At 51.4% G+C, this 115,242-nt stretch overlaps 4 protein-coding genes and 1 long non-coding RNA gene across 9 annotated transcripts; 1 reads left to right on the top strand and 4 right to left on the bottom strand.

The window, feature by feature from the left end:
- Window positions 1-2,701: 2,701 nt before the first annotated feature.
- MEIS3 (Meis homeobox 3) lies at window positions 2,702-16,490 on the top strand. Of its 3 annotated transcripts, none has more exons than XM_037516860.2 (13): window positions 2,702-2,713; window positions 9,270-9,451; window positions 9,662-9,821; window positions 9,921-9,971; window positions 11,290-11,340; window positions 11,507-11,656; window positions 12,663-12,759; window positions 12,945-13,084; window positions 14,010-14,086; window positions 14,299-14,357; window positions 14,465-14,548; window positions 14,860-14,927; window positions 15,849-16,490. In XM_037516860.2, exons 1-12 carry the CDS (start codon window positions 2,711-2,713, stop codon window positions 14,907-14,909), a joined length of 1,104 nt encoding a protein of 367 aa, XP_037372757.1. In that variant the 5' UTR covers window positions 2,702-2,710; the 3' UTR covers window positions 14,910-14,927; window positions 15,849-16,490. The 3 variants fall into 3 exon arrangements, with proteins under 3 accessions (XP_037372757.1, XP_037372758.1, XP_037372756.1); XM_037516861.2 differs by lacking the exon at window positions 2,702-2,713 and adding an exon at window positions 7,512-7,611 and having other exon boundaries at window positions 11,558-11,656; XM_037516859.2 differs by lacking the exon at window positions 2,702-2,713 and adding an exon at window positions 7,512-7,611.
- Window positions 16,491-19,423: 2,933 nt separating this feature from the next.
- On the bottom strand, window positions 19,424-39,417 carry DHX34 (DExH-box helicase 34). 2 transcript variants are annotated; one of them, XM_037516858.2, is made up of 17 exons: window positions 39,334-39,417; window positions 35,547-36,532; window positions 33,723-34,034; window positions 32,877-33,131; window positions 30,612-30,714; window positions 28,944-29,161; window positions 27,214-27,388; window positions 25,593-25,786; window positions 24,811-24,912; window positions 24,042-24,284; window positions 23,662-23,835; window positions 23,278-23,395; window positions 22,120-22,226; window positions 21,582-21,860; window positions 20,755-20,931; window positions 20,402-20,540; window positions 19,424-19,718 (listed from the first exon to the last, which is right to left on the bottom strand). In XM_037516858.2, exons 2-17 carry the CDS (start codon window positions 36,249-36,251, stop codon window positions 19,585-19,587), a joined length of 3,435 nt encoding a protein of 1,144 aa, XP_037372755.1. In that variant the 5' UTR covers window positions 36,252-36,532; window positions 39,334-39,417; the 3' UTR covers window positions 19,424-19,584. The 2 variants fall into 2 exon arrangements, with proteins under 2 accessions (XP_037372755.1, XP_054553242.1); XM_054697267.1 differs by lacking the exon at window positions 39,334-39,417 and adding an exon at window positions 38,253-38,516.
- Window positions 39,418-42,236: 2,819 nt separating this feature from the next.
- Window positions 42,237-46,751, bottom strand: C5AR2 (complement C5a receptor 2). Of its 2 annotated transcripts, none has more exons than XM_037518194.2 (2): window positions 46,422-46,751; window positions 42,237-44,055 (listed from the first exon to the last, which is right to left on the bottom strand). In XM_037518194.2, the coding sequence occupies exon 2, from the start codon at window positions 44,038-44,040 to the stop codon at window positions 43,033-43,035; it is 1,008 nt and encodes a 335-aa protein (XP_037374091.1). In that variant the 5' UTR covers window positions 44,041-44,055; window positions 46,422-46,751; the 3' UTR covers window positions 42,237-43,032. The 2 variants fall into 2 exon arrangements, with proteins under 2 accessions (XP_037374091.1, XP_054553582.1); XM_054697607.1 differs by lacking the exon at window positions 46,422-46,751 and adding an exon at window positions 44,178-44,198.
- A 9,414-nt stretch (window positions 46,752-56,165) lies between these two features.
- On the bottom strand, window positions 56,166-67,387 carry C5AR1 (complement C5a receptor 1). The gene is made up of 2 exons (XM_037518191.2): window positions 67,360-67,387; window positions 56,166-59,074 (listed from the first exon to the last, which is right to left on the bottom strand). The coding sequence occupies exons 1-2, from the start codon at window positions 67,360-67,362 to the stop codon at window positions 58,007-58,009; spliced, it is 1,071 nt and encodes a 356-aa protein (XP_037374088.1). The 5' UTR covers window positions 67,363-67,387; the 3' UTR covers window positions 56,166-58,006.
- A 29,633-nt stretch (window positions 67,388-97,020) lies between these two features.
- On the bottom strand, window positions 97,021-115,037 carry LOC119249487 (uncharacterized). Its single transcript, XR_008552553.1, has 3 exons — window positions 115,008-115,037; window positions 113,445-113,568; window positions 97,021-97,818 (listed from the first exon to the last, which is right to left on the bottom strand). It is a non-coding gene; the product is annotated as an uncharacterized LOC119249487 (long non-coding RNA).
- Window positions 115,038-115,242: the final 205 nt, after the last annotated feature.

Below are 115,242 nucleotides of genomic sequence, written 5' to 3'. Positions count from 1 at the left end.
ATCTATGTTGTTTTAAGCCCCTGAGTATGGTGATTTGTTTCAGCAGCCACAGGACACTGATACAGAGACCTGTCAAATGTTTCCAGTTCCAACTTCAACCTCAGATTTTCATCTATAATGTGAGCATGTAGTGGGTATTTCTCCTATATCTATCAAATACACTCAATGGGTTTGGAGGGGGTGGAAATTCAGCCATCAGAGTCCCACATCCTTCAGGGAGAACCCCATGAGATTCACTTTCATGGCCCCCTTTGCATCTGGGGCACTGGCATGTGACCCAGGCAACTGACTTTGCCTGCACCAGAAGAGCTCAGGAATAGCCCTGGGTGGGGGAGGATGATGCAATAGCTGCCACCATCTGCTTTGGGAAGGAGTCAGGAGTAGCAACTTGCAGATGCAGAGCCTGTAGATCCAGAGGCCTACTGGGTGCATTCTCACTCTGAGTATTGACATGGCTCTACTGTTTGTGTGTGGTGCTGGCTGAGGTCATCGTGTGCCTGCATTTGTTGCAGAGCAAGGCTGGGACTGGCATGTGCCAGATGTGCTTTTTGTGGCTGGTGGTGAGCCGGCCACTTCGCCACCCCAGGAGTCCCTCTTCCTGCCATAGATAAGGGCACCTCTTTGTAACAGGGTAGCCGGGTTCCTTACAGTTTGAGTTTGAAGATCTTCTGGAAACAGATTCCTCTCTTCCTTGGGGGACCCTGGTCTTTTCTCTTAAAGCCTTCAACTGATTGGACAAGGCGCATCCACATTATGGAGGATAATCTGCTTAAAGTCTACTGATTTAAATGAGTCTCCTCTGAAAAATACCTTCTCAGCAAACCCAGGGTGGTGTTTGACCAAACATCCAGGCTCACGATTCACCCGGTGGACACACACAATTCCCAGCCAGAGGGAGCCTTCTTCTCCCCAAGCTCTCTCCTTCTGCCCATCCTCCTTGTCCCTGCCTGAGCACAGTGGGAGAAAGGTGGTTTGCCTGGAACACGATTCTGGAGGGGAGACAGAGAAGGGAAGGAAAACTTCCAAGTGTATATTTATGAGCAAGTTGCCCACTGTGGGCACCAAGGATTGCAGGGGACTCTGTAGGACCCTGCTGGGTGCTCAACCTGAGGGTCAAGATAATTTGGATGTTACTCTACTAACTTTTGTCTGTTGGTGATGGAAGACTGCTTGTGGGGTATGGGGGGGGGGAGTCCCTGCACTGCTCACCTGGGCCCCAAAATACATTCAGTGATGGGATGGCAGGGGACCCAGCATGGGGAGTTACCATTGGTCATGAGGTATTAGTGAGGCACAGCCCTGGTGCACCTCCCTGGGGGGTCTTACCACCTCTCTCCTCCAGCCAACAAATGCATGGGCATAGCAGAGGCTGCACATCATCTGGGCCTGCCAGGGAACAGGGAGGAGTCAGCTGCTGGCACATCCATGGTGTCCTGCCATCCCCCTGGGGTTGAAGTCAGACTGGGGCACAGGAGACTTTCTGACTCTCAAGTTTGGGGGAGAGGAGGATCAGGCTCCCTAGGGCTGGAAGTGCTCATCTATTCTCAAAGCCCACCGAGTCAAGGGAAGGAGCCAGAACCTGCTGGGACTCCTCCTATCCTTTCCTCTGTCCTGCTAGTTCTCTGCCTCAGTTTCCCCTTTAGCACCAGTTCCCACCCTCTTGCTCCTCATGCCCCCTGCTGTTGGCCTCCCCATTTCTCTGCCCTATCCTTGCAATTCCCTCCTTGGTGGGAGGAAGGAAAGGAAAAGGTGAGGGAAAGGAAAAGGTGAGGGGAAGGAAATGTCAAGCATGAGAAACTGAAAGGGACAGTTGGGGTCAGCAGAGGAGGGTGTGCAGGACTGGGGGGAGGTGGAGGAGACAGAGAAGGGAGGGCAGAACAAAATAGACAGAAAAAAGGCCAGACAGCAGCGCTGAGAGAGGTGGGAAATGGGCAGAGCCCAGGCGAGGGGCAAAGCAACCCTCCGGTCCCTTCACGCACAGAAAGATAGAGAGAGAGAGGAAGGGAGAGAGAGAAGCAGCCAGGAGAGTCACAGGGACGGAAGGACAGGGGCCAGAGCGAGCAAGGGGCGGGGGTGGGGGTGGGGAGACAGAAGGCAATGGAGAGCCGCGCAGAGAATTACAGAGACGTGGGGATATAGAGACAGTGAGGGGGCGGGAGAGACACCAGTGATCCGGGGAGAATGCACAGAGGCAAGAAATGGAGAGGAACAGAGAAAGCTGGAGACAGAGACCAAGAGATAGAGTTGCATGAGTGAGAGAGAAAGAAAGAGAGAGAGAGAGACAGACAGACAGACAGACACAAGCGGGAGTGGGAGGCAAGGGGAAGGGACAGAGGTTGAGAAAGACAGAGACAAAGGGAGAGAAAGAGGGCGAGAGGGACGCCATCGAGAGACACATAGTGACTGATACAAAAGATGGCGGGAGAAACACATCAGACAAGGAAGTGGACAGATGGACAGACTCACACACCCAAGACAGGGCGGGCCAGGGTGAGAGAGGGAAAGAGAGAACGAGGAAGCGGGGAAGGAGAAGGAGAAAGAAGAGAGGAGACCCAGAAACTGGAGGAAAGCGGATTCAGAGAGAAAGGAAAGGGGGAGAAAACACAGTTGGAGAGAAAGGGCCAGAGGGGTCTGGGGTGGGAGTGGCGGTGCGGAGCCTCCCGCCCGGGTCAGGCTGGGTCCTCCAGAGGCCTCTGCGGAGCCATGGCTAATGGTATGATTGCTCGGTGGGGCGGCAGGCGGCAGGTGACAAATGAACTGCCGGGAGTCGCGGGCTGGAGTGATGGATGGGCCTGGCGGCCAGAGGGGGAGGGTGTGGGCGTGGGGCCTCCAAGATAAATGTTTCCATCCCCTGGAGCCAGCCCAGGCAGGGGGAGGACTTGGGGAGTCCAGGCGAAGCTTCTGTGGCCTGGGCAGTGGGTGGGGCAGCGAGGGAGAGAAACAGGAAGGCAGAGACCCTAGAGCAGGGCTGGGGAGCAGGGAGGAGGGGAGATAGAGAAAGAGAGGGAGAGAGAGAGAGAGAGAGAGAGAGAGAGAGAGAGAGAGAGAGAGAGAGAGAGAGAGAGAGAGAGAGAGAGAGAGGTGGAGACACAAAGACCAGAGATAGAGGTCCCGAGAGAGATCATCAGAGAAAGAGAAAACGATGCAGGGAAAGACAGTGAGACAGGATCAGACAGACACACACCCACAAAATAGAAAAAGGGACACAAAGGGTCTCCCCTTTCAGGACCTCTTCACCTCAGTCCTGAACGGAAAGGTACAGATCCCAGCAGATCTAGGAAGGAGGCAGGGACAGAGAAGGGAGTCCCAGAAGGCAGGGGAGGGACAACGCAGAGCTGGTGCTAAAGTGGAGACTGAGGCAGAGAATCAGAGGACCCAGAGGAGAGACAGGAGGGGCCCCAGCAGGTCCTGACTTGTTCCCTGGACTCAGCCAGCTTTGAGGGCAGATGCTGGGGGCCCTAGGGATGGTGACAGTCTGAGTGGTTAGTGCTGGAGAGTGGTGGGGAAAAGGGGCCTGCCTAGGTCCTGCCTAAGCTGGGGGAACCTGTGGGGACACCTGGATGTCCCCCAGATCAACACATGGGAAGGGCAAGATCGGGTTGTACATGGGGGCAGGGTAGGACTAGAGGGAGTGACCCCTCCAGGGCCAGGGCTCACTGTGTATTTGGGGTTGGGGGGAGTGGGCTTCCTCCACACCCAGCAAAGAACACACAGGCAAGTGCAGTGAGGCTGTGCATGTCCACCCGAGAGTGTGTGTGTGTGTGTGTGTGTGTGTGTGAGGGGCTGGGAGCAGAGGCTTGGGGGAAGTCAGTCCCTTGGCTTCCCCATCAGTTTCTCTCCCAGACAGTCCTATTTTTCCCTCTCCAACAGTGAGCGCCTTTCTTTAATTACAAAGATTTATGCCCCAGAGTCCATGCCACTCCTTGCTTGGGGAGCTGGGCTTTCTTTCTAGGCTCAGGGCCCTGGAAGAAAAATTTGTCTCTGAGCCTCGGGTCTTCTCTCTCTTCCCTCAACTCTCCTTTCCCCACATTCTCTTTCTCCTCTCCCCCTCCCCCCCTCTTCTCTCCCCTCCCCCTCTCTCTTCACCTTGGTCTTCTCTCCTTTCCCCTCCTCATCACTCTGCCCCCTTCTCTCCCTCTTATCTCTCTCCTCTCACCTCGGTCTCCTCTCCCCTTGCTTTCTCTCTGCCCCCTAACTCCCTCCTCTGTCTTGCTCTAGAACTCAGTGACTTACTCCCCCTCTCTCATGGTCACTCTGAGTGATGCTGGACTCACTGGTCAGTGCAGCCCAGCTGGGCGGGAAGAATTCAGCACACACCCCCCCAAGGTGCAAGTTGAGGCTGGGGGCCCAGACCCCTGGCTCCCCCACCCTGAGCTGCAACTGAGGACCGCAGGGGGGACACACAGGGAGCATGGCATCTTTAATTAAAAAGTGATTTAAATTAATTTTCTGCTCCAAAACCCCTATCAGGGGGGCGGGGAGTGTGGGTGGCAGTGATTAAAGGCTCTTAGGCCCTCGTCTCCCCGTCTCCTTAAAGGGCCAGCATCACCCCAGGGCTCATGGGGAGGAGCAGTGCCCACTGGCCAGGAACCCGGGACTCAGTCAAGGGCCCCAGTTCCAGGCACCCTTTGGTTTCACGGCTTCCCCACCATCTCTCCAAACCCATCATCCCTCCAGCGTATAAGGAGGCTAAGGCTCAGAGAGGGAAGGACCTGGACCTCAGATTTCTGGAGGGGACACACAGATGTTCAGGAGGAAGTGTCAATGTGGGGAGGAGTGTCAGAGGACTAGGGTCCAGGACAGAGAGGCAGAGATCCTGGGTGAGGCAGGGAAGTGAGGACAAAGTAAGGGGGTGGGGGCTGGAAGCAGAACTGAGCTCTTGTTGATAAAGGAAGGGTCTGCCTAGGGGCTCAGGGGACCCAAGCCATCAGCTCCACCCTCCCCCACAGCCGGCAGGCACCCTCGCCCCCAGGGACCCTCTGCCCCAACCTCAGTCCCTCCTGCTGTAGCTCCAGGGCAAGGTTTTGTTTCATTTCTACCAGATGGGAGGAAGGGGGAAGGAGCAGTAAGAGGGGCAGAGGTAGTGCTGTTTACGAGGGGTTTATGAGGATTGTAAAATAAAGGGCGCACAGCCTTGAGCCTCCTCTCTCTAGGTCTGTGCCTTCCCCCATCTCTCTGTCTTCCCATTTTTCTGAGTCTCTCTCCCCCATTTTCTCTGGATCTCTGTCCCTTGCCCCAAGTTTCTGTTTCCCTCTATACCTCTTATTTCTTTTTGGGATCATCCCTCTAGAGTGATTTAAACATTTTTTTTTTTGGAGGGGGGTGGTCAATATCCCTTTGTGAGAATAGGCTAAAAACTAGGGGTTATTTCCCTGGAAGAAGCACATGAGCACCAAGCCCACATTCTGCCATGCAAGTTAGGGGGTTTACAGGTCTGACACCCATTTGCACACCTCCTAAGAAATGAGCCAGATAGCAGAGGATAAAGACCCCCTAATGGAGAAAAAGTCAACAAGACAGTGAATCCCAGGGGTCTCTCTTGTTGCTTGGCTTCTCTGCTTTGCTGTCCCCTTTGTTACTCCAAAACACCAGGCACATTCCTGCCCCAGGGCCTTTGTACCTGCTCTTTCCCCTGCCTGGAATGGTCTTCCCCTGATATCCCCTTGGCTTCATTCCTCACCTTCTTCAGGTCTCTGCTCAGATGTCACCTCTTGTGAGGGCTTGCCCTGTCCACTCACAAACACCAGTCCCTCCATTTCAGAGTGCACACCACTTGGAGGCATTATTTCACATGTGTTACACATTTATTTCTTTGATTATTCTCTCTCCCATCACATCCCAAAGTGATGAGTGGTTAGTGCTGCAGAGTTAGAGGTCCCGAGAGAGATCATCAGAGAAAGAGAAAACAATGCAGGGAAAGACAGTGAGACAGGATCAGACAGACACACACCCACAAAATAGAAAAAGGGACACAAAGGGTCTCCCCTTTCAGGACCCCTTCACCTCAGTCCTGAACGGAGAGATACAGATCCTAGCAGATCTAGGAAGGAGGCAGGGACAGAGAAGGGAGTCCCAGAAGGCAGGAGAGGGACAACGCAGAGCTGGTGCTAAAGAGGAGACTGAGGACCATAAGCCTGAGGCCCATAAGTCTGTCTGTATCCTCACCCTCCCCCCAACACACACACACACACACACACACACACACACACACACACGCTCCCAGAACACTACCCAGCACCAAGTGGCAGCTCCATACTTTCTAGTCCCCACAAACCACACATTTCAGATGCTGTGGGTCCCAGGCTCCAAGAATTCATACAAGCCAAGGATCTGCTCTCCAACCTACACAGCACCAGACAAGACAGTCCCCCTCAGTTATGGAGATTCCACAGATTCCCTGAGAACAGAGAGGGAACTTCAAGCTAAGCCCCTTCCAAAAGGCAGGAGTCCAAAATGGACAGAGGGATGCCTCTGCGCACAACCACTCCTCACCATATTCAGAGACAGAAAGAACAGTCGCTCCTGCACACACACACACACACACACACACAGGACTTCAGACACGTGTCCTTGTCTCCCAGGGGAGGAGGACATGGGGTTCAGTGGGATCCTGGGGGGCAGGGAAAGGAGAGAGGCAGGGCTCTGCGGGGCGCAGAGGAGGGAGCGAGAAGAAACACCCGCAGACAGAGGCGGAGTGACAAAGAGAAAGCCGGGGGGTGGGGGAAGTCGGGGACGTGCACAGAGAGAGGGAACCCGGGCGGGCCGAGACGGGAACAGGGAAAACCGGGGGACCCAGACCTGCGGCGGCCGCGAGCGGGGAGCCGGCGAGGACCCGGAGCGGGATGCGGGAGGAGAGAGCAAGCAGGGAGGGCGCCGGGGCGGGCGCCGAGGACCCGCCGTGAACGCGCCGCGGAAGGAGGCGGCGCGCCCGGCCCGGCCCGGCCCGGGGGGGCGGGGGGGGGGGCGGCGGGCGCCCCGCCGCCGGCGGACAGTGGGTTAAGCATCTCCGAGGTGGAACTTCCGGATGTGACCACAGAGCGGGGAGACCGGGAGGGAGCGCGGGGGAGCGGCCGGGAGGGAGCGCGGGGGAGACGGAGCGGCCGGCGTCTCCCCGGCCGCCGACGCGGGCGCGCTTCGCCGCGCGGGGAGCCCCTCGCGCCCCGGCCCGGGCCCCGCTCGCGCCGCCTCCCGCCCGCGCCCCCCGTCGCCCGGCTCGGGGACCCCCGGCGCCTCCTCGCTCCCCACCTCTCGGTCTGTTTGTCTCAGGCTGCTTCAGCTCTCCTAGGGGCCGCGGGAGGGACGGGAGGCCCCCGGGAGGGGGCCTTGGCGACCCTCCCCGCCTCCCCGCCCCTTGGCTGGCTGGCAGGAGCCCCTGGCTGTGACCCCCGCGGGGGAGGACGCTGGGGGTCCATGCGCGGAGCCCCCACGCTGCCCGGCGCCTGCCACTGACGGCGGTGGGGGTGGGGGGGCCGGGCACCCAGCCTCCTGCCCCACCCCCTGGCGTCCGCACCTCGGGCCCTCGGGGCCGGTGCCCCTGGCTGCGCCCTCCCCGCTGGCCGGGCCCTGGAAGGACCCAGGAGCTGTCGCCGGCATCAGCCCATGGCCCGGAGGGTAGGTCGCAGGGCGGGACCCGAGCTCGCCGCCCCTCCCAGAGCTCGCCTTCCCGGCTCCAGCCTCTGGCCCCTGCCGGCCCACCATCTCTTTCTCTGCTTCCTCCCTCTCTGCCCCTCGGTCTCCCTTCGCTCCATCCCTCCGCCTCTTCCTTCTCTGTCCCTACTCCTCCCTTCAGTCTGTCCCTCCGTCTCCTCCTCTATCTCGGGCTTTTATCCAACCCCCTCCCTTCTTTTCTGCGCGCCCTAGTCCTATCTGGTCTACTTTTGTTCCAAGTCCTGCAGAGGGGGGAGAGTTGGAGTGGGGACGGTGCTCAGAGACGTTCCCACCTGCTGGGGGTCAGCCTATAGTCCTCCAGCGGGGAGAGACAGGAGGGGCAGGTGGTGCGAATTCACCTTTGTGGGTAGGGCTGGCGAGCATCGCAGGAGCTGAGGAGATTGCACACAGGATGGGCGATGAACAGTTGGACTAACTTCAGGGCTCGGGAGAAGTTAGAAGAGGAAGTGAGACTCGTAGACACAGCCATCCACGCTCAGCGGGGGTGGGGGTGGGTTGTGGGAAGCGCTGGCACCCTCTCTTTCCTCTGTGAGCCTCAGATTCTTCCTCTGCAAGGAGTGGGTGTGCTCTGGATGTTTAAAGATCCCCTGGCTCCCCTGTGCCTTTGCATCTGACCCCCTATGCTGAAAGCCTGCCTGCTGCTCTCAGCTCTCTTTGGGGCTGTTTGCAGCGGGTTCTGTGTGGTTGTACAGGGGGGTTCGCGTTGGTTCAACAAGTGTTTATTGAACGTGTGCCAGGCACTGTGCTGCATGCCTCAATCATTCATTCATACATACATGTGCCAAGGGCCTCGTTCATTCATGTATGTGCTAAATGCCTCGTTTACCCACTCTCTCATTCATTCGTTCCTGTGCTGGTATTTGGCTCTGTGTGTGTGTGTGTGTGTGTGTGTGTGTGTGTGTGTGTGTGTGTGTGTAGGGTGATAGGTTGTTAAGACACATGCATATTTGACCACTGAAATGAAACTGATGTCAGGGGAGATTGTATATGAACAGTTATGTGCAAACAATGCTTGGCGTTTAAGGACATGTCAGTAAGTGAGAATCTCAATCTCAGTGTCTCTCTCTTTCCCCTTCTCTGCTTCCCTCTCTCCCTTTCATTCTTTCCCCTCTTCTCTGTCTCTCCTCTTCTTGCGCCTCTCCCTCAATCCCCTATATCTCTCTCTTTGTGTTTCTTCCCATCTCTCTCCCCATTTCTCCTCCACCTTCCCAGCTTTCTCTCTCTGAATCTCTTCTCAGTTCTCTCTTCTCTGTCCTTCTCATTCTGAGAGGAACTGGAAGTTACTGGTCAGGAAATACCTAACACCCTCCCCTCCTTTAACAGCCAGACCTAGACCATCTCTTCTGGACACCCCCTGCTTACACATCAGGAATCTAGACAGGACATTTTCACAGTCCAGGAGTACAAGAGGAGGCCTTGGGACAGGGCCTTCGCACCCCAGACTCATCATGGGACCTTAGGGGGCTGGGTGGTAGTGCTCAAGTAGCTGGGGCAAAGAGGGGGTGTCTCCTGAGTCCCAGGTGGGGGGTTTCTCAGCAGGCTGTCTGGGTGTGGCTGACACTGACAACTCTCTGGGGCTCTTCCCTTCTGGCCTCCCCCAGTATGATGAGTTGCCCCAGTACCCAGGCGTCGTGGACGGCACCACAACCTTGGCTGGCTTCTCAGAGGCAGTGTCCTCAGCCACAAGAGCCTCGGGACCCTATGGCCCCCACCGGCCAGCCCAGCCCCCACGCCCAGGCTTGGACAGTGATGGCCTGAAGAGGGAGAAGGATGAGATCTACGGGTGAGTGCTGACAATGCCAAGGCTCCATGGAGTCTCAGGATTGGGGCAGGGGGTGGGGGGAGGCTGTCTCTGGGTTTCTCTTTCTCTATCTCACTCTCTCTGTCTCTTCATGTCTCCTCTCATCTCTTCTCTCCCTCCCAGTGGTTCTCTACTTCCAAGCCCCCCTGCCCTTCCCCTCATGAACTCTCTCCTCTCTGGCTTCTCCTCCAGACACCCACTCTTCCCCCTGCTGGCCTTGGTCTTTGAGAAATGTGAACTGGCCACGTGCTCACCCCGTGATGGGGCAGGCACAGGGCTGGCCACTCCCCTGGGGGGGGATGTCTGCTCCTCCGATTCCTTCAACGAGGACATCGCTGCCTTTGCCAAGCAGGTGGGCACCCTCATACACTGCGCATTGTGCAAGGACAGCCCAGTAGGCGGGGCACTGGGACACACCGCACTGCCCTCTCTGCCTCTCTCTTCCTCCCAGGTGCGCTCGGAAAGACCCCTCTTCTCCTCCAACCCGGAGCTGGACAATCTGGTGAGATCTGGGCCCATCCCAATGCCCCTTCCTTCAGGGGCTCTCCCAGCCCTTACTCTAGAACCCTGGGCTGTTCGCAGGAACAGAGAGGAGACCCCCTGATCCAGGTTCTCAAATACAGGCACACCTCGGATATAGTGCAGGCTGGGTTCCAGACCACCAAAATAAAGTGAATACAAGCGAGTCACACAGATTTCTTGGTTTCCAACGCATGTGAAATATGTTTGCACTATACTGTAGTCTGATCAATATGCAATAGCATAGCGGCTTAAAAAAAAAGTGTGCGTACAGGGAGATGCAATTTGAGCTCATGCTGTTGGAAAAATGGAGCCATAGGCTTACATGGGCTTACTGGGCTCAGGGTTGCTGCACGCCTGCAATTTATAAAATACAACACACGATATCGGCAATGAAATTCAATAAAGCGCCGTGAGCTGTGCATGCAAGGGGCCCTTTGGCTTAGTTTTGAAGATCTGAGTTCAGATCCTGTCTCTGCCACCTGACAGCTCCGAGAACCAGGGCAAGTGGTTCCATCTGCCTGTGCCTTGATTTCCTCGTCTATAAAGTGTAGCTAGAAGTGATTTCTTTTCTGCAGGGATGTTGGGAGGGTTTAATGAGTTAATCAGAGTCAAGCACTTAGAACAGTTCCTGGCCCTAATGGGGACAGCTAGAGCTAGCTGCTCTTGCCGTCAGGACTGCAGAGCCCAGGGCCAAAGGAGTGGAGGCACTCAGCAGCCCAGCAGAGAGGAGAGAGGGAAGAAGGGGGAGAGGAGGTAGGAGTACCCTGGAGGCTTCCGCTTTTTGCTTTCCCAGCTCCCGCCAGGGCTTCCCATTGGTTGAGCCCTTTGGCAAAGGCTCCTGGGAAGTGTAGTTTGTAGAGAAGGGTGGGGTCTATTTATTCTCCACCTCCCTCACTCTTGTGGTGGGTCCTCTTCTGTCTCCTGCTTCTCTTCCATTGTCACTGACTCTCGCCTTATTTCTGGATCTTCATCTCTGTTCTCTGTTTCTCTTTGCCCTGACTCTGAGTTTCTGTTTCTCTGTGTCTGTCACTGTTTTTGTTTTTCCATCGCGCTTTTTCTGATTCTCTGTCTCTCTTCTCTCCTTTCTCCTCCTTCCCTTCTCTCTCTCCCTCCTTCTCTTCCTCTCGTTTCCTTCTCCTCCTTCCTCTTTTTCCTCTTCTCCTTTTTCTTCTCTTCCCTCTCCCTCGCCTTCTTTTTCCTCTTTCCTGTACTTCTCTTCCTTTTACTCCTCACCTCCTCCATCCTCCCCTTCTCTTCTCCCACCCTCCTCTTCTCTCTTTTCCTGTCTTCATGTTCAGATGATACAGGCCATACAAGTACTCCGGTTCCACCTGCTAGAGCTGGAGAAGGTGAGCGCTTCTCACTTCCCCTCACACCCTAATCCCTCCCCCACCTGCCCCTACACCCCCTGCAGGCTCCATCCCCACTGGTGTTGGAGCCAAATGTCACCCCTGCCCCTGTGCACCCCAGCCCTGGCCCCCGGGTGGCCCCCCCAGTACCCCGGTGCCCCCTCAGGTCCACGACCTGTGCGACAACTTCTGTCACCGCTACATCACCTGCCTCAAGGGAAAGATGCCCATCGACCTGGTCATCGAGGATCGGGATGGCAGCTGCAGGGAGGATCTCGAGGACTACCCAGCTTCTTGCCCCAGCCTCCCAGATCAGGTGCGACTGGGGCTGGGAGTCAGCTGGGCACAAGGACACTCCCTAACCACAAGCCACACCAGCTGCACAGGCCAGCATCTGGAGGAAACTTCTCTGAGCTGCAGTGTCTCAGGCTGAGCCTAGAGGACACAGATGATGCAACTACGTTGGTGCATTTGGGAAAGGACATGGGCGGCGGCGGGGAGGGGCTGTCTAGGACAATCAGCAAGGGTAAGGAGGTACCCTGGTGTTTAACAAGAGCAGGCGACTGGGCCCACCCCCAGTCTGCCTCCCAATGAGTGAACCAGGCCTACATTGAAGGAGAAAGCAGTCTTGACACTGTCTTTATAGGTGGGTCTGCTTCCTGGGAAGCAGAACTGGGGCAAAGGATGAAAGTCACACATTATCAAGTTTCTCCAAGTGTGTTGGGGTTTGAATAAAGGAAATACAGCCCTGGATTCCATGATCTGTGATTTTGAGACCTCCCGAATCTCTGAAAATGGAAGTTTCCCCCCCTCCCCCGTAAGTTTAATGCAAACTCACTTGGCAGCAAAATCTGACCTGAACTAATGAGAGGCTATTTATAGCCTTTATTTATTCCACCTCATTAAATATGCAGCCATTTTGCTGTAGAAACATTAATGGGTTTGATGATGGGAGGTCATGCCCCAGACCCTGCTGGGGGTGTTGTGGTAGACACGGCGTGTGCACTGATTGACTGCCTAAAAATATGAGAACTTCTGAATTCTGACACCGCTGGCCCCCAAGGATTCCAGATAAGGTTTCATAGATCTGTAGGAGCTCGGCTTTATGGGGCAATTGCTATGTGCCTTTACTTAAATTAACCCATTGGGTCCCTGCCACACTGTGAGGCAAAGACCGTTATTGGCCTTTATTTCCCATTTGAGGAAACTGATGCACAGAGAGGTAAAGCAACTTACTCAAGATCACACAGCCACAAAAGAGGTAGGGTCAGTCTATGTTGTACCTCAAATGTTGGCACTCACATCTAAGCCTTGTTTTCCAGAATAATGCATGGATTAGAGACCACGAAGACAGCGGGACCCCAGGTCCCTCCAGTGGGGGCCTGGCCTCCCAGAGCGGGGACAACTCCAGTGACCAAGGTGAGAATGTGGGAGGTGAGGGATGAAAATGTGTTAGTGTGAGGATTGAGGTTAGACAGTAAGTAGGACTTCCAGGGTGGCAAGGATGACTGGGGTGTGTGGAAAGGTGTCTAGGTGAGGGTTCTGGATCCCTCTGATCCCCCACCCTCACTGTCCACAAATACTGCATGTCTCTTCTCCCTCAGGAGACACAAGTGTGGCCTCACCAAGTTCTGGTGGAGAGGATGAGGAGCTGGACCAGGAACGGCGGCGGAACAAGAAGAGGGGGATCTTTCCCAAGGTGGCCACCAACATCATGAGAGCCTGGCTGTTCCAGCACCTCTCGGTGAGACCCCCGTGGCCCTGGGTGCTAGGTGGGAGCAGAAAGAAATGGAGGAGGGTGGCTGCACAGACTGTGGCCCTGAGAGAGACCCAGAGATGGGAAATGAGATGGGGAGGATACTGAGGGAGAATTTCAGGTAGATAAGGGCCTCTTAGAGCAGACACCCATGAGAACTCCCTGTGCACCAGGTGCTATGAAGACCCCCTCACTCATTTGGTCCTTCCCCCTGCCCACATGTCCATCGTCATTTGTTCACCCACCCATCAAGCATTCACCTTCACCCAACCACAGCCTGTGTGGGGGGAAGAGTCTGGTTACCATCCCCAATGAGGAGACTGAGGTCTGGAGGTCTCACAGGCATAAGTGGGTCCAAACATGGACGGGCTGGCCTTAACCCCCGTGCCACAATGCCTCAAGGAGAGAGACTGAAGCACAGAGGCTGGGAGAGGCTGAAACAAAGATGGAGTCAATGATATGTGGGAGGAGTGAGCAAGAGTGAGAGAAAGGAAGAGACTGGTTCACAGAGGGACACAGAGATACAGAGAGAGGGAGGGAAGGAGGGATGGAAACAGAGAGGGAGAGCCACAGAGAAAGAAATTAGGACATGGAGAGACACATACAGAGAACCTGACAGAGACTCAGAGAGGCTGGAGCTGGGTTTTGCCTCTTATGGGGTGATGGAGCCTCCTCCCTACAGAGTCCCTACGGCGAACTGGCCAATTAGCCTCTAATTGCTGAAAGAGGCAGGTGTAATTGCCCAAAACCTGGCTCTGTTTCACCTCCATTGGGCCCCTGGGAACACGGAAAAACCCGTGCATGCTGGTTCGCCAGCCCCCTGCCCCAGCCTGGGCCCACCATCCCCGGGACCAGGGCAGGCCAGGCCCTGGGGCAGCTGGACAGGCAGGGTGACTCTTGCTGGTGGCCACAGCACCCGTACCCCTCGGAGGAGCAGAAGAAACAGTTGGCGCAAGACACAGGGCTCACCATCCTACAAGTAAACAACTGGTGAGTGACCCAGGAGGTCTGGCAGTTCTTTGCCAGGCCCGGTGTGAGTCGGGCGCTGTCCGCGGTGCTGAAGGAGGCGCGGCAACCCCTTCAAGCTTCTCTCCTTGTGCTTTTTGCTTCCCTATCCTCCGTCTTCTCTTACCAACTCTGTGTGCTGTCTCTGCCTCTCTCCCACTCCCTCTTCACACACCTCTTCTGTTTTCATGTCCCAGGTTTATTAACGCCCGGAGACGCATTGTGCAACCAATGATTGACCAATCCAACCGCACAGGTACAGGGAGAAGGTGGGGCAGGGGGATCTGGTGTTCCTGGGGGAGTGTCAAAGTCAGGACTCTGGCATTCTGGGACTCAGCTTGTGCCCCTCAACCCTCCTCACAGGGCAAGGTACCACCTTCAGCCCAGAGGGTCAGCCCATGGGGGGCTACACAGAAACTCAAACACACATGGCTGTCAGGCCTCCAGGTAAGATCCTGCCCCCTTACTAAGCCACTCCCTCAGCAACCAGGCCCTTCCTCCAAACAAAGAGACCCACCTTCTGGGGTTGTGTTCAGGAATAATACAGTGCCTCACTTGCAAAACGGGTATCATACCAGTATCAACCTTCTCTTCACCAAGTTTACCTATTGGTAGGCTCTGCTTTTCCATTACCCTCTTAAAAGATGACAGTCTGTCCTGATAGAGGGATCTGGTGGTGAAGGAAGGGGTGAAAGAGATTTAGAGGCAAACGGAGGTGTCTGGTGAAGATCCACTAACACTCTTATTCTACTTTCCAGGATCAATGGGAATGAGTTTGAACTTGGAAGGAGAGTGGCATTATCTATAGAATCTGGATTCAGGAGAAGTATGAATATTCAAGGTCTAGGGGAAACTGGGTTGGGGGGTTATGAAACTCTCAAACCTTTATAAGACTCCAGAATCCAGTAGTGGGTCTACCCAGAACAGGGTCAGCCTGGTTTTCCAAGTCTTGGTGGGAAGATTATTAATCCATCCATCCAACAATGCACTCAACCATCCATATATTTATCTACCCATCAGTCATCCATTTATCCATCATTCACCCAACTCTATACTCATCCACCCACCAACCTTATCTACCCACTCATCCATCCACCTCCACATGGATCCACTCACCTACTTATTATCCATGCATTCACCTACCTCCCTACCTACCCATGCATCCATCCCTCTAACCATAATCCATCAACTAACCATCCATTATCCATCAGAAAATACATTAACCCACCATACCACCCATCTTTACACTGATCAACCCACTCATTCATTTGCCCATCCATCAATCCCATTTACCCACTCTTTCACACATCTAACTACCCACTAGTTTATCCACCATCCATCCATCAATTCATCTATTTAGCAATCATTCACCTACCCACCACTAGTCATCTAAACACATCTATCCACCCATACACACATTTCCACATTCACCCAACCTTCCACCCACTGTCTGCATATCCATATAGTCACCCACCTGCTTCCCACCAATTCACCCACCCATGCATCCATCTCCATATATATGTGTATATATATATGAGCTTTATATATATATATAAAACATGGGATATGTTCAGGAAAGACTTCTCTCTCTCTCTTGCTCCCTCCTCCCATCCTGTCTCTCTCCCAAACTCCTCTCTCTTTGCCTCTCTCACTATGGAACTTGGTGGTGGGGGGCTGCACAGAAGGGCTGACATGGGGCCAGAACCCTCTCCACCTCCTGACTTGGCCTCTTCCCCACTTTCCACAGAGCTCTAGGCTGTGACCACCAGCTCCCACTTGGTTCCAGTTCCTGCCTGACCCTCTGGCCTCAGGACCCCACCTCCTAAGGCCCCTCCCCACTTAATGCCTACCTCCCTGGGGCCCTGCCAGGACATGGGGGGGCCTGTGTACCCCCTGGAGGGTCTCTCAAGGACAAAGACAAGGCCTCCACTTCTGCCCCACTTCTGCCCTCACCTCTGCCTGGAACCCTAGCTGAATTTCTAGGCTTGGGTCTTCAGAAGCTGGTGACTGGGTCCTGTCCCCACCTCCAGGATAGAGAAGGGATTGGGGGTGAGCTGGGGCTGTCAGGGAAGGAAGGTCACCCGGATCCGATGTTTGGAAGAGGTTCCTTTCATCCTACTCACCTCCTCTCTCCCCCTACCTTCCTTCTCTGATGTCTTCTACCTTTTTTTTAATGATAAAATCTTAAAAACAAGAAGCCACCAATTTGAGTTCTTGTGTCTCTGCCAAGATTCAAGTTTTCATCAAGTTGAAGCTCATAAATCACTAATTATAACAATAATTGATACAGAGACAAGGGGCCTGCTGCCCAGTGCACATAAAACCAACATTATGAAACCAGCATTTTGAAAGAAGAGTTTATTTGTGAGACTGGTGAGAAGACAGGAGCCCAAAACTCAACTCTCTCTTCCTTCCCAGGAAAGATAAGCGGTTTATTTAATTGGTTTTGGGGAAACAATTTTATTGGCCAAGAAGTGTGTAAAAGGCAAAGGGAGGTGGACTTGGCTGAAGTCCAGTGGATCAGTACAAATTGGCCCATATGGAGAGAAGTCCCTCAAAGGAACCCCTCATTTCTGAATGTGGTGCAGTGGTCCCTGATTCTGTTTTCTGGGTTCCTTGTCAGGCATCTCTTGGTTCTGCAAGTCTAGCTGGTGGTCCAGTACTCTGTGCTTTGTCAATGGCAGAGGTTGTTACTCGAAATGACAGCAACTGCGGCTGAGCTGATGGGCTGAATACTGATCAGACTTCAGATTCCTCCCAAGAAAGACTGATGAGATTTAATTATATTTAAAAAATTAAAACTGGGTTGAGGGCTGGCACCTCACTGACTCCTTAACCCTACCAGCTCTTATCATTAGCAGCATTTGCTGTAAGCTGGGGTCCATACCAACACTTCACCTACCTGCAATATTTCCTATCCCACAGCCTTAAAAAAAGTTTTATTTTTGAGAACAGAAGTACCCAGTATTTGCCAACTCAGACCTTGCTAAGCGAGCAGAGACTGCAGTGCAAAGGAAGCTGAGAGATAAAACTTCTTGGTTCTCCCCACACGCACACCTGGGGTGACTGGAAATGCCTCTCTAATTAAACCAATTGGAAGTGCCCTGGGCGGAGGGAAACTGGGCTGGAGGTTAATTGTAACTAAAAATACCTCCCTCACTTCCGGGGTCGAGTAACCCACCGACTGGACCTCCGAGTGCCCGGTCGCCTGCGCGGTGAGTGAGCATCCCTGAGTGGCAAGGGCTGGGGGTGGCCCGCTTGGGGTCCTGGGATCAGAGCCTGGGGTCCTGTGTGTGTGGGAGGGGAAGTGCGTGATTGTGGGGCTCGCCGTCCGTGCAGTGGGCGCCCCCACGAGTGTTCGCAGCTGTACTGCCACCGAATGGGGCGAGGGTCGCTGAGGGATGGCTGGGCGTGGGGCTGGGCCACCGGGGAAGTGGTGTCTCTGTGCGGTGCGCGTGCGTCCGTCATACCAGGCTCTGGGCCTCACGACGTGTCTGAGGGAATACGTGGCAAAGTGGGTCTTTATTCTACCTGGGCGTGCCCACGAGTGTCTCTGTGCGTGGCTCTGTGGTGGTGGTGAATTTGGTGTCCCCGGATAAGCCCGAGTTGCTCGTCGCAGGATGCGGGCAGGCCATGAGCCTGGGCTCCCTCCAGGGGCCGCTGCGGAGCTTCGCCGAGTTTGTTTCCGTGACCGCTTCCTGGAGGCAGTATTGTCGTAAAGTCCGTGGGTTGAAAGCATGTCCTTCAGTGGTTTTCCCGCATCCATCCCCGTCATCAAATTTCATCACCCCAAAATGAAGCCGTCTACCCATCAGCAGCCCTTTTCTTTCCTCCCCACGCCCTCACCCAGGGCAAATTCCCATTCTCCTTCCGATGTATGGATTGGACTGTTCTGGGTTCTTTTTGCACGTGGACTCATGGCCTCTCCTAGCTGGCTTCTTTCTCACGACCTACTCTTTTGGGCCTCACCATGTTGAGGCAGGTACCAGTGCTTCAGCCCCACCCATAGTCATGGAAGAATTTTGAGCAGAGAAAGGACGGTGTTGCTTGTGTGCTCCTGCTCAGCTTTACAGGGACAGGGTGGATCCCAGGAGGCAGGTTATGGGTTCAATTGTGTCCTGATTCCAGAACCCGTGCGAGGAGAGCTGACACCTGGGTCCTTGCACTGCCCCAAAGAACCATAATCCCCACTTTATAGATGAGGAAGCTGAGGAGCAGAGAAAGGGAGGGACTTGCCCCAGAGCTTACAGCTGTGACATGTGCTTTTCAGCTTCAGTCCTCTGTCATGTCCACTCTCCCTCCGGAAGAGTCCTTCCTGTTGCACCCACTCCCAGTCACACAGTGACTAGACCCCTCAAAACAGGTGTCCTTTAACTACTTGACACCTGAGTAGAGACCAAATCAAATGAGTGGTCCAAGCACATAGATACTGGGAGAAGAGCATTCCCAGCAGGGGAAATAGCATATGCCAAGGTCTTGTGGTGGGAACCTACTGGGCATGTGCAAGGAGCAGACAGGAGCCTAGTAGGCTGTAGTCCAGTGAGCCAGGGAAGCGTGTGGGTGACCAGGTCCCTGAGCAACCTGGGAACACCCATTGGGAGTGAGGAGCCTCTGGTGATCTTGACCCGAGGATTGGCAGGGGATTGGGGATTGGTAGGTTACAATTGGGTTTTGACAGGCAGGGTCCTTGGGGCTTCTGCATGGAAATTAGACCTCAGGCGGCATGAAGCAGAAGCAGGGAGCCCAGTTCTGGGCACTGATCCATCCATGCATGGGTGGGTAGGGTGGGGCCTGCAGACAAGGTCCAGGGGGCAGGTGCTGGATGGAGCTTGAAGGAAAGACTCATAAGACTGGCTAAGGCAGCGTGTAGGTGTGAGTGAGGATTTGGGCCTGACTCTGTGGGTGGAGGGGCACGTCACTGAGCTGGGGCAAAGAGGCCTTTGTTTGAAGTCAGGGGACATAACTCCAGCAGTAAAGTTCAGAGCCCAGGCAGGACAGTCAGGGGGCAGGAGATCTAGGTGGGGATGCTGCTTGGCCAGGCAGAAGGCATCTCAGGGAGAGGGAGGCGTGGTGGGGACTTGGGACCTGCCCACGGACCCCGTGGCAGAAATGTCCCTGGTCACTTTTCCGGGAGCAGGTCCTGACACCACCACCCTGGCCCATGGGATGGGGCAATGCAGGGGCCCCTAGTTCAAAGGGGAGAAGAGGCCCTTCCTTTTTGGCCTTCACCCCAACATCTGCCCACACTGCAGGTTGCAGCGGGAGGGCTGAAAGCCGGGCCATGGGGAAAACAGGCAGAGGCAGCTGCTACCTGCTGACTGGGTGGAGCACGTTCAAGTGAGGAAGTAAGACTTTATTCACATATCCACATGCCCTCCCCACAGGGCTGAGGCCACACCACATGTCACAGTTCTGGCTAGGGAGTGGGGTGGGGTCCTAGTCCCTCATGGAACACAGGCCTTTAGCAGACACCTGCCCCAACCTCACATGTGCTGCCTCCGGTGCCGCAGCACCTCTGTGGGTGTGAACAGAAAGTCCTTCTGGCAGGCCTCGCAGTGGTAGGGCCTCTGCAGGGCAGATGTCTTCTGGATGGGCTCAGGGGTTGCTTCCTTGGCCCCTAAGGGAGAGGAGAAGGGAGGATGTGAGGGAGGCTCGCCACTGCATGCTCTTTCTCACCACACTCCCAAATCCCAGGTACTGGAGGGCTTCGGATCCTCTTCTGGCCCTTGGGGAAATTCTGGCTCTGCCTCTTCTAGGAAGCCTTTCTTGATTAACATACACACAGTCTTCATTCTATGTCCCGGAGGGGTGAGAGAGACAGAAAGACAGGCACAAGGAGAGACACAAGACTGAAGAGACAGAGCCCTGGGGTAGGGAGTGCGTGGCCTCACTGCCATCCCCCCCCACCCCGTCCCCACATGCGTGGTGTATGGAGCAAAGCAGCAGGCACTGTGTCAAGGTCTGCACACTGTGGCTTCCCCTGGGTGAACATGTGGACAAGGGCAGACGTGGACAAGGCAGAGACAGCTGTGGGTGAGAGAGAAGAAGAAGGAACACAACCGGAGTAAGGGAAACACAGAGGCAGGACTCCATGAGGGTCGACGACATGAAGAGACCAGAGACAAAAAGAAGCTGGCGCTCCAGCATGCCTGTCCCAGGCTCTGGTCTCTGTGACAAAACCCATATGTGTCTCTAGCTAGGGCCAGAGGGTTGAGGTTGTCCATCCCTGCATGTTGAGCAAATAAATGTGCAGACGCACAGGAAAGAAGAGGTGCTCTGACCCCAGAGCTGCGTCCCTACCTGAGAGGCCATCCGGCGGGGCCTTGGGACAGGTGTTCTCATGGGCGATGCGCTCCAGGGGTGTCAGGGGCATGTGCAGGTCACAGTGGGGGCAGGTCCAGAAGGTCCGGAGACAGTCGCTGTACAGGTCTGTGTCGCTCTGTGACAGGCAGGCTGTGTCAGGGCTTGGTTACCCTGCCAGTCCCCCACTGCCAGCCTGGGACACTCTGCAGAGCCCCTCAAGGCTGGCAGACCCATTCAGAAACAGCATCCCTGGGCTAAGTTGGAATGCGGTTGATGGGAGGGGAAGGAACTCTCTAAAATCTCATTTTAGAGGTGGGATGGTGAGGGGCCAAGGTGGGGTCCATGCTTACCGTGAGGCAGTTGTAGGTGAGGAAATCAGTGACTGCATAGCCTCCTTTGGTGGGGTGGGGGGACAGGGAAGAGCTGCCAAAGAGGCCAGGCAGGCTGGGGGCAGTTGTGATGGTCTGGGGTCCTACATAGAGGTTTTGGGCTTCCAGTCCTGTGAGCCGCCGGAGGCTGTAAGAAACCTGAGAAAGAGAGAGAGAGGAATAGACTCAGGAGGACACTGTCAAGAGTACCTGGATCCAGCTGTGCCTGAAGCCCATTCCTAGACTTTCCGTTATAGGAGCCAACAGCTAAGCCAATCACGTTTTCAGACTCCATGACCAGGCTTGCCAACAACAGGCCCTGAGGCCCTATCCCCTATCTCCATAGCCTCCCCAGACCACTCCCTCCTCCCTGACCTACGCAGGTCTACATCTAAATCTTGAGTCTAGCCACCTTGCCCCTCCTCCCCTAGCACATCAGCCTTTCCTTGGCTCACTTGAGAGGTGGGTTTGGTTTCAAATCTGCTCTTCCCATCCGCCCTCCGTGAACAGGTACCTTAACTGCTTTCCTCTCATACCCTATAAACTGTTAACTGCAATGAGGGGTAACCTGCACCATGCAGGTAGTAGGGGCTTATTAAACTTAACTGCACGATGAGGGAGGCATGGCAGGCATGAAAAGCATGGCCTCCGAAGTTAGGTTCCTGGGGCCAAATCTTAGCTCTACTCCTCGTCTACTGTGTGACCTTAGGATTGTCATCACCCTCACTGGGTTGAACACCCCCCACCATGTACACCCTGAACAAACTGGACTCTAGGCCTCCTGGCGTCTCCATCCCTGGAACAGGTACCTTGGAGGCTGTGAACTGAAGCAGCTCCCTGCTAAGGGCTGCCACCTCCTTGGGGTTGAGGGGGGCCTCCTCCTCCTCCTCTTCTTCCAGCCGCTTCTGGGCCTGATGAGCCAGCTGCCGGTCCAGCGCGCTTTCCCAGTGGGCTCGGAGGCGCAGGGCGGCCGCCAGGAGCTGGACGGCACTCTCACTATCTGCAAGCTGGAGCGCCAGCCAGCCGTCAGCCACCAAGCGGGTGCAGTCCCCATTGGTATCCAGGGACCGGCTGAACAGCAGGAGGGACTACAAGAGAGGGGGTGGAGACAGGCCCAGAAGTGAGGGCAGCATGCCTCTCAGAGAGATCCCTGCCCGTTGGGCTCCTACCCACCCACCTTCCGTCTGGCATATCCATCAGCTCCCCACCTATCCACTGTCTAGTTCGCACATCAGCTCTCCAGGCCCTCCCCACACCCCTGGGAGATAGTAGTCTCATGTGCCCACAGGCCTCCTGCCCTGAGAGCAACCATCACACCTGGAGGGGGGACATGGGGCCCAGACCTACCTGGAGTGCAGGGATGCGGACACAGTTTACCAGGTAGGGCTTGTTAGTCTCCAGCAGGGAGACAAAGGTGAGGAGCTGGTGCTTGCTGCTCATCTTGTCCTTATCATCTGAAAGGAACAGAAGGGCAGTTCAGGGTCCCCTGGTCTCCCACCCACACACTCATACCTGTCTAAACCAGTCCTACCTGGGGCACGTAGGCATCTGTCACATCTGAACTGAGAATATGCTGGCGTGTGTAATGATAAAATGTTGGGAGCTCCTTTAAATACTCTGCCTGACAAGTGCGACGTTCACTGTTTGGTGATAATAAGGAATCATTGTAAATTTTGTTAAGAGTGATGACAGCATTGTGGTAATGCAAAAAAAAAAATCATGATTACTATTATTATTAATATGAATGATCTGCTTTTAAAATTTCAGCATAAATCCATGGTGGTGGGGTTAGAAATGAGAGGACAGGAAACCAGGATGGCAAAATGCGAACAGTTAGAGCATGTGGGAGGCCATGAGAGCTCTTTCTCTGCTGGGATGATGTTTGGAAATTAAAGAGAGAGGGAACAATGTGATGCGTGAGAGTAAATTGACTAGGAATTGACAATAGTTCTGGGCTAGAGAGAAAAGTTTTAAAATGCTTAGAATTTTAAATTCTAAGCCTTATCTTCTTGGGATTACTATTCACCATCTTCAGAGTGTCCATCTTCAAACTTTGTCAAATGAGGAGAGATGAGCTGTATTCTGAGCTCAGAGAAATGGAAGCAGCCCTGCAGGGCAGGAGCACAGCCCCACCGGGCCCCAGGGCCCAAGGCTGAGGCAGCTTGTGGCCTGGCTCCAGCTAGGTCAGCAAATGTGACAGCCAGATGCTGCCAGACACGCTGCAGGGACTGCAGGGACAGGCCGCTGAACACTTGGCCTTGGCAATGGCTGCAGTGCTAGGAGAGCTATACACCCTGGGGAGGGTAGGCTCAGCCCAGGTGGACTTGCTGAGGCCCAACAAGGCCAATGAGGCATGCTCATGGGACTGCTCCTCCATCAGGGACCTTGAGTGTGGGGGGAGTGAGGGAGTAATTCCAGGTGGTGAGCAGCACCCTGAGGTCACTGTGTCCCCAATCTCCTTATCTGGGTTGGGGGTTCCTCTCTTCCCACCTGGGCTCACCATACCTCGGCTCCCCTCGCCATCCTTGGCCTCCGGCTCTTGTGTGTGTAGCACCTCAGGGCTGTTGGCGAAGACACAGGTGGGGTGCAGCACGGTGCCCTGCTTGGCCTGGGTGTGGAAAATCTGAAGGGGTGGGGCGGAGGCCCTCAGACCTGCTCTTCCCACTGTGCAGAATGCCTTTCTTCTCCCTCTTGGCCAGTTCCCTCCGCCATTCCTCAACTCAGAAGTTCCTCCCTCCAGGAAGCCTCCCTGACTGCCTCCAAGCTGGGTCAGATGACCCTGTGCCCCCAACCCCTGGGCTTCCCCATTCCAGCCCCCTACTGGACTGTGAGCCCCAGAGGTCTGGTCACTCTGTGTCCCCACAAGACAGGCATGGGAAGGAGCCCCACCTGGTCAGAGTCCTTGCGGCCACTGTTGAACGGGTCTGAGACGGCGATTTGGGGGTAGAGGCCCCGACCCAGCACCAGCTTGAGCAAGGCCATCTGGTCCCGAGTCAGGGCCTGGGCTGAGCTGGCAGCTGCCTGCAGCTGCTCTAGGTTGTGCCGGAGTTTAAACTTCACATCCTGTGGGAATGGGGGAAGGCAGGTTCCTGGGGTCCCTCCCCACTCACTACCTACCTAAGGGGCCTGGGCCAGAGTACATGGGCTGATGAGTATGTAGACGGCCTGGCAGGCCCTGTCCATGGGCCCTGAGGTGAGACTCCCAGCTGGGCCACGTCCCCGAAGGTAAACCCCACCCCCACCACCCTAGACAGCCCTGTGCCATCCACCTGGATGTCCACATTGTCACCAGTCCCCTGGGAGGCCGTGTGCCCTGGGTCCTCGTCGCTGGAGCCACCATCCTGCTCCTCCTGCAGTCGTAGCACTTTGCGCCTGCGCCCTCCACCCTCCTCGTGCTGGCGCTTCAGCTGGTACAGGGCCCGGCGCTCCCGGCGCTGCTGCAGCCGGTGGTAACTGTCCCCCGGCTCTGGGACCTGGGCCCCGGTCAGCAGTCCATGGTCCTCCAATAGCTCCTGTGGGTGGGTGGGGCCTGAGTGAGGCCAGGTGGGTTTTGGACCCAGACTCTGTTCAAGTCTGGGGCTTGCCACTTGGTGGCTAGTGACCTCCCCCTTCTGAGCCAAAATTTTCCTCAATGGAAAACAGGGCTGTCCAAGACCCTCTTCCAGGGCTGCTGGGGTTGACCACTGGGCTGCAAGATTCCAAATGTGCCCGCCGATCATCACCAACACTACTTCCCAGCATAGCCTGTGTGGCCACTCAGTACCCCTACTCCAGAAAGCAGGTTCTTCATGAGGAAGAGGTAAGTGGCCACTGACACTGTCCACCCTTCCCAGAAGTCTTCCTGGGTTTCTATCCTTTTCCCCAGCACAGATCCCTCCCCCCAGGTCTGGTGGTCTGATGCTGGGGGAAGTAATGTCGGGCAGGACTGGGATGACTTGGTCAGAGGAAGAGAGATGTTGCATGTGCTCACTCAGGTCCCCTGCCCCACCTTGGTCTCCCAGGTTTGTCCCAGGCCCTGTCCTTTGTCCTGAGCCTCACCTTGAACTGGCGCCGCAGGTTGGCCATTTCATACAACCGGTGTTCCTCTATGCCCCGGCGGCGGCACCACTTCCGGGAGTTCCTGCTCCGTTCAGATTTCACCTGGGTGGAGGCACAGCACCCGCTATCAGCGCCTGCCCAATTCAGGGAGGTGTAGGGGGAGTGAGCCACCACCCAGACCACCCCAGCATGGGCCCCAGGAGCAGCCAGGGGGAGGATGCCAGGCAGGTAGGAGGCCTGCCGGCCCCCATCAGGGATTTGGGCTCCCCTCCTTCCTCTCCTCAGCCCCGCTGCTCCTCCTCTAGGAAGCAGTCCTAGCCCATACATGCTGCGTCAGGTATCCTCTGTGTCCTCTGGAACCCTGTAACTCCCCATCTCAGCCCACTTGGGGTGGTCACTGCCTGGGGCTGGATCTGTGTCCCCCACTGGACCGTGAGCCCTGGGGTGCTGTGGGTTTTGGTTACCACTGAGCCCAGCGCTGCCCAGTGTGGGCCTACCTCAGGGGTTCGGTGAACGTGCCAAATAATCAGATGCCACCCTCAGGAGACTGGGCTTTCTCCAGACAGCACTGGCTTTAGAACCCCAGGCTCCCCCTTGAGCCTGAGCTTCCGCATATGCTGTCCCTGCCCGCAGGACTGAATGGTGGAGATGGGGTCTGTGAAGGGCTTGGGGGTCCTCCCTGGGGTGCAGGCGAGGACAAGAGGAGGAGCCACAGTTTCAGGGAGGCCCTGACCCACTGCAGAACAACAGAAACAGAGGGGAGGCCCCGCCTCTGGCCTCACCTGCACCCAGGTGTTGAAGACATTGAAGAGGGTGAAGGGGTCACCCTGGTCACTCTCCAGGGGTCGCCGAGCCGCTGCGCACTCTGGGCTGCTCTGGGCACTGCGGGTGAAGGGTGACTGGACGCTGAGGGCGGCCGCGATGGTGAGCACGGGCTCCGCGAGGTGGAACATGGAGCCCAGGATCAGCATCTTCCCTGGGAGGACATGAACCTTCTCATTCCTCTGGGGGTCCTCATGTCCCTGGACCCGCTCTCCCCATCCCCATCGTATCCCTGCCTCCCTCCATCTCGGTCACAAAGGGGCTCAGAGCCAGATGGACAAAATCAAGCCCACACTCTACTCTCCGGTGGTGTGACCTCGGGCCAGGCCTCAGTTTCCCCACCTGTCAGCGGGACAGAACACAATTCCCGCTCCTCGGGCCTGGTGTGGGCACTAAGTGCTGACAACTGCTAGCAGCAATGTTGCCACCCTCTGCTCTTCTCTTTACAACCCACTCCCCCACCGCCACCTCCTCCTGGCTTTAGTTTTCTTCCCGACACTGGCTTTGACTTGCCCTGCCCTGTGGGGCCTTTGCCTGGCACATGGCAGCCCCTGGCTCTGTGCTTGTCTCAGGAAGAATCCTTTCTTGCCATCAAGGTGGAGGGAACAGAAGAAGGAGCATGGTGGGGGGTAGGAGAAAAAAGGGAGAAGAAGGGGGATCAGAGAAGAATGGAGAAGCGAGTTCAGAGTGTGGCTTGCTGGTCTACGGTATGGCTCTGGCTTGGGACAGCATCACACTGAGGCACAAAGCTGTTTCTGAGGGGTCCTCAGCAGGATCTGGCTGTTTCCTGGTTTGCGTCCCCCAGAAGCTCAGAACTGTGCTACCTGACCTGTGGTCAGCCACCTCCAAGTCCTTCATCTGATTGATCCTCACTGCCCCAGGCTGAGCCTCGGTTTCCTCATCTGAGCAACAGGCATATCTGGACAACCGATCCTCACCAAAGATGATGAAATAAGGTCCACAAAGCCTCTCACTAATGACAGCAAAAGCTCACAGAAAGCTCTTTTCCTTCTCAGATTGGATTCTCCTAGCTCTAGACCTCTTTTAACACAAACAAAAATAAGTATCGCGAGAGTTAGGTAGACCTGGGCAGTCTCTTGCCTGCACTGCAGCCCTGTGTGGGGGCTATAACAGCATGGACACAGGCGGAGGGCGCAACACCAGGCTGGACAAACATGCTCGAGCTCCGTGCTCCATGCTGATGCTCAGCTGTGAACATTCTGTGGGAATGGGCGGCTGGGAGAAAGAAACTATCTCCATCCGGGAAATCTGATGTCTCCATCAGGCCCACGGAACACGGCTTGGTCAGCGGGCCATTTGGGCCATTTGGCAGGGATGACTCAGGAAGGAGCAAGAGGAAGATGTGGGCAGTTGTGACATCCTTAACCACAAGAGGGGGGCACCAGGGTGGAGCTGGGGACAAGCAGTGCCAGAGAGATGTTTGTTTTGTTTGCTGCTATGCCCCTGGCACCTAGAACAGCGCTGTCATTGGAGGGACTGTGGCTGAATGAACAGGGGTCAGAGAAGGGACTGGCTCAGGGTGAACAGAATCCACGTCATCACCCAAAGGGGCACCCTCACCAATCACAACGTCCACAGGCAGCTGGGCCAACAGGGAACCGATGGGGGTGAGAGCCTCTGAGCTGTCCAGAGCCCCCTGGTCCCGGAGGTAGAGGATGGCTGTCTCCAGGCTGGCTGGTGGTGGGGGCTCAATGAAGGGGAAGGTTCGGGGATCTCCAACGCTCATGCTCTTCATCTGGAATAAAAACCAACCCCCCCAGAATGAGGGACCTATGAGCCACTGTGGAGCACTTGGGGGGGTGGCGCTCAGGGATCACATACCATAATAGTCAAAATCCCCAGTGTCAAGGTCCTTTGTGCAGAGGCAGGGGAGGGGGGCCTTGCCTGTCAGTCTATCTGCCCAGCACCCCTCCCCTTAGGCCCTGGTGATGGAGGAGCAAGCACAGGCTCTAAGCTGAACCAGTCTGGGGTTCTCTGTCCCTGGTCACACCAACTCAGGAGTGAGCACATGACCTGAGTTGGACCAGTCAGAATCCTTCCCTGGGACTTTGCAGCCTGGATCTGGGGGAGAAGTCCTGGTCCGCTCTGGTTGGGAGGGGCTGGGATGGCTGGGGTGGTTATTTTTTCCATTACCTGGAAGCCCTCCCATCCACAGCATCTGGAGACATCTTTAAGTCGTTCCTAAGCCAGACCTACTCCCACACGACACACAGTCCCTTCCTGCTGATATAGTTGGGCTGGGCTTCCCTCACTGGCAACCAAGAATCCTGATGAGTCTGGAGGCCTCGGGACAGCAGGTTGTGGGAGAAGGAAGTGAAAAGTGCTCTGTCTCAGGCCTGGCGAAAGCGAGCAGCACAAGTGGGTGACGGCAAGGCTGGCCTGGCAGCTCGTGTCACCATGCGAGAAGAAAGCTGAGCGAGCCTGGGGGCTCGGCCAGTGTCCCAGGCACCCACTCGCCTGGCCCTCACCTGGAGGGCAGCTGCAGTTCTGGCCGCCCACCCACCAATAAGCTGTTTCCCATCCACCCCTGCCCACCAAGACTTGACACCGTCTGGAGGCACTTCCAACACCCACCAAAGGACCTCACGTTGAAGTTCGGGCACAGGACTTGGAATCACTCTCCAGGTGACTCCCAAGTGTAGCCAGGGCTGAAAATCATTGCTCTGGCCCAATCAGGCAGACATTTAGTGTCCACACATTATAGGTCACAGAGTTGGACAAGACAGGATGGGAAATTAGTCAGGAGCCTCCAGAAAAGGTTTCCATAGCCATGGTTCACTGCTTCTGCCTCAGGATGGAGGAGGAGGGAGGAGCTGCAAATCTGACAGCCTCCATGGAATCCTGGCTCAGCTATGTGCTGCTGTGTGACCTGGGTCAAGTTACTTTACCTCTCCAGGCATTCCCTTCCTCATCCATGATTAGAATCCTAAGATTTCCAATCGCACAGAGTTTCCATTTGTCACAGCAGTGTAACCTAAGTGAGACTAACTCTGGAGCTATGAGCCAAGACCAAAAACATATCAAGAAAGCTGGTTTCAAAGCCACTTGAAGGGCTTTCTGTGACAGTTGAAAGCGTTCTGATGGACTCATGTGTAGATACCCCTGGGGACATGGGGAACGGTTTTCCCCTCAACAGGGGATGTGATGTGTGGAAGGGATGAGCTCCTGTCAGTGACCTGGCCAGCCCTGCCCTTCTTGGTCCTGAAAGCTGGGATGGGCTGGGTCTCAATGCCTCCTGGCTCCTCCTTGGCACCAGCACTCAGGACACAGCCCCTCCCTGTAGGCCTCACCTGCAGCACCAGGGCATCCAGGGCTACCCTCCGAATCTCTGGGACAGGGTAGGGAGCGAAGGCATCGTAGTCTGATTCAGCATAGAGACGGAAGCAGACGCCAGGGCCCGTGCGGCCCGCCCGGCCCTTACGCTGCTCTGCACTGGCCTGACTGATCCAGAATTCCTGCAGTCTCTGCAGTTTGGCCTGAGGGTCATAGCTCATCTCCTTCACCTTCCCTGGGGGGAGAAGAGGGGAGCAGGGAGAGAAAAGAAGCTATACGCAATACATACATGGACCCGCCACAAGCCCGGCCCCTGCCCATTCATTCATTCACTCACATGCTGACTTGTTGCATCAACATTTTATTCTATTGTTCCTTTATTACATTAACAGTAGCCAATAGCTTGTGCTGGGCCCAATCCTAACATTTTATTAATTTATTCTCTCATTTCTTCGTCAACATAAGTTTTTAATCATTTTCTCAAGCCTCTTCTTATTCAGGCGTTTAGTTGGTCGACAGATATTAAGTGCCCACTATATAGGGCCTCCCTGGTGGCGCAAGGGTTGAGACACAACCTATGAAGCAATCCGCAGCCACTGCAGCACGAGTTCGATTCCCGGCCAGCCAGGGAGCAACCCACATGGCGCAGCAGACCTCTCCTGGCTCACCCACTGCTCCCCTCAGCAGTGTACTTCAGTCAATCTGCCTGTTCTGTTCCCCGCTCTGTCTCTGGTGAGTCCTCTCACCCCCTATACCTCTGGCCTGTGCCCCAGCTCTTGCATGCATAAATAAATAAATCTTTAAAAAAAAAAAAAAGTGCCCACTATATATCAGGCACTGTACAGCTGTAAACAAAACCCCCTGGTCCCACAGGGCAGAAAAGAACACCGAGTTTCATTGACTCTTAAGACCGGCCTTTTTACATTTTATTGTGTGTGAAAATGGGCTGCGCCTTAAAATCAATGGCAAGTCATTTAAAAATTTTCTCAGTATATGAACTGATAGAATGTTTTCTCATGAATACATCCCAGAGTGAATAAGTTCAGGGAGGTAACTGCTAACATTTATCAAGGGCTCACCCTGTGCCCTGGTCACCCAGTGTCTGAACCCCTCTCATCCTCATAGTTTGAGGGCACCTGATATTGCTGCCATTTTACAGATGAGCAAACTGATGCTTGGAGCATGTCAGTTTGAACAACCCTGATCACATGGCCAGTGGTGAACCTGACCAGGCTGACTCTAGCATCCCCTAACCACTATGCCTGACTGACTTTCTGGAGAAAGTACGTAGTTTGGAAGACAAAAAATGAGCTGATCAACAGATATAAAATATGATTTCTATACTAAGAAGAAAAAAAAGCCTTATAGGGGAAGGGGCAGTGGAGGGTGAAGGAGGAGACCACAGATAAAAGTCAAGAGGGTGAGCCTCTCTAAAGGGGCGACATTAACACAGGCCCTGAGATGGGATGTCTGGGGAAGTGTAGCTATCTGGAAAAAGATAGCCCACAGCAAAGACAACAGTAAGTGCAAAGAGACAGATGTAAGCCTGGGAAAGATAAAGACTTTTCCACTGCTCCTAAACACTGCTTACTTTATGCTTTGTTCTGGAGTTCCTCACTACACTGCACTTCTCTAAACCCCATACTTCTTTCTAGGTCCTTGGGTGGCTGGGGGGCAGCCCTTACCTGAATCCACTACAAAGCGGATCCCATCAATAGTGACTGAGGTCTCGGCAATGTTAGTGGAAAGGATGCATTTCCGGACTCCAGGGGGTGCCACGTCAAATACCTGGGGGAAAGTGAGGAGGTGACATCAATATAGTAACTTAGCCCTTACTGCTTGACTTTCCACTGAACCCTCCCCCCTTCCAGTGCTCATCTAGGAGATGGCTTGCCTTCAACCATAGCACCTATGGTCCTGGGTCCTTCCTGACCCTACCCACCCCTAACCTACAGCCACACTTGAACATCTCACATATTTCTTGAATTCATGCCCTCCCCCAAACCCACACTCCCTGCCCTGGTCCAGGCCCTCCTGTACCCTTCCCCACTAATTCTGTTAAAGATTCTCCCCTGGTCTCTTGCCTCCAATCTCCCCTCTAGTCCATCCTTCACATGGCAGCAGAGGGAGCTGCTAAAGCACAAGCCAGGGCTGCCCGTGCCCCCTTGCTCAGAACCCACCCCTGGCTCCCCGGTGCATTCTGGACAAAGCCTGCACCACACCCTGACTTCAAATTCCCTGTGGTGTAACCCTGCCATCTCTCCAGTTCCATCTCTCCTGACCCCCTCACAGTTGGGAACACAGCTACCCTGCAGATCACTTCCCAGTACCTATCTTTCTCTCACCATGGGCCCTTTGAACAAACCCTCTTCTAGGCCCCTCTTGGGGGCCACAGTGAGGTTGAGTCAGAGTTGGGGGCCTGTGGGCCAAATTCAGCCTGCCATCTGCTTCTGTAGATCAAATTTTAATGGGACACAGTCCCACCGGTCAATCTCTGAGCACTGTCCTGCTGTAAAGTTGTGACAGAAACCATATGCCCACAAACCTAAAAATATGTACTCTGTGGACCTTTCCCGAAAGTTTGTCAACCTCTGGTTAACAGCAGGGCTCTGGTGCCAAATTACTAGGTTCCACAGCCTGGCTCTGCCACTTCTATGACTTTGCACAAGTGCCTGCACCTCCATTTCTGCATCTGCTCAGTGGGGTCAGCTTGAGGCCTGAGTAAGTCAGTTAGGGCAGCTTGAGGCCTGAGTAGGTCCAGGCATACAGAGCTAAAAAGTCTGGTTGACATGAGTGTGTACTCCTGGCACAGGAGCTAGGATACTACCCTCTGCCCCTTTCCTGGTCTCACTTTTGCAAGTCACTTCCTCCATGCAGCTTTTCATGAATCCACAAAGGCTCTCAGTGCCCTGAGCTTTCCCCCACCATCTGTAAAGCTGCCCCAAACTTGCCCATCTCCCCCAGTAGAGCAGCAGGCACTTGAGGGGAAGGGCCATATTGTGGCTCCTGCCCTGTCCTTAAGAGCCCCCTTGCTGCAAGGGGAGATACTCAGGCAGTGCTCAGAGGTTGTTTCTTCAATTAATAACTCCCTGAGTGTGGCCTGAAGACTCTTCCCCAAAGTGACTGTCAGCCTCCAAGATGGCCCCAGATAGCCGTGACTCCTGGGAGCCTCATCCAGTGCCCTCCCACTGGACAGGGCAGACCGGGTTAACTAATGGGCCACTGAAGAATGATGGTCCGATTTCCAGTTCTGGAAGGCACTGTGGCTTCTGCTTTGATATCAGGGGCAAAATGAGTCACTGGGACTCAATGACACTCCAGCAGTCCCCAGAGAGGCCCAGGTTGAGAGGAACTGAGGCCCCCAAACAGCCAGCCATGGGCACACCATTGTGGAAGATTTTCCAGCCTGTCAGGCTTCCAGATGACAGAGGCCCACCCATGTCCAGCTACAAACCCCGGGGAGACTCTGGCTAGAACCCCCCAGCTCAGCTGCTCCCAGATTCCTGATCTACAGAAAATAGGTGAGATATTGGGTGTTCATTGTCCTAAACTGCTGAGTTTGGGGGTAATTTCTTACACGGCAATAAAGAACCATTACAGAGATCCAAAGGCCTCCCTCCCAGCACCTTTCCATTCCAATCAGGTCTCTTCACCTCTCCCACCCCCAACTCTCAGATGCTCACCTCCACACCTCTGCTCCAGGCAGCCCCCCACCTGGACTGCCTTCCTCCCTCTTCTCATACTCTTTCTCCTACTCCAAGGCTCAGCACCAAGGCCTCCCATGCCATCATAAGCTCACCCTGGTGCAGACACCCCCATCCAAAAGATGCAGTTGGCCCCACCTGCAGCCCATAGCCCTGCCTTTGTGGGGTTACCTCAGTCCTGCATGTAGCCACCAACCTCCACAGCCTCCATATCTAGACCCCTACCAGCCTGGCCAAAAGCACTACCTTGTCCTGGTCAGCCACAGAGAGGGCGCTGTGCAGCGGCAACACCACCCAGCGCTGGGTGTGGCTGGCGTAGGTCTGGGCAGCCTCCAGCACTGAGCTGATCTCCGCCATGCCGCTGAGGAAGACCAGGAGGTCGCCCCGCTCCTCGGGCGGGTATTTGTTGTCAATGGCTTCCAGCACCCTCAGGAAGGGCCGTGGATCCAGCTTCTCGGACTTGGCCGTGGGGGGCTCTGCCTCCTGTGGCTGGTAGACCACCTGTGAGGGGACAGCCCCAGGCAGGCGTGGGTCAGCCAGGCGGCTGAGGCCACCCTCTAGGACAGTGGTTCTCATGGGGGTGGATCTGTCTGCAGGGGAACATTTGGAGGCATTTTTGGTTGTCACACTGGAAGAGGAGAATGGTACTGATGCTAAGTAGGTAGAGGCCAGGGGCACTGCTCAACATCCTACAATGCACAGGGCAGCCCCAAACTGAGAAGCACCCAGGCCAAAATGTCAACAGGGCTAAGTTTGAGAACATGGCCCTATGAGATCCAGAGCAATGAGAAGAAGGAGCCTGGTTCTCTGAATGACCACTTGGAACAGAGCTGCCCACCAGCATGGATCAGCCAGAGTGTTAACAGAAGTAGACTTCTAGCTTACATGAGCCTTAACATTTTGGGGTCTCTTCTAAGAAGCTCCTAGCGCCACACCCAGCACATTGAACTTGTTCAGAAAATGTCAGGTTTAGAAAAGAGAGATGTCCTTAATTGAAGAAACAGGAAACAGAGCAGCAGAGAAGGGACATGTCCAGGTTTGGCCAGAGACCAGGTAGGAGGTCTGGGGCTATGGATTAGGGAGAGCACTGACCGTGATGGGGAAGAGCCTTCCGGGCACTTGAACCACTGGTGCACTGCTGAAATAGCTGGAGAAGAGCGAGATGTTGATGGTGGCCGACATGAGGATGACCTTGAGGTCAGGCCGCTTGGGCAGCAGGCCCCGGAGGACTCCCAGGAGGAAGTCATTGTGGAGGTGCCGCTCATGGACCTCATCCACGATCAGGACCTGGTACTGGGGCAGGCTGGGCTCCCGCTGGATCTGCCTCAGCAGCAGCCCCACTGTCAGGAACACGATCTTGGTGGCTGCTGAACGTGTGCTCTCAAAGCGGATCTGGTAGCCGACCTGGAATGAGTGAAGAGGTTGTCAGGAGAGGGCCCGGGGCCTGGGCACCAGACCCTCACCTGCTAGGATGGAAAATCTGAGCTAACACCTCTGCATCAGACTCTGGAGTCCAAATAGTTTGGGTTTGAATCCACCCCTACCCCTTAGTGCCACCTGTACCACTTTTTGACTTCCAAAAAGCAATTCCATCCCTCAGAGACATTTTCTTCTCCCAAATGCTGAGAATTATACGTGCTAGTGCCCATAACTACTTGGCCCAGAGCCTGGTGTTTGACACAGGCACAGCCAGGCGCTGCTGCAGGTTGGTGCCAGACAACACAATAAAGCAAGTTGCACAAAGGTGGGGGTTACCCAGGGAATATAAAAGCTATTTTTCCACTAAACTGGAAAGTCTAGTGAGTGTGTAAGAGCACTATGTCTACAAAACAGTGTATACATCTTAATTAGAAAACACTTAATTGCTGAAAAATATTAACTATTTTGTGAGCTGTTGGAAAAATGGTACCCAGAGACACAATTTGTAAATTGGTAAACACGATACCTGCGACAAGGCATAAAATGAGGTACACTTGTACTAGTTAACCGTAATAGTAATAAGGGGTTGTCAGATAAGTCATGACACACAAAAACGGACTCAACTTCCTTGTCATCAGGGAAGTGCAAATTAAAATGCAATACTAGGGCCTCCCCGGTGGTGCAACGGTTGAGCGCTGGGTTGCAAAGCTGCCTGCAGCCTCTGCAGTGCCTGTTCGATCTCCGGCCACCAGGCGAGGGTCCCACATGGCGATGGCGCGCAGACCTCTCCTGCCACCCGCTGCTCCCCTCAGCAGTGTACTTCATCAATCTGTCTGTTCTGTTCCCGGCTCTGGCTCTGGTGAATCCTCTCACCCTCCTGCACTTCTGACTGTATCCAGTGCTTGTATAAATAAATAAATCAATCTTAAAAAAAAAAAAAAGACCCCTCCCGCCTTTGTTTAAAAAAAAAAAAAAGAGGGAAAAATAATCAGCGATAATCTATCATTAACTCAGGCACAGTCACCCAACACAGATGATGGTCTAGAGCTAACTAAGAAGGGTAAAAACCTCGGGAGCCTCAGGGAAGTAACTGGAAGGGGAACAGAATGTTTCTGGGGGTGCTGCTGCGTTTGATTCTTTTAGTCTGGGTGCTGGTTACATGGATGTATTCCACATGTGAGAATTCACCAAGCTGAGAGAACCAGCTCCAGTAACAACTTTAACCCTAGAAACCATAATAAGGAAATATGTCCTCACTCTTTTGGGGCTGCTGAAAAATAAGATGGATGAGCATGTAAAACATTTCTCAATTTTTTTGTTACAGAGCTATACCAAGTGATATTAGTGCCTTTGTCATGTGGACCAGATTTAGGCCAATCTGTAGAGAAACTTCTAGAAGAATCATCGCTGGGTCAGAGGGTAAGTGCTTTTGTTGCTACCACCACAGGCAAGCAACCCACCACAGTGGAAGGACTGGAACCCCCCCGTCCTCCTCACCTGGGAGCCGTACTGGCTGAGACTCTCAAAGCTGACACGCTTGGCCAGTGAGATGCAGGCAATTCTCCGGGGCTGGGTACAGGCCACATGATTGAAGCCAGCAGCCAGCAGGTACTGGGGCACCTGAGTGGACTTGCCACAACCCGTGTCACCCGCCACCACCACCACCTGGTGCTTCCGCAGCGTCTGCAGGATGCGCTGTCCGTACTGGGCGATGGGCAGTGCCGCCCGCTCCCGCTGCAGCTTAGCCAGCCGCCCAAACGCCTGCTTCTGGCCAAAATCTAGGTAGTGCAAGAGGGCTCGGCGGAACTCAGACACCTTCTCCGGGGGCAGGCGCCTGACCAGTCCCCCAGTGCCCCGAGTGTCGGCACCAAGCACGGAGAGGTTGATGCGGTATCTCGGGTCATAAGTGCGAGGGAGGTCGGCCAGCGCCGGGATGCTGGCCTTGGCATGCCCGGGCTCTTTCTCCTCCTTCCGGGTGGGCTTGAGGGTCTGAAATCTCTGCAAGCGTTCAAAGAAGGCCCAGAACTTCTGACACTCCTCAGAACCCTGGCGAATATAATCCTCATCACGGAAGAAGGCCTCCTCGAAGAGACGGCGTGTCTCCGGACAATCCCAGTTCCATTTCTCCGGGGCTTCCTCCTCCCTGGGAGTCCTGCGGTGATCTCGGTGATCCCTGCCCTCCCTGGTTCTGGGAGGTGGCATGTTGCCACTAATCACAACGTTGTCACAAAACTCGCCTCAGTTCTAATCACTTCGACCAAATGGTCTCATCCATTTCCCATCCCTTGCAGGCAAATGCTTGCAATAAGGAGCCACTTTTTCTCCAAAAAACAAATTTTTCTTGTCACGGTTGATGCTTGGCCACCACCCGTGATGACAAAGTGGCCAGGGGCCTGACTCAAGCTGCTCACAGAGGCATCTTAGGGCTCCTCGCTGGTCTCTGAGATGGACACAGTCCAGCCAGCATGTGCAGGTCCTGAATGCTTCGGGGAGAGAAAAGACATTTATTCGCTTTTAGAAACATATGCAGAAAGTCAGCTGATGGCAAGCACCGCACGAGCAGGCGGTGCAGTCAGGAACCACCACAGGTGGTGGTGTGCATAGGACAGACATCTCACCAGACTCTGACCATCAAGTGACAAGGGCTGTGACACAAGAAGCCCGGGGGCTGTGGGAGCCTCCTCTGAAGGACAGCAGGTCACATGGTTGGAGGCAGTAGCACTGGAGAGGTGCAGTGCAATGAAGAGTAAAGGCTTCCTAACCCTCCCCCACCCTCCAAAGCTCAGCTTGCCTCCATCCCATCAGGAATTTCACCCTGGCACAGAATCCCCCATCCAAAAGATGTGAGTGGGCCCCAGTATTGCCTTTGTGGGGTCACCTCAGACCAGCATATAGCTACCCAATCCCCAATGCCTCCCCTCCACAGTTAGACTCCCACCAGCCCCACCCACTTCAGAACACCTGGGAACCCTTTGAAATTAAGCACACAGTTTTGCAAGTGTTTTATGTATTGTTTTTGCCTGCCTGGCACATTCCTCCCTTCTTTTCCTGAAAACAGCACCCACCATCCTTTGGGGAGCAGTCCTTCCTTGATTCCACTTGGTTCTGATGGCCTTTAAGAATCCCTATTGGTTGGGCAAGTGACCCAGGGCTGGCCATTCGTGCTGCCCTACTCCTCTTTTAACCAGTGATTGATCTGAGGAGTGGACACACGATCTGAAGAGGCCCTATCACGGCCTTTCTCTGGAATTGAGTTACTAGACAAGCTCCCACTATCTATTGTGGTTGGACAAGGATGCTATAAACCTGGAGCTCTTTAACAAGATAGTCTTTTCTAGAAATCTATCCTAGAGAAAAGCCTTCAAATGGGGACAATGAGGCACACACAAGGATGATGACTGAGCAAACTGCAAGAGGTGGAGGGAGGCAGGGGAAGGTTGGCAATCACTTAGTGCCTGAGGCTTTGTTCCCTCCAGCCCTCCACTTTCCGGCCACTACTTAAAGGTGGGTTTCTGATTCTCAGCTGAGGAAGTCTTATGAAAGAGCATGTCCTAGGTGTAATTTTCCTGGAGGGAAGGCCATCCTTCATATTCTAAGTTTATGGCCTTATAAGAAGGGTCCAGAGACTTCCTTGGTAAACCCTAGGCAGGCAACTCTGGGTTTAAATCTATTTCATTGTTTACTAGATGTGTGACCAGCTTCGAGGATGTTTTTTCCATCTGTAAAATGACGGCAATCCCATCTCACATCTCAAAGCATTGCAGTTTATCACCGAGGCTGGCACAGAGAAGCTAAAAAGGAATTAGTATTCAAGGTCAGTGCTTTGTCCAGTTTTTTCCAACACAGGGGAAAAAATCAGAATGTATAACCTAGAAAAACTCAAATGGCCACAAATTGGGTAGAGGGTTATTTGCATTTTGACTGTGGTTGTGGTGCAACAAACATTTGAAGAGGTGTGATCTGTACACCTAAAACATACAGTGATGTATATTATTTCAAGAAAAAGAGAAATGAAAATGATCATTAAAAAAAAAAATAAAGGTCACGACTGGCCTGCATAATGATATCGGTGATGCCTGCACCTACTCTGCCTTTAGTCTCCAAGGGCATCGTGGAAGAGTTCAGAGAGCTGATCTCTTAAGTCTCAGGGGGATTCAGGCCATCCCTGGGAGTAACTAGGGCCAGCTATGGGTTTCAACTGACCAGAACTTGTGAACTAGCAGAGCTGTTTCCCATGAAAGCAGCAGCCTGTGGGGAGTGCTCATTACTTCTTGGTGATGCCAGAGCAGCTTCAGAGGGGTTCCTGTTCAAGGAGGCAATTAAGAGGAAAAGGTGTTCTTGAACGGTAGCCAGGATTCTTAGTAAAAACAGGAACGATAAAGTGAAGAGATCATTCCCCTCTGGCTGCAAACTGCCTCTGGTGCATGTGGGCACAACTGAGGGCACCCCCAAGTTTCTCAAGGCCGTTCTCAGATGTGGCCTACATACACAATGGAATAAGACCTCAGCTATTTAGGGAGAAAAAAGAAAAAAAGCTGAAATCCTGCCATTTGCAACATGGATGGTCCTAGAGGGAATTATGCTCAGTGAAATAGGTTAGATGTAGAGAAACAAACCCTGCATGATTTCACTCTCCTCTCCGTTCTATTTGCTCTCTCCACCTCTCTCCGTTCTTCATCCTCGGGGTTACTCTCTTCATTTACCTGGCTTTCCCGCCCCATTCCCAGCATGGGATCTCCTTCTCTTGCTCTCTCCCCAGCCTCTTCCCCTAGGCTGGCTCTTCCCTTCTGCCAACAACTCTCGGGCCAGATTTGGTCAGTTTCTCCCTCTTCCCACATCTGTCGGTCTCGCCCCACGATTCAGTGTCCGTTCCTCCACCTCCCTGTGCTCTTGGGTCCATTTCTGACCCCTCGTCTGACTCTGATCTATGTTTCCCGCCATCTCCCAAGTTCACGTGGGGACCCCGGGAATCTCCATGAGCCTCCCGCGAAGGGACCCTCACTTTTCGCCCTCGGGCTTTCTAATTTTCTGCTTTCTTCCTCTCTCAACTTCCCTCCAGCCTTCCCCGTCTCTCAAGCCCTCCGTTTCTCGAAGCTTCTTCTCGTGTTTCCAGTGCTTTCAGTCTCGGGTCTCTCTGACCCCAAATTCTCACAGGCATGCTCAGACTCCATCTCCAATCGTTTCTCGGGGCCCCGGGATTTCCCTCCAGCCCTCCGATCGCCCCCAAGTACCCCCGACCCGGCTCGACTCCAGCCGCCGGCACCGCCGCCCCGCCCCCCCTCACCTCACTATCCACCGCGAACGCCTCAACTTCCGGGCCGCAGCGCCCCTTACGCACACGAAGCCATTTCTGCGCCTGCGCACGCCATCCTCGCGGCCTGGCCCCGCCCCACTTAAGACCTAGGAGCCAATGGGCAGCTGCGGGCTCCTAAGATCCACTCTGCGCCTGCGCTCGGCACGGTCAGGCCCCCGCCTAGCAGCGGGAGAAGCCTCGGGTGTCGCTGCACCGTTTAGGGGTCCCGGGAGGGCTGCTGTGGAGACTTGAAAATGTCTCCCCGGCCCCCCTCTACCCTAACCTCTGCTGGCTGCACCCTGGACCGGCGGAGCCCCGGGTTTTAGCTCAACGAGGGAGCTGACTGAATTATTCATTATGAGTTGTAATTATGTATAGTGTTGTTCATGTACAATTCATCATGTCAGCTCGCCAATAGATAGTCCGGTTCAGCCCCAGCTTCCTGAAGGCATGGGGCTATTTATTTCTGTCTTGGAGGGCCTGCGTTCTCCAACGTCCGCCTGCAAGAAAATGTTTGTTGAATGGATGACTGAATGAGAAAAGGGAAACCTAAAAGCCCCAGTCATTGCGGACTGAGCCTTTTCCCCTATTTATAACAGGAAGGTAATACCTACTCGCCAAGATTGTTGGCAAAACTTTCCGACAAAGCAAACTTAAGGTACACAAACTGGACTTTTCAGCTCAATAGCAAGTGTTAGATCTTTTATTTTTATTGTAATGATCATCCTTTTTTTTACAGTTCTGGTCACTTAGGATGCATTCGTAGACAAAGCAGATCAAATCTCTTCTCCCATGGAGCTCACGTTTTGGTGGGGGAGATGTTAGGGGGAAAAGGATGTCCTAAAGCTAATTCCATACAGGCTTTGTGGACTCCACCCCGACCCCAGGCCAAAGCCAAAGACACTGGGAATTCCAAATCCCATCACCACCAAAGGGAAGGTGGCTGGGACCTGAGGGTGGGGTTAGGCAGCCAAGTTGGTATAAAGGCAGACACGTGGGCTTTGGGGGGGTCCCCCATTTTGGCTCTCCACCAGCTCACAGCGTCAGGCCAGCTCTGAGAGTGACTTTGGGTTTCCAGGTCGGCGGATCGGGTAGGACGCATTAAAGACTTTATTTCCTTATTTTCTCCCTGAGTTGTACATTTTCCTTATTTCCTTTTCCCTTGTAAATAAACCTTTTATTAACCTTTTGTGTGTATCTGTAGTGGAGTATTAATAAGTCCCTTTTAAGAGCATGGGTGAGGACCCACAGCCAGGAACCCGTTCAATATCGGGGCTGTCCTATAACAGAGACACATATAAATAAAAAGAAATAGAATGTCAAGTAGAAGTGCGATGTCTAAGGAGAAAACCAAAGCTTTAGGAGGAGCGATGCTATTTTAAGTAGCATGAGCTACACTGCAATCATCACAACCGTATAAGCACAACTGAGAAGGTTAGTAACAGTTTTTTATTTCAGAGTTCTCCTGGGGCAGAAAATTCTGATAAACTGCTCCACCTTTCCAGAATTCAGGCTTCAGTTTATATAGGTTTATGATTCTGATTCCCTATAGACATTCCAGGCATGGCACCAGCTTGACGAAAGACCCAGAACCATGACTATAACAGGGTCTTTATTCATTTCCTTTAAGTCACCTCAAAGCTAGTGACTTAAAACAATACACATTTATTCTTTTAAGGTTTTGGCAGTCAGAAGTCTACAAGCACCATGTCATCAGGGCTGTGCTCGCAGTAGGGGCTTCAGAGAGAATCCACTTCCTCATCTTTTTCAGCTTCTGGAGGCTGCCTGCATTCATTGGTGGGTGGCACCTTCCTAATGTCACTCTGACATCTGCTTTTTTTTTTAAGATTTATTTATTTATGCATACAAGAACTGGGGTACAGGCCAGAGGTGTGGGGGGTGAGAGGATTCACCAGAGGAGGAGTGGGGAGCAGAACAGGCAGATCTACTGAAATACACTGCTGAGGGGAGCAGCGGGCGAGTCAGAAGAGGTCTACTGCACCATGTGGGTTGCTCCCTGGCCGGGGATCAAACTCGTGCTGCAGTGGCTGTGGATTGCTTCATAGGTTGTGTCTTAACCCCTTGTGCCACCAGGGAGGTCTTGACATCTGCTTCTGTTGTCACATCTCCTGCAACTGACTCTGCCCCTCCTGTCTCCCTTTTATAAACCCCATGAGGAAATTAGGTCCACTCTATAACCCGGGATCATCCTCCCATCTTAACATCCTTAATCACATTTGCAAAGGTTCTTTTGCCAGGTAAGTCCACATATTCACAGGTACAGAGGATTTTGATGCCAGTCTCACTAGAAGCCATTATTCTGTCTGCTGCTGGGTCTGAGTAGCTAGAATATGTGTGTCCAGTGGTAGGGAGAATTCTCAAATGCCTAGGGGCTTGGACTTGGCCTTTCTTTCAAAATAGGCCCAGAGACTGTGTAACCCTCTCACCCTGATCTGAGTCACCATCACCTCTTGCATATGCTGCAGCAGCTCCTCATCCTATAGTACAGTCTCCACCAGCAGGCAGAGGGATTCTATTAAAATCTAAGTCAAATCAAGACACTCCTCTGTTCACAAAAGGGTTGCCTGACTTAGGAAATGTTCAATTAAATTTGAATTTCAGATAAACAGCAAACAATTCTTGGTGTGTCTTAAATATTGCATGAGAAATATTTAAAAAATTATTTTGTTCTTTATCTGAAACTCAAATGTAAATGGGTGTCTTGGGCCTCCCCAGTGGCGCAGCGGTTGAGTGCTGGGTTGCGAAGCTGCCCGCAGCCTCTGCGGCACTGGTTCGATCCCCGGCTGCTCCCCGGCCACCAGAGGAGGGTCCCGCATGGCGCGCAGACCTCTCCTGCCGCCCGCTGCTCCCCTCAGCAGTGTACTTCGGTCCTTCTGCCTGTTCTGCTCCCCGCTTTGGCTCTGGTGAATTCTCTCACCCTCCCGCACTTCTGACTGTACCCAGTGCTTGTATAATCAAACAAACAAAACAAACAAATAAATAAATAAAATAAATGAATAAAATACATGCCTCTTAAAAAAAATGGGTGTCTTGTAGTTTATCTGGGTGTAGTAGTTCAGAACCCTTCCAGAGACCCCCCAATACTTGCTGTAACCTAAAAGGCTTTTAAAGTGGGGAGCCCCATTACTTCTCTCCCTTCATTTCACAACACACTTCCTCTTGCTCATTCTATTCCATCCACACTGTCCTATCCACTGTTTCTGGAAAGCACCAAACTAATTCTGCTTCAGGGCCTTTGCATTTGCTATTCCTGCCACTTGGAATGCTTCTCCCCCATCCCCATGTTTAAGTATAACTCCTCTCTCCCTTCTTCAAGTTTTGGCTCAAATATCATCAAGGAACCTTCCCTGGAAGACCTATATCCCTGCTCCAATTAGCCCTCTTTATCCCCTTAAGTTTCTCACTACTTAACAGAATCCTTTATTTCTTTGCTTATTTTCTGCCTTGCCCCACTAGAATGCCAGCTCCCTGAGGGCAGGTATTTGTGTCTGCTTTGGTCACTGCTGCAGCCCTAGTGCTTATAATAGGGCCTTGCCCATAGTATGTGAATAATGAATGATAGTTGAAGGAATTATGGAATAGATGATATTATGGAGCTCCTGGATCCAGCTATACCTGAAGCTACTTTTTGAAATGTGATTGAAAGACACAAACTGGTTTCCCTCTAGCCTACACCTCCACCTCCTCGTAGCTGGTGGATTTCTTGCTGCTCATGCCTTCATTCATACTCTGTGATTCCTTCAGGGCCCAATGACATGCAGCTGGCAGTGACTGTTGTAGTTGAGCCCGCCCAAAATACAGGAAGAGTCCAGGATTTAGGCAGCTATGAGCCAGGGCAATGCCTGCAACCAGGGGTTCAGCCCGCAGGGCCTGAGCCAGGAGAGCAGAGTTGGGTGCAGCCACAGTGAGCACCAGCCTCAGCAGGTGGTAGGGGGCCCAGCAGACAAAAAAAAATACCATGACGGCTGTGCCCAGTGGCCAGCGGCGTTGGGTTGCACGGCACAGGAGGGCACCTTGACAGACAGTCACAACCACCAGCGGCCCCAGGAATCCGAAAATAAACCTGGTGATAGTCACTGTGTACTCAGCCACGACAGAGCCGCCATAGTCCACTACACACTCCAGCCTGTGTGGGAAGTATTCCTGGTGCAGCCGGCGGTAGATGACTGAGGGCACAGTGAGCAGCAAGGCCAGCGTCCAGGCTGCCCCACAGGCTGCCTGTACCCTGCATGGACGCCCCGCTGCCGCCCACCAGGTGGGACTGAGGGCCAGCAGGCACAGGTCAGTGCTGAGAGCAGCCAGGAGCAGTACACTGGTGTACATGGACAGCAGAATAATGGAAGGCAGGGCCCGACAGCCCACAGCCCCATATGGCCAGTTGCCCCCATGGACAATAGGCACCGCCAGGATGGGGAGAGACAAACAGCAGAGCAGGTCTGCCACGGCCAGGTGGAGAAACCAGGTGGCACTGACTCTCTTGCGGGCCTCTTTCCTGCTCACCCAGGCCACCATCATGTTGCCTGGCACACCCACCAGGAAGACCACCACGTAGAGCAGGAGCGGGATGGTGCGCAGCAGGTCGATGGATGCACACTCGCCATCAGGGCAGTCCACGGGCTGGTCTGGACTCACATCATCGTAATGTTCATATTCATGGCTGAGAGACGTGTTCTCCATCCCGGGCCGAGATACCTGGACCAGAGAGAAACCTCAGTGATAGGGATTCCCGGGTTCTCAGGATCTTAGGGTGTGGGAACCCCAGTCCACCAGCAGAGCTCCAGGAGCCCAGTGCCTTTTAACACTGCAGTTCTCACCTGCTAACATTTTAGCACAGGAGCTCAGGGGCATCCTGGGATTCTAAAATAGTATAGTATCCAAACAGTCCATGACTTTTCAAATCTTGACATCCTAAACTATGAAACTATGACAATGGTGGCCACCTGAAATTTGAAATTCTAGAGCAGCTTTGTCTAATGGAACTTTGAATTCTGGTGAAAATGGGCTTTATCTGTGCAGCTGGCCACACTGGACTGGAATCAACTGAGAAGCTCAATTTTCAGTTTCACTTCATTTAATTAATATAAATTGCTACAAATTGCTATAAATGGTTCATGACTACCTTATTGGACAGTGAAGTTAGAGGGCATTGAAGTATAAGAACACGAGCCCCTGAACCACTCAGAATTCTAGAATTTAAAATCTGGACTCTGACTGGAATCTGACTATGCACCAAGAGGGGGAGTAGGTAATATGTTTTCACAGCAAAAGTTATTTGTCTTGGTTCTTCTTCATCAGTGCTTTCAAATCTTGGTGAGATGAAAATGTACCTCCAAGTAAGTTTGTTGCCTTTTTAAAATGTAAACCAGAAAACAGAAGCAAAGCAGGAATATCATTCAAGGACAGCTCCCTGGGGCTTACAACCAGAACACATCCTTATAACCGTCCCCAGGATAAGGGACAGAAAATCTCTTAAGGGACAAAGCGATTTCTTAAAGTTATGACAGTGATAGAAATGCTACAATGTTGACTTCTCTAGAATTCTTTCATTCATTCAACAGAGTTCCTGAATACCTTCTCTGTTCCAAGCCTGGATGCCCAGCAGACAAAACCTCCTTTCCTGGGAGCGGACACCATAGTGGGAGGAGTCAGATAGCAAAGGAATACGTACGCAGAATACTTTGTATTTTAGAAGCTACTAAATGCTATGACCTCTGTGTGTGTGTGTGTGTGTGTGTGCAATATATAATTACATATAATAATATACTTTATACATACACATATATGTAAAATATTCTGTAAAATATAAAATGTTCTGTGTAGGCATTGAAATTTTCCTGTGTTGGAGTTTTAAATGAGGGGTCAGAGAGGGTATGACCCTTTAAATGAGGGTCTCAGATTTTTTGAGCAAAGTCGTAAAGGATGGGAGGGAGGGGGCCTTGTGGGGAAGAACAATCCAGGCAGAGGGAACAGCCAGTGCAAAGGCCCTGATGTAGGAACATAACATCATATTAGAAGAACAGCGAGGATGTCAGCTCTTCTGCCCACCCATGACTCTGTAGGTGCTTCTCTTTTTCTTTCTCCTTTTCCTAATAAACCTGTCCTTTTAAAATGAGGGTGGGGGGCAGAAAGAAGAAGAAAAAAGAACAACCAGGACGTTCAGGTGGCTGGAGCAGAGTAGATGGGAGGGTTCAGGATGGGAGGTAAGAACAGAGACTTATCAAGGGACATATGAGGCATTTTAAGGGCTTTATCTTTTATTCTACATGAGATGGGAACCATGGGAAGGTGTAAACAGAGAGGTGACATCACCTGTTACAGAAATGACCACTGTTGTCATTCCAATCATAATGACATTTTGGTCAACACCAGACTGTGGGTATGGGACGGAGGTCCCTACATCCAGCCTGAGTGTGTGGAGGCTATACCCCACTCCTTGTGTGTAAACACACTTCATGATATCTGTACAACAACAACAAATCTCTCCCTGTCTTGAGGGACACAAGTAGTATTATTGTTACTGTTTCTTATATTATTATTGTAATTATGTATTATTACTAAGTATAAGCCACCATCTGTTGAGCACTTTGCGTTATGTGCCATGCATTGCCCCAAGCACCTTTAAATGTTTTGTCATTTCATCCTTAGGACAACCCTCTGATTTTATTTTATTATTATTTTTTTTAATTTCTTTTCTTTTCTTTTTTTTTAAGATTTATTTATTTATTTATTTATACAAGCACTGGGTACAGTCAGAAGCGCGGGAGGGTGAGAGGATTCACCAGAGCCAGAGCAGGGAGCAGAGCAGGCAGAGGGACTGAAGTACACTGCTGAGGGGAGCAGCGGGCGGCAGGAGAGGTCTGCGCACCATGCGGGACCCTCCTCTGGTGGCTGGGGAGCAGCCGGGGATAGAACCAGCGCCGCAGAGGCTGCGGGCAGCTTCGCAACCCAGCACTCAACCGCTGCGCTACCAGGGAGGCCCAACCCTTTGATTTTAATTCTATTGGTCTAGCCTTTCTGCCAAAGAGGAAACTGAGGCACAGAGAAGTCAAGTCACTTACCAAAGATCATTCAGCTAAACAAGGAACAGAGCCGAGTTTCAGACTGTGTTAGTCTCACACCGGAACTCCTGGCCCCAGAATATCATGATCCAAAACACTTTAAGATTCCAGGGAAGCGGAGGAGGGTGGTGCTGCCAGGCACTGTGACTCCAGTAAGCGGTTTCGATTGGGAAGTACTCTCTCTGTCTGTCTGGGAGTCATCGAGGTGATGAGTCACCAGTTTGGGGAGGCCTTGAGGAGTTAAATGTGCAAAGTATGTTGCACAGGGGTGAGGACCCACGTAGTCAGTATATCAGCCTGTGTGATAGCAGAGTGACCCCACCCTGTATATCTCTGGCGAATCCTGTGGGCTGCCCAGCACTGCTCAGGGCTTGCGGTTGACATAACAGGAAAGGCAGAGGGGAAGTTGGGGCCTTCCCTTCCATCCTGCCAAATAACTGCCACCCTCCCAAGCCGCTGCATGTGTATGCATGTGTGTGCACACGAGCAGACTTTAAAGATTCAGACCCTCACCAGCTCTGTAGTCTTGGGCAATTCACTTAACCTCTCTGTGCCTCTGATGACTAGACTGTAAAATGAGAATAATAATACACCTACCCTGGAGGGCATTGGGAGAACTCAACAAGTTTGAGTGAAGAGGGGTGAAGAGCTGAGCAGAGGGCCAGGTCCACCAGCTGCTATCACTCCTATCGCCTGGCACCCTCTGTCCCTAGCCTAACATCCCACCCATCCCAGTTCTTCTGGGTGGGTTAAAATGCAGGGCATTTTGTGCCTGTCAGCAACTCTAAGAGTCTCTGATACTCCCCTTTCATGAGACTAAGCAGAAAGAAGAGCACTCAGCAGCCTGCTGTGCCAGCAACTTTTCTCTTACTGTGCCTTGGATCTGTTTCCCTGTCTGCACACACATCCTTTCTACACAGCAGCTTCAACATCAGTGCCCTGACTGGACTTTGTAGCCCACCTCAGACTAACGGACATTGAATGGTAATCGTGAGAGACAATTAATTTTATTATTATTATTTGCAATAAATCACAAATTACATTTTCATATTTAACCTATAAAAAAGCATCACTACCGGGCCTCCCCGGTGGCGCAGCGGTTGAGCGCTGGGTTGCAAAGCTGCCCACGGCCTCTGCGGTGCCGGTTCGATCCCCGGCTGCTCCCCGGCCACCAGAGGAGGGTCCCACATGGCGCGCAGACCTCTCCTGCCGCCTCTCCTGCCGCCCGCTGCTCCCCTCAGCAGTGTACTTCGGTCCTTCTGCCTGCTCTGCTCCCTGCTCTGGCTCTGGTGAATTTTCTCACCCTCCTGCGCTTCTGACTGTACCCAGTGCATGTATGAACAAAACAAACAAACAAACAAATAAATAAATAAATAAAACATGCCTCTATTAAAAAAAAGCATTACTACCATGTTATTATTTTATCACAATTCAAATAATAGATATTTATTGAACACCTGTTATGTTCCAGACATCATAACCCTTATAACTGGTGCTTATCACCATTATCCCCATTTTCCAGAGCTTTGGGCTCCGCGGTGTCCCTGACATCTGGGCATGTGGGGCACAACAGGTGTTTAGCTGATATTTGGTGAACACAAGAACAAAACAGGCACAAAGAAGCTGAGTCGTCGTTTCGATTTCTTTCCATTTCACCATGGACACCTAGAACTTGGTCTTGGCATACGTGTCAGTCTTGCTGGAACTTCCTACTCTGGAACCCATGAAGCAGAATCTTTGTTACCCCCCCGAAGAAGCATATGTATGCTCGCCAAAGCCTGGAATGTTTTAGAATGTTCACAGCTGTCCGAGATAGGAAGCTGTCCACAGAGTTGCCCGCAGGAAAATGAACTGACAAATGCTGTGTTCCCGCAGTGGAATATGTCGTAACAATGAGAATGAACACAGCACATGCCAGGATGTGGATGGACCTGGAAAAACATCAGGTTGAGGGGGAGAGGCACACAGGAGGATGACCTGAATGGGTCCATTATATTAAGTTCAAAAAATGGGCACTGAAAGTGTCTGGGATGGGAACTGAGTTTGTGCTATTTCTTGGCCTGAGAGCTGGTGACCTGGGTGTGTCCCCCGTGCAGATACTTGGAGCTGCTGGCTTCTGACGGGTGTGCTGCACATGGAAATTAAGTTAGCCTTTCTTAAGTAGAGGGCTCATGGACCTGTATCCCCCAGAGCAGATGTAAAGATGTAAACCTACTTTACCACAATAAACATAATTTGGGGCAAGAAAGGTGGAGAGGACTTGCTGAGTGGAAGAGCTTATTCACTGGACAAATCACAGGTTTGAGAATTCCCCAGAAGCTGTGGAGCTTCCGCAGGCCGGAGAAGGGCCATTTCCTAAACACCTGAGTGTGAGGTGTGTTTGGATCCTTTGACAAAAGCTTTTCTGTTGGACTGCTGAGTCCTTCCAATGTGGATTGCGGTGGGATGGCCATAGCACCAGTTCTCAAATTCAAGTTCTGATTCCCAAATTCGAAAAGAACGAGTCTAAAAAGGCCAAGATGGTGGAATCGCCCCCTGCCTCACTTCCCTTCCCTCTTTTCCTCCCTCCCTCCATCCTTACCGCGTCTGGCAAGAGGGTCCTCAGCTGGGCTACACACTTGCAAGCAGGACCTAGGCCCACACCCTGGACCTGGGAGGTCTGACGTCTCTGCTGTGAGTCTGGCAGTGAGCGCGTTTCTGGACACATGTCCTGTTTGCTCTGATGGGACGGCAGCGGGCACTGCCACCTACGGGCCCCAGCAAACCTTCCCAGCCTCAGCAAACCAGGAGCGACCATTTCCTGCTCCCAGGGTGTGTTTTTATTTTTCCAGTGACTCACATATCCCAAAAATTACTGGGCAGCAAGCAAGGCTGGAGAGGGTTCTGGTGGGTGGAGAGCTGACAGTGTCCCCAAGTCCTGCCTCAGTGTCACTAATTTCCTGCAAGCCAGACCACCATGTGGTTTGACCTTCTAGGCCTGGGGATCGTGGCCTGGGCTCCCAGTACCACCCCCCACCTCTGTGTCCTGTGAAGTCTTCTTCCACAAACACCCACGCCCTCTACCTCCTCCCACCTCCAGCTGTGTGCTCACCCCTCCCTTTTGCCCTCTGCCTCCAGCTTTGAGGACAGCTAAACATTCCTCCCAACCTTTGGGTTCTCAGAGACAGCCCAAGGTCATGTCCTCCATAAGAAGGTACAAGCGGCCAAGCACAGGGCGTGAGCCCTCAAAACACAAATTCTATTCCCTATCCGAGCCCCCCAGTTTTTCATTTGTAAGACAGGGAAGATGTTGACCATCAAGGTGCTTAAGGTCACTCCCAGCATAGCACAGTGGCCGAGAACATGAACTTGGGAGCCAGAATAATGAACTAATATTCCAGTTCCAGGCTTCAGGCTCTCTGAACCCCAACTTTCTAAACTGTGAAAGTGGACATTTAAGTAACATGGGTGAAGAGTTTAAAACACACCCAACAGTTCCCAGCACTAGGGTGTGCTCTGTGCATGCTGGTAAAATTGCCAGCAAAAAGAATGTAACGTTCATTTCTGAAATTTCTATATCCGGCCTGCAGGCTTGTCAAGAAAGTGGCCCTTGTGAATCAGGCCCTTACTTAGGAGGTAAGGGTGTTTGCACTGCCCTCTGAGCACTTTCAAGGTGAAGGGAGATACATTTCTGTTGTTTAAAGAATAAAATCATTAAAGGAAGTTATTTCTGAGTCAGGCCAGATCACTGGATAATCTGGGGCCTCTCCTGGGCCCCCGGACTGGGGGACTTTGTCTTCACTGAGCCTGGTCCTCTCCCAGGAGAGAGGAACATCCCTTCATCCCCCTCCTGCCACATTCTGGGAGGCCTCCTGTCTCCCACATCCTGCCCACCCCTGTGGGGAAGAAAAAAAAAAGACTGAGAAGGGTGGGAGCTGTGCTTTATGGCCTCCAATTCGTGCTGACCAGGAGAGTTTATAGAGGCCGGTTTCTCAGCTCTCTTGGTCTTCGTAACCTCCTGGGCAGCAGAGTCTCCGGGTGTGTTTTGCAGATTCTGGGAGGGTAAGGTTTTCTGGCATCCCTGGGACAGGGGATGTCTTGTGGATGTTGTGGGCCAAGGACGTGACCTCAAAAGGCCTCAGAAGGCTTGGGGAGGAGAGTTATAAAATGGAAGGAATCTCCCTAAGGTGGTATCCCTTTTACTGCCAGCCCATGAGATGCTGACAGCCCTTCAATGCCCAGAGAAATGTAGAATAAGAACACCCTAGGAAGGTGATTAAGTGAACCTATATGAAATTGCTCTTTTTTGGGGGGAGGAGTCAAAATAGGTTGAATCTCAGTAAATCAGTGGATAAAAAAATTTAAAAACCCAAAATTTAAATAATAAATAAATAGTTTTAAAAATAAAATATATGTAAATAAATAAATAAATCAGTGGAGACAGCAGATTAGGGGTTGCCATGGGCTACAGGATGGGGGTGAGGTGGGAAGAAATATCTTCTTTTTTTTTTAATTTAAATTTTATTTTTATATTCCCCATACAATTACAACCACCTTATTTTGACCCCAATCCCTCCTTTCCCCGTCCCCCACCCCCATAGAGTGTCTCTGGTTCATAGTTGTTTGTTGATTTTGAAATTTTCTTTCTTATAGTTATTCTTTTTCCTGGTCCCTTATTTAAGTTTTCTAGATTCCTGCTATGAGTGAGACCATCCAGTATTTTTCTTTTTGGAAGAAATATCTACTGGTTATGGAGTTTCCTTTTGGCATGATGAAAATATTCTGGAACTCTATAGTGAGACAGTTGTAGAACATGGTGCGTGTACTAAATGTCACTAATGGTGAATTTTATGTTATATGTTTTTTAACCACCATTTAAAAAATATAATAAATCATTACACTCCCTCATTTCAAAGTTGGATGAAGTTGAACAATTTCAGTGTTTGACTAAACAAATGGTGAAAATGGGGAAAACACAGTGCTTTTGAACAATATATATTTATTATGTGACTTTGATGCATGGAAAAAAACATGTTTGATGTATATACATTATGAAGTGGACAATCAAACATCTATAAAACCACCATTCATCTGAGAATCTTGGAATGTCTAGATCAAGGGTTAGAAATCTTTTTCAGTAAAGGAACAGAGAGGAAATAGTTTAGTTTTTGTTGGTCAAGAGTCACTCATAGTCCGTATCATCATTATTCAACTCTATCCTCACAATATGAAAGGGGCCACAGCTATGTTCCAATAAAACTTTATTTACAAGAACAAGCAGTGGGCTGGAACTGGTTGGAGTTTGCTGACACCTTATATAAGTCATTGAACTGAAGACTGACAGATTCCTGGAAGATCAGAATCTGAGACTCTTTAATCAAAGGGATCCTACGATGTTAGCTACAGGCTATTTGAATTCTAGAATTCTAGAATGTCATACCAGAACCTGGGAGCATCAGAGGCACAGAGCTTCAGATGTTAGAATTTTATAGATGCTCTGATCATCAGTCAAGGAGTTCTAGCCCTGAGCTGTATCCAGTGGGGTCCCCACTTGCCACATGAGCTAGTGAGTCTTTGAAATGTGATGGATCTGAGGTGGCAGGAGTGTGAAACACACACATGATTTTGAAGACTTGGTATGAATTTTTAAAAAAAATAATATGAAGGGCCTCCCTGGTGGCACAAGGGGTTAAGTACAGCACTATGAAGCTGTCCACAGACAGTGCAACATGAGTTCAATCCCCAGCCGGCCATGGAGCAACCCACATGGTGCAGCAGACCTCTCCTGTCTCACCCGCTGCTCCCCTCAGCAGTGTATTTAGGTCAGTCTGCCTGTTCTGTTTCCCACTCTGTCTGTGGTGAATTCCCTCAACCCCTGCACCTCTGGCCTGTATCCCAGTTCTTGTATGCATAAATAAATAAATCTTTAAAAAAAATTTGAAATGAATGTGAAATCTTGCAAAAACTTTTTATACTGATTATATATGAAGTATGATTTAAAATATATTTGACTCCATCAAATATACCACCAGAATTCATTTTACTCAATGCTTGTCTCTTGCTTGTCTGCTAGAAATGGAAAATCTTTCACTGATAGGGCTCACGGGCTCACATTATGTTCCCAGTCGACAGCGCTCACCTAGAGTAAAACCCATGGGAGGGAGAGGTATAAGCTTGGGAATGTCGCCTGGCAAAGTCATAGGGGAGGAGGTCCTGATCCCCAGCTTCCTTGGGGAGTCAACGGTAACAGAGGACTTGAGGGAGCAGATGGAACACAGCTACTCAGTCCAACCCATCAGTACCCACTTCCCTTCTCCACCACTTCCTCTTTAGAACTTGTTGATCTAGAAGATTCCTCAGACCCCAGATTTGGCAATCACCTAGCCCTTCAACCCTTGAACTTCCTTCCTTGGCATGAATGATAAACACCAGTTTGGAGGCTTCCTGAGAGAAACTACCTAGATCCCACTCATTGACCACCAACTGTTTTTAGAAGACTCTTGTGGGACAGCATCTCCTTCCAGAATCAGAGTGGAGGAAATAACTCACTTCTTAACAATTCATTCCCCAAACCAGAGGATGGTCAGAGATAAAGATGGAGCTGGGGGTATGGGAACATAGAGAAGAAAGTCAGGGAGGACTTCCTGGAAGAGGCTGTACCCTGAAAAAAGGTAGACTAGCGATAGCGATGGTTTTTAAAAAACAGGCCAGGCAGCCTGGAGACCAGAGAGGTGAGTCAAGGATGCTGAGTGGGAGAGAATGGAGGGTTTAGACCAGGCAGGCTATGGGGTAAAAAGAGGGTAGGTGGCATTTGGCATGGGACACAGACACAGGCTTGGGTGATTAAGTGGGTGTTAAGGCACCCTGGCATGGGGATTGTAGGGAAGGTAGAGGTTTGGGAGAAGATGTTGAGGTCAGTTCGGGAGAGATGAGTAGCCATCCTCATGGAGAGATGAGTAGCCATCCTCATGGAGGCCTACTCATATAGAGATGAGTAGGAATCCATCCCCTGAAGAGAGAACTGTGCCGATATTGGATGAACTCAAATCAGTGAGAACTGCATTTAAGAGAGAACTCAAAACATCCAAAAGAAGATATGGCAACAGCATCAAAGAAGGATCACACTGAGAAAATAGGGGGAAAGCCAGCCAGGGATGGAGCAGCAGGGAGGAGGACAGTAGGGGGTGTTGACTGTCGAGGTAGCAGAACAATCCAGGATCATGAGTGGGTACCAGGTATCCCCCAGATCTGAAAGTAGATGGTGCTCAGGTCTTCCCCCAACCCTTCTCTGACAGGCAGTCTGCACCAGGTGCCAACATGTACTATCAAGCCACATACACCCTCTCTGGAAGTCCAGCTAGGCTCCCGTCCTAATTGCTAGGATAGTATCTTTAAATAAAAGATGTACCCAAGGCAGATGCAACAATAGCACAATAGCGGCAGGGTTCGGCTTTGTTTTCTGCACAGAATCAGACAGGCTCCTGGCCCAGCACTCCATGTTGAAGGCTTTTGCCTGGACTCAGCCTGCTGATGCAGAGGGCCTGCTGGGAGTCTACACCCGCGATACCCAAATGGGGGCCCCTGGGAGTTTAACAGACATGTGTTATTTTGAAGACTTGTTACCAAAAAAATAAGAATAAAAGACCTCATTAATAATTTCCTCCCTGATTACATGTTAAATTGAAATATTTTAGCTATATTGAATTAAGCAAACTTTATTACTGACATTATTTTATATGTGAAGTATACACGTGTTAGTAACATTAATATGCCTATGATATATTAACACACAGATACCAAACTTTCATAGAGTGTTGATATGTGTTATACATTTTTATGTATTTTATAATATAGCCCTACATTTTCTCTATTATTTAATGGTTTATAATTATATAGCATAATTATACAACATACTGATATTCATATAATATGTATTTGTATAATTAATGTAATGCTCAGATGGTTAATATAACATTGCCAATTATGCCCCTGTAGGATAAATGAATTAATCAGGCTTTCTACACCACCAGCCTTTGTGGCTATCACCGTATTGACACCAAAGGCACGTGGGTAGGGGCACATGTGCATGATTGTGGACGCCTGGAACACGGGTGTGTGCACATGTGCAAATTTTGCACACCTGTGCTTGGGAGGGAGGGATAAAAGGCAGAATCACCGTGGAGGAGGGGGCTCAAGTTGTTGTCTCCCTGCTGGCTTGTTCCCAGCTAACTGTTTTAAAACCTTTGAAGATGATGCCAAGGGCTCCCAAATTCCCTTTTAAGCTGTTAGAACCAATGGTGACCCTGCCCAGCCGGGGATGGTTGCAAAATAACCCCTATTTTTTTTTTTTTAAATATCAGGAGAATGCCACATTTTTTTTTTTAAGATTTATTTATTTATACATACAAGCACTGGATACAGTCAGAAGCGCAGGAGGGTGAGAGAATTCACCAGAGCCAGAGCGGGGAGCAGAGCAGGCAGAAGGACCGAAGTACACTGCTGAGGGGAGCAGCGGGCGGCAGGAGGGGTCTGCGCGCCATGTGGGACCCTCTTCTGGTGGCCGGGGAGCAGCCGGGGATCGAACCGGCGCTGCAGAGGCTGCGGGCAGCTTCGCAACCCAGCGCTCAACCGCTGCGCCACCAGGGAGGCCCAAAATAACCCCCTTTTTTTTTTTAAAGAATTTTTTATTTTTAGGGCCTCCCCGGTGGCGCAGCAGGTAGAGCACAGTGCTGTGAAGCTGTCCGCAGCCTCTGCAGCATGGGTTCGATTCCCTGCCAGCCAGGGAGATTCCCACATGGCACAGCAGACCTCTCCTGTCGCGCCCACTGCTCCCCTCATCAGTGCTTTCAGTCTGTCGGCCTGTTCTGCTCCCCACTCTGTCTCTGGTGAATCCTCTCACCTCCTGCGCCTCTGGCCTGTGCCCCAGCTATTGTAAAAATAAAAAATAAATCTTCAAAAAAAATTTTTTATTTTTAAATTTAAAAGAATTCAAAAGAATTTAATTTTTAAAAAGATTTATTTACGCATATGAGAGCTAGAGCACAGGCCAGGGATCCGGGGGTGAGAGGATTCACCAGAGACAGAGTGGGGAGCAGAATAGGCAGATCTACCGAAATACACTGCTTAGGGGAGCAGTGGGGAGACAGGAGAGCTCTACTACGCCACGTGGGTCACCTCCCTGGCTGGGGATAGCTTCATAGTGCTGAGTTTTAACCTCTTGTGCTACCAGGGAAGCCCCTTAAAAGAATTTTGAAGAATTTTTTATTTAAAGAATTTCTTAAAAGAATTATTTTTTAGATTTATTTGTTTATACATGTAAGTACTGGGCCGTGATGCGGTCGGTGGGGGTGAGAGGATTCACCAGGGAGAGTAGTGGGGAGCAGAACAGGCAGATCCACTGAAACATACTGCTGAGGGGAGCAGTGGGCAAGGCAGGAGATGTCTGCTGTGCAATGTGGGTTGCTCCCTGGCCAGAGATCAACTGGTGATGCAGTGGCTGCAGAGAGCTTGACAGTGCAGTCTTTAACCCCCGTGCCACCAGGGAGGCCCCTGTGTTAACTACTTTTTAAACAAGATTCAGAACTATTTTGGGGGGATATTTACAGAGCTTTATTTGCAATTGTCAAAAGTTGGAAGCAAACAAGATATTCTGTGGGTGGATGAGTAAATAAAGTGTGGTACATCCAAACACATTACTCAGCACTAAAAAGAAAAGACCAAGCCACAAAAAAAAAAAAAAAAAAAAAAAAGCAAAGCAGGGATCTTAACTGCAATATCACTAAGTAAAAGAAGAAGACTATTGGAAAAAGGTGACATATTGAGAACATTCTCGAAAGAACGTTACACAGATGGAGAGCAAAGCAGTTCGGTGGTTGCCAGGAGTTAGGGACAACTGGGGAAGGGCTGGCAATAGGCGTGGCTGGACTTTCTGGTAGTGATGAAAATGTCCATTACCCCAACTGTATCAGTGTCGACATCCTGGTGGTGATATCGTAATGTCCTTTTGCAAGATGTCCCTGAGGAGTGAAAGAGGTCAAGGGTGCAGAGGGGCCTTTGGCATAATTGCTTACAATGGCCTGTGATTCCATACTAATCTCAACATTACAAGCTTATTTTTTTTTAATTTAAACAAAACGTCAATTTACAAAGGACAAAGTCACATTCCCTGCATCCCCTTTTCCTGCAGGCTTCCCACTGCTCTTTCCCAATCTCAACCTTCAGCAGGCCTTCCTCACACCTGCTTTTCACCATAACCACAGAGCATCCTTTTACTTAATACATTTTAAAAGAACCCAATGAAGTAACATGTTAACCTACTGTTTTCCTTTAAGTTGACTCACAAAAGCTTAGACAGGTCCATCTATTTTTGCTTTGTCCCCAAAGAGAATAACTTTGGAAGTGTCAGTCATGCTGTTTTCCAACACTCCATGAAATAAATGCGGAACTTTATTTTGGATATTTACAGCAGCTTTATTTGCAATTGTCAAAAGTTGGAAACAAACAAGATATTCTTCAGTGGCTGGATGAGTAAAATGTGGTTCATCCAAACACTGAAATATTCTCAGAGCTCTAAAGAAAAGACCAAGACACAAGGAATCCTAAAAGCAATATTACTAAGTGAAAAAAACCCATTTGAAAAAGGCTATATACTGGATGTTTTCAACTGTGGGACATCCCGGAAAAGGTGGTAAAAAGATCAGTGGTTATCAGGGGTGGGGAGGTGGCAGGGCTAACTACTTTTAAACAAGGTTCAAAGGTTTTGATTGGTCTGTGTTGTATGAATTGCACATTATCTAGTCTGCACAGGCAAACACATTGCTGTGTGAAGGCCCACCACATACAGAACACGGTTTCTGTTCCTTGGATGGAGAGAAAGGTCGGGTGTCCCTGGAGAGAGGTGTTAATCTTGGAAATGAGGAAGGATGAGATGAGTTTGCCTGTAAGAAGGAGGATGGGTCTGGGGGAAACAGAAGGAATGGAGAAGACTTTACAAACTGTGCCACCTCTCCCAGGACTGAGTTACAATCAGCAGAAAGACCAGAGCATGCTTTCCCAAAGGTGCTGTTTCATTTTTTTAATATCCAAGTAGTATTCCGTTGAATACCTCTTCCACGATTTCGTTGCCAGTTGCCTGTCGCTGGGCACTTGGGGTGCTTCATGGCTTGGCTCTGAACAAGTGGGCGCATATATCTTTTTGTGTTAGCATTTCCACATCCTTTGGGTAAATACCTAGCAGTGGCATTGGGGACGCTAGGGTATTTCCAAGTGAAGAAGAACATCAAGGACAGATACCGACTGTCACTTATTTGCAGAATATATAAAAAAAAAAAAACCCACAAAAGAGCAAACTAGCAAACCTCGGCCAAAGTAAATTCTTAGGCTGAAAAATATGAGGGCCAGAGAGAAAGAGGGAGGAAGATGGAGAGGGGGAGACGGGAGGGAAGGGGTAGGACATTGACACCAGAGCTTTGGTGGACAGTGACTACAGCTGTTATGTAAATGGTTGGCAAATTAATAAAATTTACAGAAAAAAAAAATCACTAGAAAGACCGTAGCCGGGAAGGATGCTACAATACCAGGTCGAAGGTGGCCTGGGCGGCCTCCCCCTATCCCACCTGGCTCTTCTGGGATGGGGTGTCCACCGTGGACATCGTGTGGGACCTAGACTCCATGCCCAGGGATTCTTCGGTCAGCATGCTCCGGAACCTGGCAGGGAGGGACTTGAGGAATTGAGCATGGAAGCCCCGGGTGGCCACCACATAGATGATGGGGTTGATGCAGCAGTTGATGTAAGCAAATGAGACACACAGAGGGTCAAAGATTAATAAGCTTTTGAAGAGTTTCGAGGAAGAGTGGGACAGGGCCAGGATTACCCCGACCACCTGGTAAGGCAGCCAGAGGACAAAGAAGCTGCTCACCACGGCCACCACCACCTTGAGGGTTTTGGTGGAACGCGTGGCTCTGCGGCGCCACGTCCGGACCAGGAGGAAGGTGTAACAGATCGTGAGGGTGACCAGTGGCCACAGGAAGCCCACAACCAGCCGTGTGAAGGCCACCGCCTTCTCTGTATTCCTGCTGTCCTCGCCATAGTCGACCGCGCACATCACCTTATTTGAGAAGGAGTCTCTGTGCAACATCCGAAACACAAAGGAGGGGATGGTCAGCAGCAGGGCCAAGCCCCAGGACAGGCCACAGGCCATCCAGGCTAAGCGGGCACTTCGGTAATTCTGGCACCAAATGGGGTTAAACACCAGCAGGAAGCGGTCGGTGCTGATGGTGGCCAGGAGCAAGATGCTGGCAAACATGTTGAGCAGGATGAGGGAGGAAAGGATGCGGCAGGCGGCCTCGCCGAAGGGCCATTGTTGGCTGTTGAGCAGAGACCAGAACAAGATGGGCAGCGCCAGACAGGAGAGGAGGTCGGCCAATGCCAGGTTGAGAAACCAGATGGCGTTGATGGCTCGCTTGGCCTCGGAGCCCGTCACCCAGACCACCAGGGCGTTGCCTGGTACTCCCACCAGGAAGACGACCACGAAGATGATCAGAGCGATCACGTGGGCAGGATGCATGGAGGTGGGGCCGTCCACCGGCTGCCTGGGGCCGTCCACCGGCTGGCTGGGGTCTAGGGTCCAGTTGTAATCATAGGAGTACTCGGAGGTGATATTTTCCGGGGAGTCCTGGGTGGAGCCAGAGAAGTAGGGAGAGTATGAGTCTGCAGACCTGGGGGGGCATCATAGCTACGTGGCTTGAGGTTACTGCTCTGCTTGTGGGAGCCTCCATTTTCTCCCAGGAAATGGGCATGCTAGGGCACCACACCACTTATTATAATATTGAAAGCTCACCTACGCTGATCAGTCTCCCAGCCATTCTTCCCCCTCCCCTGAAGTCCCTGGGCTTCCCCATGACCCAAAATATTAAAGCCTAGCCCTGTGGCCACACGTCACTCTGTTTGGTCAATACCACGAGGCTCTGCTTGTTAGAGATATTTAGTGGAATCAACAAAAAGAGATGACATTATTAGATGATTATTATCATGACTGAGGTGATATTACTGGATTATTACACCACCACCACTGTCACCCTCTTCCCCCTCCAGCCCACTGAGGCAGCCCTGTGCTCTGTCTGGGGTGTGCATCATCCCTCTGCCCCGGGTTCCAGAATGGCTGGGGTTCAGATCCCAACTTCCCTACCAAAGGCCTGTCTGACCCTCTGCAGTTTGGTGTCTGCCCTGTGCCTCCGTTTCTTTCCTAGTTAACTCCCAGCGGGCCATCCGTTTTGGCTATCATCATACCAAAACTTCAGACTCAAGGCAGAAAGGAAATATTTAGGACAGCAGGAGGAAGAATAAGAAATAGGAATGAGAGCTTTTGCCTTGCTAGTGGGGAGGCAGAGGGATGGAAGAAGGAGAGAAGGAAATGGTCTGGAGAACAACAGAGACCTCAGCACCCAGATTACGGTCTCTAAATGCTGTTGGCCATTCAGAGATCCCAGGTTTGCTTGAAGAATGGAGGGGACCTGCTCTGGGACAGGAAATACACAAAATGAGCCCAGAACATCACATACTAGAAAGTAAGGACATTTTTAAAGCACAATGAAGACCTCTCAAAAGGAGACAGGAGACAGCCAGAAAAGTCCCCAACTAGTCAAAGATGGAGCAGTTTGAGTATCAAATATTAATAACCTTGACGGAATGAAGCACTTTCCATAGAAAGTTCAATGCATTCCAAATGATGATAAGAATGATGTCTCTGATCAGGAGACAAATCAAGCATTTACCTTGCTATTTCTTTACAGAGTAATTTCAGGGAAATGGAGTCAATGAGGGAAAAAGCCTGCCTTATAGATGTGTAAGAATAATACATGCTGGAAGAATGATAGAATGAAGGAAATGGTGGATTTGGGCAATAATCACCCACAGGTATTAAAACCATAGGGAACAAATGACGGGTGGAAAACTTTGTAACAAAAAATCGGGCTGGCGCCATCCCGACTAGGGTAATCAACTGGAATGAAAGACATTTTCTTTTAAAGAAAACTGGGATATAGGCCAGAGGTGGGATATAGGCCAGAGGTGGCGGGGTGTGGAGTGTGAGAGGATTCACCAGAGGCAGAGTAGGAAGCAGAACAGGTGGATGGACTGAAATCCACTGCTGAGGGGAGCAGCGGGGAGACAGGAGAGGTCTGCTGTGCCATGTGGGTCAGCAACCTGGCTAGGGATCAAACTAGTGCTGCAGTTGCTGGCGATAGCTTGATAGCGCTGAGACTTAACCCCTGAGCCGCCAGGGAGGCCCAGAATGAAAGTCATTTTTTAAATCATCTGGGAGAGGTAAAAACGAACTGGATATTTGGTGATAGTTGACAAATCGGGGCTAATTTTACTGAGTAAAATGATGGGGACAGGTTTATATTTAAATCAAAGGGGGGGGGGAGGTGCCTTGGATGGAGACACACAGTGGTGAGACAGGAGGGCTCGGTTTGCTTTAAGATGCGGTGAAGCATCTGAAGCAAGTCCCAGCTGCAGAGCATTGATGCTGGATAAACTTCCCCGGGTGTTTCCTGTTCCTCCGTCCACGGGTCCCCACACGCTGAAAGTATGTCTCCCTCTCATGCTTTTCCTAAGGAACAGACTGAATTATGCCCTACGACACAGGGAGGAGAACAGGAGTTGTGTGCGGCAGCACGTCAGGACCCATATCCAAGGCCCGAGCGGACATAATTGGTCCTGCCAATTTTGTGGATGCCGTCAGCACCTACGAGCCCGGAGAGGATTTCCATCTGATGTAGACGCCAAGGGCCGCTTGGCTGCTCACACCATACTTGAGGAAGCCAAGCACACGCTGTGCAATGTGAGGAAGAGCTTTGTGTGACGCGGGATGTCTGTCACATCTGCTGGCCTGAACCCCTCCTGCGGGGGAATGACACCCTTCAGAGTGATTTGGAAACAGGCAAGATGGCAGACTTCACCAAGTTTGACACTGTTAACCTGGGCATGGCCATCGGAGGTGCTAACCTGGGAGGAATGTGTGGGATCACCGAGAAAGAGAGACCCTGGTTCTTTTGCATTTGTCCATGTGAAAGATGCCAACACAACAGCTTTGCCACTGCAACATTTTTGGCAAAGGCCAGAAGCCATGGATTTCTCTTCCCCAAGGTAAAAGTTTTCTCCTCACTGTGGCTGAAGAGAGACGAGAGGTTGGTAGTCAACTAGAGCTGTGAGTGAAATGCTTTCTGGTGACATATTTGGATGGGAGGGCCCTGATGCTGCCATCAAAATATTACAGCATGCAAATACAAATCAAAATAAGCATGCCAACAAAAGAGATAGCTAGAGGGAGGGAGGAAAGACTCATGACTAAGAATGGCAAAATGCTAATGTCTAGAGCTGGGTGATGGGGAGCTCTAGATTTCTCTTTGACTCTTTTCACTTCTCTCTTGACTTCCAAATTTTCCATAATAATGTAAAAGAGAGTGTGCTCCAGATCACTCCCTCCCAGGAGCTGCCAGGTGTGGCATGCCTCCCCCACCTTCACCAAGATAGAAAGCACACACCTGACCTGGAGGAGCCATCCTCGGCAGATCTGTGCCCTGGAGGGGCCAGGCAAGCAGAACATCCCCATGTAGCACATGACATGACCTTTGTAAAGCAGTCAGCATTGACTGACCACCTACTATGTGCCAGACCCTTTGCATCTCAACCACGATGCTACAAGTGTTGTAGAGCAACCCCGATACAAAACGGGGTGCCTGACTGTGGGTCCTCACCCGCGCGCTTAAAAGGACTTATCAATGCTCTACTGCAGGCACACGTGAAAGGTTAATAAAAGGTTTATTAACAAGGGAAAGGGAAATGAGGAAATGTACAGCTCTGGGAGAAAAGTGGGAGACAAAGTTTTAAATGAGTCCTACCCGATCCGCCGATCAGGAATCCCAAAATGGCGCTCTCAGAGTTGGCCGCCAGCCAGGACCGGTGAAGCCAGGAGGCGAGCGACAGCGAGCCAGAGAGAGCCCAAGGCCCACGTGTCTGGTTTTTATATCCAACCTGGCTGCCCAACTCCACCCTCAGGTCCCAGCCACCCTCCCCTTGGTGGTGATGGGATTTGTCTTTCCCAATGTCCTGATGGCTTTAGTCTGGAGTGGGGGTGGAGTCCACAAAGCCTGTATGAGATTATCTCAGGACATCCTTTCCCCCTAACACAAGTAGGTTCTATGAATATGCCATTTTAGTGATGAGGAAAGACCAGCACGGGTTCAAATCCATCCAGGCTGGGATGTAAACCAGCAAATGTCATTACACAAATCTAGATGGGGCAGCCTCCTACACACTGGGTGAGAGAGCTGACGGGGACCACCTTCACAGATATGGTCTGTCATTGACTGAAACATCTTTAAGGGACAGCTGACTGTAGATCAGAACATGGATCAATAGATCGGTACTTAATCAGGCTGACCATCTCCAAGGGGATGGGGTTGGGGGTGGCGCTGTGGACAGAGTCAGGACTCTTCAGAGGCAAGCTCTGTGGCCCTTAGAGCTAGCCCATCCCAGATGCCACTTTGTCACCCACCCTGGGAAAAGAAGCAATGAGAAAAAGAAATTGGGGTTACAGACATTTTAGAGCTGCATTTGTAATGCACCTGACTAGGTGAGCTGAGGTTTACCCCCACCATATGGGTGGAGAAGATAGAAAATGGTCGGTGCTTGGGCCACAGGCAGTGGGGAGGGGTGGGGAATGGCAATCACTGCTAATGCTATTTACTAATATCGTGATTACTGAAGAGCTCAGAAATTAAAAAGGGCCGCTGTTTGTTTTATTTCTAGTGCCATTGTTGCCCTCCTGTCAACCAGGATGATGGTCAGGAGTACCTGCTCCTCCACCCCCACAGCACCCTGCACTGAGCCCCAACTCCCACAGGTCCCCTAGATCCATTCACTGAGGGCAAATGCGAGGCACAGCAGGAGGTCCTGGATGCTGGGTGGGGCGTGGCACCTTGTTGGGATTGTTAAATGTTTTTAATTGCTCACACATGAATGGATAAGCGAAGCTCACTTTGTCATCTGCTGGCTTCTTTGGCTGTTCAATGACTCAGACACCCCAAAGCAGGAGCCTCCCCCCCCTGCTCCTCTCATCACCAGACAAAGCTCCCTTCCTGGCATGAGCTCACTTAGCCCCGTTCCTAGCACTGACATCATGAGAGCAGAAAAAAAGACGCCTTTGCTCACACAGCAGTTTCCAAACTCTTCCTCATGCAAATGACTTGCAAAGTTGGGCTGTTATGGCATCCCTAACAAAGATTGGGAGGATCCGGTGAGCAGAGCAGGAGGGGACTGGTTGAATTTACAAAGGCACATGGAGGCACTCTCAAAGAATGAGGAAGTTGCTTATAGACCAATGTAGAAAGAGTTCTAAGAAGTAGTGAAATAGAAAAGTTAAGGACTAGTCAGGGTGTAAAGTATTCTGCCTACAAAAGAAGAAGCCCTCCCTCTGCCCATCCCTCCCTCCTCGCTGTCATTCTGTCTGTATGGGGGTGCTTGCTTCAGCACATTCTAACTCCAGAAGGAGACAGAAGAAACTTGGAACAGTGTTTGGCCTTGGGAGGGGAAGTAGGAGGCGGGAACTGAAAGGCAACATTGCTCTTTCTTGTATAAAGAACTAAAAAAGTAGGGCTGCCTATGCCTTAATGATAAATATCGTATAGAATATATAAAAGAATTTGTGTTTCCACAATCCTAGGAGTCTAGGAGATTCTACGACTATATCTCCATTCCACAAATATTAACTGGTTAGGGCATTGGTTCCTGACATCCCTGGTCCCTGCCTTTGGAGAGGGAGAGGGAAATGAATCATGGCCCATGAGAAGGGAGAGTGCTTGATAGGGTCCAGCCTGCCAAGGGAGCTAGAGAAGGATCCTGAGGAAGTAAAACTGCAGTTCATTCTACAGAGCTTTCTGCTCTAGATCGGCGCATCCAAGATGGCAGCCACCAGCCTCATGAGGCTGTTGCCCACTTGAACTGTGGCAGCACGTCTGCACTTTAATGTCATTTTAACAAAATTCCAACAACCACTTTCAGTGTGGCTCGTGGATGCCCTGTGGGACAGCAAAAGTCTAGGTCGCTAAGGGATTTGTTAGGGCCAAGCGCTATCCTACACGCGTCCAGCGGGGAGTCTGTTAACTATCTAATGATGAACAGTATTTATGTCACAACGACCCGAAGGGCAGCAGGCTCTTCTTGTTCCTAAGTCAACGTGCTTATTGTAAGACCCCTTCCCTGCTCCATGAAAAAGGGACCCATAGGGAAGCTGGAAGAAGAGACTGGAATTGTACACACTGGGATTGTCTTGCCAGGGCAGTGGCAGTGAGGAGACCTGAACGATGGGAGAACTGGGTGAAGGAGAAGACACGGTACCTACAAGAAAAGCAATCATAATCCAGCTCTTTTCTAAGCCCTTTTCATGTATTATCTCATTTAACCCACAGAACAAGCCTCAGTGTTGCGGCCTTTGCTACACCCACTTTACAGACACGAAGACTGAGGTTAGGAGAGCTTTCCAAGACCTCATGCTGTTAACAAGCAGCAGAGAGAGAAGAGAACTTCTGAGAGTTGGTCTCTAGAGCTCCTCTGAGCAACTGCCAGTGTAAAGTGTGGTAGGAGCCAAGGGCATGGATTTGAGGCAAGAGGCCCGAGGACAAGACAGAGAATGTGCTACACATCAGAAAATGAAGAGCGAGGTTGGCCCACAGCTGGGAGGCCCACAGATTCAGATGCCATATTAAATTTGTATTTCCTCCTGGGCACTAGGGAGCCTTTGATAGTCTCTGAGCCTTAGAAGGGCTAGCTTAGAATTTCCACCTAGAAAGATCTCTCTGGTTGCTGTGAGGAGGTGAGAGGAAAGGTAAAGGGCCAGAGAGAAGGCAAGGGGCAGAGGATCCAGGACAGCAACAATGGGATGATGGTAATAGCTGAAAGGAAGAAAAAAAGGAAGAAGATGCAAGAGCAGACACATGATCTGGCCACAGTCAAACAGCTGGTGCATCGGAAAAGCTGCTAGTAAGCTCTGCACCAGTCCCTTGCCTCCGTCTCTGAGAAAGTCCCAATCCTTCCAGTAGGGAAAGTGCAGTGAACTGTCCCCCACTAAAGTGGAAAGTACAGTGAACTTCCCCCACTTAGGAAGGTTATCAGAGCAGTAGATACTCAGAAGGCAAAATCAGCTTCAGTCCCTGGACACCCCTTCTCTGATCCTCATGGACACAATAGCTTTCAACAGTCCACTTCCAGAAGGACATGGAGCCATCCCTAGGCTGTGAGCTCTGAGAAATGGGATACAAGGATTGGGATGGACACTCCAACTCAGATTCATCTTCTAAATGTGTGTGACCTTTCTGATTCAAAATCCCTAAGCATAAGAAACACAGAGACTCAAAAAACAAAACCAACCCATGAAAAGCATAAACCAACCCATGAAAACCAACCCATGAAAAGGCTTGTGCTTTTAAAGGACCTCTAGGTCCTTTAAAGAGGCAATGACTTCTCAGGTTGGCAAACATGTCTGAAGTTTGGTCTTACTGTGCGGATGAGTGTGTAGACATAGATGCTTTCGTACCCAGGAAGAGGGAAATATACATCGGTACAGCTCTTGGTAGTATCTGTTTAAATAAAAATTGCCTGTGCCTTGGATTTAGCATGTGCAGTTCTAGAAACCTGGACACAACCATTATTGATTGGTTTTCAAGGACAGCATATTATTAATAGAAACAACCTAAATCTTCCCGGAATATTATACAGGTGATAAAAAGAGGGAACTCCCTTGAAATACACAGGGGTGATAATATAGTGGTACCTTCCTCATAAGTTGCTGAAGATGAAGTTAGCAAATGAAAGTGCATAATACAGCACTGGTACACATTAAGTGCTCAATATATGCTGATTAATATTATGTTATTCGTGGAAAAAAAACAAGATATAGGATAGCATGTATCCTATTTACAGGGAAAGAGAAGGGACAGTCATGTCACTGCACTCACTACCCACTGTATGCCAGGCACTGTTGTAAGAGCTTCCTGGGTATTACCTCATTTAAGACTCTCAACAATCTTATGACATAGGTTCCAAATCTGTAGGGTTATTATTCCACCTTACAGACTCCCAGAGAAGAAAAGTATCCTCAGCAGAATTTGAACTCATTTCCATTTCACCTCCCTGTCAATCCACTCCTCGTGGCTCCCTACACATCTGCTACCCATTTCTGCAAAGATCCACCAAGATTCCTTCTGGGGGCAGCGACAAGGTCTGAGGCCAGGGTGTTTAGGACTATTTTATGGAAAGAAAAAGGAGTGGGCACTAATTGTGGACCCAGTTCTGCAAGCCCTGTGGCCCAAGAGGATCACAAAAGGGGGGAGATGAAGTAACATGAACCCCTCCCCAGTCCAGCCAGCTTGGCCTCCGTTTCCTCATCCCACACACATGAAGAAAATGACCATTTGGCATGACATTTGCTAAATCACAGCCCTACCAGGCTGGGACCTGGCCCTCAGGACAAAGGTGTACAAGGGGGTTCCCCCTTCACTGGACACTGGCAGAACCCCCACACAGGCTAGTTCCACCACCGAGCAGTGAAGGACCAGGCCACCTCCACTCCTGCCTGTGACTCAGTGTCCCCATCCCTACCGGGTGAAAATCCAGGTGAGCAACCATACTTTCCTTCTAAACAGGATCTTTCTAGCCCCCAAACTTTGCTTCCTACCAGCTGAAGATCTTTCTGGAATCGCTCCATCTGAGGAAGGGAATCATCTTACCATACCCACTGCAGGGTTTCCTGACTTAATGGTCCCCAAGAGAGTCTGAGACAGAGGGGGTTGGGGGTGGGAATAGAGGACAGGGAGAAGGAGAAAGGAGAGGGAGAGAGGGAGCCCAGAAAGGAGATCAGGAAGGCAGGGGCCCTGTCCCCACTCCCCCTAGTAGACTCACCATCTTCTGGAGTCCTGGCTTCCCACTGTCTTAGGTCCTTTCCTCCAGAGAGCTGTGGTTTTTAAAGCCTCAACAGAGGGTGCAGATGACCAGGGAGGAAATGACCTATCTGTTCTCCCCCACCCCCGCTCTGATCTGGGGTTCCTTCCGTGGAGTGTTCACTCAGGCAGCCTCACACTGGGCCTCCTAGTCAGAGAACTGGGAAAGCTAAAGAAGTTCCTTGTCTGAGGAGAGAAGTCAGATGAGAGACCTCCATTCTCTCTAGACTTGGCCTCTTTTTTGAGCTTTCTTTCCCCATTTAAGACCTCTCATTTCTTCTGCAGCCCTGCACAGCTGAGAAGACAATCAGGGTCCAACTGGCTTCAACTGCCCTGGGGTCCTGGGGAGAACAGAGTGTGAGCCCCAGATGCCCAGCCAGTTTGAAGCAGCAGTGTCGGACCATGCAGCTTCTGATCCTGGCCAGACGCACACCAGAACTTATGGCACCAAAACTTCTTCACCAGCTAAACCTGAGAACTAGGAGGTGGCGGTAAGTACCAGGGCAAGAGTAGGAGGAAGCTGTGGACACATCGCTCAGAGAGCCTCTGCAAGGTGGTAGAAACCACAAATAATAATAATAATAATAATAAGTCATTATATTTAATTACTGCATTGACTAATTTCTCCCTGCCTTGCTCTACGCCAATGTTTCTCAGGTCTTAAAGTTATGTAATAATTGTAGCCCTAACAAAATGCAGCATGGGAGATGATAAATATTACTCTAAAATTTCTAGAAGTTTCTAATTCTCATCTGTAGTCATCAGGAATATCAGTCTGTAGTTTTCTCTTTGTACTCTCTTTGTCTGGTTTTATCATTAAGGTAATGTTGACATCATAAATTGTATTAGGGAACATTCCCTCTTCTTGGATTTTTAGGAATTATTTGAGTAAAGTGGCATCAGTTCTTCTTTAAAGGCTTGATAAAATTGGTTTGTAGAGTCATCTGGTCCTGGGTTTTTGTATTGGGAGATTTTTTTAAAGATTTATTTATTTATGCATACAAGAGGTGGGGTACAGGCCAGCGGTGTGGGGGGTGAGAGGACTCACAAGAGACAGAGTGAGGAGCAGAACAGGCAGATTGACCAAAGTCCACTGCTGAGGGGAGCAGCGGGCGAGTCAGGAGAGGTCTGCTGAGCCATATGGGTTGCTCCCTGGCCAGCAGGGAATCAAACTTGTGCTGCAGAGGCTGCGGACAGCTTCATAGGTTGCATCTTAACCCCTTATGCCACCAGGGGGTCCCTGTGCTGGGAGATTTTTTATTATTATTGTTTCAAGTTCTACGATTGTGATTGGCTTATTCAATTTTTCTGTTTCAGCTTCTGTCTTGATAAACTAGATTGTCCTAGAAATTTGTCCATTTCTGCAAGGTCATTGAATTCATTTTGCCTTTTCCAAAATGTCCTATAAGTGCAATAAAAAAGTAGGAAGACTTCTGAATCCGACTTCTTTCCCTCAGCATAATACATTTAAAATTCATCTGGGCCATTGTTATGTATCAAAAGTCCTTTTTAACATCTGAGTAATATTCCATTGTATATGGATGGATTACAGTCTGTTTACCCATGAAGGACATTTGAGTTGTTTCCTGTTTAGAGCTGCTACTAAAAAAGTTGCCCATAAACATCTTTGCACAAGGTTTTCTGTGATCCTAAGTTTCCTTTGCTCCAGATAAGCATCTGGAGTAGGATTGATTGCTGGGTCAGATAGTCAGACTGGTTTTAATTTATATGACATCAATTGTATATATTTGGTTTCTTGTGGCTACTCTAATAAAAGACCACCAACTGAGCCACTCCAAGCAACACAACAGTAGTGGTCAGTCTCACCATTCTGGAGGTCCTTCTGGAGGTCAGAAGTCTGCAATGGTGAGGGCAGGGCCATACTCCCTATCAAACCTTTCAAATGCCCTTTCAAACCTATCAAACCTACCAAACTCAAATTGTTGCAAAAATCCAAGAGAAGGAGTACATTTGACAATGCCATCAATTCCCTAATACTAAAACCAGATGAATATGGGCCCTAGAAGGGGGCTTTGTCTTTGCCTCTTCCAGCTTCTGATGACTCCAGGACCTCCTTGTGACCACATCACTCCTATCCCTGCCTCCGCCTTCACCTGGCCTTTTCTTTGTCTGTGTCTTCTCTGCTGTTTCTTATATGGACACTTGCTGTTGGATTTAAAACCCACCTGGATGATTTGGGAGAATCTCATTTTAACATCCTTAACTTAATTACATCTGCATATAAGATCACATTGGCAGGTGTGTCATACCAGGCAGGGGAGGCACCATTTCACTTACCACGCTAACAATCTGTTTTCTAAAAATGGTTGCACCGTTTTTGTATTCCCACAGACAGATTCTCTATTTTAAAGATCCTAAACTGAGGCAAGTTAAGGGGGAGAAGGGGTGGAGTGGGGGACAAGGCAAAATGGGTCAAATGGACCATCTTAAATGCCTCCCTCCCAAAATGCAACCCCCCACTCCCAGCCTCAGCATTTCCCAGGCAGGTTTGAAAGGCGAAATCTCCGTCCCCCTGTGCCCCCTCACCCTGCCCAGTTAGAAGCTGCCCTTTAGGGCCTCGCTAGTGGCACAGGCAGTTGAGCACCCCACTGTGAAGCTGTCCGCAGCCTCTGCAGTGCGGGTTTGATCCCGGCCAGCTGGTAAGAGTCCCACATGATGAAGCAGACCTCTCCTGTCTCGCCTGCTGCTCCCCTCAGCAGTGTATTTCATCAGTCTGCCTGTTCTGTTCCCCACTCTGTCTCTGGTGAGTCCTCTCAACCTCCCGCGCATCTGGCCTGTGCCCCGGTTCTTGTATAAATAAGTCTTAAAAAAAAAAGTTCCACTTTAACAAGATGCTCAAGTGATCCCCAGGCACCTTAAGGGCTGAGAAGCACTAGAGTAGACCAGAGCTGGGAGAAATTGGCCAAGTTTCCTGCCCAGCCCTCACGATGTGGATGGTGCCCCGCTGTGGACATGTTTAACATTTCAGGGAGAAATGTTCTCAGAGCACGCGTTTGCAGTCAGCTGAAAATCTGAAATGAAGACAAAGATAGTATCTTGGAAATAAGCAATTTCTATTAGTCTCCAGTTTAAACTGTCAAATGCCCCCCTACAAGAAGATAAGATCTGAAGAGAAAAAAAACACTTGAGAAAAATGAAAATAGAACAAAATTTAGAGAAGTGGTGGTTTTGCTTGAGTTTCCCCCAAATTTAACTCTGAGGTGGTGACTCAGGGAGGGTAGTGGGTATTTGGGAGGTGACTTCAGGTAGTTGGTATTTAAAATTGGCTTGTAGAGGGAGGTGATTCGGGGAAGCAGCAGTGAATAAGTAGAACACTGAGTGTGAGAAGAGAGAAATGCCGATCGAGGGTGTGCTCGCCAGAAAGTGGCTGGGTCCTGCTAGGAGCCCTCAGAGGATCATGAAGGACAAGCCTCAAGGTCTTCCCAGGGAAGTACAGGGAGTTGGGGGACAGTGATGTAGACGCCCCATCCCCCGTTGGGTACATGTTGCACCAAGGGTATTAAACTCCCACCTTTTGGAGGCTAAATTGAGAAAGCCATGGACGATGTGGGTGCTGCATCAATAGGCTCTCAAAAGGCTGGATCCAAGAGTGACATGGAGGGGCATCCACGGTGTCTACTTGACAATTTTTTTTTTTTTTTTTTTTTGGCTAGATAAGTGCCCCTGCTCTGGCCGGAAGCTGTCATTCTCTTTCAGCCCATATTTTTTTTTTTCTAACTAGAAATCAGTTTCTCTACTTCAACTCTAAATCAATGCTCAAAGAAAAATGATATAAAACGATCAGGTTTAAGGAGCTAAGTGGTTACTTTTTCTGAAGCACAAAATTGTCAGCATGCCCAGGAGGCTCAAATATATCAGTCAGGCTTGGAAGAAACTATACCCCAGGAAGAAGAGCTAATAAGGCATGTAAAACAAGTATAATTAATATCCTTAGAGAAATAAGGGAAGATATTGAAAACTTGAGGCAAGGAAAGGATGTTATGAAGTAGAACCTAACTGGAAATGAGGGATATGAAAAATATAATGATTGAAATAAAGAAGCCAATAGGTGTGCTAATGGCAGAATAGAAACATCTAAGGAATAAATCCAGAGAGCTGAAAACAGTGTCCCAGAAGGAACCCACAAGGGACACAGAGAGAAGCTCTAAGGTAAAAATAAGATATGTGGATGATATAAATAAAAGTTCCAACTGCTATGAAATAGAATCTCCTGAAGAAGAGAGAAAAGAGAGTGGCTGGGGCCATACTGTACGAAAAACATTAACTAAGACATTTGTAGCTAATATTTATAGAAAATAGCTAAGAATATTATCCAAACAATCAAGACACAAGAATACATGCTGAAATATTTATTGCACAATCACCTCTTCTAGAATGTTCTCCCACTGTTAGAACAGATTCAAATTGCTGCTCAAATTTCCCATCCCCCCCACCGACCAAAAGAAATTCTCATCTCCTGAATTGTGAACTTGCGTTGAATTTTATTTATTTATTTTTGCATTGAATTTTATGTCAGGAATAATTATGTACTCTAGCGGAACAAAGCTTCATTTTGTTCCTCAGCCCATGAAGTTCTACAATTCCAACTATAATCATGCAATTCTTTCGATGAGGAGGCGGTAATAATCAAGTATGTCAGTCATACCAGACCCTAAAATAACAAAAGAGATAGTTCCTTAGGAGATATATATATATGGGGGGGCCATTTTCTCTCCAAAAGAAACATATTTTTCTTAAAAAGGAAGTTTTAAAGCACCTGTATTGCGTCCTCTGATCCTAAAAAGAATGTTAAGCTTGGGCCTCCCCTGTGGTTCAGTGGGTTGAGCGCAGTGCTGTGAAGTTGTCCACAGCCTCTGTAGTTCAGGTTCGATCCCCTGGCCAGCCAGGGAGCAACCCACATGGCACAGCAGACCTCTCCTGACTCACCTGCTGCTCCCCTCAGCAGTGTACTTCAGTCTATCTGCCTACTCTGTTCCCTGCTCTGTCTCTGGTGGATCCTCTCACCCCCACACCTCTGGCCTGCACCCTAGTTCTTGTAATCATAAATAAATAAATATTTTTTAAAAAAGAATGTTAAGCCTGATAAAATGTTGGCCAACCAAAAAACAGCTTATCATGCTGTGAATCTGATTTGTCTTTTGCTTCAGAAACTGAAAAATAGGCCTGGTGGCAGACCTTCTCCCAGACACTTCTATCCAAAACAGAACCACTGTGATTCTTCAGAGGTCCTTTAGGCTCCCCGCTCTCATTCAATCTGCAATTTCAGCCCTTTTCAGGAGGAGCGGTGGTGCTGCAGCAGTGGCATGTGATAAGGAATTCAACCTTCTTGAAAACTCTTTGTGGACCAGATAGGGGACTATAGAACTAAGTGACAGACATGTTGATAGTGGCTCAAAGTATCAGCAAGAGCTGGGCAGGGAGCTTTTTAAGCTTCAGTAAATGCACATTTGGCAAAACAGACTTGAATACGTTCCCTAATTTCACCATTGAAGAGCCCAAATTTGAAGTCACTGGAAAAAACCCAGTTCTGAAAAATAATGTAAAATTGATCTAGTAATTTGTCCTAGATTAGTTATTTTTAAAGATGCATTTATTTATGCATACAAGAGCTGGGGTGCAGGCCAGAGCTGTGGGGGAGGGGATGAGAGGATTCACCAGACACAGAGTGGGGAGCAGAACAGGTGCATCTACTGAGTTACACAGCTGAGGGGAGAAGCGGGTGAGACAGGAGAGGTCTGCTGTGCCATGTGGGTCAGCTCCCTGGTTGGGCATCAAACTTGTGCTGCAGTAGCTGTGCATACCTTCACAGTGCTGTGCTTAACCCCTTGTGCCACCTGTGAGGCCCCTGTCCTAGATTAGTTTTACAACTGTGAGAAGTATCAGAATAAACATTTCACTACTGTCAGATAGACAGACAGTGAGAATTGCTCAGTGCTCACCACCTTCCCTTCCACACACTCTGCACTCCCCACTATGACAGGGCTCCCCATCTCACTGCCTGCTCCCTCTTCCTCTCCTGTTAATGATTTGGCACCTTGGGAAAATGATGTTTCCCTCTAAGTCTCTGCTAATTTCACTTAGATTCTTTTCTTGGGTTAGATGTGTTAGTAAGTTCAGGACACTCAGTAGCAGAGGCCAATCTAAAAATTTTTGCTGCCACTCCTCCCTGTCCATTACAATACTTGGGACTCACCATCCGCTTCTGTTGAGTCCTACTGTCAACCCCAACAATCCATAAATACCAAATCTGACTTGGGAATGGGAGATAACTGTCCCCGGGTCTGCATTGTCCCGTTCATCCAGCTAAACACACGAGCACCTGAGGGTACATCACATCTCCCGGCCTTTGGTGCAGATTGACGTGCCCACAGAAGTGCAGCCAGTGGGATGTGAGCAGAAATGACATTGACAACTTTTGAATCGATGTCCCCTTTCCTCTTCCCTTAGCAGGACTAGTGTTTTGGTGCAATTTACCGACTTAGGATAAGTTTGTGGGGGTTCACATTCATTTTTCAGAAAGCAGAGCCCTGGCACTTTGAAGTCATGGCCCATGAGGATGTGGCGCTGGCAGGGGGGAAGCAGGCAGCGATCAGTGCAGAGGTGACCACACGCCATGTGCTAGGATTATTAAAAATAGACAAATCTAAAGGCAGTAGCAAGAGCACAATAATGCAAAGTGCAGCCCGAGTCCAGGATGCTCTGGGTTGCTCCTGTCTGAGGGAGGGGCTGCACCGCTTCCTGTGCGGGTTTTCAGGGTGCAGACCATGGAGTCGCTGGCCCAGACCATGAAGCCCACACATAGGACATCACAGATGACCCCAGTATTAAATACAGCCACTCCATAATTTGTCACTAGTGGCTGTACAACAATACTCATGATTTCTTCTCTTTGTGACTTTTGTGCTGCTCCACTTATAAGTCACGGACATGGGCGCTGTGACACTGAGCATCAGACCCAGCAGAGGATGCTGGTGGTGCCCAGGTACCTGGGAGTTTTCCCTCTCAGCCTGCCCTGCCTGGAGCTCCGGGTGCCAACAGTGGCGGTTCTGGAGACATTCAGGAGGCATGTGGGCTGATGGACGCATCCCTACCCACTCTGTGAGCACAGAAAACAGGTTTCCAGGCAAAAGCATTGAGGAAATCTTTTAAGCCCAAAGTTGCCATTGTTTGGGGGACTCCTTTAGAGAGAATGACTAACAGGTTGGTGACAGTCCTGTGCTTGAGAATCAAGTCTGTGGCTCTCAACCTGTTTCCCATCAAGGAAAAGCAGAGACAGTGGTAAAGAAGGTAGAAATTCCCAAGACCCCCAACTAGTGTTGTTGGGGAACAGTATGAGTGCCATCCACTAATGTTTTATGGGCTCCACCCCCACCTCCATGCCAAAGAGATCCCAGGCCCCAGGATTACAACTCCCAGCATGCCACGAATCTTCCTTGTCTCTTGCCTTCCTGAAGGAGGCATTGCTGGGAACTCAGGGCTGAGCTGAGCTGTCATGCCGGGTATAAAACCAAACACTTGTGGGCCTGCAGGGGCTGGGTTTTGCCTACATTCAGTGTGCATGGGGTCCACAGGGTCCCACAGTGCTTCTGGTAGGATCTATTCATCAATTAATCTCTCTCTCTCTTTCTTTCTCTTCCCACCCCCCCCACCTTCTTCTCATTTCCCTTGTAAATAAGCCTTTTATTAATCTTTCCTGTGTACCTCCCCTTGAGTCTGGTCCTGAGTTTTTCTGTTTTTGTTTTTTTTAAGATTTATTTTTATTTATTTATGTATACTAGAACTAGGGTATAAGCCAGAGGTGTGGGGCTGGTGGCAGGGGAGGGTTGAGATGGTCCACCAGAGACAGAGTGGGGAGCGGAATAGGCGGAGCTACTGAAATACACTGCTGAGGGGAGCAGCAGGGAGACAGGAGAGGTCTGCCGCACCATGTGGGTAGCTCCCTGGCCAGGGATTGAACTCATGCTGCAGTGGCTTTGGAAAGCTTCATAGTGCTGACATTTAACCCCTTGTGCCACCAGGGAATCCCCCTGGTCCTGAGTTTTTAAGCAAACAGGTGAGGACTAACATCCAGGCCTCCTGTTTCTCTTTGGGATTGTCCTGTCACAGTGTCTGTACTAAAGAGATCACTCCCGCCGCCGGATCTTTGGTGGCCATTCTCTCAGGTGCCCATGAGGATGTTCCTTCCAGGTGCCCAGGGTTCCTGCATGAGAAGAGGACATATGAGATACTCAGATTGATCCAAGTGAAATCTAACACCCTCAAGTTTCCTTTTTTTTTTCTCAATAAGATACCTACTTAGGGAACTCCCCGGTGGCGCAGCGGTTGAGCGCTGGTTAATGAAGCTTCCCACAGCCTCTGTAGCACCAGTTCGATCCCCGACTGCTCCCCGGCCACCGGAGGAGGGTCCCACATGGCGCGCAGACCTCTCCTGCCGCCCGCTGCTCCCCTCAGCAGTGTACTTCGGTCCTTCTGCCTGCTCTGCTCCCCGCTCTGGCTCTGGTGAATTCTCTCACTCTCCCGCGCTTCTGACTGTACCCAGTGCTTGTATAAATAAATAAATAAATCTTAAAAAAAAAAAAAAACTCCCAGACATAAAAAAAAAAAAAAGATACCTACTTAGAATTTTCCTTTTATGTACGGGTTTGCAGTGGTTTAGCGTCTAACTTTTCTTTCTTTATTTTTTAAAGATTTATTTATTTATACAAGAACTGAGGTAAGGTCAGAGGTGCGGGAGGGTGAAAGGATTCACCAGAGACTGAGTAGGGAACAGAACAGGCAGATGGACTGAAATACACTGCTGAGGGGAGCAGCAGGCGAGACAGGAGAGGTCTGCCACGCCATGTGGGAATCTCCCTGTCCGGCCAGGAATTGAACCTGAGTTGCAGAGGCTGCAGACAGCTTCACAGTGCTGTGCCCAACCCACTGCACCACTGGGGAGGCCCCATCTAACTTTTAAATGGTACTTTACAAAGGGCGTTTCACGTGAGATTCAGGCTATGAGGCCAATGTATCGTGAACACTGTGCTCTTCATAAGTGACTAAAAGTTACTGGAAAGATGAGGAACATTTAGTCTGATAAAGATGAATGATTCGTCTAAATTCAGTTCTGTTTAATGGACAAGCTGGAGAGTTGAACCTGGCTGGACTGGCAAAGAGAGAGTTCATTTCATCTTGCCATCCTAGTAGGACTAGTTAGCTGGGTTCTTTATACAACACAAATGTATATTTAGTTATTTTCATACCTAGTCATTTTATTTTAGTTGGAGATGGTTTTTTGTTGTTTCTTTGTTTTGCTTTTACCCAAACTATATTTTTATTCTTCAGTTCATTCTCTAAACCAGTTAACCCAGGGGCCTAATGCATTCTTAAAATACTGCACTGTTAATTTTTACATATTTTAGCTCACAAATTCTTGGCCGCTGATACTAAGGTCTTCCTGGATAGAAATTTGGTCTTACTGTTGATACTAAATATTCAAAGTTTGCTTAAAAATCTAAACTTTCATTTTGCAGTAACATGTAAAATTGATAAAGACTGCTTTCGTTGATAATTGTTTCTCATCCTCTTAAAAACAAGATGTTTCTAGCAATATTCTATGACTCCTTACCCCAAAGTTTCCCCCTAAGCCTAAATTAAACCTCACTTTGTGGCCAGTGGTTGAGAACATCCCAAAATGTCAGCACTGCCATCTGTGTTCAGCATGACTACACCGATGTAGGTGGATTTGTATTTTTCATCGCAACACTGGATATTTCCATTTTAACTGTGGCACAGTTGTCAGTCACTGAGATACTGGAGGGTCTTTGGTTTCTTGCAGAGAAGAATTTCAAAGCATCAGGCTAAAACCAGCAACTAAGTTTATTTGGAAGCCGCAGGCCACTGGGAGAGTCAAGGGGAGGGGAGTGTCTCAGCAAAGCAGGGGCATTGCCCTGAGCAGTGAAGCAGGAGGATGTTGAAAGTTTTTTCCTTTCTGATGGGAAGAGGGTCCCTCTGAATAATGTACACCTTGTTCCCATCATGCCTCCCCTGATTCCCCCTCCCCAGCTCTCTTTGATTGGGTGGGGGGACTGTAGTTAAAATCTCTTCCCAGGCCTCCAGGACCTGTCAGATCTCATGGAGTCCTTGAAACAACACCAGAGCCTCAGCTGAACTGTGGGATTGCAGAAGGTAGCTCTGCTCCCCTGAGGAGTGTGAGAAAACCCTTTTCTATCGCTAACCCTTTTGACACTTTTTGCTCCTGCTTGGGATAGTGCTCTGTGAACTGTGTCTTCCTGTACATTTTAAAGAAGAGAACCAATTCAAAAGCAAGTGTATACTCAGTTTATGAATGAAACACCACTTAAAGTGAGAACAAATTTCATATTAGAAATAGCTAAGTCTTTTAAAAAGCAACTATTTTTGCATTCTCATCAAGTCTTTTCCATCAGCCTGACAATCACTGGCTTTTGAAATCAGGGTTCCTGTTAAAGGTCTCCTTTCTAGAGAAGTTCAGGTCCATTACCTGGAGAGACTAAAGGCCTAGCCCTGCAGGCCCCACCCTCAGCCTACCTGAAGTCTCCCTAGCCCACAGTCATCAGGGATCTCGGTCTTCCTTGTTCTGGCCGCTGAACAAAACGCCCTGGCTTAGCTGCCAGGACACCTCTAGTTTATGGTGTTTTATTTTGCCATTTTTTTTGGAGGTAAAGACTGTGTATTGGCAGCGGTACAAGTCAATAAGTACTGATCCCCAAAGAACTCTGATTATTTATCAGATCACTGGTCCATTGAACCAGCTGCTTGCTGAGATGACATGTTGAAGTCAATCCAGCTTGATTCACTTCATTGAGGAATGAAGCCAAAGCCAGCAAACCACAGTGAATCTATACAGGGGGGACCCACTACCCCACCCTTAGATGCAGTGGAATTCCATTATCTTCCTGAATAGTTTTTGTTTCTCTGGAACTTTATTTTCAAATTATGTGAAGCAGTACTCATGGTCCTCTGGGTAATCAGAGGAAAAGACATTCCAAAGCATTTTGGCTCAGTTACTGCTCACCAACCGTGACAACTGAATCCTGGGAACTTGTACTTTTGCTTGTAACAAATTTCCATTTATGTATATAGACCCATTGGCCAATACCAATTTTGAAGAAAGAATTAGATAGTTTTATAAAATGTAGATGCACTGATTACAGTGTAATTCCATATGAATCTGCTCAATGACAAATTTTATTCAATGAGTGCATTGGTTTTACATTGGGGTCCTGAGAGAAATATTGATTTGCTTTAGTCATGATTGATTTTGCTACAACAGTACTACAGTTCTTTAGCATTTAAAGATCTAGTGCATTATTACTTGAATTAAATGCCAAAAATCATTGCCCTTTAGGATTACACTAAATTGTACTAGGAGACATCATGGATTTGTGTAAGATTCCATCTCTCTTTTCTAACTCAGCTTAAGTCTCCAAATTACTCTGCCTGACATGTTGGAATTGAATCAAATTCAAACTCCAAAGTCCCTTTTTCTATATGATCACTTATCCACATTCCTGAAACTCCTTCTTCCCTGCAGATTCTGTCTCTATATGTGTTTTTTTAATTGTGCCTTGTTTTCATGAGCTTATTAGCCACCAATGATCCAGAAAGAGAAAGACAATTAAAACATGATCATACTAAAAATTGGGATTCTTCTGATACAGCAAATTTTTCATCTCAAATATAGTGGTTTACTTGTAAATATCTGAACACTGAGAATCAGTGTATTGATTGTTGTATTGGATCAACCCCTTTGAAATCACATCACAGGATTTGCCTTTTAAAAAAAAAAACTAAATCCTGTTCCTCCTGCATTTGAATATAGAGTATTTTCATGACTGGGAAGACATCATCGGATGAATACATAACTTCTTAATGATAATAATTTGTCAAATTAATGCAATACTAATTTGTCAAATTAATGCAATACAAGTTTTCATGGTCATAAATGTTTTATACCCAAAGATGTGTGTTCGCCTCACTAGAGTTAAATGAGTAGTATCTATACATGGATGAAATCTTGTTTGAGTATGTAATCTTCCTTGTTTGAATGTGGGGCAGTTTCCCAGAGGAATTCAGACCCACTATAAGATGCCAATACAGAAATTATGGGTCATTTAAAAAAACTCATAATTTTCTTCTATTTAATAGCTTTCCACAAAAATAAGTGGCAGTAGATTGTAGCAGCACCTCAAGTGATTCCCAAAAGAGCCTTTGCTTGTTCATGCCACAACTGTCTCTTTTCATTGTTCCTGTAGTTTCCTCCTGTTAAAAAAAAGTCTTATCTCCATTTTATTACAGATACTAAATTTCTGACATCCAAAACTTCATGGGTATTTCATGTTTCAATATCTTATATCCTTCAGTCACAGGGGCAGTATCAATGTTAGTCTTTACCTCTGAGATGGCACATATCATACATCTAGAAATTTTCTGACCTGAAATCCTAGTAGTTACTAACAGGTGGCACTAAAATGCTGTTGCCATAAACTCCAATATGCATAGCTGTGCGTTGCAGAAAGCTCCTGGTGTGGGGGGTAAAAGCAACAAAAGGAAAACAAAAAATAATAAAAAAGAGAAAAAAAGGGAAATTTCCTGGTTTGAATTCCCAGTATTCGCCACAAGGCGGCGCTCAAAGGCTGTTGCCAGAAATTCCAGTCTTCATAGCCCTGAGTTGCAGCAATTTTCTGGTCGGTAATCCCAGTATTCGCCACAAGGCGGCGCTCAAAGACTGTTGCAGAAATTCCAGTCTTCATAGCCCTGAGTTGCAGCAATTTTCTGGTGGGTGATCCCATTATTCGCCACAAGGCGGCGCTCAAAGGCTGTTGCCAGAAATTCCAGTCTTCATAGCCCTGAGTTGCAGCAATTTTCTGGTGGGTGATCCCAGTATTCGCCACAAGGCGGCGCTCAAAGGCTGTTGCAGAAATTCCAGTCCCCATAGCCCAGAGTTGCAGCAATTTTCTGGTCGGTAATCCCAGTATTCGCCACAAGGCGGCGCTCAAAGGCTGTTGCCAGAAATTCCAGTCTTCATAGCCCTGAGACGCAGCAATTTTCTGGTGGGAAATCCCAGTAGTCGCCACAAGGCGGTGCTCAAAGGCTGTTGCCAGAAATTCCAGTCTTCATAGCCCAGAGTTGCAGCAATTTTCTGGTCGGTAATCCCAGTATTCGCCACAAGGCGGCGCTCAAAGGCTGTTGCCAGAAATTCCAGTCTTCATAGCCCTGAGACGCAGCAATTTTCTGGTGGGAAATCCCAGTAGTCGCCACAAGGCGGCGCTCAAAGGCTGTTGCCATAAAGTCCAATGTACAGTGCATAGCTGTACTTTGCAGCTACTTGGAAAACCAGAAAGGAGGGGTCAGAGAGGGGAGAGAAATTTCTTAGCTCTGTAGCTCAGTAATATGGGGTAAATAAGAAAGAATAAGAGATCGTGAATTCATTCCGGGGTATTTATAGTACTTTTACAAACCAGAAATAGGCTTTCCATTGGCAAGGTCTGGGAAAAGGAGCGGCCACTAAGGTGTTAAAAAGAAGCCACTGAAGGAGCCCAAGAAACAGGCCAAAGAGATGGAAGAGGACGCTCAGCCCTTGAAGCAGAAACAGAAAGAGGGGCAGGAGCAAAAAAGTAAAGGTTGTACACAACGGTCCCCTCGGCACACGTAATTAAGAAGTGAGGGGAAAAGCTAGCTGTTCCTTGCACCCGAGTCACTCGTGATCCTTAACTGTTGTCCTATTTAAAATTCTGGGTTCCTTGCTACAACATCTGTTGCTGCCAGTAGCTACAACCAAGTGTTTCCCTGATTGCTGTGTTAAGTGTCTTTAAAGTGAAAACTTGTACAAAAGAAATATCTGTGTAAAAAGAAAGGCATGTGGGGCCTCCCTGGTGGTGCAGGGGTTAAAGACAGTGTAATCAGGCTGGCGCCAGCCACTGCAGCTCCAGTTCGATCACCGGCTGGGGAGCTGACCCACATGGCGCAGCAGACCTCTCCTGTCTCCCCGCTGCTCCCCTCAGCAGCGTATTTCAGTGGAGCTGCCTGTTCTGCTCCCCACTCTATCTCTGGCGAACCCTCACCCCCCCCAACACACATACCTCTGGCCTGCACCCCAGCTCTTGTATGCATAAATAAATAAATCTTTGGCAGAAAAAAAAGAAGGCATGTAAACAGGGCAGCGTGAGGTACACTTCATATTCATGGAAAGTGGACGCCTTTCAATATTTTCTTGACAGGCCACGCCGTAGTACCTGCCGTGGTACTTGTCTAACTTTAGCGGTCAAAGGGCTACATCCCTAGGAGTCTGTTACAGTGGCGGGGTGGCTCAGCTTAGCGGGGGGCAGTCTGCGTCTCCTAGAAGCCCCCCAATGCTGGTCGATAGAGCAGCAGTCGATAGAATTCTTTACGATATATTGGAGGATGTGCCTGATCACAAGGCACACAAAGCTGGTGCCTAAGATGAATAGGACAAACATCTGCTGAGAATGGGGAGGAGCCCTGCCCCGCAGGATTCCATTTAAAAGAAACAAATTCAAACGGTTTCAAACTCCAGGAAAATAAGCCCGGGAACCAGGCGGAGGGGGCCGGCCCCGCCCCAGACGAGGCCTGAACCCGCCCCCAACCTGGCTGAGCCCCGCCCCTATCAGGTCTGGTCCCGCCCCCCGCGGCCAGCTCTCATCCGGGCGCTCCTCATGCCACGCCCACTCCCGGAAGCGCCCCGCCGAAGCCCCGCCCCAGCCGCCCGTCAGCCCGCCCCCCCCCCCCCCCCCGCGGTTTACAGGGGCCTCGGCCGCCTCCTGCGCTGAGCCGCGCGCGCCCGCTGCGAGGGTTCTGGTCTGTGCGGCTTCGGCCGGTCAAGATGGAGGCCCATAATATTAGGTCCTCTGTGGATGCAGGGTGCGCACCGCGGGGACTGGCATCAGGAACCTAACAAATGAACCGGACGGGTGGAGAAAAGTCAAAGTTGGAAAAAAGGTGCCCGGAGCCCGAGGGCGCTGGTGGAGTTTCTGTTGCCCTCACAGGCGCTCGGGACCTGGCAGCGTCCGCGCCCGACAGGCCCAGGTGCCTGCCCTTGGCTGGGGCGAGATGCGCGGTGAGGTTTGTTTTTGTGCACAAACCCAGCACTGCCCGAGGCCCGGCGTCCCGGCAGCTGATGTCAATGGTCTCATCACCGCGGCGGCAACTCCCCTCACCTGGCCCGGCCCCGCCCGCCCTGGAGCCCGTGCAGCCCATTGTCTGTAACAGGATGGGCAGCAGGACTGGACGGGCAGCAGGACTGAGGCGCACCCGCCGTCACCTCTGACCCGGGGACGCCCCGTCTGCCATTTTGTGCTTTCTTTGGAAGATGAAGGTTCTCCCCGTGGCCCTGGAGACCCTGGCTTCTGCTCGGGAGAGTTCCCAGTCAGTCCTCCCTCTCCCTCCTGGGAGGCCCCGGTGTGTTGCCCAGTCACGGCGCAGATACTTGGTGACGTTTTGTGCTTTCCAGAGAAGGAAACAAGCCCCGCACCAGGGGCACCTTCGAGGACTCAGCATTCTGTAAAGTAACTCGGCACCTTGGTTCCTGACAAATGACACTGTCTCCAGGAACAATCTAAGGGCTTGCTGGTGCAAAGGGGAAAACTCTTGGTGAGCTTGGCCTTCCTCTGCTCTCGCGGGAGATTCGTAAATCCGGTTTCTGACGCCAGGTCTAATCGCCGCTCACGTTTTCAGTTCCATGTCCTCACGCCGGACGCGCTCCCTGAGTGTTGTGCGGGGCGCAGGAAACCGGGCTGGGGAGATCATGTTCTCGCCTTCTCTCATGTTCTGCCCTCTCTTGGGTTGCCAACGTAGAAACCCCAGCGAGAGTCAAGCGCCCTTCTCTGCGCAGCCGGGCTCCCCGTCTCCAGCCTGACCCCGTCACCCTTGGGAGCAGAGGACAGAGGGAGGGCTGTGCCGGGACAGCAGCCGCAGCCCAGGTAGGTGGGGACGAGGGAGCTGGGGCCTGGGGAGGGTCCCTGTCGGGGGAGCCAGACCAGAACATGAGGGTTGGGGGTTGTGCTTCAGGGAATGATTTGGGCGGGCGGTGGCTTGGGTTGGCCTTTCTCGCTGTAGCAGGGGGTCCTCTCCCTCCCACTCTTGGCCTGTTCCCCGGCCCGGGTGGAGTCTCCTGCTCCTGCGCAGTGAGAGCCGCAGGCCTCCCGGGCCCGTGAGGGTCCCCAGGATCTGCCTGCTCTTCCATTTGCTCAGGTGGAGGGAAAACACCCACATGCACGCACACACGGAGTTCCTGGGTGGAGTTTCTTCCACTGTGAGTTTCCTCTCCCACTTTGGGTGCCCCCGCCTCCTGGAGTCACCCACAAATTCTCCATAAACGGGGCTGAGGGATAGACGGAGGCCATGGAGGCCTCCCCACTTCCAGACCCCGTACTCAGTCCTCAGCATGGACTCGGGGCCCTCACAGTGTTTGCCGCAGCCTCACATAAAATAACCTGGGCCGCCTCTGTCAGACACCACGGTTGCGGGGCCCTAGTGACGACAGCTGGGGCTCTAGCTTGGGACACACACCACCTTGGTGAGGCCATGCTGGGGCAGCTTTGCTAAACAGGCTCATCACAAGTCCCCTGCCCACACAGCCCCGAGGCTCCATTCAGAGCAGGCCCTGGCTCCACCCTCAGACATCATGACTCCAGGTCCGGGCTTGAGGACCCCCCCCAACCCCCGTTTGCATGTTTAACCGTCACTGCAGCTGCTGGCCGGACCTCACCCGACAGCACTGAGCCCAGAGAGCAGGAAGGGCCCCCAGTTGCTCCACCCACGCTCCCGCCTCAACAGCAGCGCTGCGGGTTCTCGGTGAACCCACTGACCACTTCCAGAGAGACAGCTCTGCCCCCGGCCCAGGAACCCAACACTGAGGGGCGGGAGCAGGCGGAGTCTGGGCCAGGAGTTTGGGGAGCCGCCTGTCCTCATTCAGGGGAGCAGTGCTTATTGGGCACCTGCTGTGAGCGCCCAGGTGTGTGAGGGGCCCCTGTGCTGGACATGGTGCCGTAGCCCCACATGCAGCGTGTGAGTCCTCGTAACCCCCCAGAACTGGGATCTGCGCTCACCTTTCCAGGAGGGTTTAGGGGCGGGTCCTGATTCCTGGGGCTGGGGATTCTCTGTCTCCTCTTGCACTATGGCTGCTCATCAACTAGATGTGGGGGAGGCCCCAAACTAGATGGGAGGGGGAGAGAGGGAGGGAGGGTGCGCCAGGGGTTCTGAAGGAACTTTGAGGGGTTGTTGGTTTGTGTTTATGCATTTTGTTCATTTTTAATGTGGGTTATCCATGCGGCCGGCCCGGGCCACGTAGCACTTGCCAACATCATTGCAACCAGAAATTGACTCGCCAGATTGTGGGTTCATTGTTCTGAGTCGGAGCTGCATGAAATCACCCATGGCAGCTCTGGACCGCCAGCTGTGGGGGGATGGTGCTGCCAGGGGCTCTGACCTCTGGTCTTGGGAGTGGGGGGCTGGGGCGGGGTGGAGCCGTGTTGGGCAGTTTGTTGGTGTGAGAGGTCAGGGACAAACCTGAAGGAGGATTCTGTGCATTCTTCAAGCCCCGTGTAGGCCGAGACCACATTCTGGGTGAGAGTTCTGGGGTAGACTTCTGTGCCCATAGTGTTAGATGTGAAGTTTGAAGCAAAGCTGGTGGCATCTGAGGGGCCTTGGTGGCAGTGGGACGACGGGCACGTGGGCCTCTGGGCCACACGTTGATTCTCAGGTTCAAACCCAAAGCCTTTCCACCGAGAGCTGGTGCGAGACAAGCAGGTCCCCTTCACCACTCCTCAGCAGGGCGGGAGGGCCACGTGGAGCACCAGGCAGGAGAAGGCTATAAAGCTGCCATAGTTTGCAGAGATCAGCCCCAACGGGTGTGCTCAGGTGTCTGCTGGTTGGAGCTGTTAGATTTAGCCCTGAGGAGCCTGCAGGTGTGAGAGTTTGGGGGAAAGGCTGAGATGGAAGAGGGCATGAAAACCCCTGGGGGAGTGTGGCTTGTGAGCTTGCACCAGGGTGAGAAAGCCCAGAAGGAGACTGTGCGCCCCACCACCCCTCGGGGCACTTGCTCCTGACCCCAGTTTGCATGTGGGCTCATGGGGCTGCGGGTGTGGGTGTGGGCGCAGAGGGCCCTGTCGCCTTCGTTTTGATGAGTGTATGAACCCCGGGTTCGATGACGCACAAGAGATTCATCCAAAAGCCAGATAGGGTCAGGCTAATTGCTCCAAAGCGAATTAATTTGCTCCAAAGTGTCTCCAACTAGAAACGGTCTGTCCAGGGAGTTGTTGAGAAGCCAATACAGTTTGCTTCTTTAGGTGGTCTTTGTTGGGAGAATAGTTCTAAAGTATGTGTTCATATTGATGTCATCACCTTTATGTTACCACCAGATGACAGTACGTGCTGTGTAATTGTTTGTTTTTTTAAAAAATCCCCTTGGGCTGGGGGAGGCGCTGTGGTCGCGAAAGATGGTCTGTGCCTCAGGTTCTGGTTCCACCTTGTCTGACTTCAGATGTGTGGGTTAGTTTGGGGTGCAATTCAAGGGTGGTGCCCGATGAGAGGGTGACTATAGACTGGCACGGGAGCGAGCCGGGCGCCTACTCTGCACATGCGCAGTATTGGGTGGGCGCCGGGAACACGTGGTGACTGCTTTAGAATGGAGGACCGAGTTGTTGGCCGTGGTCACGTGTTTGACAAGCAGATCTGTGGATCTTAAGCCTGCCTCCACCGAAAGAAGGACACACGTGCGGAGGCAGAGAAACCCCAGGGTTCCCACCAGCGTCTGAAATAAAAATCCCAGCCCTGTTGCCAGATACCTGGAGGCCTCTCTGCCGGGGGCCAGAGCTGAGCTGGCCCCCCTGGGCAGGGGCTCCTGCGGGGACCCCTGAGGCCAGACCTATGGGTACCACCTGACCTGAAACCCAGTGTGTGCGCTGAATGGTATTCAGAAACATTTGCTAAATTTAGGTGTGCCTCTGGCGGATGCCTCACGTGACCTGCCCTGGAGAATTTGGGGTGCGTTTGAAGAGACGCACAGGGTCAGTGTTCTCCTGATGTCAGCTCCTGTTGGCATATAGTTCAATCCCCATGTTTCTGTCACTCTGTCTGGGGGATCGTCCTACTGTCAAAATTTGGGTCACGAAGTGCCCAACCGCTGCAGGATGTCTGCAGCTGCTGGCGCTTGCTTGATGTGTCCAGGGCTTCTGGGGTCCGCGCGTGTTTGTTTGATTGTTATGTCTTGTTGATGAAGCAACAGCTTGACTGCTGTGTGATGCCTTTACCTGTCTCTTGCTGCAGCTCTGGCTTCACCGAGTCTGTTGTGCCTGACTCAGGTGTAGCTGTCGCGCCTCTTCTGTTCTCCAGGCGCCTGGGAAAAGCTCCCCTTTAAAAGCTCCCCTTTGCCCAGGCAGCCGGCAGCTGGTCCTGCATTTGCCGCCACCCAGCCGCTCGGGGACTTTTGATTGGTGACTTTTGTTGAGATAAGTCTTGTTAGGGAGGGGTTGCCTGTGGCACCCCTGAGTGCTGGCTGCTTTGTCATTCCATGTTCCCCTCTTGCTGTGTCTGTGAGTTGATTCCTCCGGGTTTTTAGAATCTATAGTAGGTTTTTGTTCTGTGATTCTGTGAGGTTTACCTGAAACATCTTCTAGATGAAATGTTTCTTGCTAATGAGACAGGGCAAGCTAGGGTTATTAGGCAGTTTTTAGGGACAGTGCAGGAGGGGACCTCTGAAGAATTTAGGGAGGCTTCAGAGATAAGGACAACCAAAGAAATATAACCAATTCCATTAGGAAAACAAACACCCCAGGACCACGAATAATATGAATACTGTTAATGCTAGTCCTGGTTTCCTTCAGGTGGTAAAGGGAGGCGGAGATTGGAGAAATGGAGAGTGGTTTAATTTATGGACACATTAGAAGGGCAGCTGTTTAACTTCAATGCAGGGAGGCCCATCCAGAGGACTGGGCCATAAATTTAAACATGCAACAAATGGGGAAAGAGAAAGCTGTTAGATAAGGAATGTGAAGATCCCCACTCAGTAGCAAATTAAGTGAGACAGCCGAGAACTAACCAATCACAGAGAGACTGGTGAAGCTTTAAAATAATGAGGGAAAAAAAGGTCTATATTCCCTAAGACACGACTCCACTTTGGCTTCCTTGCCCCTCCCAGGCCTGGTTCCCTGGCCTGGGAGTCCCACTTTATTTCTGCTCTTTTCCTCCTCAATAAACTTTTTCTTCTAAACAAACCTGACCTGCCTCTTCTTGCTTGCTTGCCTGAGCGTCTGTGAAGTCCCTGCTGCGGCTTCGTGAGACACCAACCCGTGGGGGTCTAGTGGCCGGGGCTCAGCGCTGCCCTGCAGCCTGGAATCCGTTCCTGGCTGAGAGACTAGGCCTGACAATTCCGGTATCACTAATAACAATATAACTTCAGTCCCAGGCAGAAGCTCTACCCTTTGACCCCAACACTTATGCCTTTAATTCAGTGACTTTGTGTCTGGAGTGATCTTCCTCTGCCCAGGCTCCTGTTTCTTTAAGCCTCTGTTTCTCTTCACCTTTGTAAGTTGGTATGTTGCTCTGTTTCCTTTATGTTCGTAATTCTACTCTAGATTTCTGCTTTGTGGCATGGCGAGGTTTCCATGAAAACATTTTGTAATCAGTCTGTTTCAGGCCTCTAGTGTTAAAGGGCAGGGAGAGGGGCACCCCCAGAGCCCCCAAACCTGCCTGCTCTAAATAGGTTCTGCCATCCGCCACATCAACACAAAACATACGAGACTTTCATGAAAAGGAACTTTAACACAATCAGGAAACAATACAGGAAAGGCAAAAAATCTAGTTTCTAAATCCAGCACCCAAGGTTACCCGTCCCCTCGTGGGTAAAAGTCCACCCAAGCACGGCTGGTCCAGAGCAAGGCCCCAAAGCCTGCCCCAAGTCTAAAGCACCTTCCAGTGGGGACCCACAGAAAAGGATCGGAACAACCAGACAAGTTTGGGAGGAAAAGAGCAAAATCATAATCAAGATAAAACCTGTCATTGTCACCTCCCCACGGGACTCTCACCCACATCTGTGTCATCCAGTCCACGGCCAAAAGGCAAGCGCAGTTTCTTCACGTGTCTCTCTGCTCCATGCGCCTCCTCCAGGCCTCCTTCTGGCTCCATCCTGCTTCCTTCCTTCCTCAGTCTCCTCTGCGGCTTCTCCCACTTCTCTTTAGCTCCACCCTCCTTTGGGTGGGGCAGGGAACCTAGAACCTCCCCCTCTCCTGGGGACCACCCTGTTGCACTAGCAAGGCCCCTCTTCACCCATAAAGGGGTCCCTCTGCCTCTCCTCCCTTTATATGTATACCGAAGTATCATGGTTTATGTCCTTGTGAGTGTAGGGCCCCCCAAGATGTGGTTGCAGCCCGCCCCCAGGGCTCCCGCCCTCCCCTCCCACGTCTGGGTTGTCTGTCGCCCCATGACACCCCTCTTCTCAGTCTGCGTTTCTTAGGACTCATAGTCGTTGTGGTCATTTCAGTTCCTTTTAGATTTCATTGTGTTCTCAGCTCCAGATTGTTTAAATTCTGTAATGGTTTCTGATTCTATTGTGTTTTGCTTTTGTTCGTGAAGCGTTTTCCTGATTTCGTGAATTATCTTTTTTATCTTATCTTTTTTATCTTATTATCTTACTACCACGTGGTGGTGGCCCACTGAATTGCCTCCGAACAGCTAGAACAGCTATTTTGATGTATCGGGTAAATCTCCGATTTCCAGAACTTTGGGACCGGGTACATTTGTGATCCTCTGGTGGCATTTTGTTCTTTTAATTCTATATGTTCCTTGGAGTTTTCTGGTGTCTTAACCTCTGAAGCAGGTCGGGGTCACCTGCCCCAACGTCCTCTCTGTGGGAGAGACGTGCCCTCACTCGCTTGGCGCAGGTGAAGGGGTTTTGAGACTCAGACTGTTGGCGGATACACCTGCCTCGTGGTGTCCTTCCTGTTTCCCAGGTTCTTGGGCTTCCACGTCCTCCCTCCCCATAGCAGAGGGTGTATTACGGCCCCTCCTTCGATTTGCCAGTGGAGATGAGCTGGGATTTGTCACCTCTGGTCGGTCGGCAGATGTGGCAATCTCGTGCCTGTGTCACTCGCTGGCAGAGTCACTGGCCGCACTGCTGGTGAGGGGAGCCCTGGAGCGCCCTCCGGAACCCGTCTGCCCCACTCTCTCCATCTCCCCCAGTCAGGAGGCTCCCGGCTCAGCTTCCTGCATGGGTGGGAAACTCGGTGGTGGCGTCAGCAATGTCCTGTCCCCACCCCCCTCCTCCCCCCACCCCACAGAGGTTTGTCCAGATATGACCTGAGCTCACTCTCTACTTAATGCTTGTCTCCCAGGGCCTCCCCTGGTGGCGCAGTGGTTGAGCGCTGCAGCCTCTGCAGCGCCAGTTCATTCCCTGGCCACAGGGGAGGGGCCCACAAAAAAAAAAAATTTTGTCTTTCAGAAACATATTTTTTATAGATTTTCTAAGTTTTATTCTAAATAGGGCTGACAAGTTACTCTGTGGAGATGTGTGATTTTTCACAGTGCTGAAATGGTCTTTCCGATCTTGTCCCCTTTTCCTCAGAGCCGCGGCCCAGACCATCACGTCTGCTACAGCGACGGCTCGTGCACCTGACTTGGCAAATTACCTGCTGTCCCAGTATTTTTTTTTCTATAGAACACTGAATGAATGACTTGGGGTCATTTTATCTGTTCATTAGTTTGTAAATGTTAAATTTCACCCAGGAGATGCCTGTCTGTGGTGAGGTTGTGTTACTTTGAGTCCACACTCTTCCAGCAGCTTTTCTGCTTAGTCACGGCTAACCCGCTGCTCAAACTGCAGGCTCTGACAATGGACTCTAAGCCGAGGAAGAGGTAGGTTGCCTGGGTAGGTTTTACGCTACAGTGGGATAGAAATGTCTCTTTTCTGGTGAAGTAAATTTTCATTTCTATGTGGTGACATTCTGAAAACATTTTGCAAAGAGACAACTGACACACATCACTCACAAGACAAGGGAAGGCCCTGGGTGCTCTGTTTCCCCCCACACCCCAACCACCCAGGGGGATCGGCTGGGCGGCGCCCCCTGCTGGATGGACCCAGGGTCCCTCCCACTGCCGGGACAGGACTCTTGAGCCGGCACCCCTGCGGGCACTGAAAGAACCCCACAGACAGGGCAAGGCCAGCAAGGAGTCAGCGTTTATCGAGTAGGGGGCACTCTCTGTGGGCATGGGCTGGGGGTCTGTGTAGGTTTCAGGAGCAGGGCTTGGGAACAAGGAAGTTCAACTTCGCTGGCCGGCGGAGCCCTCCGTGCGGGCAGCGCCGTGGTCTGCTGGAGGCTGCGCACCCCCCCCCCACGCTCTGAGCCTCCTGCGCCCGCAGCTCCCTCTCCCGGCTGCAGCCGGTGGGGCAAGCTGGGAAGACAGAGCCAACCGGGTAAATAGTAATGCGTGCAGATTTTGAAATGCTCCACATGGCAGGTCACACGCTGTTCCTCTTTCTGTGCCTCGTTTGCTGAGCGTGATGCCTCCAGCCTCCCGTTCCCACTCGGCCGCCCCTCCGGCCCCTCCGCCGGCAGCGCGCAGAGGACCCGGAGCCAACGCCGCGGGCACGCGTGAGCGCAGACCCGCTGTTTCTCTTTAGAAAGGAGGTAACGGCGGAGCACGATGGTTGAGAGAAGAGAGGGGGAGCTAGAACAGAGAGAAAAAAATCTCGAGAGCGATAAAGAGACAGAAGAAAGGAGAGAGACACAGAGACGGCTTGTGTGTAGACGGGCAGGGAGGGGAACACAGACGACGTAGAGATGGCAAGAGGAGGAGAGACTGGAGAGAGAGGAGAGACAGGAGAAGAGGAGAGGGGAGAAACTGGAGAGAGGAGAGACGAGAGAGACAGGAGGGAGAGGAGAGAGGAGAGATGGGGGAGGGGGAGGGAGGGAGGAGAGGGGGAGGGGGGGAGGAGAGAGGGGGGATGGGAGAGAGGAGGGGGTGAAAGACAGGAGAGAGGAGAGGTGGAAGAGGAGAGGCAGGAGATAGGGGAGAGAGGGGACAGACAGGAGAGCGGAGAGGGAGGGGAGAGGAGTGACAGGAGATAGGACAGAGGAGAGAGAGGAGAGACGGAAGAGTGGGGGGAGAGGGGAGAGAGGAGAGATGGGGACAGAGGAGAGACAGGAGAGAGGAGAGTGGAGAGAGGAGTAGGGGAGGGGGAGAGGGAGCTATTGAGAGACACAGGGAGAGAGCGAGGGAGAGAGGTGGAGTGTCAGAGTGAAACACAGCTGGAGAGAGACAAGGGAGGGGGGGAGAGAGATGATGAGGGACAGATGGCGAGAGAGGAATGAGAGAGGCAGAGAGAGGTGGACAGAAAAAGAAGGAGAAAGCAGCAGGGAGGGAGCTGGAGGAGAGACAGTGGAGACAGACACGGGCAGGGAGAGAGCAGCAGACCGGATGGAGTCGGAAAGAAAGAGGTGATGAGAGCCAGAGAGAGATGGAGAAGGAGCAAAGAGGCAGAGAGACTGGTGGGAAGACACGGGGAGAGACACAGATGGGGAGACTGAGGCAGAGGGAGCGAGGTGGAGGAAGCTGGAGGGAGGGCGCTCGTAGAGTCAGGGAGAGAGACAAGGGAGAGACAGAGACAGACGGAGAGAGACAGAGACGGAGGCAGAGGGAGAGAGACAGATGGTCTGTCTGTCTCTCTCCCCATGTCTCTCTCCCTCTTTTTCTCCCCCTCTCTCCATCTGTCTCTCTCTGTGTCTCTATCTCTGTCCCTGTGTCTTTCTCCCTTTTTCTCGCCCTCCCTTTCTCTCCCTGTTTCTCTCTTTCTCCATGTGGAGACAGACAGAGAGAGGGAGAGACAGAGAGAGATGCAGATGGAGAGAGAGAGATGGGGAGAGACAGAGACAGATGGAAGGAGAGACATGGAGGGAGAGAGATGAAGAGAGACATCAGGAGAGAGATGGAGACAGTTAGAGGGAGGGAGACAGACAGAGAGACCATCTGTTTCTCTCCCTCTTTCCCCCCCCCCACCTACATCTGTCTCTCTTCAGGTCTCTCTCCCTTTCTTCCTCTGGAGAGAGAGACAGAGACAGATGGAGAGAAAGAGGGAGTGAGAGAGACAGATGAGGGACAGTGACAGAGGGAGAGGCAGAGAGAGAGAATTGCAGAGAAGGATGGAGAGAGACAGCAGGAGACAGGAGAGAGAGAGTGACAGAAGGAGAGAGACAGAGATAGAGAAGTAGAGATAGATGGAGAGAAATTGATGGAGAGAGAAAGAGCTGGGGAGAGACAGATGGAAAGACAGAGAGAGGGGTGGAGAGAGATACAAAGAGCCAAATGGAGAGAGTGTACACGGAGAGAGGGAGAGAGACAGACGGGGACACAGAGACCGATGGGGAGAGCAAGGCGGACAGGGAGAGGGAGAGAGGGAGAGACAGAGGGAGAGAGACACAGAGAGACAGAGGGAAGGGGAGAGAGACAGTGAGAGGCTGCGGGAGAGAGACAGATGGGGAGAGAAACAGGGAGAGAGAGGGGAGAGACAGGTGGAGACAGGTGGAGAAAAGGAGAAAGACACTAGAGAGACAGAGGGAGAGAGAATCAGAGGGAGAAAGACAGGAGCGAAGGAGAGACAAATGGAGACAGCGAGAGACAGAGAGACAGCAAGAGACGGGCAGACAGGGTGAGGGGCAGGAGGAGAGACAGGGAGACGGGGAGAGACACTGATGGGGGGGGGGAGAGCTCGGGGCAGATGCAGAGGCGAGAGGGGCACAGATGGAGCACGGGGAGCAGCTGCAGAGAGGAGAGAAAGGGGGGAGGATGGAGGAGGCAGGAGGGAGGGGGAGGCGTGGGAGGGGGAGGGGGGAGACAGCCTTGGAGAAGGGGGGAGACTGGGGACCAGGAGAGGGGAGGAAGGCGGGGAGAGGAGGCACGGCCAGCGGAAAGGAAAGAGGACGAGGGGGAGCGAGCGAGGCCAGGAGGAGGAGAGGCCGCGAGTGCGTCTGTGCGTCTGTGCGGGTCCAGGGGAGAGACTGATGAAGGCAGCAGCGAGAGTAGGGGCGAGGGAGAGGGAGGGAGGGGTGGGGAGAGCTGAGAGGGAGAGGGGGCAGAGGAAAGGAGGGACAGGGAGGGGAGGCAGAGACGGGGAGGCAGAGACGGGAGAGCCTGAGGGGAGAGGGGTAGAGACTCAGCAGGACCGAGGGGTGGGGCGGGGGAGGGGTGGGGCGGGGGAGGGGTGCCCAGCGGGGTGGGGGGTGGGGAGTGGCGTGGGAGCAGAGAGAGGAGGGAGGCGGGGCGGGAGGAGAGGTGCAGAGAGAGAGAGATCCTGAGACGAGAGGTGGAGTCGTGGGGAGACCGCAGGAGGAGAAAGCGGGCCCAGGGGTGACAGCAGCAGGACAGAAAAGACCAGGCGAGAGTTTGACGCCTTTATGGGGCGGGGCCAGAGCCCGGGGCGGGGCCAGAGCCAGGGCGGGGCCGCCCGCAAGTCCTGGACGCATGCGCGGGCCAGGAAGGGACCCGTGAGCCGCGCACATGTACCCCCACTCCTCTACCCTCACTCTGCGCACACAGACACCGCCAACCCGGGCCCCAGGCCCAGCGTGTACGGCGCAGATGGGACCCCGGAGCAGGAGCGACGGGAAGCCCGAGAGGGTCAGGCGCGGTCTCTCGGGCGTGGTTGGTCGCATCCGCCCAGCAGGGGCCGCGGGGGGGCCGCACACGATCCCCCAGAGTCCGCAGACCAGACCAGACCCCGCTACGGCCCAGGGAAGAAAAATGCCATGAATCCGTTTTCCTAGTTCTCGTTCTTGCCCGAAAAGCAGAAACCAACACTGCGGAGACCCGCGCCCCCCACTTCGCCCCCGGGTGGCCCAGGAGACCAGGGCACTAGCCAAGCCCTGGCTCGGGCCGGGGAGACCAGTGAGGGGCGCAGACGGCCCTCCAGGCGGCCCCCCCACCCCGCCCATGGGGGCCAGAGGTGCCGAGTCTCAGGGAGAGCCCCAGGAAGACTCAGAGCACCTCTCCCTGCCCTGGGAGGAGCTCAGAGAACATTCCAGACTCTGCGCACAAAGCAGGGGGCACCGCACAAAGCAGGGGGCACCGGAAGGGAAGGGCAGGAAGGGTGGGGGTGGAGCTGGGCGGGAGGGAAGGGCAGGAAGGGTGGGGGTGGAGCTGGGCGGAGGGAACTGACCGCAGTGTGTGTACACACACACACACACACACACACACACGCACCCGACCCCACCCCCACTTCGTCAGATAGGGGAACTAACCATTCAGAATAGGTGGCAATTAAACACACCCCTGATCAGCAGCCATAGGAGACATCAGAAAGCAGTTTGAGAAAAGTTAAAATAATCCCACCCCCCACCATGTGTGGGGTGTGTCAGAATTGATCTAAGAAGCGAGTGTACAACCAATGCTGCCTACAGTCAGAAAACACTAGACTCTCTACTGGCTTTATACTTAAAGGGTTTACAAAGAGGAAGAACTGAGTCAGTTAGCAGGACAGAAATATTACAGGACTAATCATGGAAAAAAGGCTCTAAAGAAAGCAGTCTGAAAAGTTAAACTGAGCTCTTTTAAGGTAACAAAATGGACAACCATTTTAGAGTTGACTCACCAGGAAGTAAAGAGAAGTCAGACAACTGTAAAGGCCTTCAAGAGCCCAATATACATAACTGGGCACGAACACAGGATACATTCTTACAAACATAAAAACTTCCTAGACTGAATGATAAAATAGAAAATCTGGACAAGCCAATAATTAATGAAAACTGTAAAATCTGAGACAGAAAATCCATGATGGACTCATAATACTCAGGAAGGGGGACCGGCTGGAAGACACTGAACCCTACGCTCCTGGGGGGAAGAGTGTGGGGTCCGGGCAGCAGTGTGTGGGTGCATGAGGGAAGGTGACACGGGACCTTTCAGCAAGAAAAGCCCCAGGGGAGTTGCCCAACACCGCACCTCAGGCAGCCAGAAGAGGAGCCAGGCCTCAGGGTCCTAGACAGGAAAGCATAAGAGCTGTAAAGGCCACCAGGAAAGTCAGTGATACTGACAGTTGGTTCTTCAAGAAGTGAAACCAATGCTTAAACCTTCATCTGGGGCACTGGAACAAGAACAGACACACAGATCAATGGAATCTAATAGAAAACCCAGAAATAAACCCACAGATTTATGGACATCTAATCATTGACAAAGGAGCATAGAATATGCAACAGAACAAAAAGTTTGTTCAATAAACGGTGCTGGGAAATCTGGGCTGCTACAGCTGAAAAAATGAAGCTGGACTACTGCCTCACACCGTGCACAAAACTAACTCAAAACTAACACAAACTAGTTCAAAATCAAAGAACTAGACATAAAACCTGAAACCAGGGCCTCCCTGGTGGCACAAGGGGTTAAGATGCAGCACCACGGATGAGGCAACCTGCCACCTCTGCAGCACAAATTCATCCCCAGTCAGGGAGCCACCCGCAGGGCCCAGCAGACCTCTCTTGACTCCCCGCTCCTCCCCTCAGCAGTGGGTTTCAGTGGATCCACCTATCCTGCTCCCCACTCTGTTTCTGGTGGGTCCTCTCACACCCCGCATCTCTGGCCTGAACCCCAGCTCTATGTATGTGTAAATAAATAAATCTTAAAAAAAAAAAAACCTGAAACTATAAAAGATACAGAAGAAAATAAGGCGAAACCCTACATGATACACACCTCAGTAACATCTTTAAAGACACATCCCCCAAAGCAAAGCTAGTGAAGGAAAGGCTAAACAGCTGGAACAACATCAAATTGAAGCACTTCTGTACAGCCAAAGAGACACAAACCAGAAAAAGAGCCCACTGATGCGGAGAAACTTTTTACACACAACTAATGATAAGGGACTAATCACAAAGATCTACAAATTGCTGAGGAGACTCAATCAAGAAAAACAAAGCAAACAACCCAGTCAAAAAATGGGCAGAAGAGCTAAGAAGACAGTTGTCCAAAAAGGAAATGCAAACGGCCAACAGGCTTATGAAAAAATGTTCAGCATCACTTGCTATCAGGGAAATGCAAATCAAAACTACCATGAGATGCCATCTGACACACCGGTGAGAATGGCACATATTTAAAAAACTAGCAACAACGAATGTTGGGAGGATGTGGAGAACAAGGAACTCTCCTGCACGCGGGCCCAACCACGATGGAGAGCATGTGGAGGTCCCTCAGACTACTGAAAATGGAGCTTCCTTAGAATCCAGCAATTCCACTCCTAGGGATCTACCCTAAGGACACATAAAACATGAATTCACAAAGGACACCTGCACCCCTCTGTTTACTGCAGCACTATTTAGGTAAGCTATGGAAACCCAAATGCCCAAAAGAGAGGACTGATCAAGAAGAGGTCAAATACACGATGGATTTTCCCTTGTAACTGTAGGTTTATCGTGTATTAATCAGCTGAAAACATTGGTTTACATTAAACCCATCACTGCTACTGTCTCCACCTTAGCTGTGACTGACTTGCTTCACACTATGAGGGGCTCAACCTAGTTTTCAGTTCTTTCAACTGATGTTTCCAGCATGTTTCTTGGACCTGGTGGGGGCGGGGGGGGGGGGGGGGGGAGAGACAGACAGGGAAGGGGGAGACACAGGAAGGAAGAGTGAACATTACTGAGTTACACCACTAAGGGGAGCAGTGGGCAAGAGGAGGGGCCCACTGCACCTTACTGTGGGTTGGCTCCCTGGGCTGGGTATTGAACTCAGGCCGTAGCAGCAACGGTACCACCGTAGCACTGAGCCTTAACCCGCCAGGCCACTGGGGAGGCCCGTCTCACTACCTGGCTTCTAAGGCTACTAGTACTTCTCTGAAGGAGCACGTCTGCTTTGGCAATGGTGCGGTGATGAGAACGCCTCCTAAACTCGGCATCTGCAGGTGTAGCCCATGTCCTGAGAGGGCAGTGAGGGGTAAACTATGCGGTCTAGGTACCTGCTCATTGGGAGCCTGCACTCAAGTGGGCCTCAAGTTTACAGTCAGGGTGGCCCGTCCCCGCTGACGATGCACTGCGGCTCCCATCTGGAGGCGCCGACTCACGCGTATAGCCAGGAACGGCCGTACAGTCTTCCTTCTGCGGCAGGGCCTGGAGACGAGAGTGGACACCTTGCAGAGGACCACACGGAAAGTCTTCTGCAGCTCCACGATGCCAAGATTGCGCAGTTAAGAAGCTACTGTGAGGTTCGCAGGGAGCTCTTTGAAGGCCTCCAGACGTGGGAAGAAAGCTGGAGGCTCTTCCTAGAGTTTGAGGTACCGCCTGGTCCATCTCGCCTTGGCCAAGAATTCCAAAGACATTCACTCAGGTCCATGCCATCCTGACGTAGCCGCAGCCAGAAGGGCCCTTCAGGGAATCCTCGTGCAAGTCCTCCCCATCTGTGAAGGAAAGATTGAAAGACACAATGTGATAGTTCTGTTTTTCCCCAAAACACTTTTTGGTTGGTTTGGTACCCCGCCCTCGCCTGGGCGGCCTCACATGGATGGCTGGTGGACCCCCCCCCCCCCCGGGAGACAGGTGAGAGGAGAGACAGGTGAGAGGAGAGAAAGTGGAGAGAGGAGAGACAGGGGAGAGGAGAGACAGGAGAGAGGAGAGACAGAGAGGAGGGAGGAGAGACAGGAGAGATAGGAAAGTGGAGAGATGAGAGAAGGGAGAGGAGAGACAGGAGAAGAGAGGAGAGATAGAGGAGAGAGGAGAGACTAGAGAGAGGGGAGCGGAGAGAAAGGAGAGGAGACAGGAGAGGCGAGGAGAGAGAAGAGAGATGGGAGAGGAGATGGATGGCGAGAGGAGCGCGGGCGAGACAGGAGAGGAGAAAGATGGCGACAGCGCGGACAGTAGAAGGGAGGAGAAAGCAGAGGCACATCAACTAGACAGGAGAGAGGGGGAGCAGAGATGTCTCTCCTCTCTTGTGCCAGTTGTCTCCGCGGAGGAGGAGAGAGGACCGACGTGAGAGATGTGAGGGAGACGGGAGTGAGGAGACAAGGATGAGAGAACAGGAGAGAAAATCTCTCTCCCTCCTGCCTCATCTCCTCTTAAGTTCTCTCCCTCTCTGTCTCATCTGTCTCAGGAGAAGAGGAGAGACGAAGGAGAGGAGAGAAAGGAGCAAGGAGAGACGGGAGAGAGGTGAGGGACAGAGGGGGGAGGGGAGGGGACTAGAGAAGGGAAGGGGAGGAGGAGACGCCAGGGAGGAGTTGACAGGGAAAGGAGCGCCCGGGGAGGAGAGCGAGGGCTAAAGAACAGAGCCGGGGCAGAGAAGCTCAGAGACACACTGAGGAGACGGCTTGTGGCTGGGAGGAGAGAGGAGCTGGGACCGCGGTGGGGACGCGGGAGTTTGAGGAGAGACGGCTGGAGAGGAAGGGACGCGAGCCAGAGCCGTGGCAGGCAGAGAAGTGAGAACCGGAGCGGAGAGGAGAGGACGGCAAATAACAGGAGGTGAGGAGGGGAGAGGAGGAGAGAGGAGCGGAGGGGAGGGGAGAGGAGGGGAGGGGAGAGGAGGGGAGGGGAGGGGAGGGGAGAGGAGGGAAGGGGAAGAGAGGGGAGAGGAGGGGAGGGGGGGAGGGGAGGTCGAGGCAGCACCAGCAAGGGGACGAGATGGCGCAGAGTGTTCCCGGGCAGCGGCGCAGGCAGTGGCCTCAGGCAGTGGCCTCTGGCGTAGAAACAGGCGCAGAGGAGAGAGCCGGACAGCCGGCTGAGACAGAGGTAGAGACAGCAAGGAGAGGGGAGGGTCTGGAAGGCGGCAGGGAGAAGGGGAAGGCAGGGTGGAGAGAAGGGCCGGCGGCAGAGAGGAAGGCGGGAAGGCGAGAGGTGGAGGGAGCGAGCGGAGACGGGCTCTGGGGCGCTGGAGCCACAGGCTGGGTGAGGACACTGAGGTGGAGGGAGACAGAAGGGGGGCGGGGCGGGAGGGGGCCCAGGAGGGAGCGTGGGGCTGAGGTGGAGGGAGGAGAGAGCCGGACAAAGCCCTGGAGCGAGCCAGTGAGAAACAGAATGAGGCGGCAGGGCAGAGAAGCCCGCGAGGGGAGGGAGGAGACCGTGGGGCTGGGGCGAGGCGGGGAGGAGCGGCCTGGGGAAGCTGGGGGAGAGACGACCCAGGCGGAGGCAGACGGGGAGCCGGAGAGCCGGGAGGAGAGCGGGGCGGTGGAGAACAGCAGGGGGTGGCGATCCCGCCCGGCCAGGAGGGGCACAGCCCGCGGCGTGGAGAAAGGGTGGGGAGAGACGGAGAGGCAAGCAGAGGCGGGAAGGGAGCGATCACACAGAAAGGGGACAGAGGCGACGAGACCCCGACCCAGGGGCCGGGGCTGGACGTCAGGAGGCGGGAGGCGCCGGCCGAGAGGGGCAGGCGCGGGCCGGAGACGGGGCAGGGGAGGGCAGGGCAGGGCGAGGGCGCAGAGCTCCACAGCACGGACGGCGAGGAGACAGACACTGCGGAGAGGGAGCGGGACGCGCGGGGCAGAGACCGCAGGGAGGAGCGCGGCGGAGGGACGGCGAGGAGCAGAGCAGCAGGAGCGGGCGGGGGAGCTGGAGCGGCAGCAAGGGGCCCATGGAGGGAGAAGGGGGAGCGAGGCGGCCAGGAGACCGCAGAGGCAGAGCGAGGAGAGGGGGAGAGAGAGGCCAGCGTGGTTTGGAGCTAGACCCGGGTAGAGAAAGAGGCGGCCGGGAGAGCACTGGAAGGAAGCGCCAAGCCAGGGAGTAGAAGCGGAGGGACGCGGGACTGGGAGCAGGAGAACAGGAGAGACAGGCCAGGGAGGGAGAGCGGCGGAGAGAGCGGCGAGAGAGGGCGGGACAGGGGCGATGGAAAGAGCCGGCAGTAGCGCTGGGCAGGTACAGTGTGTGGAGGGACATCAGACCCGAGGCGGGCAGAGGCCGTGGAGAAAGCGAGTGGGGGGCGCAGAGAGTAGGGAGAGCGCGGAGGGAAAGAGTCGGGAGAAGGTGGTGGGGAGAAGCAGGGGGCGCTGCAGAGAGCCGGTGAGAAAGCAGAGGAGCACAGACGGCACCGGGAGGCTGAGACGAGGAGCGGGAGACACGACTGGAGCGGGAGACAGGACAGGCGGCCAGAGAGGGGAGTGGAGACAGGCAGGGCCGGGGCCTGTGCGTGTGGAGGGAGGAGAGAGGAGCTGGAGAGCGCGGGGTGGCGCGGGAGTGGGGCGGAGAGGAGGGGAGAGAGGCCGGGAGAGAGTGGAGGGAGCCGGTCAAGAGGGGGCGGGAGAGATGGAGGAGAGAGTAAGGGGGGCGAGCAGGGACAGACAGCAGCGAGGGGCAGGGACCGAGCGGTGAGGGGCAGGGACAGACGGCAGCGAGGGGCAGGCAGGTGAGTGGCAGGGAGGAGGGGGAGAGACTGCAGACGCGGCTGCCCGGCTGAGGAGGGCAGCGCTGAAGAGAACAGGAGCGGCGCGAGGGCAGGTGAGGAGAACCACAGGGAGAGACCCGGCAAGGGCAGGGGGAGGGGGACAAGCGAGGAGGGGAGACAGCCTGGAGAGGAGAGGCTGTAACGGGAGAGAGGACAGCACAGAAGGAAAGGCCTGGAGAAGGGAGGAGCGGAGAGTCGTGGAGGACAGAGAGTGAGCAGAGACGGCGAGGGCTGAGCGGCAGCAGGGGGACGGGGAGGAAGACGCGTCAAGGGAGGAGGAGCAGGGACAGAGAGGGACAGTGGGGGAGAGACGGAGTCGGGAGCGGAGCGAGGACAGCGAGCAGGGCCACAGACCTGGAGAGGAGGAGGAGGAAGGGGAGGAGAGGGAGGGAGGGAGAGAGAGCAACAGGAGCCAGAGCAGGTAGGGAGAGAAGCCAGAGAGCGCGACAAGGAAGAGAAGGCAAGGGGAGGGGGGATGGAGGGAGGCAGCACAGACAGACACAGCGTGGAGATGGACAGAGAGGGGCGTGGAGATGGACAGAGCAAAGTGAGATAACAGAAGAGTAGGGAGAGTGCAAGGTGCAAGGACAGAGACAGCCAGGTGATGGAGGGAGAGCAGAGAGAGAGAGAGAAGAGACAGCGACAGATGGAAGAAGATAAGGAGGTGCAGGAGTGATGATGCGGGGAGAGAGGTGGGGAGAGACATGGGGATAGCAAGGAGTGTGCAGAGATGGAACGAGAGGTTGATGGCGCCAGGAGAGAGTGTGTTCCAAGGTAGAGACACAAAAGGAGAGATGGAGACAGGAGGAGACACGAAGAAGTACTGTTAGGGGGAAAAGGATGTCCCAAAGCTATTTCCATATAGGCTTTGTGGACTTCACCCCCACCCCAGGTCAAAGCCGAAGACACTGGGAACTTCAAATTCCATTACCACCAAAGGGAAGGTGGCTGGGACCTGAGATGAGACCCTGGAGAGGGAGAGAGGACAGGAGAGAGTTGGGGGCTGGAGAGAGAAAGGGAGAGAGTTGGGGGCTAGAGAGAGGGGGGAGGGAGGGCAGGGGGACAGCAAGGAGAGAGGGAGACAGACAGAGTGACAGCAGCAGGGCGAGTGTTAGCAAGAAGCAGCAAAAAACAAACCCACATGTCTTTGGACAATTTCTTTATTTCAAAGACCAGACACGGAGAATCGAGCGGCTCTTCTGCAGCCGGAACCTGCAAGGAATGACGTCAGGCCACTGTCCACGTGATTCCATCATCCACAGAAATCAGTGCAAAATGGATTCAAGAGTGGCAATGGAAGAGCCCACGCCACCTCACCAAGGGAAACACAGGCAGTATTTTTCTATTCATGGACCTCTCAGATATCTTTGGGAGGGTCAATGAGAAAGTGGACACAGTCTGTACAACGCGTGCAAGAACAAATACGTGATCACATCAAATCACCAACGTCCGCACGGCCTAGGAGCCTACGCCTGTTCAGACCCCAGGTCCAGCAAGGATTGATATCCACACCTGTCAGCACCAGCCACAGCTGGGGGGCACCGCCGAGAAGGGACACATGTCCTGTCCATGGGAATGGAAACGGATCCAGAAAATGGTAAGAAGAAAAAATTTAAGAAAAAATCCACGATCCACTTCTCCTAGTCCTGAGCAGATGCAAGACACCCACCCCCAAGGCCAAGGGCCCATGCGGACCTGCACAGGTGACCCAGACGCCAGCAGGGAAGTTCTGGCAGATCCAGAACAGCGGGGTGCACCCATAAAAGAAGCCAGGGCAACAGAGGCCAAGATAAAGCCCATCTCTAGGCCGTCCAAACAGTGATATGGAACTAGAGATCAATAACAGGAGGAAATTGAAGATTTCAAATATTTAGAAATTAAACACACTCCCAAACAGTCCTCAAGCTAGACGTCAAAAAGTACTTTGAGAAATACTCAAACAACCGCCTGCAACATAGTGTTGGAGTGTCAGAACCGCAGAGGGAAGTTAGAGCCACGTGTGCTAGACCAAGAATAGAAATTAACAACCTGGGGCCTCCCTGGTGGCACAAGGGGTTAAGACGCAACCTATAAAGTTATCTGCTGCCACTGCAGCATGAGTTCGATCCCCGGCCAAGGAGCAACCCACATGGCGCAGCAGACCTCTCCTGACTCGCCTGCTGCTCCCCTCAGCAGTGTATCTCAATCAGTCTGCCTGTTCTGTTCCCCGCTCTGTCACTGGTGAGTCCTCTCACCCCCCACACCTCTGGCCTATACCCCAGTTCTTGTATGCATAAATAAATAAATCTTTAAAAATAATTAACCGGGCTTTACAGTTCCAGGGGTGAGGAAAAGGAAGAACTGGGTCTAAGTTAGGACAGAAATGGTATAGGAGAAATCATGAAAAAAAGACTAAAGAAAATAGAAAAAGTGCATCAAGCTGAGCTTTAAGATAACAAAATTGTTACCATAGAGAAGTCCAACTTATGAATAAAAGATAAATTCAAAGGACCTTCAGGGCCTAATGTAAATAATTACACAGCAACAAACCAGGTGAGTTATGATAAATTCCTACGAGTATAAAACCTGCCAAGACTGAATGATGAAGAGACAGCCAGCCTGGAGAGGCCAGGAATGAGAACAGGCAGGCTCCAGACAAACCCTCCCAGCACGCGCACTGGCCCACACCAGGGCGCTGCTCCCGCAGGCCGGGCTGGGCGCTGACCCGGACAGCACAGCTGCACCAGGGCTGCACAGGGAGGAGGGCTGTACCACAGCACCAGCTCAGAGAGAAAAACGCCAAGTAAGTGACTAAGGTTACACCTGAAGCAACTTGTAAAAGAGGAGTAGGATTGCTCATTAATAGAAGAAAATAAAAATAAGTGTGATAAAAAGACCACCAAAAAAAAAAAACCACTACTAAGAGCTGGTGCTTCAAGCTCAACCACACTGATAAACCTTTGCCTAGGATAACCCAGGCTGACAAGTATATTTATCCCAGGAAAGCAAGGATGGTTTAATTGTGAAAATTGTCATTTAATACATGACAACAAAATACTAGTAAACACAAACAGAAATAAAAGAGAAGTTACCATATATGACACAGAAATGCAAATTATCATAAGAGAAATGCAAGAAACTGTACACCAATAAAATCAGTAATGTTGAAATGAAAAAATTTCTAGAAAGGTTACCAAGACTAAACCAGGAAGAAAGAAGAGTTTAGTAAGCCAGTCACGAGTCTGGAAGTCAAAATAGCAGTAAACGCTCTTTCCAAAAACCAAAGCCCAGGGCCAGACAGTTTACAAGAAAATTCAAACCTTTTTAAAAAATGAACTTATGTTGCTCAAATTGTTTTAAAATAAGTTGAGATGAAGGACTACTCCCTAACAGATCTTATGCCAATATTACCTAATACCCAAAGCAGATAAAAACAGCACAGAGAAATGGTAGTCCGGTACCCCAGGGAACGTTGATGTAAAAATCAACTCATCACAAGGATGGCACATCACAATCAAGTGTCATTACCCCAGGGATGCAAGAATGGCTTAATATACATAAATTGTTTTTGAATACATTGTATCAACTAAAATAAAGATAAAAATCGTGAGCAGAGAAAGTATTTTGATGAGATCCAGCAGCCAGTTAACAACAAAAACTCTCAACAAGATGGGAATAAAAGGACCCCACCTTCATATGCTAAAGGTCGTATGTTACAACCCAACAGTCAGTATGATACCGAAGGGGAAAGCTTTCCACTTTTCAGAATTAAGGTCAAGAACAGGACAAGGGGGCCTCCCCAGTGGCGCAGCGGTTGAGCGCTGGGTTGCGAAGCTGCCCGCGGCCTCTGCGGCGCCGGTTCGATCCCCGGCTGCTCCCCAGCCACCGGAGGAGGGTCCCACATGGCGCGCAGACCTCTCCTGCCGCCGACTGCTCCCCTCAGCAGTGTACTTCGGTCCTTTTGCCTGCTCTGCTCCCTGCTCTGGCTCTGGTGAATTCTCTCACCCTCCTGCGCTTCTGACTGTACCCAGTGCATGTATAAACAAAAACAAAACAAACAAACAAATAAAAATAAAAAAAATAAAACATGCCTCTATAAAAAAAAAAAAAATTAAGAACAGGACAAGGATGCCCTTTTCACCACCTGTTTAACTTGGTGTTAAAAGCTCAGCTGCAGCATCAGGCAGCAGGAGATGAAGGGTGGGAAGAGAAGGGGAACTATCATGATGCTCAGATGCTATTTTGTATCTCAAAAACCAGAGGACTCTACCAAAAAGCCATTCAAAGCTATAAATGAATAGAGCAGCGTGGCAGGCTATGAAATAAGAAGACAAAAATCTGTCACATTTTTATATGCAAACAACAGATGAGGGAAACTGAGCAAATAAATCCCATTTGCCGTCACTTCGAGAAGAATCAGACACCAGGAATTACTTCCCCGAGGAGGCCAGGGACTGGCCCAGTGAAAACACCAAGACGCGGGCAGACATTCCGGCTCGTGGAGGGGGTTCCTGAGATACAAGTGATGATTCAACTACAAGGTTTACATAAATTTAGTTCAGCACCCACCAAAATATCAGCAACACTCTTCAAAGAAATTGCCCAAATTAAAATTCATATGGAAACATAAAAGGCCTCAACTAGCAAAAGAAACACCAAAGGGAAAAAAGAAGAAGAGGCACCCAGTTACCCAACGTCACACTGCAAGCAGCAGCCCTGACACACAGCATGGCTCCGACTCAGAAGCAGCCACGAGCTTGAGCAGCAGCACTGAGCTGGGGTGTCGGGCGGCGGCGGCTCCCGGGCTGCCCCAGGACTCCAATCCCCAACTTAGAAATCGAGGGCCATTGGTGAACTGAACTCTAGGAAGTGGTCACTGGAAACACCGAGGACTGGCTTGTGCCCGCACTGTATGCTACTCCACTTACCACAACAATCACGGGTGCCACGTACTTGAAATCGGCCACCCAGCACGTCGGAGGCCTGTGTGAGCATCCAGTGTTCAGCTACAGAGAAGTGAGTTTAAGAAGGGAGAAACTGCCTGGGAAGCCACCTGATGACAGGCTCGTCCCTGGGCACTATTTTGATAAGATTTCCAGTCGTTTCTAATTATGTTTTCCTGCAAAACATCCCATATCCCCTTTTTCATCCATGGGGGACGCACTGTGCAGGCTCAAGTAAACTTCAATATTCACGAGACTCCATGTTCTTTTACTGGTATCACATTCGAATATGCTGATCAGGTACTTTGTCAGATTCCAACTTCTACCCATAAATCAAGAGATGGTGCATCTCAACGGTCTGAAAATTTAAAAAGAAACTGTTTTCAGGGAGAATGACTCAGGGAAGCAGAGGGTCCAGTGAGGCAGCGGGCCTGGCTGACCGTCCTCACACCTCAGCCCCACTACTTCCCGCTCCCTCTGTGCGTGGTGAGGCCTCTCTGCCTCCGGGCCAGGCGGAGAGCGCTTCCCCTGCACTGGCGCCATAGTACTCTCTGGAGAAGCCAAGTAGAGTCTGTCACTGTCTCCAGGAGTTGGCAGCTGGGGTAGTCTCCCATAAGTGCCCCAGGCCCCCAAGCCGCACTGTCACGGCCAATGGGGTGAAGTGGGAATTGCAGTCCAGAAGGGGAGGGAGGCCCCGGCAGCACAGACCGTGTCCAGGGTCTGGCCATGTCCCTCTCACGACGCAGTGCCCGTTATAGCCTCTCCCGGCCCCGCTGTGCTGGGGCCCGGAAAACCCCAGCCGCTCCCGTCTAGTCTCAGTCCAAGGACAGTATGAGGGAAGGAGGCCTAGCAGGGGTCTGGCTGAGGGATCTCCTGGTAAAGGGAGCTCAGGGATGGGACGTGCTCTAGTTTCAAAGCTACAAGGAATGAAGATGGTTCCTGAGGCAGGAAGTGACCAAGGAGAGAGAAAGGGAGCTTCTAGACTACCTACCAACCTGACAGCACTGCCTGTAACTTGATGTCATCCTCACTCAGTTTGTTTTTTAATCCAAGGAAAAATGAAATCTGATTTTTAAGATGCTTGATAATTAAATCTTGTCATCGGTGTGTTTCATAGAAATCATGAATTCTCAGGATAATGGAGGGGTGCTGGTAACACAGCCCCCTTGTGGTTCGAAAGGGGGGAAAACCACCACGTGTCTGAATGACAGCTTCTGGATGGAAAAGTTGTTTTTTTCCCAAACTCTGGGCTTGATGCACCCAAGGGAGACACTACCGGGAACACCCGCTGTCTGCAGGTTACACTTCCATTTTGAAGTTACAAAAGGAGCGTTTACCAAAAGGCAGCATGGTCGGTGTTTCAGACCCAGGCTGTTGGGGTTAGGTGCATCTTGTGATGGTTTCAGCATCAGCCCCACGCTCATCGCGCATTTCTCTACACTTCATTTCTAATCTTGCACAACACCCGCAAGTCTTGTGTCACGTTAACAGTTTCCCTTCACACACGTGTGTAGGGGTAAGTAGCCGCCCTGAAAATGAGCTAGTCATGGCCGCAGGAAGTTCCCCTGATTTCACGAGGATGCAGGGCCTTTATTTGTAACTGACACCGACCTATAGGGTGAGTTTCTACACATGAAAAGAAACCAATTTTGTTAACCCAAGTGTTTCAACACAATACTGCCAATCTGAGACCGAGTGGCAGTATTAGTTTAGTTTAGACAACCAAACTAAATGTAGGACTGAGTTATCTGAAAACCCGGCTGCCTTGATTTATCTCTGTAGCAGAGGTTAAAATGCAGTGTGTGCCTTTAACACAGGCTCATTCTGCGACTAATTTATTTTCTTTTGCAATATAACAGTCACATGAGTGTCCAGGTCACAGTTAGGAAAATTAAAATCTTAGCCATATTTCCAGTGTTCATAGCTGTGACATGTATAGACTTATTTCAAGGTTACTATGGCCAAGAAGTGGAAGTCTCAACCAAGCAGTCTAAGTATTTTTGAATAAGAACTAGAGTAAAGGGGCCTCCCTGGTGGCACCAAGAGGTTAAGCGTCGCCACTATGAAGCTATCGGCAGCCGCTGCAGCACGAGTCCAATCCCCGGCCAGGGAGGTGACCCACATGGCACAGGAGACTTGGCAGACCTCTCCTGTCTGGCCCACTGCTCCCCTCAGCAGGGTGTTTCAGTAGATCCACCTGTTCTACACCCCACTCTGGTGAATCATCCCCTGCCCGCTGGCCTACACCCTAGTTCTTGTATGCATAAGTAAATCTTAAAAAAAAAAAAAAACTGTCAGTAAATGCAAAATACTGGATATCAGGTGATACCCATAGGTCTGGCCTCAGGTGTCCCGCAAGAGCCCCCGCTCAGGAGGGCAAGCTCAGCTCTGGACCCCCAGCAGAGCAGCCTCCATTCATCTGGTGACAGAGCTGAGATTTTTATTTCAGACACTGGTGGGAACCCTGGGATTTCTCTCTGCCTTCCCATGTGTCTCCTTTCGGTGGGGGCAGGCTAAGACACACAGGTCTGAGTCTTGAACACGTGACCATGGCCAACTCCTCGGTCCTTCCTCTGAAGGGGTCACTGAGACGTGGCAGGTTTGGGGTTGAACGATTTCCCCAATGAGTTTGGCTGCAAACTTGTTTTCTGACAGTGGGCAGCGTTGTTTCCCTGGTAACACCTGCCTCCCGAGTGTCATCCAGGCCATCACCACCTCTCCCTGCAACCCTCAGGGGTCAGGGCCTAGAGAGGACTCCAAGCACACTGAATCCTTAGCCAGATGCTAAACATGTTGATCATCATGAGCATTGCTAAAAATGGGACTAGCAAACTGAGTGGCAAAAAATTTGCAAAGTGAGGAAGTTTTGGTGAAGCTTGACATTCCAGCGTATATAAAACAAGCCAACCTCCATAAATTTAGGATTAAATCATTTGTCCCCCCAGTGATATGGAACTAGAAATCAATAACAAGAGGGAAATCGAAAAATTCAAAACTATGTTAAACACACTCCTGAACAGCCATCAAATTAGAAATTAGAATGTCTTTTGAGAAATCTAAAATAACAATATGCCACAATTTATAGGATGTGTCAAAATCATTCTAAGAGGGAAATTTATAACCATCGATGCCTATGTTAAGAAAAAAAATACGGGCCTCCCTGGTGGCGCAGGGGGTTGGGCATCGCACTATGAAGCAATCCAAAGCCTGAAGCCTCTGTAGCATGAGTTCAATCCCCGGCCAGCCGGGGAGCAACCCCCATGGCGCAGCAGACCTCTCCTATCTCACCCGCTGCCCCCCTTGGCTGTATGTTTCGCTCAATCTGCCTGTTCTGTTCCCCACTCTTGTCTCTGATGGGTCCTCTCAGCCCCCGCATCTCTGGCCTGTACCCCAGCTCTTGTATGCATAAATTTTTTTTTAAAAAAAGAGGGGGGCCTCCCCGGTGGCGCAGCAGTTGAGCGCTGGGTTGCAAAGCTGCCCGCAGCCTCTGCAGCACCGGTTCGATCCCCGGCTGCTCCCCCGCCACCGGAGGAGGGTCCCACATGGCGCGCAGACCTCTCCTGACGCCCGCTGCTCCCCTCAGCAGTGTACTTCAGTCCCTCTGCCTGCTCTGCTCCCTGCTCTGGCTCTGGTGAATCCTCTCACCCTTCCACGCTTGTGACTGTACCAAGTGCTTACATAAATAAATAAATAAATCTTTTAAAAAAAGGTAAAAAAAGTATCTTGGGGCTTCCCTGGTGGTGTAGGGGCTTAATTCTCACCATATGACCTGGGTTCGATCCCCGGCCAGGGAGCTGACCCACATGGTGCAGTAGACTTGTCTCCCCGCTGCTCCCCTCAGCAGTGTATTTCACTTGATCTGCCTGCTCTACTCCCTACTCTGTCTCTGGTGAATCCTCTCACTCCCCACACCTCTGGCCTATACCCCAGTTCTATGCATAAATATTGTTTTTGAAAAAGAAAAAACACCTCAAACATCCTAACTTTACACTTCAAGAGTCTAGAAAAAGAACAGAGTGTAAGTTAGTAAAAGGACAGAAGGAAGTATTAGAGAAGTCATAAATAGCCATTTGGGGAAAGGACGTTGCAGTTACTTCTAGGGCGTTTGTGACTTTCAGATTTCTACATAGAATGACCATTTCCTCAGTTTTAGGAAATATTTTAATGTAGCACTCCAATTCTGATTCCAATATTAAGCATTTTAGACCAGGAAAATACCTAGTACAAGCCAGTGACACAGATGTTGGTGGATGTCACCGCGTCCTCACTGAGCCTGGCCCTGTCGTGTGGACACGCAGTGAGGGTGCAGCTGGGAGGAGCAAGAATTATGTCTTTAAAAAAAAAAATTACGTCTTAAAACAGTTGTTTTTTTCATTTTTTTCCTTGTTATGATTTACAAACGTCTCTTAGGAAGTCATACAACTCCAGAGACCCTTAGAGTGTTCAGGAGAAACTTTCCCTTCAATTCTGGAGGCAGAAAGGCTCTGACAGGAGGGGCCTGAAAGCGAGGAAGGAGGGGCCAGACCCACGTGTCCCTGTGTCTGTGTCCCTGAGAGGTGCTTCTGCCTGAAACCAAGCTTTTCCCCAACCTTCACACCACTGAACTCCACCTCAACTGATGAGCAGGAATGGAATCAGACAAACACATGAGCCAGACAAATAAGGATTTCCCATGATCGATCTATTGCAATGAAGTTATAATACAATTATATCAGGCAGGTTTGTACAACTCAATTCAAATTAGCTTAAAATTAAATATAAACATCAGGTAGAAAACTACAATCTGAAAATACTCATCCCAGGATTCATAGGAAAGCTTAACAGAATAACATTGATATATATGAAAAAAGACCAGGATTAGGCTCAATAAGCATATTTACCATATTTTAAAAATACCTTATAAGGCAGCTGCACTCAGTTCAAGAGTACTGAAAGGTCCCACAGGCCTCATGTTACCCTGCCCAATACTGCATAAACAGTTATTTCATAATTATGAAATCTAGGACTGCAGATCAATCTTCCCATCTCAAGCAAGTCATCCACATTTGATTTGTCCACTATTCAGTGCCCCCTCGTTTTCCAAGTCATGGACTGCAGCTGACAAAGTGGGCAACTTGTTCTGTGCATGTATACTCACACACGCTAGTTTGCACTTACAGATACAAACATGCACTCACACTCATCTAAGACACAACCACATGCTCACTCACAGTCACATGCACACACACAGGTCACACCAGTGTCTGTGACCTCACTCCCGCCCAGGAGGGCACGCATCACCAGAGAGTGTTTAGTACAGTCCCCTGGGCGCTTCACACACAAGCTCTTATTGCCTTTACACAACTTCCAAAACAACCAGACTCACCAGGACCCCGCTCAGACCGGGCACACGTGGACACACGACAAGACCGCTAGCTCAGGGCCCCCCTCCCTGGTCAGGGCATTGGAAGATGGGATCGTTTGGAGAAGAGATGGTGAGTGATGTAGGGGGCTTAGGAAAAGGGTGCAGGGAAGGGGGATGAAGGGCCCAGACACAGCTGTGAGGGTCTGGGGATACGAATACATGGGGTGCCAGGGCGCAAGGGCGCAGCTGACTTCCTGGAGCCACCATCTCCTTATCACCCCACTGGGGGCGAAACAAATAGAAACAGGTCTTCTTGTAGTTCTAGAAGTCAGAGGTCTGAGACCAGGCTGCAGCTGGGCTGAAGTATTAGATCAGATGGAACTACTGGACATTGTTACAGAGTTTTCTGTCTAAAAGCAGTTAAATGCGCTTTCTTCTCCAGTGTACAGGGAACATTTCAAGAACAGACCATACACTAAGACATAAAACAAATCTCAAATATATGAAAATAGAAATTCTATCACGTCTTCACAGACAATGCTGTAAAGCTAGAAATTAACCATGAAATGACTCCTAGAGCAAACCAAAATAGATGGAGTCTAAACAAAATGCTCTTGAACAACTCATCCGTCAATGAAGAAATCAAAGAAGGGATTTAAAAAGCATCTAAGACTCATGAAAACAAGAGGCAAGCTACCAACTCTGGGACACCTTAAAAGCAGTACTATGTGGAAAGCTCACCACAATACAAAAGAGCTTCTAGAAATAATAAACAGGTACAGAGGTGGTAGGATATAAAATCAATACACAAAAATCCTTTCTGGCATTTATATATGTGAGTAAAGCATCAGAAGAAAGGGAAATAAACACCACAGTTCCACTTACAGTCACACCAAAAAGAAGGCAATCCTTGGGAATAAACAACACAGGAGGTGAGGGGCCTGTATCGTCATGCGGTAAGACTCTATCAGAGGAACTAGAGACGACACACATCAGCGGAAAGAGCCCATGTGATGGATGGGAAGAATTAACATCACTAAACCAGCCGTATTAACCAAAGCAACCTACAGATTTAATGTAATACCTACTAAAATACCAATGACTTTGATTTTGTTAAAGATTTATTTATGCATACAAGAACTGGGGTACAGGTCAGAGGTGGGAGGTGAGGTGAGAGGATTCACCAGAGACAAAACAGGAAGATCTACCGAAATACACTGCTGAGGGGAGCAGCGTGTGAGACAGACAAGGTCTACTGCGCCATGTGGATAGCTCCCTGGCCAGGGATCGAACTCTTGCCATGCTGCAGTGGCTGCAGAGAGCTTCATAGTGCTGTGCCTTAAGCCCTTGCGCCACCAGGGAGGCCCAACTTTTTTTTAAAAGAACTAGAACAATTATCTAATTTATATGGAACCACAAAAGGCCTCAAATTGCCACAACAATCTTGAGAGACAAGAAAAATGGAGACCTCACACTTGCTGACTTCAGTCTCACACAGCAACCAAACAGTGTGGTATGGGAACAAACAGGCGCTCAGAACAAGGTAACAGAATTAAAAGCCCAGAGATAAAGTCCTGTACATATGGACAGCCAATTTTTGGTCAAGGAGTAACAGCATACAGTGGAGAAAATAGAGCCTCTTCAATAAATGGTAACTGGGGATCACGATGGTCACATGCAAACAAATAAAGCAAAACCCATATATAACACCATCCATGAAATATTCACTCAAAATGGCTTAAAGATTGGACCTAAGAAGCGAAACCATAAAGTACTTGAAGGGAAATACAGGGGGCCCACTACAGGACATTTACCCCAAAGATGGATGTCTGACAACCGTGGTGTCTGACAGAGGCAGCCCAGGTTATTCTATGTGAGGCTGCGGCAAACACTGTGAGGGCCCCAAGTCCATGCTGAGGACTGAGTACGGGGTCTGGAAGTGGGGAGGCCTCCATGGCCTCCGTCTATCTCTCAGCCCCGTTTATGGAGAATTTGTGGGTGACTCCAGGAAGCAGGGGCCCCAAAGTGGGAGAGGAAACTCACACTGGAAGAAACTCCACCCAGGAACTCCGTGTGTGCGTGCATGTGGGTGTTTTCCCTCCACCTGAGCAAATGGAAGAGCAGGCAGATCCTGGAGACCCTCACAGGTCCCGGGAGGCCTGCGGCTCTCACTGCGTGGATGGAAGACCCTGGAGCAGGAGCAGGAGCCTCCACCGGGCCTGGGAACAGGCCAAGAGTGGGAGGGAGAGGACCCCCTGCTACAGCGAGAAAGGCCAACCCAAGCCATCGCCCGCCCAAATCATTCCCTGAAGCACAACCCCCAACCCTCATGTTCTGGTCTGGCTCCCCCGACAGGGACCCTCCCCAGGCCCCAGCTCCCTCGTCCCCACCTACCTGGGCTGCGGCTGCTGTCCCGGCACAGCCCTCCCTCTGTCCTCTGCTCCCAAGGGTGCCGGGGTCAGGCTGGAGACGGGAGCCCGGCTGCGCAGAGAAGGGCGCTTGACTCTCGCTGGGGTTTCTACGTTCGCAACCCAAGAGAGGGCAGAACATGAGAGAAGGCGAGAACATGATCTCCCCAGCCCGGTTTCCTGCGCCCCGCACAACACTCAGGGAGCGCGTCCGGCGTGAGGACATGGAACTGAAAACGTGAGCGGCGATTAGACCTGGCGTCAGAAACCGGATTTACGAATCTCCCGCGAAAGCAGAGGAAGGCCAAGCTCACCAAGAGTTTTCCCCTTTACACCAGCAAGCCCTTAGATTGTTCCTGGAGACAGTGTCATTTGTCAGGAACCAAAGTGCCGAGTTACTTTACAGAATGCTGAGTCCTCGAAGGTGCCCCTGGTGCGGGGCTTGTTTCCTTCTCTGGAAAGCACAAAACGTCACCAAGTATCTGCGCGTGACTGGGCAACACACCGGGGCCTCCCAGGAGGGAGAGGGAGGACTGACTGGGAACTCTCCCGAGCAGAAGCCAGGGTCTCCAGGGCCACGGGGAGAACCTTCATCTTCCAAAGAAAGCACAAAATGGCAGACGGGGCGTCCCCGGGTCAGAGGTGACTGCGGGTGCGCCTCAGTCCTGCTGCCCGTCCAGTCCTGCTGCCCATCCTGTTACAGACAATGGGCTGCACGGGCTCCAGGGCGGGCGGGGCAGGGCCAGGTAACAGGAGTTGTGGCTGTGGTAATGGGACCATTGACATCAGCTGCCGGGGACACCATGGCCTCGGGCTATGCTGAGTTTGTGCATAAAAACAAACTTCTCCGTGCTTCTCACCCTGAGCCAAGGGCAGGCAGCAGCAGCCTCCTGGGCCTGTCAGGCCAGAGAACAGCCAGGCCCTGCGGCAATGACCTGTGAAGTCAACAGAAAATCCTCCCTGAGGCCCTCGGGCTGGGGGTTTGGGGCTCGGGGCTGGGGCTCAGGGCTGGGGGCCCGGGCTGGGGGCTCGGGTTCTGGACTTCGAGGTCCGGCCTTCGTCCCTCTGAGAAAAGTTCATGCTGTTCTCAGTCCTCGTCTACACGGCCCTGCCCGGACTCCGCAGCCAGACAGGACCCAGGTATCCCCCATTCTCTCCCTTCACTGATTAGCAGGACATGACCCCACCCCACATGGGAACCTTGGGGGGTCAACACACCCCACGGGGGTCTCTCACCAGGGGAACATTTTCAGCATTTGCTGCTCATAAATTCAGGGGTGAGTCTCCCTGCCGGAGGGGCCTGGGTGGGGGGTGATGGAAGCGGAGAATGGACAGAAGCTGGGGGACAGAGCGAGGACTGGTCTAAAGTTTCTGTGGTAAATAAATAAATAAAAATAATAAGTTTCTGTGGTGTGGCTGGCGTTAGACGGAGAAAAGCCGCTGGAGTCTGCTAAGCAGGGCCACAGAGGCAGAGAAGTAAATGTGTGGGAGCTGGAAGCCCCTTTCAGTCGGGGTGGGGGCGGGGGAGGGCCGGGCGGGCGACACTCACCTCAGGGCGGCGTCTCGCGCTTCCTCCCGCGCAGCTCTGCGCAGGCGCCGTTAATAGGGACGCCGCGGGCGCGCCCCGGGGCAGCAGCGCGGCGCCCGCACCTGCTGCCGCTTGGCCGGTGGAGGGGAAAGATCTGCAAACGCCGCGGAAGGACACCTTGACTGGCCTTCCTCACGGGGGATTCTGTAACTGAGCTCCCCTGTGAGACAGAGTGTGACTTGCTCTCCTCCACAGA

This window comes from Talpa occidentalis, unplaced genomic scaffold (genome assembly GCF_014898055.3).
Source record: "Talpa occidentalis isolate TD23 unplaced genomic scaffold, MPIMG_talOcc4v2.1 talOcc4.17, whole genome shotgun sequence".
Classification (NCBI taxonomy): domain Eukaryota; kingdom Metazoa; phylum Chordata; class Mammalia; order Eulipotyphla; family Talpidae; genus Talpa; species Talpa occidentalis.
Note: the sequence above shows the minus strand (reverse complement) of the source record. Positions and strands in the feature narration are given on the sequence as shown.

What these genes read in the sequence shown, in the direction of transcription:
- C5AR2 (XM_037518194.2), bottom strand. Translation starts at nt 44,040, where the DNA reads ATGGAGAACACGTCTCTCAGCCATGAATATGAACATTACGATGATGTG.
- DHX34 (XM_037516858.2), bottom strand. Translation starts at nt 36,251, where the DNA reads ATGCCACCTCCCAGAACCAGGGAGGGCAGGGATCACCGAGATCACCGC. An exon ending in GAAGGCTCTTCCCCATCACG is followed by an intron (nt 33,132 to 33,722) that starts GTCAGTGCTCTC and finishes GTCCCCTCACAG; the next exon opens with GTGGTCTACCAGCCACAGGA. An exon ending in TCCGCATCCCTGCACTCCAG is followed by an intron (nt 21,861 to 22,119) that starts GTAGGTCTGGGC and finishes CCTCTCTTGTAG; the next exon opens with TCCCTCCTGCTGTTCAGCCG.
- MEIS3 (XM_037516859.2), top strand. An exon ending in TCGCTGCCTTTGCCAAGCAG is followed by an intron (nt 9,822 to 9,920) that starts GTGGGCACCCTC and finishes TCTTCCTCCCAG; the next exon opens with GTGCGCTCGGAAAGACCCCT. An exon ending in ACCTGCTAGAGCTGGAGAAG is followed by an intron (nt 11,341 to 11,506) that starts GTGAGCGCTTCT and finishes GTGCCCCCTCAG; the next exon opens with GTCCACGACCTGTGCGACAA.